This window comes from Leptonychotes weddellii, chromosome 5 (genome assembly GCF_054177405.1).
Source record: "Leptonychotes weddellii isolate Sample4059 chromosome 5, ASM5417740v2, whole genome shotgun sequence".
NCBI classification, from domain to species: Eukaryota; Metazoa; Chordata; class Mammalia; order Carnivora; family Phocidae; genus Leptonychotes; species Leptonychotes weddellii.
This window is the reverse complement of record NC_138373.1, coordinates 71,357,787-71,484,355: the sequence shown is the minus strand read 5'-3', so window position 1 is coordinate 71,484,355 and position 126,569 is coordinate 71,357,787. Positions and strand designations below refer to the sequence as shown.

Here is a 126,569-nt window from a genome sequence, read left to right as displayed (position 1 = left end):
AGACGATGGACTCTGAAAAACAAACTGAGGGTTCTAGAGGGGAGGGGGGTGGGAGGATGGGTTAGCCTGGTGGTGGGTATTGAGGAGGGCACGTTCTGCATGGAGCACTGGGTGTTATGCACAAACAATGAATCATGGAACACTTCATCTAAAACTAATGATGTAATGTATGGGGATTAACATAAGAATAAAAAATAAAAAAAATAGTAGTGGCACAGAGAGATGCAATTCGAGTAAAATCTGAAGGACTATAAACTCCTAAGTCATATAAATACCTTGCTAATTGAGCTTTCTAACTGCTGACCATTCATGAATCTGGCTTTATGGCCAGACTTTGAGAAGAAATAACCAAATCTGAACCTAGTGATATATTGTCATATGCTCTGGGGTTTTTCCGATGATGAACTAGTGAGTTCCTTGAGGGCAAGGACTAGGCCTTTTTTTTTTTTTTTTTTTTTGTCATTTCCAGTGTCTGCCTGCTTTAGGATAGACTTCTAACAAATGCTCATTGAACCCAGGAGGGAAATGGAATGCTTGTACCAAAAGAGGGTCAATCCTCAGAAAACCTCTGAGTGTCGATGTGCCTGAGGGCTCTTGCTTTTTCAGCCTGCTTACTCCCATGACCTCAGGGAGGCCTCTACTGGGACACAACCAAATCTGCATCCCTCACAGGGGGCCTACCCCACCATAAAAATAGCCATTCCCATCTGATTCCCATTTTACCTGGTAAGTCATGCCGCTGAGACTGAGGTGGGGTGTGTGTTCGTCTACATGATATGTATCATCTCTATTGTAATTCAAAAGACTGATTCTTCAGACCACAATTTCAGATGCCATGGCTGGCCCAAGTGGCTGATACTTTATGCCACCCAGTTTTTAAGAGACTGTGAAAAATAATATTATATCACATAGACAGTTGTCTGTATATCTTTATACATAAAGCTGGACTTTGGGTGGGAAACTATAGTTTTAAGATATAAATTAGTGGAGGGGCACCTGGTTGGCTCAGTCGTTAAGCGTCTGCCTTGGGCTCAGGTCATGATCCCAGGGTCCCGGGATTGAGCCCCGCATTGGGCTCCCTGCTCCGCGGGAAGCCTGCTTCTCCTTCTCCCACTCCCCCTGCTTGTGATCCCTCTCTAGTTGTGTCTCTCTCTGTCAAATAAATAAATAAAATCTTAAAAAAAAAAAAAGAAAGAAATTAGTGGAGAGGCAGAAAAAGCAGACCACATGCATGGATGGTCAAGGGAGCAACATAAGGGAGGGCTGAGATGCTATGGGGGAAGATTCTGGGTGTATCATCTCTAAGCTATTGCTGTATAATGAACCACCTGCAACAGCCGTTCATCATCATTCACACGTCCAAGGATCAGTTGCACAGTTCCGCTGATTGGAATCGGGCTTGGCTCATCTCAGCTGATGTTGGCTGGGCTTGGCTGGGCAATTCTTCTGGTGGTGGCTGGGGGGTCATTCATGTGTCCCACCCTCCGGAAGCTAGCCTGGCACATGACAGTTCCAAGAATCCAAGAAGGAGAAAGGAATTGTCCAAGGCCTCTTGAAACCTGGCTTCCAAATTTACCCATCAATACTTTTAGTCCATTCTTTCGGCCAAAGCGGCCACAAAGCCAGTCCAAATTTAAGGAATGGGGACATAAGCTCCACCTCCAGATGAGAAAAGTGTGAACTCACATTGCAAAGGACTTGGATACAGGGTGGAGTGGAGAACGGGGAACATTGGTGCAGGGGGGAGGGCATTCTGCTTTTCATTTTTGTCAAATAGGGTCCTTATGATACATCGCATATTCCAAAGGAAGGACAGCTCCAGGGGGTAGTAGGCGGAGGTCTCGGCACCAGGAAGGAGGTCCTCTGTTTCCTATAATTCCCAGAGATGCTAGGTTGTGAGGCTTTTCATCAAAGGAGCAGCGCCCTTTGTGAATGTTATTTGGGGGTGGGCATCAGAAGCTCACCCCCTTCTAGCTTCTCCTTCCCTTACTGAAAACTGAGGCCCAGAGAGGGAAGTGATTTGATCAAGGTCACACAGCTACTTTTGGCTCCAGGAGAATCCAGATGTATATGGAGGGACAGGAAGTGGGGTTTTTTTTGTTTTGTTTCTTTCTTTCTTTTTTTTTTTTTTAACTTTCATAATGTAAAATGACAACCCATTCCAAAGTGAGGGCGGGAGTCAAACTCATTAGGTTGTAGGAAAGCATTTTGAGAAATGAGGAAGGGATTTCAGGACCTTATAGGATAGGGATGTGATGGACAAAGGAAGAGAAAACTGAGGTGTCACTGTCCGGAGACCATCCAGTGACTGTGAGCAGCCTCACAGGAACCAAAATGGCATCTGATCTCAAGGAGCAGGTCATCTTTGAAGAAAAATAATCAGCATTATTTTTCTTTCCTGATTCAGGCCCCTCTCCTTATCTTCTTTGCTCTACATGTTATATTTTCTCCATCTCTTCATCAAAAAAAAGCACAGTCTAGGTCTTAAACACTTATTTTTTTGAAGATTTATTTGAAAGAGAGAGAGCATGAGAGGGAGGGGCAGAGGGCAAGAGAGAGAGAGAGGAGAGAGAAAGAGAGAGAGGGTCTGACGCAGACTCCGCATTGAGCAGGGAGCCCAACGCGGGGCTTGATCCCAGAACCCTGAGATCATGACCTGAGCCGAAAGCGAGAGTCAGTTGCTTAGCTGACTAAGCCACCCAGGTGCCCCTTAAACACATACTTAACATAATAAAATATATTTACAGAATGCCTGCCATGTGCTGGGTGTTCTTACAGGTGCTGATAATGCCACAGCAGACAGAAGAGACAGTCCCTGTTCTCAAGGTGCTTGTATTCTTTTTTTTTTTTTTTAACATCAGGCAGAGGGTAAATGCCAGGACCGGATATGGCAGGACAAAGATGGAGTGCAGGGAAGGCATCCTCAGGGAGGTGACCTTTAAAGTTGCCATTTGAAAGACAAGAAGGAGATGGCAAGTGGAAATGTGAGGAAAGAGCATTTGGGGTGGACAGAAGAGCCGGCGCAAGAACCCCCGTGGGTGCACCAGAAGGGGAGGGTCCTGGCTGCACACAACCTAACTGGTCACCTCTAACATGGAGCGGCTTGTGCTCTCCAAACAAAGAGTTGTTTTTGTTTTTCTTTTAAGCTTTTTTCTATTTGAAAACAGACTGTCAGCGTCGGCTCAGGAACCATTTGCTCGCCCGATGGGGGAATAAACACACGGCCCCGGTGCCTTGATTGCTTTTGGTGGAGCCAGAGCCCTGGTGTGTCGGGCAAGAAAGATTTGAGCCCTGGAACCGCATCCAATTTCCCCCAACCCAGTAACAAGATCTCATGTACTAGACAAGCAGGCCCTCTCCCCACTTCCCGCACCATCCCTGCCCCCTGGAATTCCTGGACAGAACAGCTGCACCGGGGGCTCAGTTTTCAATGAAACAATAAAATACTCCTGGGTGTCCCTAAGAGGATGGCATTTATGACTGGGGTGGGCCAGATTCCCTGCACAGACACCCCCTCCCCGATTCCCAGGCTCGCCAGCCCAGACGTCCACATGTCCTACAGCCTGTTCTTAAGCCTCTGGGAACTGCACATGGGTGCCCCAGAAGGTCCTGGCCCAGAGCACACTGGTGGAGAAGAGAGACACGCATTGCCAGGAAACAGAAGGACCTTTGCCAAGAAGTACCAAGTAAACTTTTGCAGCCTGGCCCATCCAGCAGGGCACGCTCCTTGGCACCACACCCCACACCCCAGAACCCCACCACCCTGCCCCACGCCCACCCTCGGGGAGACTGCTCTCTGGTTCAAGGACAGGAAAGCCCTCCCTGGCTCCAGGAAAGCGGGTGTGGCCCACATTCGGCCAGCATCGCACACCCCTCCCCCACTCCCTGCCTCTGCCCTGCACTTTTCTTTAATGGAGCAAGAGGTCCTTGACTTCCATAAATTTCTCTTGTGCTCTGCAGGCACATGTGAACACTGTGCACTGAGCCCCTCAGACCTGCTTCCCAGCGCCAGCCTGGAACTTCCACGCCCAGGGGCCAAACCTTGCAAGCTTCCACGTGGGGGCGCAGCGTGCCAGCCCACCACTCCGCGTCGGCCCGCACCCTCTGCCTCAGGCTCAGGGTTTGTGCAGTTCTGTTAGACGCTTAATTTAATTTTGTCCTTCCTGCTTTATAAAAACAGAACCATGGAGAGCAGGGGTAGGAGGCATAGTTCTCATAAGCAGAACATAAATGAGACGAACAGAGGTGTCATTAGGCATGCTCCAGGAAGAGCAAAGAAGTCACAAGCAAGCGCTCACCAGAATGAAGCTGATGGATTGTGTTCCAGTGGATGCCAGATGCATTCCGCTTGTAGGACCTCTACCCAGAATGCTCTTCCCCTGGGGCTTGCACAGTGCTTTCACTCACCAGCCTTCCAAGTCCTTGCTCAGAGCTCAGCATAACAATGAGGCTTCCTGACTCTCCTATCTACCCTCCCCTGCCTTCTGGGACCTCTTTACTCTGTTCTGCTTTCTAACCCCCCCACCTTCCAGCACTTAATCACCATCTCACCATCTCACCAACTGACTTATTTATTATGTGTCCTTTTTATTGTCTGTCTCCTTCCATGAAAGATGGATCCCAAATACCTTGGCTGGGGTCTGGTACCCAATACATTTGACATTTCATTCATACTGACATTTCATTATCAATGTTGGATTGTAAAGGAAATAAATTAGCAAAATGTTCAAACTATGGGTAGCCTATTGCAAAAAATGCACAAAACAAGGTGAGGTGTATTCACGATGTTACAATTTCTTTTAGGTCCCTGGGAAAATACACACGTCTGCTGTGTAAGTCTGTGATTCTGCTTTCAGATATCATATTGTAGTGCACAGCTTCAGAAACACTATACATTAACAGTAGGGACGGCTCTTAAACAAGCTGTGCCCAGAGTTAGAGCAGATATAGGTTATGAGCAGAGTGCAAGGAAGGATCGTGAAACCCAGAAAGACTTCTTGGAAGAAGCGGTGGGAAATGCCTTTCTGGTGGTTGATGTTTGGCACACGGTGGGTCAGGTTTTGCAGCGGGCTCTTGCCAATCAGGGATGGGCTGGGGACTAGAGCCTGGGCCTGTCTGGAATACTCATTCGGTGTTTGCTGGTGGATATAGCCACTTCGGCCACTCCGCCGGATAGGAAAGGGGGACAAAACATGTGGCTCTTCCCCAAGGCGGAGGAGCGGAGGGTGCAGCTTCCAATGAGGCCTGAGGGAAGGGGCTGGGTAGATCCCCTGGAGCAAGGACAGCGTTAGTCCCCACTACCAGTTTCCCGTGATTCTCCCGATCACACCCTTAATAAAAACATCAGCTATCCTGTAGTAAGCACTTGTGAAATATCTGGTCCTGTACTAAGTGCTTTATGGGCAGCAATAACTCACTATCTTCTCACTATGACAACTATCCTGCGTTCTCCGGTTCCTTTCCCTCCATTTTCCAGATGAGGAAAGGCAGGATCAGAGGCGCTCGTCTGCCCCCCGTTGCATAGCGAGTATAGGATGAAGTTCATGTCAGAGCTTCAGCTGCCTGGCCCCAGAGCCCACACTGTTAACCCCTTGAGGGCCACAGAGAGAGGGGGACACGCTGGGGAACTGATGGGACCCCTCTCACCCACCTCCCACAAGTCCCTCACCTGGAGGGAATGCGGAGGGAATTCTCTGTGGAATGGATAACAAAAGCCAAACCCTTTCATGCTGCTGAAAAAGACAAACAGAAAAACCTTACACATGAAACCAGAGAAAATCTTATTTGGGTTGACCAGATGAATAGAGTAGACAATGACCTCTGAGTCACCTTCGTTTTGGGTTCAGGGAATTGTTTCTCTTTTTCTAAACACAAACACAGAAAGTGTGCATCATTTCCTCCTAACCTCACAGAAATTCACCGCAGCCTGGGACTGTGGGTCTGGACATGGGTGTCGCTGGCTGGGGCAAACGATGGTGACCGGCTGGGGGCGGGGTGCTGGAAGTATGTGTTGGTTCAGTTCTTCTGAGCTCCAGCCTCCAACCTTGACCAGGGCTGATGTACCAGGAAGTTATGAAGCTTCAGGTTCCCTCATTGGCTCCAGCCCCTTCCAAAGGCTGGGAGGAGCCCTTGCAATTTCTTCATATGTGACATGGTTTTTAAAATCTTGTGGAAGTAAGATTAAGATTATTCTGACATCTAGAAACAAATTATAACCAAAAACAATCTCAGATCACACTACCGTATTAATTCATTAAGGGAAAGACATAAATTTCCAATAGAAATGATACATTTCCAATAGAAGTAATGAGTGGGTCTTGGATTGTTACATAATCCAGTTAAAGGAAAGGAATGAGTTATATGTTCACACGGAAAAAAGATTTATTTTCTTTTGCTGATGCAACAAAAACTGCTATCATTGACAAATACATAACATAACCCCACAGTGGGAGTGATGATGACAGACTGGTTAATGAATGTTGGCAATTCAGGGAGCAGGTGAGATTAATCACTGCATTAAAAAAAAAAAAAAGAAAAAGAAAAGAAAAAGGAAATGTCCTGACATTTTTCAGCTGATATGTGAAAGAACTTTAATAGAGGTTTTCCTAAATTTAGTGACAATTCTGAAAATGCACATGACATTACCAAGGATAAGTTGTGAGCCTGGAAGAAACTTTGCTCAAAAAAAAAAAAATCAATATTAAAAAAAGCACAACGCGATCACCCATGTGACAAGAGAAGCTAAGTTCTCTTTCTCTTCTCTCTATAGAAAACAACACGATGAAACTATTGTCAGATGTGAAGAATACGCAGACAAAAAATATGGGAAAGAAAGTGTCATAGGCGTATGCCGGGCAATTAATGAAATTATTAGTATTAGGCTTTTCATATTTTCTGATTTTTTAATAGGACCTGTCGACCTTTAACATTTATAATTTGTTGTGGTTTATTTTTCTTCTTTAAGTACCTATGCTGGTTTGTTAGGGCTGCCATAGCAGAGAACTACAGACTGGGGCTTATGCCGTGGGAATGGATTGTCTCAGAGTTCTGGAAGTCCAAGATCAAGGTGTTGGCAGGGTTGGTTTCTTCTGAGGGCCACGAGGAAGGGATTTGTTGGCTCGTAGATGGAGGTCTTGTGTTGTCTGTGTCTTCACACAGTCGGTCTTCCCTCTGTGTGTGTGTGTGTGTGTGTGTGTGTGTGTGTGTGTGTGTGTCCTAACCTCCTCTTCTTTTAAGAACATCCGTCAGATTGGATTAAGGCCCACCCTAATGACTTCCTTTTAACTTCATTACCTCTTTAAAGACCCTCTCTCCAAATACAGTCACATTCTGAGGTACTGGGGGTACGACTTCAACACTTGAATTTGGGCGGTGAGGGAGGTGTTCACAATTACACCTATAATCCTACTCAATCTTTTATTGATTTTGAAGAGGATGTCAGGTTTTTTTTTTTTTCAAGTTTCAAGCACCAGGAAACCTGGACATGTGGGTATCTCTTTTGTTTTTAGAATCACCTGTTCTGAAGTTTATAATCCCTTGCATACAAGAAGTCTTTCCAATTCAGTAATGTTTATTGAGGACCTACTACGTGTGGGTACTACTCAAACTGGGGGTCCAGCGAGGATGGCCATGGGCCCGGCTTGCCCAGTCCCCAGGGATGGTGAGTGCTGGGAGGGAAGCGCCCAGTGTCTGGAGCCCAGAGCAGGGGCAGGTGGGCCTCATGGGGGCATCACCCGGGGAAGTCACCCAGGGTCCTCCCTATAGAAGGGCTCTGTGCTCAGGGTTAGTATTTTCCTGTCACCACTTTGAAGTTATTTATCATTTATGAATAAGAGACCCCGTGTTTGCCATGAGCATCAGACCCTGCAGATTCTGTTCCCAGTCCCAAGGAGGGAAATTGCAGCAGCTCCTGGTGATGGCCGAGTTAGTGCTGATGGCTGGCTGGGGTTTTCCATTCAGAAAAAGTGGAGGATGAGCCCCCAGAGGGGGACCAGTGTGTGCAAGACACGTGGGAGCACTGAGTGTGCACTCCAGAACTCTCTCCCTCCTCGTGAGTTGGCGGGAATGAGCTTTGTATGGGGAGTAGTTTGAGGCTTGAGCTCTGGAGATGGAGGATTCAAGACTGAGTGCCAGTACTCTCCTTCACCTGCTGCACCTGTGGGCAAGGTACTGACCCTCCCTGGCACTCAGCACCCTCATCCGTTGCAGGGCAGAGAGTCCTACATTCAAGAGTCAGGACTTCATACCTGTGCTACCTCTCCTTTCCTGGCATGGCTTTCAAGTCAGAGCAGGCTGGGGGCGGGGACCACCTTGTGTGATGAAGGTTGTGGTCAGGGAAGGATCTGGGGAGGGTGGGAACGGGGGTGGCTACGCCAAGGCTGGGCACGCACACAGCAGGTCTGGGAAATATGGCGACAATCAGGGGGGCTGATCTCAGGGTCTGTGAGAGAGAGAAATGGCCAGAAAAGAGGCTGGACTGCACTGTCAATGACCTCCAGTGCCCAGCCAGGAAGCTTGGACTCTAGCAAAGGGGATGTCCTGGAAGCATCTGGGTGGGACTTGATGAAAGTGACATTTGATGAAAATTCATGTCTGGGAAGACTCTCATTCAGGTCCTTTACAAGGAGGGAGGAAAGCCAGCACTGCTGCAGGGCTCCTGCTGAAGGGGGTGAGACCCTGCCTCTTTCCATCAGCAGCACAGGGACATACAATGCAAAGGAATCCAGGGGGCTGCCAGGAGCCTCGTGCTCTGAGGACCACCAGGACTGCACTCTCCATCTTCCTACCCTTTTAAAGAACTGCAGCCTTGCTGCCCATGGGTGGAAAAGGGAAGTGAGGGTCGCTAGCCTGGAACAAAGGCAAAGCGAGGCTGCAAGACATACGCCGAGGAGGCTGACTCCACTGGGCTGGCTGACAGGCTGACATGAAGCAGGGTTCATGTCAAAAGTTCAGGAGGAAGCATGACAGGATAAGAGGGAGAGGAAGCCGTGTGGACAGTGGGATTGTCCTGGGACCGAAACCCAGCATCTGGCCTTCCAGCTGCAGCAGACCAGAAAAGGCAGGAACCAGAGCTGGTCCTCCCACCAGGCCAAGGGGACCAGGGAATGCACAGGGGGATGCCGAGTGATGGGTCAAAACCAGATGACGGCATGAGCGATGAAGTCGCCCTGCCTACGCTGAGTCCCGCCTCCCCTTTCTCCAAACCTGGCTTTTGACCCACCAGGATGCTTCCCAGCGCTTTTCCTTCCACCTGACTTCAAGCATGTCCTTCCTCCAGAGAGGATGGAATAGCACATCCATCAAACGGCCACAGTGCTGCCATATCGGCTCCTCCCACTCTGTCTGCGTCTACACAGATCCAGGGAAGAAGCTGGAGCAGGTGGTCCAGGGGGTACAGAGCACCAGAGGGTAGACAGACGAGGCTCAGAGCCCTTCTTGACAGATGAGACCCTTGGACCCATGGTGACCTCTCTACTGAAAGCCATTCTTCTGCTTAGCTGCCACAGGACGCAGACTCCCCATTTTCTGCAGGACTAGTCCAAGTTCCTTAGCACGGTACCGTTAGCCTCCATGATGTGGCCCTTGCCGTTCTCACGCCCTGCGTTCCAACAGCACAAACCTATTGGTGGGCCTGAGGCAAAAAGCCCCCTTATTTTTGCCCTAATGATAATCTGTCATGTAACTATTGAGACCCTGATGGCATTGCTATCTGTGTCTATGTCTCCAGGAGAGTGGGATCCTGACACAGAGCCAGTACTGAGGGAAGAGGGCATGGATGTGGCCTAGAGACCCTTGTCTCCTCTGAGGTCTTGCGGGGGGACTGGCGTGGTGGGGTTCACATCTGTAGTTCCTGATGTGTGCACGAGCTCTTGCCCGTTGGCATTTCTCCCACCTCTTGCTAAGCGGAAAGGACCAGGACGGGGCAGTGTCTCACCCAGCAGCAGGGGCAGGACCTGAGTCCTGCTGGAGCCACCGGCTGCTAGAACACGAGGACAATAAAAGGTAGATGTTGCAGAAGAAATTGGGAGAAATCAGGAATCCTCTGCTCTACGACCTTCCCCCACCCAATTGGTACTGGGCTTTTGGAACCTAAAGATACTTTTATGAGGACCTCAGAAAGCTTTCAGATTTGGTCGGGACTAAAATATCAAAAGCACTGGAAGTGGCTTGAGCTCGAGCATGAGGGATCTGGGCAAGGAAAGAGACGCCTCCTTAGAAGTGAGGGAGGCAGTGGGCAGCAAGAGAGTGTGTGCCTCTGTGCGGGTCCCCCAAGCGAGCTCCTGCTACCTTTCCTCTGGGCTCCTCAGGAATTCCTTATAATCCATCACTCTGAGAGGGTCTGGTGAGGCACCCAGGATCCAGCTCCAGCCTACAGCTCTTCACTGGCCCACACTGCCTGTTCCAGCTGTCGATATCCTCACTCCCCCCCCCAGAGGCAGGTCCTACATCATCTCCATTTAAGGAGACTGAATGAAATGAGGGAACTTGCCCAAGATCCTGTGGGTATGAACGGCGGGGTCAGGGGTCAAGAGTAGGTCAGTTGGACTTGGGTCCCCACATCACACCACAAACCTGAGGGGCAGTGTCTGGAGGGTCTGAGAGCCACAGATGGAAGATTCCAAGTGGAAAAATCTGGTCTCTGGGAAGTCCCTGGAAACTGCAGACGTATTTGCTGGCAGGGCAGATGCTGGGGAGACATCTGCAAGGCCCTTGCGAAAGAGCTTCCACTGGCCTCGTAGAAGCATCTAGATGTCTCCTGTCCCTCACCCTGTAGCTTGGTCGTGAAGGAGCCTATTGACGCAGTGTGGAGGGTGTTCTGGACAGAAGATCCAGTTCTCATCCTAGCTCTGCCCTGCATATTGGCTGTGCGACCTTGCCTGGGTTGCCTGAACTCTTTGGAGTCCAGCTGACTTAGTAGGTTGGGGTGGGAAGGAGTTCTCATGGCCTTTCTGGAGCTTCTCAGAAGCCACCCTGCTTGCCTCTCCTTCATGCAGTTTCAAATCTCTTACCCCAGCCACTCACTTAGGTAGGCTGGTAGAGTGCCCACAACACTTTGTAATTGAAGGAGAAATGTTTTTTGTTTTTTTTTTTAAAGATTTTATTTATTTATTTGAGAGAGAGAATGAGAGACAGAGAGCATGAGAGGGAGGAGGGTCAGAGGGAGAAGCAGACTCCCTGCTGAGCAGGGAGCCCGATGCGGGACTCGATCCCGGAACTCCAGGATCATGACCTGAGCCGAAGGCAGTCGCTTAACCAACTGAGCCACCCAGGCGCCCGAAGGAGAAATGTTTTTATACCCACTTTTCAGGAACGAAAACTGAGGGCTGCAGAATACAAACCACTCCACTACAGTCTCAAGAGAAGTCACCGTGATGGGGCCACAGGCCTAGTTTTCTTGACATATGACTTAGATGAAAAGAACGTTCCCTCAGGGTACCCGAGCCAGAAACCTAGCCTTGGGTGGGGCAAACCTCTCCACCTATCCTGGTTGGGGAGCTGCTCCCAGCAGCCAGAGGTACAGAATTTCAGAGGGAGTGGCCTGCCCACCATCCGTTCCCCTCACCCCAGGGCTTTGAGCATCTGGATGGGGGACCAGAGGGCCTTCCCTGATGGCAGGAGGGAGTGACTGAGTCTTGTCTCTCTGGAATGGAACAAGTTTGACAGTATAAAAAGTCCCTCAGAGGGAGGGAAAGGGAAAGCAGGAGAAGACCTTCTGGCGAAAAGCAACACTATGCAAAAGGGAGAAATGGGGTGCCTAAGGTCTCTGATAAAAAGCTTTGCCCAGAGATGATTCATTCATTGGGCCCTGTTTGCACTTCCCATTGCCAAAGCCTGACTTTTGACTTTTGGTTACAGATCCTGTGCTTCAATTAAGGCCATTAATTGCTCAGAGTACATGAAGTGTGTTTGGCTTCCCTTAGGTATACCGACGTGTCAGGCTTGAATTTGACAGGGGCAAGCATTTTAATCACGACAATACACGGCCTGTAACAGCACCCCCCCGCCCTCCCTGCTTATTCTTATCCTTTGCCTGTTTCGGATTTCTTCTTATCGGTTACCAGTGCCTGAAACGATTTTATATACACATTTGCCTCTTCCTTTTTTTAAAGAAGATTTTGTTTATTCATTTGACACAGAGAGAGAGAGTACAAGTCGGGAGAGCGGGAGGGAGAGGAAGAAGCAGGCTCCCCTGCTGAGCAGAGAGCCTGACCTGGGGCTCGATCCCAGGACCCTGGGATCATGACCTGAGCCGAAGGCAGATGCTTAACCGACTGAGCCATCCAGGCGCCCCCATTTGCTTCTTCCTTTATCTTTTTTCCCTGTTGCGTGCTCTAGACAGGAAGCTCCACTAAGGTATGGGTGTCATCTTTTGCCTGTTTGTCATTATACTAATCAATGCCCCGGAGGAGAGCAGGCACGTCTCTATGGAACGCACTCGAATGGTTGAACGACCGCTCCACCTGTCCGCAAAGGGTTTTATTGAAGAAGTATAAACATAGCCCTGGTTCACAGCCTCATGTTGTGTTTCCCTTAACTTAGATTTAAAAGTTGTTTCCTTCCAACTTGGGTTCTCGTCCCCACATTTCCACCAATGGAATAATGGAGGCTCAAAGCTGAGGACTGAGAAGGATATTAGGATTGTAGAATATTGGATATTACAGATTTTGGGACTTTCTGCCTCCAAAACATATTCCCCTAACTCCTCATCGACATCTAAATGACTAAAGAGAAGATTGTTCTTCTACACTAATCCATTCTCCTTTAGTTTGGACCCAAATCCTTCCTGTTGTAATCCCAGTTTACTAAGGGGTCTCATTCATTCGTTTGTGCTATAAATACTGACTGAACGCTTCCTGAGAGCATGGTGCCCAGCATTCAGGGTACGGTTCTCAAACCCGTTTGGTAGCTACTTACAGAGATTACAGCCAAGTGGGGCAACATGTCCAACAAGTGATCACACAAATACCCACAGAAGTGACTTGGGGCATGTTCTGTGGCAGCAGGTGAAATTCTGGGTGCTATGGGAACACACGGTGGTGGGGGAGGCTGGGTAATGAACTCAGGAGGAGGTTTCAGGAGAGGTCCCCCCACAGAAACAGAATTTACAAACTGAGATCTGAAGACTGAGCAGGAGTGAGTCCAACCAGGGGAGTGGAGGACAGAGGAAGAGCATTCAAGGTGGAGGGGCATGGCGTGTTTAAGAGGACAGAGAGACAAGTGGGTTTGAAGGCAGGAATGACAGACGATGAGTTTGAGGGGGCCATGGGACATCAAGGTAGAGAGACCCAACAGACAGTTAGTTATCAAGATAGCTTTAGGCTTGGCGTTATGAAAGAACAGTTCTTACTTAGTTAAGAATAACGCAGCATAGATAAGCTATTTGCAAATGGGTCTAGTCAGAGCTCAGTGGATGGGTCGAAGCTCATCTGCAAATCAGGGTGAGGCATCTGGACTCCTCCTGCTCCTCTGGAGCAGAGGGTGTTGGCTCCTTCTAGGATTTTCCTAATAGAGAGAGGAATCTTTTATTTTCCTGATTGACCAAGGGGCTTTCAAGGAGGCACGTTAGCAATTGGTAAAGGTTCTAGCCCAGAAAATAGAACCACAGTCAGTCCTTTTTTGCCAGAATCTTTAGATTTCAGCTCCCCAACATGTGACTTTTCCCTTTAAAATTTAACCTGAATTGTCCTTGATAGTAGTAGCCTCAAGCCAGCTACCGAGGCATATCTCCAGGGAATGGCACTGCCCTGGGCCTCAGAATATTCATTTGCTTCTCCCCGGTCATCTCCAAGCTGTCTGTCCAGCTTCAAAGTGATAAAAAAAGAGGGTGGAAGAGATCATAGGCAGTGGAGGCCTGACCACAGATCCCCAGAGGAGTCCAGATGCCTCACCCTGATTTGCGGATGAGCTTCGACCCATCCACTGAGCTCTGACTAGACCCATTTGCAAATAGCTTATCTATGCTGCGTTATTCTTAACTAAGTAAGAACTGTTCTTTCATAATGCCAAGCCTAAAGCTATCTTGATAACTAACTGTCTGTTGGGTCTCTCTACCTTGATGTCCCATGGCCCCCTCAAACTCATCGTCTGTCATTCCTGCCTTCAAACCCACTTGTCTCTCTGTCCTCTTAAATTTGGTTTAGAACCAGTATGCATGGAGAATGTTGTGATCATCTACCTTAACACCTTGCTCTCTCACCTTCCACAACCAGCTGTGAGCAAATCTTACATTTCAAAAACGCTTCTCCAACCTGATGTGTCTCCCAGCCCCACTGCCTTCTCCTTGACCTGTCCCCTTTCTTGTGTCATGTACTGTTGATCTTCCAGCTGTCAACCTATCTCCAGTCTCTGTCAGTTATACTGACACCAAAATCATCTTCTTAAAAAAAACCTGAAAAAACCCTTATTGACGCCTCACTGCTTAGCAGACCGGTAATTCTCAAAGGGTACAGCACCAACACCTGGGAACTTGCTAGAAATGCCAATTCTCAGGCTCCACCCCAGACGTAAGGAATCAGAAACTCCGGTGATGGCGCCCGGCAATCAGTTTTAACGAGTCTTCTCAGTGATTATTCTGATCCTAAGGTTGGGAGTACCCGAATAATCAAATACAAAGGTCACAGCCTTTCACATATGGCTTTGAAGTAGCTGGTCCTGGCTTCTCTCTCCAGCTTCCTATAGTCATGAAATTCTTGTTATCCTGGACCTTGAACTTTTCTCTGTGTATGTCAGACCCTTTCACCCTTACACACTTTTGTAGGCTCTTCTTCTGTCTGGGATACCCTTCCTCTCATTCTTCCCTGTCAGACTACTACTCATCGTTAGGAACCAGCTCAGAGGTCACCTCCTCCATGAAGCCTTCCTCAATTGTCCCAAGCCGCCCTTAGTTGCTTATTTTCTAGGTTCCTATAGCCCTTCTGTTGACAATTTAGTTATAGATGTTTTATCTGTGGATGTGGCTTCAACATGGGGAATGGATTTCTATTGGATAATTAGAGCCATTTTAAGATAGAGCCAGCTCCCTGTAAGGAGGTGTTTATAGAGAAGATGTGGAAATTATGAAGGCCACTTTAAGCTGCTATACATTAAGGTCCCATCCTTTCTACACTGCTCTTCTGGGAGGGATGACATCTCTTGTGCTGAATCTGTATCCTTGAACAGAGTGCACGGCATCTCATAGGCATTCCACAAATTAAAAAAAAGAAAGGATGGAATGAATAAAAGAGAGATTTCTGCCTTGTAAGGGAGGATGAAAGTTTCTTTTTTTTTTCTTTTTTTTTTATTCTTATGTTAATCCTCATACATTACATCATTAGTTTTAGATGTAGTGTTCCATGATTCATTGTTTGTGCATAACACCCGGTGCTCCATGCAGAATGTGCCCTCCTCATTACCCACCACCAGGCTAACCCATCCTCCCACCCCCTCCCCTCTAGAACCCTCAGTTTGTTTTTCAGAGTCCATCGTCTCTCATGGTTCGTCTACCCGGGAGGATGAAAGTTTCTATCCAAATTTGAAATCCCCGTCTTCTACCTGCTTGCAAAGGCCCCAGAGAAATAATACAGCAATGCTGGTCTTTACACTTCAGGGACAAGACAGAGCCACCCTCCCCCGGCACAATGATTGTCCAGCCACTGGGTTGGGGAATGGAAGGTGTGGGCTGGAAGGGCCGCTTGTGTTCGCCAACCCCCTGCACTGAGCCTGGCAGCTCCCTCCGGTGGAATGATCATTGGGCATCTCTGCTTGTCCTGACCCTTCAATCTCCCCTGTGTGCCAAGGGCCCGCCACCCTCCTGGCTCCCTTCACCCCATCGCGATCCAGCCATCAGTGTTCCCCGAAGCACTAGGCATCTTCTCCATTACTGCGTCAATCACCCAGTTAAGAGTATCGTGCCTCCAAACCACACAGACGTCCGGGGCTCCGATCTGGACCCTTGCCCTTACCAGCTGCTCAGCCTTGGGCAAGTGACAACTTTTTTTTTTAAACCAGTGTTCTCTGTGCTGAGTCCTTATATTCTTCACCAACACACTCACGGTTAAAAAAACAAAAGCCTGGTGATGGGTATTAAGGAGGGCACGTTCTGCATGGAGCGCTGGGTGTTATACTCAAATAATGAATCATGAAACAGTACATCAAAGACTAATGATGTAATGTATGGTGATTAACATAACATAATAATAAAAAACAAAACAAAACAAAATAAAAAGCCAGTTTTACTTTAGTGTGTCTTTGATGAAGTAATAAAAACTATGTATTTTATTAAACCTCGAAAAAAAATAATAAACCAGTGTTCTCAACTGCAGGAAGGAGTTAAAACTACCAGATGCACACAGGGCTTTACATGGAGGGATCAACCAGTAAATGATCACCATTACTATTATTTACTCTTTGGTAAATAATGGCCTTATCTTCTACCCCTAAAGCCCAGCATCAGCTTCCAGTGCTTTTCTACCAAATCAGAAAGCCCACAAATCTGGCTCCTTCTGTTTTGGCTGGTGGAGTCTGCCTCATGCCTTTTCTGTCTGTAAATCTTCAACCCTGATCAACCTGTTTTCTTGTCCCAAGAACGTGCATTTTCCATATGCTCGCCAGCTGGCTACCAGTTCCGTCTCCTAAAGGTTAAACTTGTGTTCTGGAGCATTCTTTTTGAACATTACCTTTTCTTAAAAAAATGCAATACATCAGTGGTTAGGAAATCAAAGCAGCCACACACACACACACACACACACACACGTACAAACACAGACACGTACACCCACCTCCATACATGTCCATGTGAGAAATCATCTAACTCTAAAGAATGTTTCACAATTTTCCAATAAACTTTTATGTTTTCTTGCCACAGAGACTTCTGTAATTGACAGGCTATGTCATTAACTGAACTCTGTAACAACTGAGCCTAATGCATCAGCGGTAGGCAGCTTCTAGAAAAGGCTTCTGCGATCTCTGGGCCATTGCCTTCCACCTCTTTGCTTCTCCGCAGCCCCGGCCCCCACCACAGGCACATCTGTGCTTGTTTCATTGGCCTTCTGTATGCTGTAACCAAGTATAGGCCAGCCGTGAAGGAAACAAATCCACTGCGCATCAGAGCACTTTTGACCTCTATGGTTCTGCTCTTCCCAGGTGGGCCAGCCTCCATCTGGAACCAAACAAGGACCCAGGGGTTCCAGTCAGACAGAGCTTCCATTGCAGCTCGTCGTGAACATGTGTGCCTTTTGAGACATCCACTCGCCCAGTGTAACCTGAGAAGGCATGTGTAAGGAGTTCGGGTCTCCTTAGATGTGGGGGTTAGGTTGAAGAAGGCTCCAGTTGAGAGAATCAGCCTTCAGTGGCTGTGGCTCTTCCTGGGTCTGTGGAACTGAGCACATTCAAGGACCTTGGGCCAGGGATAAGGAGTGTGGTGGAGTGGGTGGACAGAGGTGGGGGGAGGTTGGAGTGGGAGGAGGGGCTGCTGTAGGCTATTGGTTACCCTCCGTGAGGCTGAGCAGAGCTGGAGCTCTGGGAGGCAAAGTCAGGCGTAACCGAGGACCTGATATTGGGTTTGCACACCCAAGGCTATTCAAGCTTAAAGTCTGGGGGATGCGTCTTCCTGGTGAAGCCAAACAAATCTCTAGGTAACCATAAACTGACTACACAGATTTCATTTCTGAACACATGTTCAAAGGTGATAAAATAAACGCAGATGGTTTTTCCAAGCTTCAGTGGAGGGTTTTTACATGGACTAACTAAGCACACATGAACACACATACAGGAAAGGGAACGGCAAAGAAATCCTCAAAAATGCCAACCCAAATGAACCAAAGATCACCCTGGAGAAAGCCTTGTTAGACACAGACGAGAGGGAGAGGTAGCAAGAACAAGGCTGTCTCACGCATTTGCAGGAAGGAACAAAACACACATGCACACACATCAGAAAATCACAGCTAGTATTTCTGCTAAGGAGGGTTAGAAATACCTTTCCTGGTGTGTCAGCTGAGGGTTCAAGGCCTGTCGGTGAGACTGGGCCAGGGGAATGGGGCAAATTCCCCCTTGGGGACTATGTCTTGTGGGGTTGGTGATTGATATACTTTAATCAGGGCTAATACTCCACCTCAAAGTTCGGAAGTTTCTATCAGAATTCCAGAATGAGGACCCGTGCAAATCCCCCGATAGCTAATCATCATCATCATCATCATCATCAGTAACACTCAAAGAGACTTACGAGCCAAGAACTGGATGATTTCATTACATTGCAAAACAACCTTGTGGTGTAGGTACTACCCTCATTTTACAGACCAGGAAAGAAAGGCTCAGAGAGGTTAAGCAATGTGTGTGAGTTCACACAGCTTGTAGAGGGAGGCCCCCAAGATACTTATGGGAGGGCACGCAGAATCCCCCCCAATGGCCAACAGAGCTTCTCACGGTAGCCGCCCTTAAGGAAGTGAGGACTGTCCAGTCTGGTCCTTGCCCCTTTGCGCAGTAGAATCTCACGATGCTGGAAGCCCCCATCAGGACAGGTGCGTTTTCCGAGGACCTGTGGCTGCTGGTGGCAACGAAGCTGGGCCAGAGCCGGTCTCCTCCTGGCCGGTGAAGTTCTTCACACTGCAGCACCCCTGCCTGTGTCCTGGAGCTCCAACAGGACAGCAGCCCGTACGGAAAGATGGAGGCCAGTGTGGCGTTCTCCCGGAGCCAGACACCAGCCCGCCAAGTCGCCTCTAGGGCACAGAAGAGCTTCATTAGGGAGCTATGGCAATGGCAAGTACGTACACTAGCTAGAAAGAGGCCTCCTGTGAATCTTGAGGAAGGCTCTGCCCTGGGCCCACAAGCCTGACATGTTGACTTTGGCAGCACTTGAATGCCCTCTTATGCCAATAAAGTGACTCACATGGAACCGGGTAATGCGTTGCTGCTCTGCCACCCAGCATGGGGGAGGCTGAGCCGTCCCAAAGGCCTGAAGGCTGGGGCTCCTTTCTGGAAGGTTTTCATCCCATCCCCAGGCTCACTTTGTCGCCAGAGCTGCACTCAGCCCAGAAGCAGGCTGCTCCAGACTCGCTCTCCTCGGGCAGACAAACTCCTTCGCTCGGGCCCTGTTGTTTAGGAATGGTGTCTTCCCGGGCTGGGGGCTCTGTCACCCAAGCGCATCTCCCCAGGCAGCCGGACCCTCCAGACCTACTTGGAATAGCAAGTCCAGAAGAGGAACTTTAGTTCCAGTCTGAGAAGAGGGCTCAACCGTAAGACAGCCATTACTCTATCAGCGGGTTCATTATGTTCTTGGTAACGAAACAGGGCCACAAAAGGTTTCCATGTCCCTAGGACAGTAATGTCCATTCTGAAATGCAAAGTGTCGCACGGAGCGGGGCGGAGGGGGCCTAGTGAAGAGGAAACAGACTGCATCCTCATGGCAGCCGCGGATTTAACTCTTCACTCTGCCAGCTGTTTGCTCGATGACCATGGGCAAGTTAAATCCTTAGCCACGTTTCCTCACCTGTAAACTGGAGGTGATAATGCCTACCTCAACAGACTTGTGACAAGGAAGGGTGGCCATGTTTGCAAGTGCCCAGCAGAAGGTGGGCACGAGGCCAATTCCTCATGTCGTGCCTTCCTTCGTATTTTAGGTGTCCGGAATCGAGTGCAGTATGATGGTGCTCTCAACCAAACCCGCTGTGATTTGGGGAGGCTGTTTCAAGGGGTTCATAAAGATCGCATATTTTATTAGGCATGTGTTAGATCTTGGGGGCATGGGCTGCTCTAGCTGGAGAACACACTCGGGCCTTGAAGGCAGGGCAATGCAGGGAAGGCCCAGGACAGGGCTCCAGAGCAGAACAACAGTGGGTACTGTGCCTCCGACAAGATGGGAGATGAGAGTCCTTGGGCTCTAGCACCAGGGGGAGGGTCTGCTTCCCAGTGGAGAAGGGCTTGGGGGAGCCACTCTGTCTTCCTCAGGCCTGCCTCTGTGGGTGGGTGTGGCCATCACCACAGGGATCCCTGGGACTCGGGAGCACCTTCCTTCCACTTGAGCTTTTACCTCTCAGAACGACGAACCCACCGAAAATGATACAGAGGAATACGATAGCTAAGAAAGGAGAGGAAGGGAAGGAAGAAGGAACTATCTCGAATGCTTGCCCTGTGCTAGGAAATCCACAGTGGTTATTTAGCTGAGTCCTCATGATAGCCCTGTGAGTTAGCAAGAATTCCCACGTGACTTTCTGACCCTAGGAACCCCAGGCTCCGGAGAGCCTTCCAAGGCTGGCCCCCAGTCACAAGGAAGGGAGGACATAGGATTTCAACCCAGGTCTGACTCCGAAGCGCGAGCATTTTCCAATTCCTCATGCAGCTCTGGGAGGGGCCCCCAAAGAAGGGAGGAGGCCATGCGCCCAGAGGATCTCTAGTGAGGAAGTTCTCTTCTGTCTGTAGATTATTCATGATCCATTTCAGCTGGCTTCTGGGTAACCATACAATTATTCTGTTACAAATAGTTAAAACATTTTTTCCTATATGCCTAAAAGGATGAAAACCACTTACAGAAAGCAAAACAAAAACCATAGCCAAAAAAAAAAAAAAAAAAAATCCAACCCTTAACCCCAAACCCCAAAACAACAAATGTGCTGAAAAGAGACTTCCAAAACTAAAATTGCCAGGTTTGTTGTTACTGTTCCGGGACCGTGACCTTGGAGCAAATCAGAGTTCTAATTGGCAAAAGTGACAGTAGAGAAAAGCGAGCAAGTCCCCGACAGTGAACTTGCTGGCCAGAATCAAGTGCGGCGCTCAAAGCTACCGTGTGTCCTTCCAGTGGACGTGCCAACAGCGCATTTAATGAACTAATCAAACATGAAGTATACCAGAAGGGGGAGGGGCATCACTGTGTCTACACACAACTCTGACAGCATCCGATTTTAACAAGTTTACTAAAACGACAGCCATGGCCTTGACAAATACTGAATGCAGAATACTGGTGTACATAGATTTTACAGAGCGTCTCCCGAGAGCCGGGTCACAAGATAAGGTTTAACAGATGGGAGAGGCCTGAGGGAAGGCAAGCACACGGATTTTATTGAGAAAAAAGCTTATATACTGTAGGGTTGCTGAAGTTTAATAAATAAAGGTCAACTTATAATATATAAAAACAATATAAACATTTATATGCTACATGCATATCATATAATTTAAAGTAATAATTTATATATGGGGAGAGATGCCAATTTATGTTCTTCCAATTTTTCTCGACAAGGCACACACGCAGGAGGTGTCTATCCGTATCCATCGCCAGCCCACAAGCTTATTGTTTTCTGACGTCAGTGCTCGGACGTAGGTCTGGGACGTTTTGCACTGAGAGTTCCAGTGTTTATCGTCAATCCCCCTGCAACCGTTCTTGACAGGCCTGGCTTCTTTACATCGTGTCTCATAAAAATATTGTTTGACGGGAGAGTTGCCGGTTTTGATCTCCCCCAGCACCGTGACCTGGTGTCCCCGAATGTCGATGGCCGATGACTTGTCGGTTACCCACAGACTCTCGCTGTCGCATACGGAGTACTCCCCCCGGTGACTCTTGTGCTCGGCGTACCTCTTCCTCCGTGACGTTCTGTTGGCGGCCACAGGGCTGCCCACGTAATCCTCCATGAGATACAAGGGAGGGGGCTCCAGGGGGGTGCTGTCACTCAGCAGGACCCGGGGCGAGCTGTAACGTCTCTGCTGCCGTAACAGCTCTGTGTCCATCGCAGTCACGGGCTGGAATTCCGACTTGGCCAGCTCGCCCTGCTCCGGCCTGGGGGGGGCCCCTGCTTTGGGCAGGGTGCTCTGGTAGTTCTCCTTAACGTCCACCATCTGCTTGGAGAGCTTGTTTTTCAAGATATCTGCCTGGATCAGCTTAATAATCAGGGAATTTAGCGAGTCTTCAGGCAGACTCCTTTGATCCATGTTGTTACCTTGGATGCCACGGAGATACGCGAGAAATATCACATAAAACAAGATGGACATCACCTTGTTCACCTGTAAGATCTGAAAAGGAAACACAGGGGTTAATGGCAGGCTGTGGCAGCTGAATCCATGTCATTGTGGGTTGAGTAACCCTGTGAGAGGCAGCAAGAACACCCAGCTCCTCTCTGATGTCCAGAGACCAGGGTTGTCCATCTCTTTCCTCGGGAAATACTGCCTCCGTACGAGTCCTTTGAATCTCTAAAGTGCCTTTTCCTCCTAGATCTCCACGTGCCTCTCCCTCAATAATCTTTCCCCTAGCATGGTGGCTGTGTGCTAGGAAATGGGGAGTGCATGTGTGTGCGTGTGTCTGTGTGTGCATGCGCACGCGCGTTTGTGTATCTTGTGCTCGTGAATGACAGAGAGGGCAAAATAATTTTTTTTTTTAAACTAAATAAACCAAAAACATGAGTGGCAAGGTCTTCGGTATAGAAGAGCTAAGGCTGTCCCCGGGTCCGGGCCCCCAAGAGCCTCCAAGGCAGAGGGAGGAGGAAACTCGCACTTAGGACTTTCCTAGACAGAAATCCTCCAGGGCATCTGCATTTGAGGTCTGCGCTTATCTGCAGACTTCTGTTGTGTGTGGATGACGTCCTGCCACTTCTTTACATATCACTTGAGTCTGAGAAGACCACAGTCCACTCCACCTTGGCAAATTATGAAGTTGTACCTGAAAATTATAAAGGCATATTGGCATTCTTTTAGCAACAGGAGCAGACTTGCAATGGTCTTAAAGAACATAGCCCTACCACCCTCCCCCACACCTAATGCAGCTTCTGGGTCACTGGAAGGAATACCCCGAGGCTGGGGATGGGTCAGCTGCCTGCACACTGCAGCATCAGAATGGGCTCATCCCTGGCCAGGCCCCCCGTCTGGTGGAGCTGTTCTCCGCCCTTGTAATGAGCACGGGGGCTGCTCCCCATTCTGTGAGGGGGCCTGGCCGAGCTCTCTAACGGACATGCCTCACCAGGGCGCCCAACTGCTTCCCAGAGACTTCTCCCCGCCAGAGCACTACCTGCAGAAGTTGGAGGCACAGCAATAACTGGCTCAAGGTAATGGGCTGGACTTGCCCTGAACAGCAAGATTCCTTGTGGATTCCTTTTTTTGTTTTTTCTTGTTTGGCCTTTTAATGTGAAGTTTCTAGTACACAATGTTTCTTTTGGGGGCTGCATTTTCATTTTGTTATCTCTTCATTTAAATGGTACTTGAACCCATCCACACTCTCCTTCTGTTGCCAGAGCAGAACCTCGACACGGGGTTTCTGTTGGGTCCTTATGGGATTATAGGGCTGATCTCCAGATACCTTTCTGGCTGGTCTCTCCCTCACTAGAGCAAAGCCCAGCTTTTCTGAAGGTTGGCGCTGGATGGGGACTCTTCAGGCAGGGAGGGCTGGCAGCAGGAGCGATCTCCACTTGCACTCTGTGATCTACACCACCCCCGTGGGGTAGCCAAACCTTAGTTACCATTACTACCACCTCACTGGCCCCCAGGGGCTCACGGTTTCCTCCTTAAGGCTCTAAGCATGGAAAATAAAAGCCATTCCCTCGGTTCACCTTTGGTATTTGTAGAGAGACTTTAGTAAATCCAGGGGGAAAACAGAAGGGAAATAAACAAGAGAGACACAGGAATCAGAGAAGCGGCCCTGCTTACCAAGTACCCATGTCTGAGCTTGCCCACGCTAACTTGCTCCCGGGACTTCCAGATGCAGCCTCTTTCCCCGTCTTGTCTGAAGTACTGCTCTCTTGTCCCCAAAGGCCAGCAATGCTGCAGGCACTTTGCTCCAACTTCCTCTTCCTGGCTCTTGGCCCACCTCTTTGATAAGGGGATCATCTTCCTTCCATGGGAAGCACTTTTGTGGACAACTGACTCCTTCAAGGTCAAAGCCGAGAGAAGGATTCTAGCTTCGCTGCCCACCCCTAGAGACTGCTCTAAGAATCCTATTACCCTAAGAAAGTGGTTCCCACAGGATAACTACTCTCCCTCCCACTCTGCATATAACTGACAATTCCTTCCATGTCGCAGGCCCAACAAAATGAATCTTGAACACACAATGTATGGCATGCATGCAACTAGAATTGCATGCCCTTTCTCCCCCCTCCAAATGGAATACAGCTGCAATAAAGCAATTTGGGACTAAGAGTCTATCAGAAAACAATTTATTAAATCCTCCCAAAGCCCGGCCACTGTAAGCTAAGAATACACAGGGTACCTGCTCATGGGGAAATAGATCAAGGATGGTCAGTGAGGGGAGGTCCCAGAGGGAATGAGAATGGATGCACAGATTAGCCAGGAATGACAAGGGTGCATGGACAGGAAGAAAGATGGATGGTGCCAGTGGACTGGGGCTACAGAGGGAAGCGTCTTTATGGCTGGGGCCTGAACAGGAACCAAAGGGTTAAAGGGGTAGAAGAGCCATATAAAGGAAGCATTGAATCCAGCTCCTTCATTGTACAGATGAGGAAAACCTAACTGCAGTTGAAGGAGGAAGAGAAACGCACAGGGTAGAGGGATCCTCTGCACTCCCTGCCCAGCTGCCCTTTTCGTCAGATTACAGCTGGGCGAGCAAACCCCGGCCCCAGCCCATTTGCTCTTCCAGAGCTGCCTGAACAAGCTTTAGGAGCCGTGTGCATGTTCCCTTCCGCTGGCACACTTTCCTCACCTCTCCTGTTGAAATTACACTCATTCTTCAGTGCCCAGTTGGAAAGCGAGGCCCCCAAAAGCAGGCCCGCCAAAAGCAGCAACCACCACTTCCTTTGCATTCCTGTGGCATGTTTCCAATTGGCTGTGGTGGCAGGTATGACAAGCCTCAGGGCTCTCCGCGCTTTACTCACTAGATTCCCTCTCCTCCAAGGCCAGGAGCCCCTTCCCGCCTGTGCCTCCCCACTGCGTCCAGGCCACGGTGAATACACGGTGGAGGTTAAGGTCTGGGTGCAGGGAGGCGGGGACGGAAGTTGAAGTCAGAAGAGTGACCTGATTTGGAGGGCCTCATGTGGAAATAATTTAGAGGCAAGGTGGTGGCAGGAGGGGTGACTGCATTTGAGCCAACACTCGAAGCTCCCTGGGTGCAGGAGCTAGAATGTTCCATTTTGGTGAAGTTGTCTGGAGGTAAGAGTAGAAAACCATGTTTGGTCAAGAGGAACGGGCAAAGCCCACTGAGTGCTGCGTGGGAGGGGGGGCACATTCAGAGCCGTGGGCAGGAGCCGTAACTTCAGCTGCAGTCTGGTGGGGAGAGCCCGGGGATGCGCAAAATGAAAAGGTTCTCATGACGACCTGCTTTCCTCCTCTGGGCAGTGGCAACCAAGAAATGTGGGAACCAAGGGCGCCTGGGTGGCTGAGTCGGTTAAGCGTCTGCCTTCGGTTCCGGTCATGATCTCAGGATCCTGGGATGGAGCCCCGCATCAGGATCCCTATTCAGCGGGCAGTCTGCTTCTCCCTCTGCCCCTCACCCCACTCATGCTCTCTCTCTTTATCTCTCTCAGATAAATAAATAAAAATTCTTGAAAAAAAAAGAAAGAAATGTGGAAACTAAATGGGGCAGTGGGAGAAGTCAGGATCCTCAGGATGGAACATTATTATCATGGATACGGCTCAGAACTGCCAGAGCATGCTGATTATAAAAAGCAGAATAACGTGTAGTTGATTTTATTACTATTTCTAGTTTCTGTCCAGACAATACTCACTGCTGCACCTAGGTGGACCGCTCCTACCACCCCACCTAGCTGTGCACTTCCGCTGGGAGCCCAAGGCATCGAGTGGGTTAGAACCCAGGTCTCCTGACTCTTTTAGACAACTCTGCCCCTCTCGGGTCCCAAGCACAGAAACTCAACACAGAGGGGCGCCTGGGGGGCTTAGTCTTTAAGCGTCTGCCTTCGGCTCAGGTCATGATCCCAGAGTCCTGGGATCGAGCCCCGCATCAGGCTCCCTGCTTAGCGGGAAGCCTGCTTCTCCCTCTCCCACTCCCCCTGCTTGTGTTCCCTCTCTCACTGTGTCTCTGTCAAATGAATAAATAAAATCTTAAAAAAAAAAAAAAAACAACTCATCACAAAGAAATCAGGCCACATGGGTGGAGGTGGGGGTGAGACACACATGAAAAATTAACAATGTAAGAAAGTTTCCAAATGCCTCTTAGCATTGGTCCTACCCATTTCTGGAGCTCCGCTGTTTTTACCATCAAATCCAAAACCTTACCACGATACTTGAGAACAAGCTGTGGGAATAAATCATCTGTAGACTGGTAAGGGTTTCTAACCCACTTGTAAGGCTGCATGAAAACCCAGCAGGGGAGCCTGTGGCCACCACCTTGATAATCTGCTTGTAGCTTTCTCATGGTGAGCAAGTCCAAGAATGTTGCTACTAGACCTCTCCAAAACACAGGTGTTTGAAGCTGGAAAGGACCCTGTGTAAACCCCTCATTTTTACAAGTAAGGCAACTGAAGCCCGGTGTGGGGACGGAGGGAGTCATCTAAGATTAGACTCCTCAGTAATGGCAGAAAGTGACAGAGGACACCCTGTTCTAAAGCTCAATAAATAAATGGGGCTTGTGCACCAGCAACATTATTGTGAGGGGTTAATAATGAAATCTACATGAGAGCTCTTAGCACAGTATCTGGCATGTAGCGGTACCCTGGGAATGTTCGTTGAACGTGAATTTGAGTTCTCTGAGCATCAGAGTTGCTGCACGCCTGTCCACGCACACATACGAGGTACCAAGCAGCTGAAGTCAGGAACTCCTTTTCCGCATACAGCCCACAGCAATCTGCACCAACACAGAGCTTTCTCCCAAATGCCGCTGCTAGCAAGTGCTTGGATCTCAGACCAGCCACACGAGTTGTGGGAGAAGAAAAGATTATTGCAAACTGGAAGCACAGAGAAGAGGAAAATCTCAAAAGCAAACAAGCACGGGAACGTGTGAAGTGTTGTTTCTGAATAAACTGGGGGCAAGAAGAGCCTAGATCTGATCTCTGGCTCCTTCTGGTCACCAGAACCTGCATCTTCCACCCCTGGGCTTTCCCCAGAAGGCTAGTTCCCTGGAGTGGGGAGTGAAGAAAGGAAGGCTGTCCTGGCTTGACCCAGGCAAGACATGTCAGTGAATTTTTCAATTTAGAAGGACCTCTATGCTCATTCTCTTTTGGTCACTGTTAATAGCGACCCCCATCCAAGCATCCTGTTGTGTTATCGTTGGCTGTATGTGTTCTCTTGGCTGAGGGGCCATGCCTTCTTCATCCACACGTGCCCGCTGCCTATCACGGGGCTGGTCCATTGCAGAGTCTCAATGTCTACTTAGTGAATGAGTGCCTACCACAATCGAGACCTGCCCAAGACACTGCTCACTGGCCTGAGATCCTGGATGGGCTTCTGCCAAGCCTGGTCTGGAAGCCACTCAACTCTGCCTTCTTTTCCCAAAGAAAATACAAGGCCTGGCTCTGAAGTAGGCCACGGTCCCCAGGCTCTTCTTGGCTATAATTGGAAAAAGACCTGTTAAAGACCTCAGTAAAACCCCCTTCCTACACTCTCCCCAGTGCCCATATCCCCTGCTCGGAGTTTTCCAAGATCCTGACCAACTAGCAGATGCTATTTTCCTCACTTAGAAATGCTTTCCCACATATGGTGTTTTCTCAGTCCCTGGAGCAACATTCCTACAAGGTTTCACCATCCCTCAAAATACTCAAAAGAGAGCAATTTCTGATTTCTCCTTTCTGGCTCAGTTTACAACACACACACAGAGGGCTTTTGGGCAAAGCGGCTGAAATGGAAAAGAAAGCTGGATGGAGAGTGGGGTGGGACAGGACCTGAGCCCATAGCCACCTGTGTCTGTCCCCGTCACACATAAACACCTGGGGCACTCTCCTTTGAGTTCCAATTTACCTCTCCACGACTAGCTTCCCAGCACACGTGCCTCCTCCTGACCATGGACCTAGAGATCTTGTTTGCTGCCCGCGTGTGGAGTGACGGTTTAGCCTGGTTGGAGTGGGGGCATCAGGAACAAAAATGCGATGTGCCAGGGACCGACATACATTAACTCTTTAATCTCGGTAACAGCTCCTGTGAGGTAGGTACCAACATTCACCATTTCAGATGGGGAGGCTGAGGCACAAGACGGTTAATAACCAGCTAACAAGCAGAAGAGTCAGGATTTGATCGCAGTCTGGCTCTGGAATTGATGCCCTTACGGATTATGCTATGGGGTCTGTCTGTCCCTGCTCTCGAACATTCCAGAGAGTTTATTTCCAGAGGAAGTTCAAGTTCCAAGGCTGGAACCAAGGCAGCTGTAGGTCGAGCACCTCCCTGGGAATCCTTAGCTCTGGGCAGAATTTCTAGGTGTTTGAGGCCATCACTCCTGTTTCTTCCTCTGCATATTCCCTGTGAAAGTAAACAAACTGTTGTCCCCCTTAGGCCCGATGTCCTCCAAGACCTGTCCCTCTGTGGGTCGGCCAGTTCCTCTGCAGGTCCGCCATCCCTGCAGAGGCCATGTGTTGTAGTGGACGGAACACCAGATGCACTATCTCAAGGCTTGGTGTTGGTGCCAGGACTGGAAATGAGGGTGACTTACAAATAAGGCATAGAGGTTGTGCTCTAGCTGTCCTCAGGGAAGAGGCATGAGATCAAGGTGGAACCACTTTTTAATGTACCAAGTTTTTAATATGCAAATTCAAGAGATTTCATTATTTCTGGTACGGCCACCTCCTCTGGAGGCAAATGCATTTCTCTGGCTGGATTAACAAGGACTCTGTCCAGCTGTATCCAGAGGGCCTAAATCTTTGGAGAATTCCTGCAGCTATGACATGGTCTCTGACTAATGCTAAGGGCCCCAAAGACTACATCCTGCCAGATAACCCTAGTATCTTGTTCAGGGACTGGAAAGGGGGAGAGGTGGGAAAGCGATAGATTTAAAATAGAATGACAAAAAGGAAAGGAATGTGGTGGAAATATTAAACTAAGGCCATATAGAATACTGGCTAAGCTCGCTCCCCGTATCTTAATTAATTCAAATTGGCTTTGTTCGGAACCCGGGTCCCGAGGCCTGAAAATTAGTCAGGGGGGCCATATGAAGATGTTCTGACCCATGACAAGGCTGGTTGCCGGGAGAGAGAGATCCTGGTGGAGCCTCCTCTGGGGATTGGTCTGGTCTTGGTTAATCTCTTCATTAATGATCCGGAAGCAGGAGAGAGGAAAAAGTGGCAGATTAATTAAAATGCACAGATGACGCTCAAAGGGAAGGTGCTACAAACACTCGTGAGGACAGACCAATTATTCCCCAGCACCCGTGGGGGTTGGCAGCCTGGAAATAGCACGATGAGATTCAGACGGGAAACACGTAGGTTAACTCACTGGGGGCAAGATGAATCCAAAACCAACAAGGGAGGGAAATGCTTGTAAAGGGATGAAGGGAAGGAGCGACTTGGAATGGCTAGAAGGAGTAAATGAGAAATGAACTCACATGACTAGGGCTGTGTGGGTTTCCACGGCCCCTCCTTCTTCCCCTATAGCCCTACGGGTCTTTCCTAAATCCCACCTCATTCACTCTGAGCACGACTCTGGAGTGGTGGCCACTCTTATGTTCCCTGTCATATGAAGCACAAAAGTACATAAGTTGAGCTTCAGGGAGGGCAAGAAATAGAGCCAAGATTGGAGAGCAAGTGGATGGCTGTCACCAAAAGATGCCGATCAGCATGCTCTGCATTCCCCCAAACCGGAGGTGAACCGTGACCGGAGGAAGGAAGAGCTCCTCTCTGTGCTTCACTTGGTGACATCTCATTTAAGAGCCCTGATCCCTGGGCAGAACCCACACCTATACAGTCAAAACTGGTGAGAGCAGAGGCAGGGAGATGGGACTGCTCTCCTGTTCCTCTGGTTAAAATACTTAACTCCAGGTCAGAAATTGTCTGACACGGACAACACTTGGCCTGAGATCTGGGATAGGACAAGGTCCTCAACTTTCAGGGGCTGCTGGCTTCCCAGGGGAAACAAGGCACACAGTCAACAGGGAAAGCCTATTCTAGAACAAAACGAAACAAAATAGAGGGCCTCAAAAGGTTTCCTCGCCTCCCTCAAAAAGAAATTTCTGAAACTGGTCCCCCTTGGAAGCCTGAAAATGAGAAAGACAGATTCCAGAATGGACAAGGAGCCCATATCCAAAAGCCAAGCTCGATGCCCTGAGATGGAAGTTGAAAGCTGTGAGTTTGCTTTGCACAGCTGTTGGAAGAGGAATTCTATATTGTTCAAAGCATACCCTCCTCTCTGGCCCCAAGGCAGCGAAAGATGGAAGGTATGGCATATGTCAAAACAATGTGCTTCAGCAGCTCTAAGAGCAAGGTAGTACAGTTATTCTCCAGGCCATGGAAGCCTCCGGCGTGGCCCTGTCTTGGCAAAGAGATCTGAAAGGAGCTTGGTATGCCAACACAAGCCCCAGGAAATCCAGATTTACTTTATCCTTTGCATACTACATACTCTCATCTCATGGCCAGAGGGTGGACAAGGAAGGATCTGCAGAGAAAATCTGAGTCAACCCAGCTACTGGCCATAATGGCATGTATTTATACATTTAGTTTCTTTGTTCTGGGCACTAACACTGATCCATCACTGTGCATAAAAGTGTGCATGCATGGGCTTGTGTGTGTGCGTGCATGGGCACCAACACACACACACACACACACACACACACACACCCCGTAGTTCCCAAGATGAGGATGCATTACAGCCAGGCTCCTTCTAAATTATTGTGTCATTTAATATCCTAAGACATTTTGATTTTGGTTTTGTTTTCTGCATCGGGAGAAACCCCATTTTCCGAGTGTGAAAACACACATGAGAAGGTTGCTTCAGTTATACGGACAGTTGGGGGTACAGCTGGAATTCAACTCTTAGCATCAGAGAATAACTGTCCAAGTCAACCTTCTGCTTTAGATTTGTGCTTAATGTTGGAGTTGGGTTTATGTGTCAGAAATCTGCATTACCTGCAAAATGCTATACAGCTGTAAGTTAATATTATTACAAGGTAGGGGCTGCTGAGTAACTGATATATTTTTTTAAGATTTTATTTATTTATTTGACAGAGAGAGACACAGCGAGAGAGGGAACACAAGCAGGGGGAGTGGGAGAGGGAGAAGCAGGCTTCCCGCGGAGCAGAGAGCCCGACGCAGGGCTCGATCCCAGGACCCTGGGATCATGACCTGAACTGAAGGAAGACGCTTAATACCTGAGCCACCCAGGCGCCCCATGATCTTTAATAAATATAATAAATGCTGATGATGATGATAAATTATTTATCTAGTCCACCCAGCCAAGGATGGGTCTCAAAATGGCAGAAAAAGAAGTTGGCTTCATCTTGAGAGCCGGAAGCCGAGGGAAATCCCGAAGCACAACTTCCATTCACACTCTGGATGCCTCTTCCAAACCAAGACCGCAGCTGACTTGGCAATGCCCAAACCTTTGTGCATCAACCAGAGTAGCAGCAGTGAGAACGGGATCAACCCAAACCATAATGGTTTGGCCCCATGAGGACTTGGCTGCAGTGTGGTCAGATGGCAGCCTTTCTCCTCCAGGTTTGGCGATCGGGCCTGCGTCAAATATAGCCTCTGTCGCCCTCTTAGGCTCCCCACTGGCCCCGCAGCCAACCTCCTTTCATGAGGATGAGGGATTGGCAAATGCTCTGGGGCTATCTTTGGCCTGGAGCCCCACTCCAGGAAACTGTGAAGTCTGAAGACTCCCCATGCCACGGCTTCCTCCTACTCTTCTGGGCGTCTCTCCTCTCTGCTCAGCCTGGCCGCCATCATTTGCCTGAACACCCTGACAGACCAGGAAACCAAGGCTCGAGAGACATCTATGTGACTTCCTGAGCCTCTTCTCGCCCACTTGTAAAGTGATGGTGGGATGTGCACACAGGAAGAAAATCAACCTCCCACCCAAACCGGAGTGTGCAGTAGGCACTTCATAAACATTATGACTCCAATCCCAAACAGTCTACGGCTCTCTTTCTGGGCAGCTGGGTGAGACTGAAAACCAACCCAGAGCTTGTCCTCTGAAAGCAATTTTGGCACCAACACTCTGAACCCAAAGCTGTCTTTAATCACAGACACAGTCATAATAACCGCTTGTAATAACAGCTAGCATCTACTGAGCCGTGCCATATGCTAGGGACTTTGTGGGACACTTTACATGGATTATCTCAATTAATCCTCACAGATACGATTATTATCCCCACTTTTCAGTTGAGGAAACTGAGGCTCAGAGGGATTAAGGCATGTTGTCAGAGATCACACATCAACTGAGAGGCAGAGCCAGGGTGTGAAACCCTGTCTGGGTGACCCCGTGGGCCTTGCTTACAGCCAATACTGCCTAACACCTCCTAGTTCATTCCAGAGAGTCTAAGAACCTGCCACTTGCTTGCAGTGAACTAGGCAGTGAGTGCCATGCTGGTATATTAATGCTTCTTTCCTTTTTAGAGAAAGGGACATCCAAGACAGGGCCTCTGAAATGTGAAGAGTACGTTTCACAGTCTAAGCTTGGTGTCACCAATTCATAGTGGCTGAAAAATATACCGACACCACTTAGGGCTATAGGGCTCATTTATATAACCCCTAGCTTCCCAGTAGGTAAAATGCTTCTTTCCTCCCTTCTTATTTGATGGTGAAGAAGACCAAGAACCCAGGGATTCTTTTTATAAATTGCTGGATTTTTTGAAGGTGAGATAGATTTCTGATTCTTTGGTTTTCTTTGTAGTATATTTGCAGTTGGCAAGGGGAAACAAAATAATGTGGACTCCTGGCACATTTCCTGCTCTGATTTATGAATAAAACCCAACTCAGCCACTTTGTGGCAAAGGGAGAATCATTGCTCGTCTTAGGGTCTCAATTCCTGATGATATTTCTCCACAGGGTGCTGCCGGTCTTTGGGCAGGGTAGTTCTTCATTGCTCAGTCTTGTACCTCACACACAAAGCTTTGGCCCCCATCTACGGAATGCCAGCCATGTCCCCCCAGTCACGGTGACAACAGGAAAAATGCACTCACACTCTTGGAATGCCATCTCATCTGGGGAGGCTTTATCCCTCCTGGTTAGGAATCACATGATATAATGTTGGTGGACTAAAGCAGTGGTTCTAAACCATTTTTGGATCATTGACCCTTTCCAGAATGTGACAGAAGCTAAAGCGTCTTTCCCCTAAGAAGCATACATGTGCGCATAAAAGAACAACCTCTCAGAAAATTTTCAAGGCAATTCAGACTCCCTGAAATCTCACCCAGAGGCCCAAAGATCTTAGGTGAAGAATTCTCGAACTAAAGAATATTCTTTTCACGTTTATTTATTCCTTTGAGAGAGCGAGTGGGGGCAAGGGCAGAGGGAGAGAACCTCAAGCAGACTCCCGCTGAGCATGGAGCCCAACGCAGGGCTTGATCTCAAGACCCATGAGATCTTGACTGGGCCCAAACCAAGAGTCGGATGCTTTAACCGACGGAGCTACCCAGGCGCCCCTCAAACTGAAGAGTTTTAAAGGTTCTTTCTAGCGGGAATACTTTTATTTTTCTACTACCCTCTGCCGACCCTGAGCCATTTCTTCGCCAGACCAAATGATCCTCATCACTGGTCTCATTTTTGGGTCCACCCCATTTCTCTGTGTCACTTTGAAGCTGTGGAGCCAGGTACCCACATCCTAATCCACTCAGATTCTCGTAGCATGGGAAAGTTATGGCAGGAAAGTGACCTGCCCCAAATGAAACAACAAATTAGTAAAAGAGCCAGAAATAGAAGCCAGCTCTCCAGAGGACCAGCCCTGTGCTGCTCATTTGGAACCAACACAGGACACTATATTTAAGAACACCAAGAGGGAAACCTGTCCACAAGGCTCACTGGCTGCAGAGCTTCCTCGAGGAGGCAGAGGGGCCCCATGTGAGCCTGACCAACATGGCACCTTCAACACTACAGTGTGAGAGGGCTGGAGCGTTCATAACCTGACCCAGCCAGAGAGGTAGCCCACGGAAGCAGAATCCTTCCTTTCTTCTTCCTTTCACAAATACCCGTGTCGCATCAGCACCATCCCTCACGTGATACCCACATTCCTCAAGGGCTTTGGGATTTTATGCATTTTCCTTTCCATGTCTGATCCTGCCATCATGCTGGATGGCCTCACGTTCATCCTGACGGCTTTTCCATCCCTTTGGTCTCCCTGTTCCTCAATGCCCCCAAGACCATTATGTTGGAAAACCTCATTGTTTCTGAAGAGCTTCTCTGCATTCCAACCTTATGATTCTAAGGATGCTGAACAACACATGCTCTGAGAGCACATGCTCTCGGAGGAAAAGCTGGTCACAGAACCCCGGAAGCTTGAGAGAGCTTTAAGGTTAAGTAGAGGCTCTCTTGATATATCAGGTATTGAAAATGGGTCAATCTGAAAGAAGGTCTAGCTAGAAAATACACTGGGACCAGATATCACACAGAAGCATGTTGTTAGTTGAAAAACAGCTGCTCATTTCTGACACTCCTGTCTAGAGGTGCTGCTACGTGCCCTCCCCTTGTTTGTGGGTGTTTGTGGCAGTTTGACCAGTACAGGATAGCGAAGTCCTCCTAGATGACGTCCAAGGCTAGGCCCTAAGCGGCCATGAAGCTTCCACCTGTTGTGGGAGCCCTGAGCTACTGCGTGAGTCACCGGACAGTCCCAAGGCCAGCATGCTGGAGAGGCTCCCCTTGATGGTCTTCTAGCTGGCCCTGCCAAGGCGCGAGTCTTGCAAGTAAAACTGACCTAAATAATCCAGACCAGCCCATCAGCTAACTGAATACCACCAAGTAACCTCTGTTAAGGCCACATGGCACAGAAAAATCAGCCGGCCCAGCAGTCCCCAAGTTCCTGACCCACAAAATGACGAGAAATGCAAAAATGGTTGCATTTTATGCCACTAAGTTTGGGGTGGTTTGCTATATAGTGAAAATAAGCAAACACCCGGAGCTGGAAAAACTATATAGATTAAATGTGTCATTTGTTAGTGTCAAGGATGACATTTCATGAAATCTGCCCAGAAGCGTCTGAGTAAATTCCTGGAGGACAGACCTAAAATGGACCTCTAGGACCACTGCCAGCGCACTGCTGATGACTGGAGGCTGGAACTGTGAAGGGGAGGGGTCCCCTGGAGCCGCCAATCACCTGAGGGCGTGCTTCAGCTGGGGTGCCGCAGTCCCGATGGGCCTGCCTACAAAGTGGCAAAGGGGGGTGTGTATGTCTGAGTGTGAGTCTGTGTATATACCTCTGTGTGTGTGTCCATGTGAATATCTGTGTGGGTTGTGCACATCTGCATGTGAGTGTGTAATGTGTACGTATGTGTGTGTCTTTGTGAACATGTGTGTGTATGTCGGTGTGTGTGGTGTGTCTGTGTGCGCATGTCTGTGTGAATATTTGTGTGTGTGTTATGTACGTGTTTGTGTGAATGTGTGTGTGTCTGTGCAGGTGTGTGGTGTGCACGTCTGTGTGGATAGCTGTGTGTGTGTGTGTGCACACATGTGGTGTGTCTACGTGTCTTTATGAATATCTGTGTGTGGTGTGTATGTTCGTATGTCTACATGAGTGTGTGGTGTGTGTGTGTGAATACTTGTGTGAACGCGTGTGTGTGTGGTGTGTGTCTGCATGTGATTGTGTGGAGTGTGTGACTGTATGCACGTGTGTGTGTGTGTGTGTGTGTGTGCGCAGTATGCTGGGAGAGGGATGCTGACAAGGGGAGAAAACCCAAGCATTAAGAGGACTCCAAAGACAGGGGGCCCCCTCCCAGCTTGTAGTCACTGTGAGACCCTGGATCAGCCTTCCCCCCCCTTCCAGGCATCAGTTTGCTCTTCTAGAGTGAGGGGATCAGAATAAATCATCCTCAGATCATTCCAGTGCTATCCGTGTGCCCCCCAAAGGGGGTCTAAGGCAAGGCTCTGGGCTGATGCTCTTTCTGGCCCCCCTGCACACAGAGGATTGAGAGATGGCTCTGGGGGTTTTCCTTAACCCGCGCCCTCACCACACACATGCACACACACACGCAGGCACGCACACTGCACTGGCTCTGCTCGTCTAAAGAGTAAGGCACATGGCTCCAGTGGCCTTCTTGGGTCCCTGTGCATTGGAAACATGTAAGGACAGGCAGGGGAGAAGCCCAGGAGATAGAGAAACACTGGGTCAAGTTTGCATTTCTCATTATTTCTCCAGCCCTTCTCAAATTCCTTTTGTTTAGAAACCTCCTTGAGTTTCTGAAGGCTTCCCCCTCCCCCATCCCACCCCTGAAAAGCTCTAGGAGCTCCTCCAGCCTATAACCCTTCCCCATAACACGTTCCATATGTCGGTCACTCTCTGAGTGAAATGTTTGCACTCACTTTTCTGGTCACATCATCCGTGGGCTCCCCACACCGCCTCTCCCTAGAACAGCCCATCCAGCCCCTCTCAGGCCCTCTGTTCAAGCAGCGTGGGTTTGGGTCAGGCTGGAGGGCTCTGTGCTTTCGGGCCCAGGCCAATCCCCACTTAGGAGTCTTGCAGGTCCGCCTCCGGCGGGCCTCCGCCCCAGCCCGCCGTGCCCGCTGTCACCACCAGCTGCCGGGAGACCCTCCTTTAAGCACTGGGGCTAATTGAGCAGTGCTCTGACTGAGCTTGCCACATTATTTGCTTAAGAGCGCGCTTTTAGAGCAAAGGCACCACAGCATTCTATTGTCTTCCTTTTCCCAGACCGGCTCCCCCTCCTCCCGTGGCTAGCCACCATGGTAAATAAAGGCTGAAGAGATTTTTCCAACATAACTTCCAATACTCCTCATGGGGATACAAACAGACCTTCCGTCCCTGCTCACCCACCCCTACCCCATGCACCCTACCCCCTTGCCCCACCACCCCTTTCTGGTGACTTTCTGATGCATCTTTGGATGACTGGGCCCGACTCTTGAAAAATACAATGCATTGCTCTCACACTAGTTTTTGTGGGTTTCCCAAAAGACAGAAGGTGGGTTTCCACTGCTTTGGAGGGGTTGCGCTGGAAGGGCTGAAGACCTCAAATTGGTCAAGGGAGCCTGAGGACTGTGTGTAGCCCCTCTTCCTCAAAAGCATAATTGTATTTAATGGCTTCATCCCTACAGGGGCTCTGGAGAGGCAGTTAGAGGACCTTGAGAGAGGCAGTGAGGCATCCCCTTAACCTAATAGGTGCAGCCAGGGGCAAGTGGAGAAAACATGAGGTCCCAGGGGCTAGATCGAGGGCTCAGGGCCTTCCAGAACAGACATGTGGGTCCCAGGCAGAGAAACACATCTGGGGACATGGCAGAGTCATCAACTCTCTTATAGGAAGGAAGGGTGATACACCGAGCACCTGCTATTTGCCAAGGACTGCAATTTAAAACTTATATCCTACAGTCTTTAGGTTTTTTGGTCTAGATGGATGGAATTAGGAAAATTAAAAGACGGTATTTCTAAGGGCACCTGGGTGGTTCAGTTGGTTAAGCGTCTGCCTTCAGCTCAGGTCATGATCCCAGGGTCCTGGAATTAGCCCCGCATTGGGCTCCCTGCTCAGCGGGGAGTCTGCTTCTCCCTCTCCCACTGCCTCTGCCCTCCCCAACTCCTTCTCTCTCTCTCTCTCTCTCTCAAATAAATAAATAAATAAATAAAATCTTTAAAAATATAAAAGAGGGTATTTCTATTTTAAGGCTGAGAAATTTAGGGCATAGAGGTGGTAAGTAATAGGCTCAAAGTTGTCACAGCTAGAGGTAAAACTAGAACCAGAATCCCTGCTCCCTCACTTCTGGTCCTACAGTCTTCCCAAAAGACAACTGCTCTACTATCAAAGTCCTAAAGAGTCCAGAGGGCAGACACCATGGCTGTGATCCTCCAGGAAGCGAGCTCCTTCAGCTGTCTGTGAACTCTGGGAGAGCCCCCACAGTACAAAATGCACACTGCACTTTTCTCTAGGCTCACTGGATCTTTGATGTGCCAGCTTATACAAAGTGGGTCATTTCTGAAGCGGGACCACCTCTGGCTGCAAGAGCGACCTCCTGTCCCAGCAGATGGATGGGGCCTGCCATTGGCCCAAGTTCAGCACCTACTCCTTTATAAGCCACCCCTACTCCCACCTTCCCCAACCTGCCTCCTTTTAGTGTAAAGATTTACTGCATTCTGGAGATCAAATAGCTTAAGCAAAAGTGTGTGTTAAAAACAATCTTTCTCCACAATACCTGCATTAAGAAAATGACAACAATCATGAAGGAAAACATGTCTGACGATGGGTTTGGATGATGCGTGGTGGCTAATGAGACAGCTGAACTAATGTAACTGGGGGATCCGACTTCAGGAGCTCCAATTACACTTGATGGGCTTGGCAAGGCACACTGCAATTTGGTGCTAATGAATGGATTAATCCGGAGGAGAAGCTGGAACCCAGGAATGTGCAGGAATGTGTACTGACGCCTTGCTGGGCATGCCATGGTGGGGCCAACAAGGACCTGACGGACTGAGGTGTAAAAGCTTGTAGGCTCATGGCAGGGCTGTCATTTCTGGCCAACCGACTAGCTCTTCCGCCAATGGACCGACTCACAAATAGAGCCATCTATTTCAGGGAGATCTATTTCTGCTTACTAGAAAGCATGCAGTAGTGAGTTTCCAGGCATGCAGTGTAAATGACCAGATTAACTGGATTTAATAGAGCCGACTGCAAAAAAGTTCCTTCCAGACCCGAGGCTCTGTGACTCTATGTTGACGTTGTGAAGGCAAAAACTCCACCACAGGGAAGCAGATGGGGCCACAGAGATGTGTGGGAGCCGTGAGTGACTTCCACCCCAGTGTGGGTGAGTCATGTGGTTGGAGGGAGGGGATCACTGCAGACTATGGTCAAACGGAAGGGTCTGGAAATATACTGGCATTGATTCAGAATGTGGAACTTTTGATCCTATGAACATGATATATTTTAATTCCCCTTGGTGATGTTAATAATGTAGTTGGCTAATGCCACACTAACAGAATTGATGAAGCGCCGCTCATCCAGGAAAATGAAGTGATGACCTCAGTCTGTACCCTACTCACGCTTCTGAAAAGGTTGAGTGCAAAGCAAAGTTTTGTGAACTGAATTGTATTTTAAAGAATACTAGAAGGGCTTAAAACAAAATATCTGATTGTGGATTCATATGGAAAGCAATAAAAGATCATTCTTAAATTAAAAAATATTATATATTAGACTAATTTTAGCTGAAAGCAAAATGGAGAGCAACTACACTATAACTATATTACAATCCCACAGTGAACACATATGATTTGAGATTCAATTCTTCACCAAGGCAATCAGACTTATTTATCCTTTGATGTGTTATTCAACCATCTGGGTGCTCTATGAACGTGCATTATTCTTTATGGCTTATTCTCCAGGAAACTAGAAATCCAGAAGAAGAAAAGAGGCAGGAGAAACACCTGGGGCAAATTCTTATTTTTCCCACTCTTGTGTCTTAAACCATGTCAGCCTACGTTCCCAGAGTAAACCACACTTCAGTCTTCTCGAAGGTCCCAATAAGGAAAGGAACAGAAGGAAAAGAGGGCAAGCAGAAATCATACAGTCCACTTAGAGAAGGTTCAAGAATAATTAGAAGGTCAATAATGATGATAGCTAACCTTACTGAGCATGACTCCATGCCAGGAACCGTGCTAGGAACTCTACAGTCATAACGGATTTAATTCTACAGTAACCCTCCCAGGAAGGTCCCCCAGTTCATAGTCTCTTATCTGAAACCCTGTATATTACCTCATACTCTCAATGGGCCTGGGGCAGTACCCCATGATGAAACGACCTCATATTTCTGCTGAAAAATTATCAACATTCACAGAAGAGAGGGAGATTGTGTTGATTCAGGTCATATTTTGTAGCCAAATGGATCTGCTGTAACCTTAAGAAACGACACCGGGTTTTTGAGTTTTGGGGGTTTGGGAATTATAAAGATGAGACTGGGGGCATTTATAGTTCTGCATCTTTCATAAATAAAGAAACGACACCCAAGAGAAAGTAACTAGCCTGAGATCACACCATGGCCATCCCACACAGCTAAGTAGGTAGTGAGGATTAGTAGCAGAGCTGGGATTCAAACCCAGGCCTGTCTAACACCAAAATCCATGTTCTCAGACACTAGGCCAGGCTGATGGTGTTCCTTGGGTGAGTCCTGAGGGAATTAAAACTCCCTACAATGGTTTTCTGAGGAGACAAATTTAAACTATGATTGCATATACCCTTTCTTATGTTTAAAGAATTTTTTTCCTTAAATAAATTTCTCTAGAGAGAGACTTTTTCTTTATAAAATAAGAGCATATTGAAGAATATTCTAAAAATGTACAAGTATATAAAGAAATCTATCAGCTCCGACAAGTATCATTATGGAATATTTGTGTCAAGCCTTTTTTAAACACATGCGAAGTTCTTCTCTGCATTCCATAGTTGAGAATGTTTGATATATGGCATTCTGTGACATTCTTACTTAATCTATAATTGAAGCATTCTCCTATCATATTAAAATTCTACACAAACAAAATTTTGATGGCTACATAATATTCCATCATAGGAATGTGTTGTAATTTACTGGATTACACCCCTTTGTAGGAAATTTATTATTTCCAATTCTCTGCTCTCATAAATAAAGCTGCAGTAAATGTCTTCGTGCGCAGAGCTGACTGTTGGTATGAGTTATTGCCCGGAGTGTGGGCTCAGCCGATCTGCCAGCCGTGGGCACATCTGCCCTGCGGCCACCTCGGGTGTCAGGTGGACTGGAGCCGCCGTCCTCCCTGCTGACTGTCAGGCTGCTCAGAGGCAGGAAGAGCACAGATGTGCTGTTTGCTGCCCAGCAAATTCACGTTCTCAGGTTCAGCTCAGCCCCTGCTGTGGATCAACAACGTGCTGCTGGTATTTCTAGCTCCTAGGAGGACACTTGTCTCCTGAGGTCTCTTAGAACACAGAAGACCTTGCCTCCTACTTCACAGAGCCCCTCACATAAGAACTCCTTAACTCCTTACCCGTCGGAATCCACCTGAATGCGCCTGGTTGAAGGGACGGATCCTGCACCCGCCAAACCCGCGCGCTCCCGAAAGAGAAAGGGGTGCTATTGATCATGTGGTCGGGGGAAGGGCCGCACTGCCGGCCTGCTGTGGGTCAGCCATCATTTCCTCCGAGTGGCCAGTTGTCCTTGTCACAGCCCTCTCTAAAAGGTCCCACGTGGTGACACGCTGGTCCCACTCCCCTGTTTGCTCGGATGATTCATTCCATCTGGGCCTCCATCCTGGCTCTATCCTCAGCCTGCCCCCTGCCATGGACTTCCTCCCCTCGGTACCTAGTGTCCACCTGTTGCCAGCCTTAAAAAAGAAAATAGCTGTCCTCCTCTAAGGACGACTACCTGTCCCAGCCCAGCTTCGTACATGAGCACCTGCCTTTCCATCCATTTCCTCAGCCCCTGGCAACAGACAGGATCCCCACCTTCCGTCACCAGGGCGCCAGGCAGCTCAGGAAGCAGCACTACCAGGACACCCCTGAGCACCTTGTTTCAATCAGGCGGACGCCTGCAGTCCTTCCCTCAGCTGCTGTGACAGCGCTCGCATGGATTCGTCCACCGCCACCAATGCATCAGTGCGGTTTCCCCCAATCCTCTGTTGTCGTATCTGTACCTACGATTGCACAACCACGTGCAACATCCACGTGCGGCTAACTCCCACAACCCCGCCTCCAGCCGGACCTCAGCCCTGGACTCCACGTCTGCGGATGCAACTGCCCGCTGGGCATCTCCACTTGAGTATTTCAGAGGCATCTCAAGGGTGGTATGTCCCCAGCCAACGTCACCACCTTCCCCCAAGCCCTGCTGCTCCTCTGGCCTCCTGTGCTTGCTCACAGGCAAGGGCACCATGTATGGTGCTTGAGTCTTTGCCCTTCCCTGCCCCCTACAGCACACTGATCTTTAATTCCAGGGGATTCTGTCTCCTCCTTTTCTGGCCTGCCCCCTTTCCCTGTGTAGCCCACACCTCTATGGCCTGTGAGACTTGTCTTGCTTAGGTGATGTCAACACACTCTGAGTGGTCTCTGAGAACCCACTTTTGTCCTCCCGCAGATTCCCTGGCATTTCTTCTCCACACTGGAATGGAATGAGCCTTCTTAAGTTGAGCCTTATTGGGTCCTTTTCTAAACCCTTCAGGATAAAGCCCAAATCCCTTGGCCAGGCAGGAGGCTCTTCCCAGCCTGGCTCCCAGGTGCCTTTTTCCTTGTTCTCCCCTTACCCTCCACACGCCAGCCCCAGGGAGGGGCTTCAGTTCTGCAACTGCACCCAGTACCTTCTCACCTCTGCAGAGACCCCCCCTCCTCCCTTTCCTGGCTGATTCCTATTAGTTTGTCTGGCCCTGCTCTTATTCTACCCCCCTGACGACTTCCCGCAGGACTTCCCCATTCTTTTATAACCTTGCGTTCACTGTCCATCACCCCAAGCAGACTGCAAGCTCTCTTTCCATGTTTGATGTCCCCAGCACCTACAAGAGTGTCGAGCTCATGGTAGGTACTGTATAAAAGCTTCTAGAAACAAAATCCCTGGGGCAAAAGGATGAACCTCTTAAGAAGTATGACCATTTAGACCTTTTCCTTGGTAGACTTATTATTAGGTTCTCACTTTCATGCTCGCTCTTCTCCAAAGGCTGTTGATATGGGCTACCTGCACCCTGGAAAGATACCTGTTCAGAGTCAAGAGCAAGAAAGTGACCAGGTGAATCAGTTGAGGATGCTTATGTGAGGGTTGGGAGAAGGGGTTTCTGGACGTCCTGGGAGATGGTGACTGATGTGGGTGATGGATCTCTCCTACTAAACTCTGTGTCAGCAACTGCCAAGAAAGGATTCAGCTGCCAAAAAGGGAAAATAAAAATTTCAATTCTAGCAGCCCCAGCCCACTGCCCAGAAGCAGCACAGTTGCCTCTCTTCAGGAAGGAGAAGCAAGGAGGAAGGCAGGTGTATAGAGAAAGACGTCTGCACTAAGGTGGGAAGGAACTGGCTCAGAGGTCCAAAGGCCCTCTGGACTTGAGCCTGCTCCTCTCCCTCACTCTCTGCCTACTAGTAGACCATGATGCCTCCAAGAGAGGCTTCCTGGTCCTGGTCTCTTCCTTCCAGCCCTGGAACAGCATCAGCATCAGACTGGGGATGCCTAGTGATGGGAGAGAACACACAAGACCAGAGAACCTGCAAATAAAAGCAAGTCCAATAGGACCTGCAAATGTGAGATTAGGGCTGGGCCAAAATGCCCCCTTAGCCACTGCTGTGATGGTCTAGTCTGGGCTGGAGCAAGGCCCCAGGAGGGCTTCCTACCGGATCAGGGGCTCCTGCAGCTCTAGGAGACCACTGGGCTTCATTGTCCCTGAGGGCAGGGCCCACATAACATTCACCTCGGAGACCTCAGTGCCTAAACACAGCGCCTGGCACAACGTGAGCTGCACAGTTCCGTGTATGGATCAGAAAGCATTTACTCCCAGGAGCTGTACAAGGATGTGGGAAGAGCTGGGTAGGCAAAAGGTAAAGAAAAAGAAGGCTGTGGGGTGCCTGGGTGGCTCAGTCAGTGAGGTGTCTGACTCTTGATGTCAGCTCAGGATCATGGGATTGAGCCCCATGTTGGGCTCTGCTCTCAGTGAGAAGTCTGCTTGAGGTTCTCTTCCTCTCCCTTTGCTTCTCCCCCTGCTCGCTCTCTCTCAAATAACAAATAAAAAAACTTAAAAAAAAAAAAGAAAAAGAAGGCTGAAATCTTTCATGGTGGCAAAAAGAAGGTTCAGGCTCATGTCTTTAGCAAGACCACTTAGGGGAGAGAAAGCTGTTTTTGAAATGAGTAAGGCAGGAACTGGCCAAAACCTCCCCAAAATATACGCATATCTTACAAGTAAACCTCAGAGAGGTGCTCTTCTGGCCCAAAGAAAAATAAAGCTCGAGAATTTTTTTTTGCCTTTAAGAAGTTCACTGAATAACAGCTCTTGGGCTAAATTAATACAGTCATCAATACAGTAATCCGAGGGCACTGATTCTCTAGAGTAGAAAGCAAAAGGCTAACTCTGAGACTAGCTCCTGGCAGTAGAGGTCTCTGACCCTGCCACTTCCCTTAGCATCACCCTCTTGGAAACCCTGGCCCCGGCGGGGGTTGGGGGGGGCGGCGGGAGGGAGCAGGTGCGGATGGGAAGAGACAGCAAAGCTGGCAATACCAGTCTTGAAAAACTGCCCAGTCGCTCGGCATCATGGGAGATCAGCGCCTCCCCACCCCCACCCCCAGGCAGGTTCAAATCATAGCAATAAAAAACTGACCAGAAAGAGGGACAGAGTAAGTAATCACCGAAGGGAAAAAAAGCAAGGACGGTGGCAGTGGTGGGTTCCAAATGTCATAATAATTCCTAACACATATGCCGTTCTGTATACTTTCAAATCGATCATTACAGTAGTTCAATGAGATATGAGGACCAGTAGTCTTTTCATTTTAAATCTAAGCCAACTGAATCGTAAGAAGGCGAAATGAATTGCCCAATGGCAAAGAGCCAGTAAGGGAGATAGCCAGGACTAGAACCCCCAACCCCTACATACTCATGTACACTATATGCCCCATCATGCTCTCCCTCCCCACCACACAGACCCCCAACCCCCTTTCACCGACACAGCCCTAGGATTCTTGCCCATCCCACGAACGTAAAGTCTGGGTATAGATTTTTTGAAGTATTCCCATTAGTAAACAAAGAGAAACTCAAAACTTCTGTAGAGCCTGTGTATGGATAGATGACAACCTTACTATTAGCTAAGTAACATACTTCTTGCCAGGTGATGCTTTACTGACAGGGTCTCAGGTATCGCATTTATCAAAATGAAACCAGGTGAAAATTGACAGTAGGCAGACAAAGGTCTCAGGGCCCCCAGGTTGGTTTTCTGCCTTGTACATAATGCATTCCTGCATCAGACTTCTAGGGATTATGCAAGGCAGTGGGGAGCTCATTCCCTGTCTCCTTGTGCTCCAACCAGCCATCAAGACAAAACCTCCAGGATGCCAAACCCAACTTTCCAACTTCCACTAGGAAACAGAGACGTCTCTGCCAAAAGACATCTGTCTGTCCCTGAGTTCTGCAGAGATCCGGAAATCTCTCCCCAGTGAACAAATTCAAATCTGTCCAGAGGCCCGCCTCTACCTCCAATGCCTGCTCATGTAGATTTCTGACCATTCTTCCCCAACCCCACCCAGACCCCCTGTCTCCAACAAGAGCTCCCTAAGAGTGTGGCCACACAGCAAAGGATGTGCCTAATAAACAGCCCACGCTGAAGCTGACCCTTCTAAGAGGCCTCTGGGAGAGGCCATGGCTCCTCTCAGTGTCTATGCCCCTGCTGTCTACCCAAAAGCTTCTTACTGCAAAGCCAGTCCCTTTGCTTTGGGTATGCTCTTGGTGGGAACGGGAGTATCAGCATGATCCTGCTTCTATACTTTAGCATTACGTTATAATTTCAATACACTCTTGCATTAGAGTTTCCCTAACCCACATAGGGTTTCTGTGTGACAGACAAGGAAACTAAGGCCAAATGAGGAAAGTGATGTATTTAAAGTTACTCCCTGGCTGATGACACAAGGCGAAGCATGAATCCAGGTGTGCTGACCCCTCGTGAATTGCTGTTTCCAAAGGCAGTCTGCTCCACATTAATAGCCCATGAAACAGTCTATAAAAGCCAGAGGAATTTTTAGTGCTAAAAAAGACCTTAAAGTCAGTGAGCCCATGTTTCTCAACACAAATTATACTGTGGAAGAATAAACTATTTCACGTGTCTATTGCAAGACCCAGTAACCCGGCGGGAGAGAGGAGAGGGTCCTGGAGGAAATGAATTGCAACTTAGTTGCCAAAAGGAAGGGTGGGAAAAGGAAAGAGCTCAAAGCAGGTGTTGACAGCATGCCCAGCTTCTGTGAATACCAGCAGTTGAGAGACACACACATTTTGTATTTCAAAATAACTGCCTTTATCAGATGTCATCTGGGGGGCATACTCATTTTACAATCAGTATGTGTTTTATTGAAGAAAAGCCTCAGGGCTGGGTGGCTTGCCCTGAGGATGCATTTGGGCTCTGTAGGTGAGGGAAATACCAGGTCTTTGGGTCTCATAGCAATGCTGGCTGGTACAGATGGGTAAAGGCAGAGGAACCCATTTATGGCCCCCTAGTCTCCCTCTCTTCAACCACAGCCCCAGGACCCTGGAAAAGGCAGGGGCACACTTGTCCAGGACAAGAAGTAAAGAGGAGGGCACAGCGTCTGCCCTCTAGCCAAGGGAGGATGGGTGGTGGAAGAGATTTATCAACAGGAACTGCACAAACCCTTCACTCAGGTTACAGCAGACCAAGCGCAATGCCCCCAGGAACACGGATGTTCCTTCCACTTTGGCATCCAGACCGTGATACAAGATTCAGGAATAGACTTCGGGGCGAGGGGGTGTTTTTCTGCTACAAAACTTGGACGTGCTAGATACTCCCTCTTGGAGCCAGTGGTAGTTCATCCAGCTTTCTGATCTCAGTGGACTATAAGAAAGGGGTCTTGTCTCCATATCAGAGGAGGGGAAGAATCCCAACCATATAATTCTTCCCCATGAAAACCTTCTTCACCAGAAGGCCCTCTTAAAATGGACTCATGAACAACTAACAATGCAAAAGGGAAATGCGATTCCTTTCATTCGGTTCTTTTTTTTTTTTTTTTTTTTAAGAAAGAGAGAGCACATGAGCAGGGGGGTTGGGAGGGGCAGAGAGAGAGGGAGAGAGAGAATCTTAAGCAGGTTCCATGCTTAGTGTGGTGCCTGATGTGGGGCTCGATCTCATGACCTTGAGATCACGACCTCAGCTGAAATCAAGAGTCAGACACTTAACCGACTGAGCCACCCAGGTGCCCCTCTTTTTTTTCTTTTTAATATAGGGTGTCTCACTAAATCAAAGATATGGATAAATAAAAAAACAATGGAGATCATGAGTCAAAAATTATCTCATAAAAATTAAATGTTGAGGTACCTGGATGGCACAGTCGGTTGAGCTTCAGCTCGTGATCTCAGGATTGTGAGATCCAGCCCTGTGTTGGATTCCATGCTCAGTGCAGTCTGCTTAAAACTCTCTCTCTGCCCCTCCACCTCCCTCTCTCTCTCTTAAATAAATAAATCATAAAAAAAAAAATAGATGTTAAAAAATACATGGTTAAGGGACACCTGGGTGGCTCAGTAGGTTAAGCGTCTGACTTCGGATCAGGTCATGATCTCGGGGTCCTGGGATCGAGCCCCGTGTCGGGCTCCCCACTCAATGGGGTGACTGTTTGTCCTTCTCCCTCTGTCCCCTCCCCGGCTCGTGCTTGCTCTCTCTTAAATAAATAAATACAGCCTTAAAAAATGTATGATTCAAAATTATTTTTATATTATTGTGGAATGTGAAAGAGACACACGTTCACCAAGATCTGTGAAGATCTTCAAGGAAGGCTTGGCCAGTGTTCCCACATTTTGCCTTACTGGTCAGGGTTAGTTCTGGATTAATGATAAAATCCCACCCAATTCCATGCTCATCCATAGCTTGTAGCTAAGCGAAGATGTGGAGCTTCCCCCTTATGCTGCTCACTTGAGATGGTCACTGCACCCCCTGGGGAATGTCTGTGGTGGTGTCCCCTGTGCAGTTCTCCGCCTGTCTCCAGGACTCTACACACCCCAGCCCCTCCCCGCCTCCCTCCAAAGAGCATGGCTGAGCTTTGTCCCTTCCCCCCAGAATTCTCCTCTCCTCGCCTGTTGTTTGGGAAAGTGCTTCTGTCGTCACTATATTCTGACTCCTCCAGACTCTAGCTCTGAATGTTGTAAAAGTTAAATTTTCATAATTCGCAAAACACTTTTCTCTCTTAAGTGCCTGGCTCTGGAAATTAAGCCATGACTTGCCAGACTCGATTCTGCAATTTAACTGACTTTCCTGTTCTAGATGGCACCCACCCTCCACGATGAGGTGATGAGTGTTAATGACCCTGCAGGGGGCGGGGGCGCTTCACCGTCACTCAGGATACTGTCCTGCTCCGCTATATCGCATAACCAGGCACTGTAATTACGGGGCCAGTAGAATTCAGCATGTGGGGCGTGTACCAGGATTCTACCACTAAACTGCCATTTCCAAGTTCATCTCCGCTCTGTCTTCTGGGCCCTCCCTGAGTCTGAGCATCCCAGGGGCCACCTCATATCCTTTCTTCCAGACAAATGAAAGGACCTGTAATAGGATGAATGAAGACTGAGAAAGCACCCCCAAAGTGGGGAGCATGGAGAAGCAAATCACCCACCTCACTCTTCACCACCCCACTACGTGGATGAGATTTAGGACTGGGGAGAAAAGAAGTCTGCCTTCCGCTGATAATTTGTTTTTGGCCCAGGTTTAGAGAGCTCTTCTCAAAAAAATAAAAAGAGCCCGTAGAGTTCTCAAAATGAATCCAGTTTAGGTGATATGCATTAAGACACTGATTTGGAGAAAGATGAAAAGAAATTACAGGCATGATGGAAAATGCATCTCTCTTTCCATCTGTAATATACATACATTACATGTAATATATACACATATATATGTATTTAAGTGTGTATATATAAAACAGCCCGAGAGGTGGAGGACACGACGTGAATTATACGAACAAATCAAGGCAGAGTTGGTATCACTGAACAGACTGCGATTATGTTGATTGAAACCAGGTTTAAAGGACCAGGGGAATTTGTTTGGGAACAGCGAACAGGACCAAAATATTCTCTCAGAGAGGAAATCTCATCAGAGGAGAACCATGGGGGTGGGGAGCAGGCGGAGGGGTGGGGCGGGGGAGAGGCAGGGGGCGGAGCGGGCGCAGTGGCTGAGTTTGGGAAAGTAAAAGGAATCTGTCCATTTGCAAGGGTGTAGGAGATATACAGCAGGAAAAATCCAGGGGAGAGGATGTTAGGACAAAGGGGAACCTGGACAGGGGGGCAGGGAGGAGAGCAGGAAAGTCAGCCAGTAAGAACGGACCTGTCTATCCCTCTGCTGCTACGTGCTGGGAAATAAACTCACTCCGATTTGGTGATTTAACAGTGAAACATACCTCATCTCTAATTGTCGGAATTCAGGGATGAACGTTCATCATGTTTAGGTTTGAAGGAAGCAAGATTAATGGACAGGTCTAGCAAGATGAATCAAAAGAATCTTTTTAGGCGCAACCATTTGAGGAGGGGTGAGAGGCAGGCAGTGCAAGAATCTGGCCTTTGGCCAATCCCTTGGAGAAAAAAATGGCAAATTCAGAATTCCTACCTTCTAGGCCAGTCAAAGCCACTCACAGCTGCAGGTGACCGCAGCCTGACCGAATGACAACCTTGAGGTGTCATTCGTGCCAACACAAGGTCACGCTCCCCTGGGGGATCTCCCCAAATACATGCTTTGAAATGACAGTGGCATTTAAAAAACAGTCATCACGGGAGAGGAGGATTTTAGCACTCGGGGGAACATGGAGGTCAGCTAACTCCTCAGCCTTTATTTTACAGCTGAAGAAACCAAGGCCCAAGGAGCCAAGGTGAGCTGCCCAAGGTCACAGCCAGCTAACGGTCCAGCCGGCACCGGGTTTTGTGCACCCAATTAAATGTCAGTTTCTACCTATTCTTTTTTAGTTGTTTTTTCTCTTTTAAATTTTGTGCTGCTTTTATGACAACATCGTAACCTTCATTAGATCATTTAAATCATAGAAGACCCTCAAGGGAATCTGGCCTAAGAATAAGTACGTTAAATACAGAACAGAAATAAGCACCCCACTAAAGCCCTTCTTCCTCCCAGGCACTAGGATGTGAACATTTGGGAGAACAAAATTCTGCTCCTTTGAATGCAGTCACTGGAATAATGGGAAGGACAGAGGAGAAGGGCTGGTGAAGATCACAGAACCCAGATCCCAGGACCAGCTCTTCCTAATTTCGTTCCAATGCTCCCCAAGGGGAGTCTGGTAAGTCCCCACACTTCAAGGGCATAGAAGAACACTTGTAGGGGCAGGACGTTCCTGCTACTCCCTTTCCCCACCTCCCTTCCCTAAACAGAACTAACAAGTACAGGGAGTTCAAGTTCCCTGGTCGGTCCCAGGGCAGACGGCTGCCAGTCCTCCTGGGAAATCCCAACCTACAGCATTTCTCGCCTGTTCGTTCTAAAGTGGAGGAATTTTTATTTTCAAGTTCAAACAGGAGACTCTACCCAGGGGGAAAAAAAAGAAAAAAAAAAAACAAAACGGCAAATAACATTTCAGTGAGTAGGCAGTACTTTCAGGATATAGTTCTCTGCTACATATGAGCAGATCCAAACTTCTCATTTCCCCTCTTCTCCTCTTCCCTGGACTCCCCTCAAGCGTGTATGTGTGCACACGCGTGTCATTTCTGGAATGACTGGATGCCTAGGAAAGTGCGGATCAAAGGGAGAATTTGTCAGAAGAATTATGAGGGAACAAGTTGTCGTAAAAGACACCCCTGGGGCTGGGAGAACATTCTTCCGGCCTCATCCTTGCAGACTGGTTTTAGAACAGCCGCAGAAGAAGGGACAGCCCCATTCTGCTGACACGCAGGGGGCAGCCCCGTCCCAGACCAGGAGCTGCCCCCTCACCACGGTGCATCTTACCCCTGGCTGCAGTGGAACAGGGCTGGCCTTTCAGGAGGGACTCACTCAAGGTGACACTGAGAGATACCAGAGCTGGCTTCAAAGACGTGAGAAGCTCAAGTATCAACCTGTGCCCCTGGCAAGGGCCTAACTTCTAACCCCAGGCCCTGCTTCTACCTTTCTTGGCCTGGTGGCACCTTAGAACGCCCAGGATTCTCCAGAGAGGCCGAGCTACGAATGGTACGAGGACGGCCGAGTTGGAGGACCTGCCTCTCAGTCCTGGCTCTGCCGCTTAGAAGTTGGGCAGCCCTGAGGGACCCTTGTCATCTCTCTGAGCCTCGACAAGTTTTTTGTGGCAATGCTTCCTGAGTAGCCCCTGCTGGTGCAAGCCTCTTAGATAAGCATGGGTGCTGGTATGAGATGAAAGGCCAGCCGTTCCTGGAGATGCTACTGCTCTGGCGCCCTCGAGGGACCAGCTTAGGAGGGTCTCCGGCCTGGGACTCGGGAGATGCAGAGCCACCAGGTGAGCCATGCGGTAGGGGGCTCTGATGCAAGAGGATGGGCTGCAAAGTCCGAAAGACCCAGAAATGCCTGCTCTGCCATCTCTTAGCCTTCTGTGCTTCTGTGCTTTTATCACATACTTTCTCTGAGCCTCAGTTGTCCCTGCTGTAAAATCAGGCAAACACTGCCGACCTCGCAGAGCAGGGAAGAAGAATAAATGAGGCATTTTATGGTTTATACCCAGGGTGCACACTGCCTAGCACATAGTAGGCACTCAATAAATGCCAGCTCTATTCATTTAGGACAAGTACTCCCTTTGACCTGAATTTTCCCACTGGCAAGCTTCTGGGTAATAAAGTCCTCCTTCTCTCCGCCTCGTGTGACTTCTGTGCAGGGGAAACACCCTAGCACACGTCGTCATGGTGCTACCTATCCCCTTAGAAGGCCGATGGGAAAAGCTGTCATTCTCAGCAGCAGGGGCCATCCTAGATCAGAGCTGTGTCAGCTGCCCTGCTCTGGGCGACAGGCTCGAGCCAGTTCTCTGCCACCTGGAGTCTGGCTCTCCCAGCAACTGCCCCCAAGGACCCCAGCTCACACTGGCCTCTCGAGCTCCGGAATCCAGTGCTCTGAGAGGGAAGGGGATGCTTCTCACTTAGCATGGAGTGGGGAGTGGCACTGAACTGAGGGCAGGAGTTGGGCTCCGAGTGGTGGGCCTTACACTCGCTCCTTCTGTGGGTTGGGCGTACTGATTCCCCTCTCTGAGCCTTAGTCTCCACATCGGGGAAAAAAGAGGTAAGGACACCTGACCTGTCCACTGTAGGGGGTTCTTTCCAGTCTCACTAGATATAACGAAGGGTTCACGAGATGGCGCAGATGCTAATGAAAACATTTCCCATGGGAGTGACTGGCTTTCTGGAGGTTGTAAGCTGTGCAGGCATTCAGAAGTGTAGGTCTTACCATATTCTTGCTTACATCTTCCATCCCCAGCCCCCACCCTGGGACATAGACGCCTACATCGAGCACACGGGAGAAAAGAGACAAATACTGAATTCAGATAAACCCAAGTGAGGTAGAACATGGTCTTTCTGAGTCGTGATAATTGAGAATCCTCCTTGGTTTGGAGCTCCTTAATCTTGGCCTGGCATCATGATTATCCGGGGAGAGGTTAATATTACAGATTCTCAGGCCCCACCCCGGGCTTACTGAATCAACAGCACCAAAGAAAGGGGACCAGGAAACCACATTTCAAATAAAACCTCTACAATGACTCTAATAAGCCTCAGGTCTGGGAACAGCTACTCCTTCCGTGTCTCCCCGTCGGCCTCACCATTGGCAGGAATTTCCACCCCACACAAGCCCAGCACCGCACCCCGCACAGGAACTGGTCCAAAAGCACTTACTGAACCGAGCTGAAATTCCAAGGTGGTGGCCTGGGAAAACAGAGCCCTTTGGAACCTCCCAGAGGACAAGGGCGAGCTGAACTGTCTACCAGTGCTGGAGCAGAAAACGGACAGAGCGTGGCTTAGGCCAAGCCCCGAACTGGAGCCCTGGTTTCTACTGCTATGTGGAGACAGATCTCACCTTGTTCCACTCTCCTCTCAAAGAGGCATGGTAAATACATAAACAAACGTTCCCATCACCTTTCATCATCCTCACAAAATTGTAAGTGTCGGACCTAGAACAACCTAATTCAACCTCCTGATTCTACAGGTGTGGAAACTGAGGCCCAAAGAGGGAGGCAGTAGCTTGACCAAGTTCTCCCAGCAAGTGAGGGCCCCTGTGGTGTGGGGTAATGGGAAGAGAACCAAGCCAGCTGTCCAGTTATCCAAGCATTCTGCAGACCTGCTGAGATCCCACACTGGATCTGTTCAAGTACCGATACACATCAGACTTCGGTCTCTGAAATCCAACCTCAGCAAAAGAAGGCATCGTGCCTCTCAGGCCATGCCCTTTACATGAATCCATCCTCATAACAACCTGTACCCCTCCGGGCCCTTTATCTCCACAGCCTCACTCTGGGGGGCCCCTTCTGCTTGTCGGTCCTACTGCCCCACCCCCACCATCCCTGCCCATCCATTTAGAGCCCTATGGCCAGACTGGTCTCAAAGGTTACCATCGTTTACCTCCTCCACGAAGATTTTGGAATCTGCCTCCCAAGGCATTTTGATGATCTCTTTGGTAGATCTTCCATTTTGCCTTGTCCTTTGTATATTTCTTTACCCCTCATGACAGTTTTTAAGCTGTGTAAGGACAGGGACTACATTTTTATGCCTTTCAAAAATCCCTATATTGTCTAACACATACTTAGTTGATCAATATGTATTTGTTCAATTAAACTGAGTCTTGACCTGATGCAACGGTCTGGGTCCTGCCTCTCTCATCCAGAAGAAAGCACAGAATGCCCTTGACCAACCTTTGGTATGGAGTGCCCACACTTGAATGGAAAGATAAACAAGGTAAAGTCCAGAGAGAATTTGAAGCCACAGGAAAGAGGTCTATTCAGCTTGCCTTTTTCAGTGCAGACCAGTAGGATAGGAAATGAAATGCGTGCATTACACAGGATATATATATGTATGTAAACTTGAGAAGGTATTTCTTTAAAAAATATTTATTTATTTTAGAGAGAGAGTGAGAGCACAAGCAGGAGGAGCAGACGGAGAGGGAGAGAGAATCTCAAGCAGACTCTGCACTGAGTGCAGAGCCCGACGCAGGGCTTGATCTCACGACCCCGAGATCATGACCTGGACTGAAACCAAGAGTTGGGTGTTCAACCGAGTGTGCCACTCAGGCACCCCCAGAAGGTATTTTAAAGTCACGAATATCTTGGGATATATAAATTTATGATACTAAGGGTTCAATTTGCTCAAAGAATGGTCCCTGAGCTTCCTGCTCTGCCAATACCTCCTTCCCAGTCTGGATCAGGGTTGGATTCCTGTCTGACATTGCCTTATTCCCAGGGATGCCGTGCACACCACTCTGTAGTCTTCCGACCTTGGAATGAGGTAAACTACAGTGAAACCTCCTCCAACAAATCCTGTCCTACCACCTCCGTATCAACCACTTGTACAAAGATCTCTACCAAGATCTCTTCTGGAGCTTTCTTCAGTCATACAAAGATGATCTGGAGAGCCAAGTACTAATGCAGGCCCGGTGTTGCCACATGGTTACACACTTCGCGTGTCAGGTCCTGACAGGTGGGTGTTAACTGTGTCCTCCCAGGGTAACAAGGAGGCATTGTATTAGTTCATGAAAGAGAGATTTCATAACTGTCTAAAGCATGTGAAGTTGAAGTGAGGTAGATGTAGAGGGCCCAGCTGTTCTCCATCTGCCTTCACTGAGGACTTTAAAGGAAGCAGCAAGGGTGAAAGAAGTACTATTCGTTGTTCCACACGTTTGGGGGTGCATGTTGTGCCTGTTCCACTTCAAATTATATTTGCTTATCATTTGCTGAGTGCTTACCATGTGCCAGGCACCGTTCTAGGCACCCCCACATATGTTATCTTGTATTTTATATGTTATCCTACTGAATCCTTACCTCAAACCTTGGTCATAAGCAAGTTTTGCTTATCATAGAGGAGGAAGCTGAGGTTAGATAATTACAATTAACTATTAATTATTAATAAGTAGTAGGTCAGGGACTAGGATTCAGGTATTTTGAATCTAAGCCCAACATTCTTTCCATTAAACTAGAGGTTTCAATGGGTTTCCATCTAAGTTCCAAATACAATTGGTTGAAACATAGGGCAACCTGGAGGTCTGCGTAGAGGATTAAAAGACTTGGTGAAACTCAGTGGGAACAAGCGCTCTGATTGATTAGTGATGTCTGTTATGGGCAAAGGAGTGACAGTAGAAAGGAGCGATATGATTGATTAGCGATGTCTGCTCTGAGTAAAAGTGGACAGTTGTCAGCACGTGTGATGAATGTATTTGTCACCCTTGCACCAAAGCATACTTCAGCAAATGAACAGGTTACCCTGTTAGAAAGTTTGAACACACCACAAGTCTCCACCACATCCTTTTAACACTTATCCATACACATACCCCTCAAACATTTTCAACATTCCCTTGATTTTCTTTTCCCAAGTCTTCCAAATTCCCCACATTTTTAAGTCACTAGCCCAAAAAACAAGTCTTGGAATAGCATGGCTTATGGACACAGATTTCCCTTCTAAGGGCTTCTTCCTGTAGGCTACCCCAGTTTGACCTTCCTCATTATCCAGAAAGGTCCTTTGGGGATGGAAAACATTCTCAAAACACAGAGGGTGGCATGTTTTACGTGACCCTTGACAATTGTTCCCTGGAACGACCATTACCGACTGAGGGCTGCAGCTGATGGAGCATGAGGAATGGTGTCCAGGAGAGTCGGGGGTGTGAGGACAAGGAAGGAGGGCGGCAAGGAGGCAGGACTGCACGTGGGGGTCAAAAGGCAGAGCTGGGCAGCTGGGCAGCCACTTTCAGAGTGCAGGCAAAACAGCACTGCCTGCTTGAGCAGGGAGCTGAGGAGAGCAAAGAGCAAGGCTAATGACCAATAGCCATTCCATCTCAAAGTGATTTACTGCCTCATGGAGCCAACCACTGAAAAAAAATAAAAAGGAAAAGAGAGGAAATGTCTCTTCTTCATTTTAGCTCCACTGTCTTAATCATCGAAGTCACTTGGACGTCGTGCTGCAGGCAGGACTGACCGCAGCTGAGAGCCTGGAGAAACTGGATCCTACCCTGGGCCCCCTTTAAAGCGATTAAACTCGTATCAGACGAGGCTGGACCCCCTGACAGCAAAGACGTCATGCTTGGAGCAGCAACCCAGGGAAATGCTCATTGGGCAAATCAAGACCTTAAAAAATAATTACAGTTCACACATCCTGAAGCAATAATGACTTCAAAAACTCCCTTCACATGTGATTTATACATAAGCACATTTCCCCCTTGAACCTTCTCCTCCATTCCCATTCTGCTCACTCCACCCAAATCCAAGTGGTTAGCAAGTCAATATTCTTAGGTCCTGCTAAAAAGTCCAGATGGAAAAACCCTGGTCTGTATCAGGAGGAAAAGAACTGCTAACACCACCTGCCATTAAAATTCTTATACACCCAATTGTGCATGAATGTCCTGAGTATGTGCATGCATTCCAAGAAGTTCAAAAGAAAAGAGAGAAAAATTAATTAAGCCTTCACCTCTCTGCCAAGGAATCAAATGCTCTCTTGGGCCTGGTTTTTGAGGCAAAGAAATGTACTCCTACAGGGCTGCTGGTTCTGATCCAGTCTATTGCAGAAAGAAGGGAGAATGAGGTTAAATCTGGGGGCGGGGGGCACTGGAATTGACCCTGACCTCTTTTGTTGTCTCTAGGAAGGGTCCCAGGTTGTGAGAGGGAATGACCACTAAATGTGCATCTTTTATATGCCAAGTCTGGCATAGGTAGGAACATATAAAGATGGAGAAATCTCTTGGGTCGTTGGCCTTGTGGTGACCAATTCCTCTTCCATGCGGTCCCAAGGGGGGACTGATAAGTGGGATCACAAAAAGGCAAATGCAAGAGGATAAACTGGCCCCTTAGGACAAATTGCAAATTGGAATGAGCATCTGGGATGACTAATCAAGTATGTTTTCAATGTCGGTCGTAAAGACATGAACCAAGTGCTCAGACTGAGCTCACGTGCCTGTGAAGAAGAAAGAACCAGACACCCCAAAGAGAAGCAGCCTAAGAAGGGTGTCTCCTCAAAGGCCTTGTTGATGGGATCTGCTCTAGGACTGTAGTCCCTTCTGGAAAACAACCCCCAAACATCTTGATAACCTGGGTCTGGGACATCAGCTGAGCTCTGGTCCTTTCTTTCTCATATTGCAACCGCAGGTGTAAAGAAATGGAAATGAAATTTCACAGCCAGGCAAAGATCCAATACACATGTTCCTCCCTGAAGATAACTGAAATACGAAAACAGCTCCGAAGAGGATGGAATCACTTATAAGACCCCTGGGAAATAGCCTCTTGCTGGGGTGTGAAGGGCAGGAGCCAGGGCTGGGTGTCACCCTGGCACGGGAACAACAGCAACATCTTTGAGAGTGAGGGACAGACATGTCCTTAACTGAGCAGCCTGGGAGCAGGCACTAAGCCTTGAGCTCCTAAAAGCCTCCTCCTCCTCCACTAGCAAGAACTGGCTGCCTCCTGGGAGCTTCCACGAAACTTTATGGGGGTCAAGGAGGAAGGGTGTGGTCAGTCTCCATTCTCTGACTTCATCCCATATGAGAATCCAGAAAAGGAAGAGAAGATGAACTCTAAGCACAGGAAGGGGAAACCAGTTTGAGAGGGGGTGCCAAATCAGGTGTTTGCTTTGGGAGCAAGCAGAGTGCTCACCAATGAGAAATGGGAACAGGAAGGAAATCAGCAAAGATCAAGCTACAGACTTCACTGTTAGAGTCAAACCTGCTTCCCCAGATCAAAGGCTGATGGGATTTTCCATGGCATGCCAAGAGCCCAAACTGAAAAGTGAGTTACCGTTTTGTAAAACAGAAGAAGGGTTTGGGCGTGTCCATGTGTGAGCATGATGTCTGTGTGTGTGTGTGTGTATGTGTGTGTGGGTATGCATGTGTGTGCATGCATGCTCCCTTTTTCTACATCACTGCTCACAGAGAAAGAAGGACCAGTTCATCTACCTGCCAAAATCATTTCAGAGCTTGTTCTAAGAGACTTTCAAAGAAGGAATAAGCTCCTTGTGAGGAGGGATTAAATTTCATTCAACTTTTTACCTGGCTGTGTGGCTTGGAGTAACTGTTTGCCAAAGTGAATGCGGGTTAGTCACTTGTTCTGGGAAATCAAGATGCCACCCTCAGAAAGTTGGTTCCTTAATCCCAGCCCGGATCTCAGATCTGATTCCAGGTTTCTGCTGGATAAACACCTTCCATTCACTCCTCTATTTATTCTACAACTCCTGTTAAGCCAGGCACTGTGTTAGGTGTGTTTGGCATGATGCTGTGAACAAGTGGGGATGGTTCCTGCCCTCAAGAAGTCTAGAGTCTAGTAAAAAAAGTGTTAAACCAGGGGCGCCTGGGTGGCTCAGTTGGTTAAGCGACTGCCTTCGGCTCAGGTCATGATCCTGGAGTCCCAGGATCGAGTCCCGCATCGGGCTCCCTGCTCGGCAGGGAGTCTGCTTCTCCCTCTGACCCTCCCCCCTCTCCTGCTCTCTCTCTCTCATTCTCTCTCTCAAATAAATAAATAAATAAAATCTTTAAAAAAAAAAAAGTGTTAAACCAGTAGTTAGAATACAAAATGCTGGTGCTAGGAAAAACATAGGGTGCTATGAAAGCATGTGGCAGGGGACCCTAACGTAAGGTGGGATTAGGGGCAAACTCCCAAAGGAAGAGATGTTTAATCTGACACCTGAAGAGTGATAAGAATCAGGCAAGAGGCATTGAGGGCAGAGAGAGATGGTTCTAGGTGTGGGAACAATTACCTAAGGACTGAGGCTCTGAGACAGGAAGGCGTATTTGTGTATTCTGAGAAACAACAACAAAATCCAGTATGGCTGAGGAAGAGGGATGGAGGAGAGGAGAGAAAAGGAGGAGAGAGGGGTGAAGAGAGGGAGAAAGGATGTAGAAAGAGGAGGGGGATCATGAACAGTCTTGACAGTCATGATAAGGACCCAGAAGCAATGGAGAACCATTACAAAATTTCAAGTAAAAAAATGATCCAATTAGCTTTGCAAAGTGTGGAGAACAGCAAGAGATGAAGGTGGTTTTGATTAGGGTAGTGGCAGTGGAAATGAGGATACTGGGATAAACTCGAGAGGTATTTTGGAGCTTAGAATTAGGATGACGTGGAGGTTGCCTGGTAACGGGGAATGAGAGTGGGACAAGCTAGGGATGACCCCCAGGCTTCTGACTTGACCAAGCACAGTAGCAGGTGGCTCCATTTACTAAGCTGGGAAACAATGGAGAACATTCACTGGAGGGAGAGCAGGTCTGCAGCACAGAGGAGCCCAGGTTGAGTTTGGGATGCATTGCGTGTTAGGTACACAGAAGACATCTGGATGACATATCCCTTGGGCAGTTGAATGTATGCGTCTGGAGCCTAAGAGAAAGTACCTGAATGTTTGGGAGTCAGCACTGTGCAGATAAGGGAGGCCACTGGAATGCCTGACTTTGGCTATGGAGAGCGTGTGGGGAGAGGAGAGCCCAGGTCAGGCAGAGGAGAAAAAGTCAGCCAAGAAAAGTATAAAGATACTGTCCCAGAGGTGAGATGCAAAGCAGGACAATGTGGTCGATCAGGGGAAGACAGAACTGCAAGAAAGAAGAGAGCGTGAAAGAGGGTACTCAGAGGCCATGCACGACGAGCTTGGCTTTCTTCACCCGTCTAGTGACACAAGGGCCACGAACGAGAGAAGGCTCTGGGGCATGTCGGTAGTGACAGCCCCCGGTGGGTTTGAGCATGGAACGGAAGTTGCAGAAATGGCGACTCCATTGAAGAAGTTAGGTTGTAAAGAGGAGAGAACCAAGGTAGGAACTGGAATGGAGCATCCTGCGGTGGCGAGAGGGACCGCAGTGGCCTCTAGTTCACAGACCCCCGGCACTTCCTGGCAATGGCACCCAACGACTGGATTAGATTAATTTCTAACTTCTGACCGTGTGGACCTCAAATCCTAATATGCCATGAATTTATACGGTTCCTATTCTCTCTGGAATTCAAAACACTTCATAAATATGTTCTCTTTGTTCTCATTCCATACGTGTAGCAAAAGCAGCGAGATGATCGTTTTCTTCTTTTTGCAGGTGAGCAAACCCAGGCCGAAACCTATCCGGGTGGGGGGTTGAGATGGGAAGGCATCTCAGCAGCCCCCTTCTTCCTCCGCCCCCATCTCTCCTGGACCAGCAGCTGCAGGATGCTTGGCACGCTCTTGCTACTAACAGAGCAGTTATTCAAGGGCTCTGATAAACTTGGGCCCAAATCACTTGACCTAAGGGAGCTTGCTCTGTTTCCCTGTCTATTTCAGGAAGCCTGGTAAAAATCTTGGCAAATATCAGAGCTCAGAAACTGAATCTGGTCCTCGTCATTGCATCTGGGCTGAGCTGTGGAGAGGGAGTCTTACACAAACCTCTCCTCCAACAGTCAGACACTTAGCAGACTAATGCCAAAGCTCTGACCCTGAGTCACGGCTCCAAGGAGGAGGGGTGGAGGTGGGCTCCCCAGGCTCACAGTCAGGGGGACAGAAACAGAATGTGGACCACCTCTGCACAGAGAGCTTTCTCCAGAGCAAGCGGCAGCCCTGCCTGAGGCGGTTAGGTGCACTTGGCCCCAGCAGCAGGGGGATGGATTAAATAACGCTGGCAAGGCTCCACCTGGGGCTGAAGATTCCAAAGCTCCCAGTGTTCAGTACGTTTCTAGAGTGAGAAAAGGAAGTGGAAGTTATGTTGCAAAATCACGGAAGTTGGAGATCATTCATTCGTTTTTCACTCATTTAATCAATGTTGATCTATCATTTGGAAATGTGTGGAGGTGGTCTTGGTTGTCATGGTGACTGGAAGAGGGGAAGATGCTACTGGTGCTTAATACTTGCAGTGCATCCTGCACCACCAAGCACTGTCCTGGGCAAACTGCCCACAGTATCCCTGCTGAGAAGATTCAATGCCCATTGCAGACCCCCAGCCCACCCATTGACTGTGGACACTGGAAGGAAGGATTCATTGACACACAAACACCTGGTCTGCCCTGCGGTGGGACCACACCCCTCCTTTTTCTCTATTCCCAGCACTGAGACTTCTCCTGTCTGGTGTGGGCAAGTATGACCCAGAGTTGGTTCTGTTTTCCTAGACTCTGTAGGCCATCTAATGTTTCCCACTGACCTTCATTCCTGACCCTTCTCCCTGCTTATCCTTCACCATGCCTGCCAATCATGAAAGGGGCCTCAACAGAAGGATGTGCAGAACCAGCTTCTTGCATCAGCGTCTGGGAGACAGCAGCTCATTCTAGTTTATCTGCTGGGTGCCCTCAAGCGAGACATTCACTTCTCTGAGCCATCCCTATTCTCCCCTTCCCCAGCATCCATATAAACAGAGTGCAGACCTTGGCCTCACATTACCCATGGCGCAAGCAGGCTAAATCGGACGGCATGGGCAGGGCTCTGGCTCCTCGGAATACAGGGCAGTGTGTGTGTGTGTGTGTGTGTGTGTGTGTGTGTGTGTGTACTGAGGAGAGGTGAACGGGCCGTCATGGCCCTGAGATTCATTTAACTATTCGGGCAGCCCCTGTGCAGTCGGAGCTGGAGCCAGGCCCAGGCACTTCTGCCCCACCCCGGCATGCAGGCATCTTCCTCTCAGCTCCAGGCGAAAGCACGGGACAGAACCCAGGCAGTCCCAGGTTGTGTGCAAGAAGCTTGGCATAGCCTCCCAGAGCTGACAACGATCGAAGACAGATGTGTACAGTCAAAGACTAATGGGAATCATGAAAAGGAGTAGCCAGCTTACATGTGGAACGAGACAGCAGCTGGTGGGGGAGAGAAGTGGGAGCAGTTTACAAAAGAGCAAGCCAGGCGCCAGATGCACACTGGGTGACCCTGTGGGCAGGACAGCCCTGTTGGGAAGATGTTTCCACAGGGAAAGGGGCTGGACTCTCTGCAGGGGGCCGAGAGCTCCCATTTGCTCTACACATTAGGCTCTAATTGAGAATTCTGTTCGAGCCAGGAAGGGACCCTAGGGAGCAGCTGTCCACCCCCCAATCTCACCCATGGAGAAACCCAAGGTTCAGAGAAGTTGAATACTTAGGCCAAAGGCACACAGCCTAGCAACAGGGCCGGGATAAGAACTCATGGCTGCCAAGCAACCTTCTTGGGCCAATCTGGTGCCTCACTCACTGTACTTTCCTGATCTCTCCACCCCTTGCACACCCCTCCACCCTCTGCTTTCCGAGACCTCTACCCACTCCCGCTGTTCCCTACCAGCTGGACTCCTGCTGCGCCTTCCCTCTGCGTCTCCTAGAAACTCCCAAATTGTTGCAAGAGGAAGGCGGGAGTCATGTTGAGAATAAAAAATGATTGGATTGAGACAAGGAAGGCAAGACACCTTCCTCCTTGGCTATCAACTCTCGCTGAGACAGACAGAGGCTCTACTCCAAGGTCTTGTCCCTCTTCATCCTAATTCTGAAAAGAACTGGCTGTATTTGTACACGACCCGCCCCGCACAGTGTCAATGTGTGGAGGAGTGTGAATCCTTAACATCTTTCCTTCCTCTTATAGGTTGAATTGTGTCCCCTGGAAAGATATGGGAAGTCCTAAATCCCCGGCACCATAGAATATGACTTTATTTGGAAATAGGGTCTTTACGGAGGTAATCAAGTTACGATGGGGTCTTTGGAGTGGATCCTAATACAACTGGCGTCCCTATAAAATTGGGAAATTTGGACACAGCCAGACATGCCCAGTGGGAAGACAGTGGGAAAACACACAGGGAGAACGCCATGTAAGGATTCAGGATTGGAGTGATGCATCTACAAGCCACATCAAGCATCAAGGGACACATCAAGCTACCAGAAGCTGAGGGAAAGGCCTGGTAAGCTCCTTCCCTGACACCCCTAGATGGAGCATGGCCCCACCAACACCTTGATTTTGGACCTCTACCTGAATAGCGAGGCAATACATTCTCATTGTTTTAAGCCACCCAGGAAACTCAAACAGTACTTCCCGGGTAATCTTCCTCAGCAGCCTGCCCTACCCTAGGGCCTCACTCAGTTGTCCACACAGACAATTTAGGTTGAGTTTTTATCAACCCGCCACAGAGTACAAGTCGCATTATGTGTATCGTGGATTGACAGAGCTCCTAGGACACGTCTAAGAAACTTCAGCTGACGTCCCCAACCTCCCTCCTCCCCTAAAAGCAGCCATTCCAGGAAATCCTGGTCACCACGCCACCCCCTGGTGTTGCTGGGCAGACGAGAGCTTCAGGACAGATGTCCCTGGTCTGTGGTCGGCTGGGGAAAAGACCCCGAACTAGTGGGGAACTGGAAGGGGCACAAGGCTAGGTGAACGGGATGAGAAAATCCTCCAACTACCCACACACCTGCCGGGAGAACAAAGCCGGCTCAACACAGATCTAAGAGGTTTCTAAGGAATAGGGAGAGTGGTCCTACAGTGCAGCACACAGACACGGGCAGCTGGAAAAGCTGCTGGCCAGGCTTTGATTGCTCCTCGATGGAACAAATAAACTGATAAGGAGGGAGAGTCCAAGAGGGATGGGAAGGGGTAGCATGCACGTGTGGGTGGCTCAGGAAGCCGGGGGGAAGCCCATGCTCTGTAAAATAGCCAGTGTCTAAGGGGAGGGGAGAGAGAAGGAAAGAGAAACTGAAAAGGTGTTAGGGACTGGAGAAAGAGTCGCTGGCAAGTCACACACACACAGCAGTGCTAACACACTTGCGACAGACTTTACGAGTCGAAACAATATGGATACAGACATTAAGAATGACAGTCTGTTACCGATTTATCCATCTTACCATTTATTTAATAAACTGCCACTTATTAAGTGCTTCCAGTGGGCCAGGCACTGTTTCAAGCATTTCACATGGATTCGATCATTTCGTCCTCACCCCATCTGATGAGGTAGTTCGATTATTAGCCCCATTTTACAGAAGAGGAAAACGAGGATGACTGGCAGATGGGTAAAGTCACCCAGCTAGTAAGAGATGGAGCCGGCCTGGCTCCCTCATCCCAGTTCTTTTCCACCGCACGATAAGAGATGTGCCCTTACCGGAAAGGTGGTGGGTGGGGTGGGGAGAGAAGACAAGAGGAGAACCATCCAAAAATTAGATCAAGAACTCACCTATGCCCCAAAGAGCAAGCTAATGGAGCGAAGGGGAGGGGACAGGCTTTCTCATGACCCATAGTGGTCTTCACTATGGCTTCTCCTGGGGGCAGGGGCAGAGATGTCGGGATACCCTTCCGCTGCCCTATGATAACCATCAGCTCAGACTCCCCACTCGGAGCTGATGCACCTTTTGAAAATCACCACCTTTAAAAAAAATGTTAACATCTTTAAGCCCAGAAAGGTAACTTCTAGACATCTATTTTAAGAAAACCACCAGATACGTGTATAAAAATCTGTATAAAAGGATGGTTAATTGTAGTATAAAAACAGTGGCCAAAATGAAAATACACAACAGCAATGAAATGGTTCAAGTACAGTGTACGATAGACTAATACACAGTGAAAATCATCTTACACAAGAATACTTGAAGATATGGAGAGAAAAATATGATACATAGAGGTGGGAAATGCCATTTAAAAACTGTATATCAAGTATGACGAGCTCCCTTACTAAGAAAAGGAAACACATACACAGAGCCACATAAACGTGCACACACATGTGCACACACATACACATACACAGAGAGAAAGAACTGCAAGGGATACGTACTGGAAATTGTCTTCCTCTTTTTTTATCCTAACATCTTTCTAATTCTCTATAGTGAACATGCATTAGAACAGGTACCTATTTCATAATCAGAAAACAGTGTTGTATGTTGTAACTACTTCTGGGAGGGTCCCAAAGCTTTAGCTGTCATTTTTAGCTGTCTGTCTCATCTACTTTCCACCGACCAGATGCAAGAAGAGGGCACTCAAAGCAGCCTCGATCAGCTCTATGGTATTTCTTTGGCCCTGATCTTAATTTAGGAAAAACCAAAACTTCTGAATTAAGGAGACAACTGTTTTGTGTTTCCAATTAGATGAAAGAACTATAGATATATTAATGATAGCTGCTGATTGAATAGGGACTCAAGGAAGGATCCTGCTCAGGAGGTCAGGTGGGCTGAGGGTACTGAGTGGCCGGGTATTGTCGCTTACTGCATCCAGTAAATGACAGCTGTGCAGTTTACGCAGCTATGGCAACAATGGTGAAAGGCCCTAGAGAGGTGGGCAGAAGAGAAGAAGGGAAATTAACTATAAATAAACAAGAAGGCAGTGTGAAGTAGTGGTTAGGAGCACAGACTCTGGAATCAGAAGAGTGATTCCAAGCTTGGTGCCACCACTTCTTAGCCATTTAACCTCGGGCGAGTTATATGGTCATTCTACAAATATTTACTGAGCAACTACTATGTGCCTTGTTTTACTCCAGGTCCTGGAGATAGAGCAGTGAAGCCAAGATACAAAAATGTGCTGTCCCCATGGAATTTACTTATATACAAGGGAGAAAAAGAGGGGCGCCTGGGTGGCTCAGTTGGTTAAGCGTCTGCCTTCAGCTCAGGTCATGATTCCAGCGTCCTGGGATCAAGCCCCATGTCGGACTCTGCACTCAGAAGGGAGTCTGCTTCTCCCTCTGCCCCCACTGCTCATGCTTATTCTCTCTCTCTCTCTGCCTCAAACAAATAAATTTTTTAAAAAATAGGGAGAAAAAGATAGTACTTTAGAAAAACAAATAAAATATGTAGTTTCTCAGATGATCTTAGGAGCAATGGAGAAAAATCTGTCCAAGCCTCAGCTGCCTTGTCTGCAAAATGGAATGGGGACGATAAAATAGCTATTTCATCAAGTACTTGTGAGGTTTTGTGAGGTCACACATAAGGCACTGAGCACGATTCCCACTTCCATAGATACTACCAATTACCATTATGTTGAGATTAAAGGAGCCAGATCTACTCTTGTCTGAGTGATAACACAAGGAATTGTCAGAAACGGTTGCAACCATTCAGAAATTGCAGAGGCAACGGGGCTTCATCCCCAGCAATGAGGAAACATCAGCATTGTAGTCGCGTACTGAGCTTCCTACCGACTAAGACAAAGAGCAAAATTTTTCTCACTTGAGTGTATCCAACCCCAGGAGAAGTCAGAGGAATCCCTGATCACTTCTTTTTTTTTTTTTTTAAAGATTTTATTTATTCATTTGAGAGAGAGAATGGGAGAGAGAGCACGAGAGGGGGGAGGGTCAGAGGGAGAAGCAGACTCCCTGCTGAGCAGGAGCCCGATGCGGGACTCGATCCTGGGACTCCAGGATCATGACCTGAGCCGAAGGCAGTCGCTTAACCAACTGAGCCACCCAGGCGCCCTCCCTGATCACTTCTATTATCATTGAATAAAGATAATATCTGCTCTTTGGTTTCTCCCACTTCAGGATTTAACAAAAGGTACATGATCCAGTGAACTTCACCTGTGTCCCCACAGCTCTGCCATCATTTCCTCCCCCGTGTCTCTCTAAGGACGGCAGAGGCCAAGAGGAAAGGAGGTCTGTTGCTAGTCTAAGTCCCCACGTTTCCAGGACCATTTGGAAGTCACGAAATCGGTCAAAGATTCAAATGGAGTTCTCCCGAAGCCTGGCAGAGCCAGATTACAGATCACAGTGCAAATTTCCACACGGGCTTTAGGAATGAGCCCCCAGAATACAAGGGTTCTTCTGACCCATGCCCCAACCACTGGGCCAATGGCCAAGGATTCTCCAGGGGAAAGAAGGAAAGAAATGGTGCCCTGGCTAGTCAGAAGGAAAAGCCTTCCAGAAGTCTCTTTTATAAGCCTTGGATTCTAGCCTCCGGGAGAGGAGAGAAGTCATCAGAAGTTCGCAAAAGGCACAAAGAAGAGAGATGTGTGTGTTTGTATGTACGTGCGCCAGCATATGAGTGTGCAAGAATGTTTTAAGTAACTAAACACAGAGCTTGAATCCGATGGATTATCCCAGGGTTTCACAGACCAGTAGCTTATTTTTGGTGGCCCTCTGAGGAGCTAAATGATTTGTTTGCACTTGACATCAAAGAAGGTAGCTTGTTAGTGCTTTTGCTCTTCTCTCTGTAAAGCCAGGTTTGGCAGATCTCTGGCCCTAACTCAGAACTCAGAAGTGTTAGGATTTTCTGTGAAGCCCGCTGCTACACTTACATCCTTCCTTCCCTGAGACTGGGAGGACAGCACAGGGTTGAAAACAACACAGCACTACGGGAAAGCCGAATCTCCAAACACTACCACCTCCAAAGCGGGACCCCGTGAGATGGAGCATTGTGTTAAAGTAGGAACAGATGAGAAGACCCCAAGAGGAGTTTCTAGAAAGTTCAAAGAACACTCTGAGGGGGAGATAATGCAAACCAAAAACAGAAAAGGGGAAGAGAGGGGCCATGAGGGGATGCAGTCGGCCCTTTCGCCCAAACCACAATGCCCAGGCAGCAGAGGAAGCTACCCTGAGACACAGCCTCTCTTATTGCTGTGCGCGAGCTCTCTCTTTCGGGCACATCAGCCAAGCCCCAAACACTGCGTGCTTTTCCCCACCTCTGTACCTCTGACTGTGCCATCCATATCCACCCCTTAGAACTCTCTTGCCTGATCCAGGGGTCTCCTCAACCACCTACCAAACGTCTTTGGAGCTCTAACTGCCCTCCATGTGCAACATGCCCGTTGCCCTAATCCTTTCTTTTGGGTTTTGTTTAGTTGGGGATGTCTTATTTCCTGAGATGTACTCAATGTTCCTAGAGGTGAGGAACCATGCATTTTTGTATTCTCCACAGCACAGGACACAATACCTTACCATATCAGGCACTCAGTAGCTCGCAGCCAAATGAGTGGTTTTTTTAGAACCAGAATTTATGCCTATTAGGTCACTGAGCAGAGTTCATTTTTCAGAGGAGAGAAATGAAGCATACTGAACATTCTGACTGCTTTTCTTTCTCCTGTGCTCCTGCTAGGGGCACACATGGTCTCAGGCATGGAAAGCAAGTTCTTCCTGGGAGGCCTCCAGGAGCCAACAAGAACCATGGTGTTGGGGCTCTGACTGCCCCTTCTTCCATCACAGCTTTCTTTCCCTCACCCTTTGCTGCTTGTCCATCAGCAAATCCTTCCAGCCCTGCTTCCAAACAGATCCCAAATCTTCTGGCTCCTTCGACCTCATTCATGACCACCCAAGTCCAGGCCATCATTCTCTCTCGCCCATCGTGTTGCCATCTGATGGCCTTGCTGTCTCCACAGCCTGCCCACCCCCCCAACAAGGTAGGCAGAGGAACCTTCTAAAAAGGTTAACCAGATGACATTATTCCCTGCTCCAAACCCTCCAGTGGCTTTCCATTACACCTGAGAGGGAAAAAAACTTTGGCTTCCCAACATATTTGAGGGGGGCACCGGGAGGTCCTGGCTTCTCATTACACGCTTCAGCTCATCACACAAATAAACTCTGTAAATGGCCCATGAGGCCTTACATGATCTGGCTGGCCTCTCTTGCTGCTTTCTGTCCCAGCCACTCAAGCCTTCCCGCTGTGTCTTGAATATACAATCCAAAATTCCCTTTCCCCCTGCCTCACATCACTATGTTTTATTGTCTACCATGGTCCCGACCCCCATAGGAAAATGTCATTTTTTCATCTATTTATATGCTTGTTTGTTTCTGCATTTATGGATTGTCTCCACTGGAATGTAAGCTCCGTGAGGGCAGAGGGTTAATCTTTCCCATTCACCGCTCTATCTACTGCACCTGAAACAGTGCCTAGCACATAGCAGGCGCTTACTAAATGTTTCTAGATACAAAAATCTTTTGGGATACTGATATAAGAATTACTTGCCAACAGAGCTCTTTCTAATGTCAATATTAATGCCAAAAGACATTCCTAGAGATCAGAAATCAAAAGCCACGATTTTATAGCCTTTCTTAAAGTTACCTAGTTGAAATTTCTCATGGAAAGATAAAAAATGATCACAAACCTTCCCACAAGAACGTGCTCGACAAAGATAGATCTCACAAGGCTGAAAAGAGTCTTACCAAATTCTGTTTACCCATCGTGCTGTTGTAAGTTTGTTTGCCTGGGGTCCAGTTCGGTGTAACCGATATTTCTTGAACACTGGAATTAGGTCCTAGTGAATATGAAGATGATTAGCATAGGGCTCTTACCAGCAAAGAGCCTAAAGATGCACAGGGGAGACAGAAACATGAGCACCATATTTGCAGAGGGGCCCGGGCTAGTAAAGCAGTACATGGTAAACCGGAGATCTGTTTGGGGTCTCAGGGAAGGTTTCCTGCATGAGCACCCCTACAGTCAGTCAGGCAAACAAAGGTGGAAAGGAACCCTAAACTTTGGGAGAAACATAACGAAAGTATGCCCACGAGAAACCCCACAGAGTTGGGCAGTGTGTGTCATGGAGGGACAAGCAAGTCACATTCCAGGAGCCTCAACTGTATTTGGTGAGTGATGGAGAGAGTCTTCTACTGCACCTTATTTATTCAAACATACAAGTGTTGGGTGGTATGGAGTATGTCCACTCTTTTCTTCCATAATCAACAAAATTGTTCATCACCAAAAATCCCAACTAATGTAGAAAACGGAGAGAAGAGTGAGAAGGAAGACAATGGCTGAGACTTTTGAAGCCCGCTCAAAAGTTAGTCTTACAATTAGATAAGAGGCTACAAATAAAAGAAGAATTTCACATGAAATTCAACCAAATTGTGTATTTCTTACAGAAAGGTATGTTGCTTTATTGAAAGGATGGACGAATGGAAGGAAGCCAGACAACCACCATAATCCTGAATGGAAGAGATGCAGGGTCGATGGGCAGCCCGTGAGGCTGGGAGTCAGATCTTGCTTCTGATCAAGGCTCCATTGGGCAAGCCACTTTACTTCTCTGAGTCTCAGTTTCTCCATCTGTAAAATGGGGGTAATTATGTCTAGGCGTCTTGTTGAGTTGCCATGGGGATTGGGATTGTGCAGGGAACGCTAACCCCATATGCTTATCAATCCTGAACAAAATTATCCCATTAAAAACTCTCCTTGGGGATCAGAAACTGGTTACCTTAATTGCCTAGGGTTTAAGAATCTGAATCTTTGCTATCTTGGATATTCTTAAGGCCTTCATTGTTTGATCCCGTGTTCAGCTTAGAAAATGCAGAGAATTAAAAGTAAAGGGCTCACACAATTGGGAGCTCCCTGTATACAGTGAGGCACTGCATTTTCTGACTTTATGAGGAGAGCCCTAGGGATCTTCAGAGGGAAAAGCTGAGATCTGTATTTGGGAAGGGAAGCTGAGCATCGAGAAGGCAAGCCCCAGGCTCCCAGGGCTGCACAGCACGTGTGAGGGAGAGGGGGAGAACCCGCCTAACCAAACCTCACCAAGCCTTCCTAAACTACAAGCAGAATTCGTTTCATGCTTGTCAACTCAGGTAAAGGCCCTGATTGAATTGTTACCCAAAGATAAAGACCAGGGATGGTCCTGAGCATGGCCTGAGGCTCAGCAAGAGTCTTGCAGGAACACATCGAGCGGTCCTTTTCCTAACAGGATGCTCTGTGTGATCTGCTCATTTGTCATATTAGTCTGCATTTTGTTAACTGCTTCTCTCCTTCCTGGTGCGGATGCTCCTAAGGAGAGACTCTGCCTACAGTTCAGCACAGGCATCGCAAGCAGCCCAGAAGAGACAGGTCTCTTCCGACTGTCCCCATCTATCCTCACCTGAGAATCCTCACAGACCTCACTGCTGTTTTCAGTTCTGCCGTGATTTATTGACCATTTTAAAGGATAACTTGGCGGGTAAATGCTTGGTCCACAAGCCTACGCTCTGAGAACAGCTGCCCCTTGTTGAAAGGCTGGGCTTCTGAGGTTATTTATGGACTACATGACATGACCCCACTCCCCGGGTCGCAGCTAATGAACTAGCACGAACCTCTGACTCGAATTGGGCCCATCAGGATCTCTCTCTAAGGAATCTGAGATTGGGGCCCTGGGACAGTCAGTTGCTGGGCCTAGAATAGTGGGGGGTACAGATGCATAGAGAGTGGAGCCACATGATCCTGCAGACAGAGAATGGCCTCCAGGATCCTTGGTTAACGTCTCAGGAAACCTGTTTGCGGTGCCTACTCTTGGGTCCCCAAGATGGCACTGTGTCTAGTTGTTTTTTTCCTTCGGGTTAGTTAGTAGCATTCAAGATAAAATCATGATAGTCATAATTAACATTTATTGAACCTTAACCATGTTCCAGACTCAGAGTGCCACATACTGTCTCACTTAGTCCTTCCAACAATGTGATGATGTCCTTTCACACTGAAGAAAAGTGACTGAATCTTAGCGATATTGTCAAGACCACATAGCTAAGAAGTGAAGCCGGGATTTAAAACTGGGCTGATGGTCTACTTTTAAGGACAATAATATACAGCTAAGAGAACAGTTCTGCCTGCGCACCAACCCCCCTGCTGTGGGGCAAGCACTGAGCTAAGTGGTCTAGCTGTTACCCCATCACCTCCGCTGCAGTGATGGGCTTTGATGTTTCTGCTGGCAGAAGCATTCTGAGAACTTTGAAGGGTATCCCTTTCAAGATGGCAGACCGAGTACCCCCTGCAGATCTCCTCCTCCTGTATCAAATCTATACACATAGGGGTACCTGGGTGGCTCAGTCAGTTAAGTGTCTGCCTTCGGCTCAGGTCATGATCTCGGGGTTCCTGGGATCGAGCCCTGAAAGTCATAACCAGGAAAAGAGCAAACTGGTACCAGAAAAACTCAAACCCAAGGAAGCTGTTAAAAGAAGAATAAAAAAATTGAGCGAGAGGCAGAATTCTTTGGAATATCATTTTTCTGTTTTTCTATTTTATGTATATACAATCAATCAATAAAATGAATTATGGGCAAAAAAAAGCAATCAGAAGGGGACTGTGAATATTTCATAATCTCAAAAATATAAGGTCCTTCATCCACAAAATGAGAATAGGACGTTTCAAGGAGATTTTCACAGTGATAAGAAGATACACCAGAAGGGCAGGTCAGCCATGAGCTCTGCAGCCAGATCCACGATGGTGCTGGAAAGGAAGTTCTGTCTGGCAGATACACACGTGTCCTTGCGGAGGGAATATCACACCAAGCAAACAGCTGGACACAAACTGGGTGACTGGCCTTGCGGAAGGGGTAGGCAGCCTACTGAAATAAACTCAAATTTCCTGGACAACATTTTGACTGCCTTACGCGTGTCCACACTCAACATTCTGTCCCACCAGCTGCCCCTCACAAATGGCAGGACCCTGAGCTTATACCCCAGGTGACAGCATCAGAAAGATGTAAAGTAATACCTCGATTCTTTCAAGCCGCACCTGGGATATTCCTTCCCATTTCTCCTGGTGCCCCCTGAAGGCTACCTCCCAGACTCCCAAGGTTTGCAGGAACTCCCAGGGGCTGCAGGGTCTTCTTCTGGAAGTTCCCCAGCCTGACTTGGAGGAGAGCCATCTTTCAAACAGAACAATGTGCTATTAGCATAAGAATATACCAGTTTAAACCATAACGTATATTTGTAAAGTAATTTACAGCTTGCAAAACACTTTCCTATGCATTATCTCATTTGCAACTCTGCATTAATTACCTTAAGTAGGTAGGGTTTATTATCCCAGTTTACAAAAGAGGAAATTAAGGCTCCAAGAGGTTGTGACCATTAGTGATTGACAGAAGTGGAAATAGAACTGGGTTCTCTTGCTTAAATGTTAGTTCTCAATATAGTTCCCCGTAATGAGGTTTACATTCCTTCGCCATTCCCTCTAAGGCAGAAATAGCCTGAGGAGCATTTTCTCCTGAAGCTCCTGTGCATAATCCTACAGGGAGGGGGGACTTCAGAGGACCACTTTTATCTGCTCTTACTGCCAAATGTACTTCATATTCTTCAACACTAGTGTCAACTTTCTACTCAGATCATGTTCCCTTATGAACATGGTCTAGACTGGATTTTGAAAAACAAAATAAATTGCCTCGAGTCCAGAAATAAATGCTTCAGCTCATCTCTCTCCTTTGAAACATTCCTGTCCCTTGACTTAAAAAAAAAAAAGCCACTGTTGAAGGTGATTGCTGGGTTGAAGGGGGATGGTGACAGCTACACACTGCCAAGAATGACTTCAGTTCCATCCACTTGATACCCAGAGAGAGACAGCCCTGGGCTTCCTGCCTCCACTGCTCTTTGCAGGGCTCGTCTCTGGCTGTGACAGTGCAATCCTTCGGCAGTCCCCTGTGCAGGATGAGGCCTGTACCCACCTCACGGCCCAGTGCTGCAGACCACGGTCACACCAACGTCTGCCCTCCTCCCGTGAACCCCCTTCCCAGTCTTCACATCTGGTCGATGTGGCTCACTCCACTGCATCATAGTTCCTAAACCCCCTTCAGGCTGCTCTCCACCATCCAGAGAAGCCCAGGTCCAAAACGCTCACGGAAGCATGCACTTAGCAATGGGTGTTAGACGTCCAGCCCCAGCTTGCCTGACAGCGTAGCCAGTAATATCTTTTTGTAAATGAGAAACCCAGAGACTGATGATTCCAGATGGTCCACTTTACAATTCAGGAATATGTGGTTGGAAACATAACTTTTTCAGACCTTATTCATGTTTTCAAACCTTGGTTTTTAGCTTCCTTCTCTGACCCTCTGCTCCCTGGCTCTCCTGTGAGCCCTGGCTTCCCAACAAGAACATGTCAAGGGAGAGAACAACTACTTTCTTGGATGCAGAGAGCCGCTGGTTAAGGTATGGCCTCAGGCTGCACCTCCTGGAAGCCCCATCCCAAGACTGGCACTTGGGCTGGATCGCAGAGTGAGAGGGGAGAGAGGTGCTTCCTTTCCGCCTGAGCCATCACTGCAGAAATCAGCAGCCCTGATCCCCAGCTAAGCCTGGAGGAGGGTCTCTGACTGGTATGCACATTCCCAGGAAGAACCGGTACAAGAAATCTGATCATTCAGAGACCACAAACCATTCTGCATCTTAAAGGAACGGTGGAAACCTGGTATAATATCTGCCTCTGAGGGCTGTTGGCGAAACTAATGAGATGACATTTACAAAAGTGCCTGCACAGCATTCATGTCCTGGGAATGCTGGTCTCTGCTTTCTCCTACTCTGCGCCATTCATCCTCAAAACCCCCTCCAGTAGATGGGGGTGGTGGGGTGCTTCACAATCTGCTGATGACCCGTGATCTGCCCTCCTGGCATCCCGTTTCTAAAGCAGATGCGAGGTAGTTAGGGAGTAGGAGAGCTCAGCCCAAATTTGCTAACCCTCCTTAACTAGGTGAGGAACTCTCGCAAGGACACCGAGGGTGAGGAGGGGCACAGACGGGGCAGCGCCAGCCGGTACAGTGAGCCAGTGGTTCTCAAACTTGGCTGTCTGTTGGAGTCACCTGGTGAACACTAAAAAGTACAGATGCCTCTGTCCCAACCCTAGATATTCAACTTCAGTTGGCCTGAGTATCATCCAGAGCAACCACTGAGCCAAAGCTAAAAGATCTTCAAGTGCAAAGTGAGATCACAACAGCAAGAACATGGGATGGGGGTGTCTCTGTTGAGCAAAGCCCTTTGAGAGGACACCTGAGGTTCCCCTGGGCTTCCTTTGGCTTTACCTAGTGGAGTTCTGGCATTCCCACATCCCAAGTTGCTGGGTGATGTGCCATGTGTCCGTCTGGGTCACTGTCACACACACTCTCCTTATAATATCCTAAAAACAGTGTGACCTTGCAAGTAACTCTGTACAGATCCAGTACTGGCAAAGAGGTTCATAGATTTGGGTATTTTCAGGAGACTTTGAAACACACACGCACACACACACCCATAAGAATCATCTATAGGTGGATCTGATGTTCAGGAATCTGGGACCCAGAAACCTTAGCATCTGTTCACATTCCACTTTGCACCTGTGAAAAGGTCTGTGCAAGCGGGCCCCTCTGTGGAGTCACAGTTCCACATTTTCCGGGGTGCCACTCCGAAGGCCACCTTCTTTCTTGAAGGTAAATGAAATCAAAATCGGTTGGAAATGCATAGAGAAAGAAAACCTGCCAACCACCCTAAACTCTGAGCATTACGAATTCCTAGTCTAGTTCTTGTTTCCGTGCAGTCAAAGCCACTCCGATCAGCACACGGCCCCCTGTCTTCCCGTCTTCCCGGGCTGGCATCATCTCCCCCAGCCAGCATGAGTCAGAGTAGCCAGAGCCCACATCAGGCCTGATGCTCCTGCTCTGCATTTCATTCATTTGTCCCCTCACTCATTCATTCTTCCATCAATCCAACCAACGGTCATTCTTTCATTGCACAGCTATAAATTAAGAGCTGGCCTCCATGTTGCAGCCAGAGTGATCTTTTTTGAAGCCAAAGCCTGACTGGGTCCTCTCCAGGGCTGACCCCAAGTCTTCAGTAGTGCCCCATCACCCTTGGGGTAAAGAGGGAGCCCCCTGTCTTTGGCTCCTGCCTACTCCACACCTCTGTGTACCCATCATCCCAGGCTGCTCTGTGTACCACCTACCCGAGCTTCTTTCAGTTCTTCTGACTGTAGTTCTTCTCACCTTGCGGCCTCTTCCCACCTGCTTCCTCACCTGGAACTCCCTTCCCCCTCATCCCCTCCTGCTTTCACGGATGCTTACAAATCACATCACAGGCCTTCAGAAAGCCTCCCCGCTATTTCCTGGAGTTGTTTGGCTTGGTACTGATGATCTCCCTCCACACTCGCTGATCTCGGAGGAAATTTCTTTTCTATCTCTATTGTAGCCCCTGCTTACTGCTTCTCTTTGGACAAGAGTCTCAGACATCCCTGTGCCCCAGGAAAACACATGAAAAACAACCGGAATCCTTTTCCAAACCCCTCACATTTTTCATTTTAGTAAAAAATCGGACCTTCTCGAATGGCTCTATCCTGGACGGTGCCTCTGTGGAGTGGTCCCTCAAATGACTCAGGAGACTTGCAGCAGACAGACGGTAACTTTATACGGCAGCCCCCAAAAGGAGATGTAAACACCAAAGGGGGCGCTGGGAAGACATATTCCTGATTCACACAAGAGCCAAAAAGTAAAAGGGGAATGTCAGAGGATTAGAGTGACAAGCTGAGGTCTCTCTGCCAGTAACCCAACCACATTTAACTTGATTTCCTAGACTTGCTAATAGACCACAATCTAAAATATCTTTCTCTCTTATTCCCCCGCCACACACACACACACACACACACACACACACACACACACACACACACCCAAGACACAAGAACATGAAATGAACTGAACGTTTCCTTGGTGATGATTTAAATGCTAAGAAAGAGAGAGAAGAGTATGAGGGTGAGTGATGAAAACAACTTTTTCCCATTTTAATCCATAGCCATCGAAAACTCGCCAATAGTTAGAAACAACAACAATGACAACTTCATAAAAGCAAAAGCTGAATTCTAGTGCAAGGGAATCCCACACTGGAGCTGTGACCAATGCGAGGGGACTGACGCAGGTTTTTTAGGGCGGGGGGTGCTATCTTTGACTCACGCACCACCAGCGGATGGATCTTCAGAAGGAAGGTCCAGGAGAGGGACGGAGGGGAGGAATGTGACAGACACCTCACGAAGCCATTCACCCCCTCGCGTTGTGTTCGCGCCGCCCCCATGACTCCTCTGGGGAATTGGGTCTCTCCCACTGTGTGTGGGGCCACAGGACAGGCAGGCTCATCTTGAGGTGCCCCTCGCGGCACAAGATCCAAGTGGGGCTCTGCTGCTGCTGCTTCCTGACAGGCTGGACCCAGGAGCCACCCCCCACTGTGTGCAAGCGTGGCATGTAAGGCAGGGTCAGGGATGGGATGGCCCTTGGACAGCAAGCCCAACAGCCTCAGGGCACAGGTGGCCCTGTAGGTCCCAGAAGTCTCAGTTCAGAGACTGTGCCATGACACTAGATGGCTCCCTCAGGAGGCTCTCGCTGACCCCGGGAGTTGCTAGAAGTAGACCCGGTCGGTCATGCTGCTCCACGTGTCTTTCTAATCAGCCCAGCCCACAAGGACTCCTCCTTCCTCCAGACTCTCAAAGCCCCCGTGGTCCCTGCCACTTATGTGCCACTTACCAAACATATCCTGCCCCCCGTCCCCACTCCCACTGGTCTATTTGTCTGCCTCTGCCCCGGACTCCCAGACTTCAAGGTTCTTGAAAGTAGGGCCCCTTCCTTTCACCCTTTTGGTGCTCCCCATGGTGCCCAGCATGGTGGCTAAGATGCATCAGGCAAGGCAGGAGGCCCTCTTAAAGTAACACTTCTGTTTAGTGGCCAAGAGAAACATCTAACAAATGTGTTATTTTTTTTTAAAGGCCCCTTATAAATTCCAAAGAAAGTATTACTAAGGATCTGCTGTCTGTTCTATTTCTCCTGGTATCTGGACCAATTAAAAACAAGATGTGAAAAAAAAAATGCTGAGGCTCTCACTGAGCAGGAGGGACTCGGAGTACAGAAGTGGACAGTAGATGGCAGTCTGTCCCTGTGTCAGAAGTGGTCACAGAGACAGTAGCTATGCATGGAGGCTACAGGGAGAAGCGGTGAGCTTCACACAGATGCACCTCCCCTGTCTGTGCGGACTGAAGCCAGGAGCAGGGAGACTTCTGAAAAGCACACCTGTGAGCACACACCCTTACACATCTACCAAGCCCCAACACCTGGACAACAGGCACCTGCCCCAAACTCTCCCCATGAAGAACCATGGGGAACACACCTCCCAGTGCGCTCTGAGCATCCACCGCCAGAGCTTTGGTGGAGCATTGGGAACTCGAGGATGAGAAAGCCACTGCCCTGCAGGAGGGAAGAGTGTTTTGACCAAGAGGATTCCCAATCATCATTCACACTAAAAAACAACACTCTGGTCAGGAGCCCTGCACTTGATCTTCCATGCTCACACTGCTCCTCCCTGGAGCATAATGATGGAACCCCTGTCTCCCTCACCAGCTCCTGTATCCTCAAGGTCAGGGATGAGGCACTGACCTGCATCTTTTCCAACATCTAGCACAGGGCCTGATACTTAGCAGCAACCAACATGATGTTTATCGAATAACCATTACACATGTATTTTCCAAGCGTGTAGAGATGTATTGTCCTAATTCGTATGCAGTGACACCCAACTCACCTGTGACCAAGAGCCCAAATTTGCAGAAGAGCTTGGCAGACTAAGACATGGGGTGGGGAGTCTGTGAGGGGAGCAGGAACAGCCTTTCCCAGTGAGCAGGCAGTGAGCGTCATGACCTCAGCCTTGGGACAGGCCAAAAGGAGACACAGAGAACACAGCTCTGGACCCTCAGCCAGGCGCGTCACCTTTCTGAGCCTGGCTCTTAGCGTTGCACGGTCTTGCCTCACAGATGACCTGTCATGCACTCATTCACCGACACACTTCTGTAGCAGACACTGCTCAAGGTGTTGGGGGACACAAAGATGAAAAGTCCAGATCCTTTCTACGCAGAACTCGCATTCTAGTGAAAAGTAGAAATGCAAATAAAACTCAGGCTGCTAACCAGGGAGGCTGGGGAGGGAGGCACGGGCTCTCGGGGGGAATGCAGGGAGGCTTCCCAGAGAAGGTAATGGTGGAGCAAAGATGTGAAGGATGACTTCCATATCCTTGGTGAGGAGGGAGGGGAGGGCATTCTAAAGACAGAACATATCCTTCAGGGTGATCTCAAATTCAAGAACAGATATATATTTCTGCCACTCGTGACATCTTGTAACCAGAGGACATTTCCCTTTACATTTAAGCCATATCCCCTTATGGATCCAGCCATCCAGGTTCTTCTACTAATCCCCAATTCCCACAATAAAGGATGAGGCAGGAAAGACTTCAGGGATCACCAAAGCTAGTAGTCCTCAACTCTCTCACTTAACACCTGAACAAAGTGAAACCTGGTGTGGCTCAGGGAACCCTGAAAATTGCACAGTTCATCTCTGCTGGAGTTAAGGGTGGAGTCTGGTCTTCTTGCTCCGAGCTCAGGATCCTTCTGATTGAGCTTACTGAATTCTGCTACCCACAGACAGTTTTAGCCCATATAAACCTCTCCCTATGCTCCCAACTTCCAATCCAAGATCTGCCACAAATCTGGCAAGCTTGCTTCTTCAGCACTTTATAAACATACACTCATCCATATGTTCAATAACTTATCTGGCATCACATAACTTAATTCCCTCCTCCACCCCCTCCACGTTTCTGCACATAAGTCCTGCAGGCCAGCAGGGATACCTGGAAATCCCAGGCATGGGCCGCAGTGAGGCTTAGGGAGTGTCAGAATCACAGAATATGTGAACTGTCACAACTGGTGGGGTCTTTTGACCTTCTAGCGAGTCCAGTCCACTCCTTTTCCACAAGGGGAAACAGAGGCCCAAGGAAGGAGAGTGATTTGCTCAAGGTCACGCAGCTAGTTTGAGTTCTTTGCCAGGAGAGATGGTGCAAGCTGTTTCAGGTAGAAGCTAGGTGTCAGGAGAGCTTGGCTCCTCCCCAATTGTGGGACATGCTTGTTGGCATGCAGGTGATTCCCAGAGCTGCATTCTCCTCCAGGACCCAGTGGAAGCAAGGAACATGCCCTATGAACCACCCAGAGTAGCAGGTCTGCTAGACACAGTATGAAAATAATCTCAGACTACAAACGTGATACATATTCCCTAAGGGATAATTTAGAGCCCGTGGGGGAGGATATTTTTTAATTCTAGGGTCTGAGACCTAGAAAGAGAAGGAAGGGGGCAATACATTGCAGATCTGGCTACCATAAATAAATAAATAATAAAAGGGCTATGTCCTTTTATACAGAAAAAAAAGTACCACCCCATGTGAAAAGGTATTTTAAATAAAATAAACATATATTTTTGAGCACCCACAATCTCACAGGCCTTAGGTTAGTGTTCTATAGTTATCTGCACATTGTAAATATCTTTCAGCAACAGAACAAAGTCATTCTCATTAGTTGCCTTGAAGATGTAGTGAGAGTGGTGATGGGGAAATCAGCGGAGGGAGAAAGAAGAATAAGAACCTCCAGTCACAGCCTTCAGAGATGGCAACATGCACCCCAAGCACCCCTCTCGTTTCCCTACTTCCGGTACTGCTCAGAGAGGGGCATGAGGCAGGCAAGTGCCAGGGCTGGGGGTCTCCAACTGCTCTGCATCAAACAGAGCCTGGGGATCCCAGTCCTTAGCAGCAACCCCTCCCCCAAACTTTCAGCAAGAAATCTACATCCACTTTGGCCCTGGTGTAAATGGAGGGAGTTCCCGAGCCTATTAGGGAAGACCATTTTCCAAATTCTAAAGGACCCTCGTGTTCTCCATGCAGATTCTCTTTTACTTTGATTCTGTGCAATCCTCATCGCAGGACTCAAGAATGCTGGGACCTACCACCTCTCGTGGGCGTGTGGATCAAAAACAGATGTCCAGCTCCAATATTATAGAGTTTACAAGGAAGCAATTGTGGCTTAAATAAATACCCCCATTCTGGAAGGGCAGATTCCCTTGTCAACAGAACGGGAAGTTAAGGGGGAGGGCCGATGGGAGCTAAGACAGATCTGACACATGCTTGCCAGCAGGTGGCTAAAAAGCCTCAACATTTGTCTTGCACATGAAAATGAACCTTCCAGTGGAGCAGGTCACCCTGTGGGGTGACAAACTTTGCAGAGGCCTACCAAACAATCTCTCATCTGGATGACATCACAGAAGGCAGAAAACACAATCTGACTGGCAGTTGATGGATGGACTTGGGATGGCCATAGGCTTCAGGATAGAAAGTCAGCACATCAACATCTAGTTTTGTAACTGTAAACATATCCCTCAATGTCGGGTAACCTCAGTCTTCCCATCTGGAAATGAGATTATCCTGGCCATTGAGATAATGCCATGCAATATTTGTAATAATGCCTGGTACCCAGTAAGTACTCAAATATTAACTATCATCAGCATCATTATCATCATCAGTCATCTTAAAGGTGGGTACTTGTCCTAGTCAGAAACACTGACACTAAAAGGCACTCGTGTAGAAACTGATGATTAGCATCAGGCCTAACCGAAAGCCAAACCCAACCCCTCTCAACTCTGTATGCACTGTGCAGGGTAAGCCAACTTCACGAGCATTCTTGGCCAAAACAAAACACTATGGCAAATTCTTTGCATGCCTTTCTGCCTTCGACTAAGCCATTCCCCAAAGATAAAAAGCGGGAGTTCATTTAGGGTGTGCCAAGATGCACTCTAAGCAAGGCACGGATTGTGTAGGAGGATGGGGCCACTGTAGAATCCCAGGATGGTGGAACTGGAATGGGACTTTGAGATCTTCTGAATCAACCTCCTCATTTACAGATGGGTAAATCAAGGCCTAGCGAGAACGCCACGAGGCACATAACAACGGTGACAGAGTTAGTGACAGAGCTCAGTCTCAAGAGTGATCCCCTACCTCCAAGTCAGCAGGCTTTCTGCTGCCTTGTGCTGCCTGCCATTACCTCACTGGACTGAGATCTTTTGAGATCAGTAAGCTACTGTTTACTCCTACAGCTCTGGCCTTAAATGAACAGGCACCTTAAGATTTTCAAAAATCCCTGACTGAACAAATCCATAAAAGAACTGGGTCTTTTCTAAAAAATGCTGTCAAAAAAGTGAGCAATCACAACAGACCACACCAAATTTCACTTCAATATCTGTCCTTTCTCCAGCTAAATCACACTTATACTCAGAGGTTTGTCCTATGAGGATGCCTAGAGCCATAGCCAGCCTCTGGCAGTTCCCAGTTAAGACTGCTTAAGAAGGACCACAGCATAGATGAGGACATGAAACAGCCAATGCATTCTGATTATCCAGGGTGCATGCACTCTCTAGCTCCTCGGCTTTTTAAGGTAGAATGAAAGGCTGAGTTACAGAAAACTATGAACAACAAAAAATGCTTTAAAGATCTTGGGCTATCTACATGGGCTTTCACACATTCTAAAGTGAGTTATCTGTAAGGTGTACCTTTGCCCAGCCTTCGTCTTAATAGAAATCTGTCCAGGCAAGAGCAAGATACCATCTATGCTGGCCTCATACTTCTTAAAAGTTCACACATCTTTACATACGAATGATCTGAAAGAAGCTGCTACCAACTTTTCCCACAAGCTGGCCCTTCTGCAAGAAGCAATACGATGATTGTCTAATCTGAGCCAGGCAGCCATATACCTCCCACCCATGACATAAGCTCTGCAAATGCCTTCTGCCCACCCAGGGCCACTCTGGAGCTCACGTGTCCCCCAGCACGCACACACATATCCCGTGCTCCTCTCTCGCTCTGCACACGTCTGGCCATGCACAAAGTACATCCACAGATCTTATCAGCAGCACCACACGGGGCTTACGCTTGTCTCCAGCAGAAGATTTGGTCGCTCTCCAACAGCCTCGATTTTAAATACAACTAAACCTAAAGCCCTAGCAACGGTCATTAGTTCAACATCTCCACCACCAGAAACTGCCTGCCTCATTAAAGAGTAAAACAGCAGCTGGTAAGGTCTCCAGGCAGGGTGGTAGGTTTTAAAGATCTTCTGTGTCAGCCTGACTCCCCTCTCTCCCTTCAGCCAACTTGCGGATTTACATTCCCACTGGTTGGGGCCAGAGCACTGGAACTGCTCAGGAAAAGGTCTGGAGAAGCCTGGAGCAGAAGCCGCCACTCCGTTAGTCGTCTTGAATGGAGGGGAAGTGGAGAGGCCTGAACATCTGATCCATCTGGGAGTGGAATTGCAGGGATGGGAAATGTTATGTAATTAAACTCTGCTGGCCTGTCCCGCCTGGGGAATGTGAGACCCATCAGCAGTGACCTCTTCCAATCAACTTAATTGGCCCAATCTCGCCAAGAAAAGCAACAGAATTGGTTTAGTGCCTCATGGAAATAGCTTAGCTCCTGACTATTTATGGCCACTGAACTCAAGGATGGGAGCCTGACTCTGAGCCAGGAGTTGACAGCGCGTGCTGACTGCTGGGAGGACTTGGAGGCTTCAGTGGATTCCCGTGCCTCTCTGAGCCTCCATTTCTGTCTCTGGGGGAAGGCGCGGGAACAACGTGCTGCGTCGGGCGCATGGCACTCCGCAAACCCAAAGCCTCTAACCAGGCAGGCTCTTGCCTCCAAGGACCCACGATCTAGAGAAAAACAGACCTTCACAGCAACCCAGGATGCCTGGACTTTGCTCCTCTTTTATTCAAATATGCCAAGGGCCATCACCATTTCCTCTGTTTCCTAAGTCACGTTTCTTTTAGTGTCGTGGTCTACATAGCTCATGTTAAGGAACAGGCAAATGTCTCTGATAATTAAGAACATTGATTTGGGGGTCACCTTTCTTCGGAATAGTTCAAGGACCTTTTATGAATACAGATTCCCATCAACTGCAATCTAGGCTAGGCTGCCTTCGTTTATTGGGTGAGTAAACTGAGGCAGTTATAGAAGTTCTTTTTGCACAGTGTGTGAACAGTAGACATGCAGTGGGTGTTAAGACTATTTTGCCAACTTGGGAAGGGGTACAGATCCCATTTTTACTGTGGTTCACAGACATGACAGCGCCTATATTCAACAAGATTGCATCTCTGAGTAAAACTTTTGTATCCCTAAGCACACAAAGTTTTGGGGAAAAAGAAGAGTGAACTTTTCTCTTCATTGAGTCATTACTGAGATTCGGACATTGTCCCAAAGTCACACTGCCCCAGAGGGGCACAGCTGAACTAGAATCAAGGCATTCCCACCATCTTCAGAAATATGTGCCACCGGATCTGCTGACCAATAGTCCAAGCCTTTATCAACTTTCTCTTACGTGGATGAATTTCACCTAAAAATGAGATGGGACCTCAAAATGACACAGCTCCGATGTCATAAAATTAAAAATGTCAGGAGTCAAATAAAGTCTCCCCAAAGATATGCCCTTGCATGATTAGAACCTAATTAACGAGGTTCCCTATCACCTGGTCCAGGTAAGCAGGTATGTGCAGCCAAAAGCACACCCTCCTCCTGCTCTGATGCACTTACCTCACTAGCTGTCTTAAGGTAAGAACACCACCAACTTCACCTTTCCTTCATTCCCCAGATGCTCCCGGAAGCCTACTGCTCTCGTTCTATGTATACCTTTTATACTTAAAATACACAGCTGAGCATCCAAGACCATTTTCATCTTTCCTCAGGCACACAGAATTCCTGCAAAAACATACGCCCTACCCCCTCACGAGGGCCAGAACATATATGCCTCCTACCCTCAGGCTAGCTTTCTCTCAGTTACTTAACCTCAGCCTCACAGTGTGCGCATGCATGCGTGTGCTTAGCACATACACGCACACCGGGTTAGCTGTACGCTCACAGCCCAGAAAACATCAAAGGTGAACAAACACTCCCAACCTGCATGCTCCCTGATCCCAGCTTCTCCCTCACCAGCTCCACATATCAAGTCTCATTCCTGCTAATGAGTCCTGCACATTCCCAGAAACTCAATTCTCCAATGTATCAGGACCTGCATTCTGATCTGAATTGCAGCACCTGCCCCGAATCGCCAGCCCACACCCCCTACAAGAAACAGTAACACCCTTCAGCTGCCTCTCCAACACACAAAACCATACATCGTCCCTCTCTTTATGTCCCCTTTTTACATAACCACAGATACATTTCAAGTCAGCTTCCCTTTGGTCCCCAAGATCCATAAACATCTCTAGAAACTGAATTATAGTTCTTGAAGAAACCTCAACTAGCATCCAGGTCTCTTCGTTCCTCTTGGCAAAACTGCAGCAGTCAGCTGAGTCCGAGAAGGAATTTTTCCAGGGCACTGTGCCATGCTCCAGTACCCAGCAATGGACTCAGCATCCCGTAGGCATTCCATAAATTTTAATTAATAATCAATATTAACTGGTGACAATGAATTCCTTTATTAAATAAGCAACCCATCATCCAACATAATATAACACGCGTCTCTGCCACCAGGCATGCAAAATATATTCCTCCACTGGCTCCAATCTTAAGTAGACCTTCTCCCCGATCCTCACCTAGTGCCAATGCATGGGACTTTTCCCCTTAAATGTACACCCCTCATTCTAAGCCTTCTCCAATTCCTTCCTCTCTGAGGAGGTAGGGAGAGGGAGAAGGCATAAACCAACCCAGCATCCTTCTTTGCAAATGCCTTGTTTCTCCATAATGAGTGTCTGAGCCCACTTTCCTATCCCCTGCATACCCCAATGCCATCCCAGCCAAATTTCCCAAAGCACACTCTTAAAGTTCACACTCTGCTCTCCACAGATAGTCCCCCCGCCCCACATATCCCTTTGGTATCCTCAGGAGCCCAACCTTCCAGACACGTCCACCTTTGGCTCCTACACACAGCCACCCTCCCACGCCACGCCCACTCCATGTATCTGTGCAGGCATGCACAAGCCATCTGTCTTCAACACACTGTACCTCTCCTCCTGCTCAGACACCCTTCACAGGCACAGATTTCTCATTAGCTACACCTATGTTCCCACATGCTCTCATCTCCTGCCAGTCACACATATGCCCATCCAACAGACTCCTCAGAAACAAGCACCTCCACTACACACACAGTAGGGTGGAGCTCCAGCTCTCTGGCCACCCGCAGTACACACACCCTGGTTTGGAGACTCCTTCCCTGACCACACAGAGCACCCAAGGGGCCTGGATCTCCCTCCATAGGAAAGCAGACCCCATTCACACAGAACCAGATCCTCTACTTCCACCTCCAATCCAGTCCTTACCAACGCAAAATCTCACACTCTCCTTGCTGCAGGCCCACAGACTCCCTATTTTCCTCCAACATTGTTCACAGAGCCTTTCTTTTCATCTCCCCCCAACTCCCAACACCATACCCAGGTCTAAGTGTCTGAGCCCAAGGCAGAGGCGGTTGGATTTTGTCCCCTGAATTCTACCCCTCAACTTCCTTTGTGCGACATGTCAGGAAGGAATTGGGGGCTGGAGGGGAGCAAGCTGAATATACTGGAGAATTTCTGAGTGTAGGGAAAACAGAACGGATTGCAAAGTTCCCTCTATGTTACAACTTTCTCCTCTCCTGACGTTTAGGGCGGAGGGCTTAGATATTTTTCTTGCTCTCTGTTCTGGAGGGTGGGAGAGGGCATCTCTTTATGAAAAAGCAAGTCGTCCAGCATATTCTCTAATCGGTGAGTTACAAACAAGAGGCTCCAGGAGGGACACCCACCTCCGTTTAGGCCACCGCTCCCAGCTCCCGCCCTCATCTCTTCTCACACATAAACAAGTCCCCCTGAGCGCGGTGTCCCACGTCTCCTGCTGTGAGCCCGCCGCTCAGGCTGCGGCCAGGCTGCGCCTCCCCTCTGACTCTGAACCTGCCACCCGCCGTCAGAGGTCGGAAGGAGGCGGTCTAGTTCGGTGTTTTCCTCCACCTGGAGTGCCCCCAGACACGGCGGGGGCGGGGGAGGGGGTGCTCCTTACCAGTTGGCAGCCCCCACCCGGTTCGGCGCGAGGGTCTCAGCGCCATGCATTTGAAGCGCAGCTGAGGAACACAGCAGCCAAACTCCCCGCCACCCCCCACCCCGCAAAACAGCAGCGCCTCCTCTCCCGGCACCCACTTGTGCCCGAAAGCAACAGAGTCCCCTCCCCCACCCTAACCCCTCCTTTCCCGAACCTTCAACTCCCAAGCGTCCCAGATTTCATTTGGAGTGTGAGCAGCGCTTTGGGGCACTGGGGTAATTTGGCCCACTCAGGGTCTTTCTGACTCCAACCTAGCTCTGCCGGTCCCTGGTCTCCCAGCCTTCCCGCACCTCTGCCTCAAATTCCTAGAGCTGGCCTGGAGAAACCGCGAGGAATTCCCCAGGGACGGCCGGGCCAGCGTGCCTGCCGCTCCCCCGCGGGGTCCCAGATGCGCGGGCTGCGCGCGGAGCTCCAACATCTGCGCAGAGACCCAGGGTGGGGTAGCCACGGGGTGGGCGCTGGCCACCACAAGCCCGGGGTGCGTGGCCGTTGCGGAGAAAAGCTTTCGGAAGAGGCAGGGTACTCCAGGACAGGTACGCCGCGCAAGGCGAGGAGTTGCAACTCCCCAAACTGGGAAGCCAGCGTCCAGGTCCGCAGCTCCGAGTCCCCTCCCCCGGCCCACTCCCGGGCCGGGGGAGGGGGACGCGTGCGGGGAACCCCGCGGTGTGGGGAGAGGGGCGCCGAGCGCGTGCCGGGGAACAGCGGCGGCACGCTCCCATCTTCCCCGCGCGGGATCTGTCTGCCACCCCCTTTTGTTACAGGATGCGCGGGGAGCCCTCTCTTGCAGGAGCAGACGCGTGTGTTGGTTGGGGGTTGGGGGGCGGTTCTGCTGAATCCCTTTGCTGCCCTTCCGTCGTCCCTATTTCCCCTCGCCTCCGCCCCCATTTCCAATCCAGGTCCCTTAAACCTGATCACTTTCCCAGATATTGGGCGGTTTCTCGGGTAGCCAAGGGACGGGAGAAGAGGTGGGGAGGAGTGTCTGTGTGTGTGTGTTTGTGGTGGGGAGGGGGTGGCGGCGGGAGCGCCTCGGCCTGGGCAGATCCCAGCGCAAACTTCGGGGAAGGCACAAGCCCGGGAAAGTGAGTGAGTGCGGCGCTACGGGGGTGGGGGCGGGGTGCAGAGTTGGGGACCCCCGCGCTAGTCCACAGGAAAATCTCCCCACTCAGCCCCCCACCATGGAACCTGCCCACCCAACGTGCCCGCCTCCTCTTACCGTGGCAGAAGTAACCATGGCATCCGTGTGACTGTTTCCAGGGACGTCGACATGAAGAGAAAGGTGGACGCGAGCTCGGTCATTCAAAGTCTCCCCCACCCCGCCGCCGCCACTACCCAGCAGGGGAAAAAAAAAGAGAAGAAGAAAGAAAGAAAGGAAAGGGAAGAAAGTAGTTGCGCCGGGCTCTCTCGCGGGACCGCGCGCGGAGCTGCTCGGTAGGGAGAGGAGCCTTCAACTCTGAGTCCCGTGAACATAATCTGCGCGGTTATAACCAGCCAACCCGGCCAGATGGCTCCGCGCTCAACGCCTTAACCCCTTCCGCGCCGCGCCGTCCGCCCCCGCTCCCGGCCGCCGCGCGTCTCGCCCGCCCGCGCCCCTGCGCCCCTGCGGCTTGGGGCTGGGGGACCAGTGGGGCTACGGGGTCATTTCTCCTAGCCTGTCTTAAAGAAAAACATCAAAAACTTCCAAATTAATAATATACTTCAGTATCCCCCTTTTAGAGATCCAGGAAAAAAACGAAATATTCAACTTTTCACTACATTTTACATGTTCATGTCTTTAGCCTGTCTTATTTGTTCTTTTTCTTGAAAAATTTCTTTTTGATCTTCTTATTCTTTTCTTTTTATTTAAGATTTTCCTCTCTAGGCAGAAGGGCCTTTCTTGCCCCTTCCCCCTGGCGGCTTGGGTCTAATGTGCAAACTCCTCCTCCAAACCTTAGACCCTTCCAGCTCTAGATCTCTCCCCACCTCCTATCAAGCCCACCCGTCACTCCTTCCCCCACCCCACAACACGAACACGCCCAAGGACAATCGCTCCCCAGCGAACTCGCTGCTCTCAGGGACCAGTACCCAGGACGCTGTGCAGGCGGTCAAGGACAGCAAGTCAGAGAGGTAGGGCTGCGGGGGTCAGGGGGACCTAGGAAGGGGCGGCCGTGTGTGTGTGTGTGTGTGTGTGTGTGTGTGTGTGTGTGTGTTTGCGTGAGAGTGAACGCGAACGTGGAAGGGAGAGAGGGAAGGATCGGAGACTCCCATTTGACCCAGACACCGACTTCTAAGCCCCTTCCTTCCAAACTAGGATGGGGCCCTGCAGCTGAGCACCCATCCAGCCCCCACCAGCCTGCACGCGGGGACCGAGCGGGGAAGCAGAAAAGGCAAGCCACAAACAAACCTCTTAGTAGCGCTCCGAAAGTAGTGACGCTCACTCCCCCACCCGTAGATTATTCAAGGAAAGGATGGGAGGGAGGGGGCAAAATCTCTTATTTCGCGATAATTTTAGCTGCCCATTAGACCCCACTTGTTCTGAGATCGTTCTCTCTAAATTTACCGAGTTAAGTCATCTTTCTTTCGTCCATTTGCTATCGAGAGAAGTGGCGCGGGGCGGAGGGGTGGGGGGTGTCGCTTAGGGGTCAAGGAGAAATGTAGAGCCTCTGAGCGGAGTTTTGCGCTCCTGACCCCCTCCGGGGCAGCTCTCCCGGCAGTGGCGTGGCGGAGTCCATCTCCGCGCCCCCCACCACTTCCTCCCTGTAGCCTCTGTCACCCTTCGCCCCATCTCTCGCCAGGACCTTTTGACTCACGCGCTATTGGGGGAGGGGAGCAAGTAAGTATCGAGTCTCCTCCCTGCCCTGCCACTCCAGGTGTCTAAGAAGCAACCTACTTTATGTTTCAGCCGGGGTCCAGGTTCAAAAAATCCAAATTTCTTTGACTTGTTTGAGAATTTGGTCAAACACGGAGAAGCATCAGCGCTGTGCCTAACAGATCAGGCCAAGGGGATGCAGAGAGAGGCTGCGGGGTCCGAGCGGAGGTAGGAAGGGATAGGGAGTCTGGGGGCTGAGTACTACTAGAAAGATTGTACCTGCCTCATCATTATCCTGGCAGATGGAGGCTGCCACATCGAAATGGCCAGAAGCGCCCACTGAGGCCCAGGGACGGCGCTCCCGCAGTCCCTGGGAAGAGTGAGGTCCTCCTTCAGTGCCTCCCTCGTGCCAAAATGTCGAGGTCCTCCTCCGGACCAGATTAAGCTGCCGGGTTGTTCCCTCCACTTGGCACACAGCACCATGAAGGTTTGGATTGGGCGTGATCTGCTGGGTTCTGGTTTTCTCCCTCTGCTCTGGCCCGCCTCCCTGCCCTCCCCGACTTCCCGCACTTCACCCCCGCCTCCACTGTCAAAGGAGGGATTCAGGCCCAGTGACAGCTCCACTGGCCAAGGTCTAGGGGCTCTTTTCTGGAGCTCCAGGTCCACCGGTAACCCGAGGGTTGCAGGGAAAAAGGTGGTTGGCTCCTGCTGCAGTGAGGAAGGGGTTAAAACATGTGCGGGCCGATCAGCCGGCCGCTCCTGGGTCACTGGCAGTCTGGAGGGAGGAGGGGAAGGGAGGGGGCAAACTTAAATTTGAAAAATCAGAAGAAAAAAAAAGAAGAAGAAAAGCCTGCAGTGAGTTTAAGACCCAATTTGTTTAAGGCCGATTTGTTCTGCAGATGCCGTGCACGGACTAGCCGCCAGTTTGCCAGGACCTAGGCAATCACAGGAAGAGTTTGTATTGTTTTCCAACTGGGGTGGGGGGCGGGGGGAGGGTTGTCCTGCGCTGGTGGGTCTGTCTTTGCGTGCAATCAACAGGCCTTGTAATATGAGAGGTGACACCTTAATCTTGCCAAATATGTGTGGTGCCTTTGGGGGAGGGGGGCGCAGAGGGAGGGGCTGAGGGAAGGAGAGAGGAAGAGAGAGAGAACCAGGCAGAAACAGAGGGTAAAAGATGCATTTTCCTCACTTTTTCCAAACGGAGAGGTACTGGTCCTTTCCTTTGTGAAAGACCTTTTTCAGACAATCTCCCCCCAGCAAGCAAGCTGCCTTTTCCTTCACTGTTTTCCTTTCTACTTCAGAACAAAAGATTCTCTTCTCTCTAAAGAAGACTAGGGACAGATGCCCAGGTCTCTCTCTTGACTTCCAAGAGAATAGCAAGGTGATCAAAGAAGAAGGTGGCCAGAAAAAGGAGTAGAAAATGTATATATATTTTTAAAAGAGTAAAAGGTTATTGTATATAATGTAATTCATTTTGGAACTGCAGAACATTGGGACTTCTAAGCAAATCCGTTTTTCTAAATAGAGGAAGATCTTAATGGTATAGGAAGTAAGCTGATGAGTTCATGCCCCACAGACAGTGCTGCGTGTGGAAGTCCATCCAGGACTAGGTCTTTTCTGATTCGCCAGGTAATTGCCTCTCTCCAAGTTGGCTCCTCGGTCATGGCCTTGGCTGTCCATCTGCTGACTGTATTTTTAGGTTGCTAAACTTTCTTTTTCTCCCTGCTGCATCTGAGTGTAAGGCCCTGACTCCTGAAAGTTGTTTGTGAGGGCAGGAATTAGATCCAGTGATTGAAAGCCCCCTTTCAAAATCTCTCCTAAAGCAGATTTCTGGAGCCTGCCTTCTGCCCACCCTTATCTTTTGCAATAGCACCACTCTGTGGTTGAAACACTGAACAGAAACAAAATGGTAATGTTGGAATGAATTATGCCTTTACCTTGTGAAAAACACTATTGATCTACTGGATGTTTCAGTTAAATGGACTGTGTGTTGCTGCGGGGAGGGGGGTCTTGTGCAGTAGGCTGCATGTGGTTAATTCATTATGACATGGTGACCCAGGAAATGAGAGAGTTGGGCCTAATGGCCTCCAAGGACCCTTTCTTCCGTGACCACACGTGGCAAAGACAAGCTCGGTTCTTTTCCCCAGCACCACAGAGCTAGCCTTGAATGTTTGTCCTCTACCATTGGGGTTTTTTTTTTTTTTCCTGCCTTAGATTGCTAAACTATATTCCACACCTTAGCTGATCCTAAAGTGTTTGCAAGTTGCCCCTTCGGCTGCTGGAGGGCACTGTGGAGAGGTTTGCAGAAAGCTTACACCTACTTCCTTTTGCTCTACTCCATCCACCCGCACCCCCACTCACTTAGACAGCTGCTTGAGCTCCTGGAGCCCGAAAGTCTATGTTTCTGAAACAAAGTGCCTGCAAAAGGTGTTTGCATAGGGACTGGGAATTTAAGGGCCCAGGAAGACTGTGTGTTACCTTGGCTCCTGGCACTCAAAAGATTCCTGGCTGCCCACCCATTACTACACACACTGTAACTACAGCATTATTAACCAACAGCCACATGAGCTATCCTGCCAATTAGCCACTCCACCCAAATGCCCTGAAGAAACATGGGAGCCATTCTTCTTTTTTTTTTTTCAAAGTGGGTACAGATGTCTGCAGAAACTGAGTGACTTTTTGTTTATTCAGTGAGCCCAGGTCTTCCCTAAAATGTTCATCATCTTGAGAAAGCCCAGCTTTGCTGCTATCAACATTGATCTCTAAACAGAGCAACGAGATGGATCAAATTCTATCAGCTTCCGTGTCCCTGCCCCACATTTAGTAGTTAAGAAAACCGAGGCTCTGGCTTTTCCATGAATTTCCCCAGGGAAACAACAACAACAACAACAACAACAACAACAAAAAACCATAGTAACAGATCAGGAAGTAGAACTCATTGAAAGAGTGGATCTTGGAATTGTACAAACCTGGGTTCCATGCTCCCTCCTTCACTGGTCGCTGTGTGTTTTTGACAGGTTCCTGAACTTCTCAGAAGCTGTCTGTAATTGGCAGAAACAATGCCAACCTCATAGGAGTATTATGGAGACCACATGAACTAATTGATTTAAAACACCCAGCACAGTGCCAGGCACAATGGAAGCACCAATTCCCAGTCTGGTAGTCCTTCTATCAAAACACGGCCAACCACGCTGGTAGGGGATCTCAGCTTCACTCTGGAATGTCCTCTTTGTTACTTGAAAGCCATCTTGAAATATTTCTTCAATGTAGCTTCAGGGTTATATATTTTTCCCTTGGACAAAGGAAGAAATTAGCAGACTGAAGTGGTGGACATATTTAGAATTTATATAGTTTCAGAACTCGGCCCTCAGAGAGCATGAAAGGCATAGTTGAAGGATTTCAGAATCTCATCTTAGTCATTCTTTGTCTCTAAGGCAGAACCGCCTCATCACGTAAGAGGAAATTCCACCATGTCCTTCAACTTGTAACAGATTGCCTGGTATATTATTGGTTTGTTGTTATTGCTAATTATGTTCTAGGGCTTACGTTGAACAATATGATGAATTACATTGAATAACAATGGATCAACTCATTTTGTGAAAGAGCATACATATTCATAATTATGTTTCAAGAAATTACCCATAATGATAGAGGGAAGGTATGTATTCCTACCACACAGGTGGATATAGAAATCATAATAAAGTCTCCTATTTCACCAGTCACGACATGAATTCCTCACCACCCTATAAATTAACTTTATGCTGTACCTAACTCCACTCATTAAAAAAAATGACATTAAGGTTTCCTAGGTAACTAATGCACTTCCAAAGGGAATAGGCCACAGGAGACAAAGAGGGCAGGGAAAGGATGAGGGTGGGGAAGTGAAGAAAAGGCAAAAACAAAAAACAAACAAACAAAAAACATTAGCTTAGATGCATGTGACGTAAACAAAATATTTCATGGAGAAGAACTCATAAAGTTTTATTGCCTGGGTTGGACACAGATATGGGCACTTCCATTAATTCCATCTTCAGACAGTAAAATACTCAATAGGCTAACCCTCTCATTAGGGATGCCAGTATCTCCTATTTGAGGTTCAGATTAACAAATGGTGGGAGTAATCAGTCCCTTACAGTCATCTGCTAAGCTGTGTCCACTCACCAGCCCACTGTTTCTTGAGCCCTCCATGGTTGTATTTAGACATAACCAAATGTTGAGATGAACGTGAAAAACAGGATTGATCTGGATGTTTCAAAATATGCAGATACTTTTGATCTTATAGACTCTGAAAACCTTGGAGCAAGTCTGTTAGCCTCAGGAGAAGGCTGGCACCCCAGGGTTGAACTGACAGGTTCCAGGTCCTGTTTCCAACCACCCTACTCCCACCTGTGGTCTTGTCACCGAGGCTTCCTTCTTCTGGGGAAGGGTCTGGATGCTAAAGAACCCTTGAATGCTTAGGAGGAAATGGAAGATTATAGGTGGAGCATAGGCTTTAATTTATGCTGTAAGAATTTTGAGCAATTCTGAACAACCATGCAATTTAGAGAAGATCTATGAGCTGGAGACTGGAAGAATGAGAATGTGAGCTAGCTTTGGCACTGCTCTGTGAGCTAGGGGAAATCACTGAACTTTTCAGTGTCTCGGTTTTACCATGTGGAAAAGGGACTTGACCTCATTTTCTTGTATAACTAGGAATACAAATAAGAAGACAAAGAGAGACACTAATTTGAATACGGTTGGGAGTTTTGTATTATCTGTTTTCTACCTACAGTAACCCCAGAGTGATGTCTGTGGGTGGAAACTCTATCTGGTTACAAACCACAGCCAGGTGATTTCTCTGTGCCAGGTATGGTGAGTTTCCCTGGTGATTCCCATAGCGGAAGTGTTCCTGTCCATTACTCCTGGGACAGACAGTGTTGAGTGCAGCCTGTCTTTTGCACGTTCCATGTCCTGCTGGAGAAAGGACACAAGATGCAGGTTCATGGCTGGAAAGTTGATGGGAAAACCAGCACTGTTTGCATCACACAATGCCTTCCATTGGGGATTGAAGTCATTTTTGGGATTTACTCCGGTTGGGCAGTTGGGGTGGGATTGAAGATTAGAAAAATCTCTGGCCACACCCTCCATTTACTACCTTTAGTGGGTACTAAGGGGTGGGGAAAGTCTGGGGAGCAAACATCTAGCAATCCAAAGGTGCAACTTTCCCAAGGATTTAAAGCTAAATAGTATGGGGACCCAGGACTCCTTACCCCTGTCCAGTCTAGCCATGTGTATGACAACATATAATAACGTGTCCTGTGAATACTCTTTTCCTATACATCTCTCCCCAGAATTCAAGGCTGGGGGTAGCTGGCAAAGTCACTTCACCCATCCTCCTGACCCCAAGACCAGTCCTCACTTACCAATGACAAGATAGGTACAATTTGTATGGGGTAGGGGGACAAGGAAGTTTCATTCTATTATTCATGTATCCTCGAAAACATTCTCTCCACTCCATTTGGTCTAGGAAAACTGAGGAAGGAGAATTAATCACAGTCTTTTACTTTAAAGATCTTACGCCCAGAGTTCCCACGAAACACCAAAAAGAGGTGTTAACAGTTCTTGGGGGCTAAAGAAAGCTGAGTTCAAGGTAAAATAAGCTTACACACCCCTACTTTCCCCAACACACATACATAGACAGACTGATATACCCATGTAGCCAATCCATCTGATGGTTTTCTATATTTACCAGTCAATTCACTAACAGTTCTGCTTCTGTTCTCACCCTTGGAGCAGGCTGTCCTCAGGCCTCTGTTTGGAATGCAAATGATGCTCAGGCGGCAAAGAGCACCCAAGCTGGGGTCTTGTAGAAACATAAATGCCCAGCGCAGGAAGGAATGTTAACAGGTGGGAACTTCTTTCCAGATCACCATCATCATCATGATCACAACAGGGAGCATTTATCGAGTGTTTACTGAATGCTAGGTACTGTTGTTAATATTAGCATAATATGGCAGGCACTGTTTCAGGTGCTGTATATATGAATACACGTGTGTGCATGTGTGTGTGCGTGTGTGTGCGTGTGTATACTGGTCTTAGTACTGCACTAGAGACAGTGTTCATGGCTGAGCTCCTGTGTGATCTTAGGCAAGCTACCTGTCCCCTTCTAGATCTCATTTTTTTAAATCTGTAAGGTAGAGATAATAATAGTGCCTACTTTGTAGGGTTTTTCTAAGGATTAAGTGGTATATAAGTAGGTACTATTTTTTTTTAAGATTTTATTTATTTGAGAAAGAGAGAGAAAGTGTGCGCATGAGCGGGGGGGCAAGGTGGGGAGCAGAGGGAGAGGAGAGAGAGAGAATCCCAAGCGGACTGCCCGCTGAGTGGGGAGCCCAACACAGGGCTCCATCTCATGAAACTGCGATCATGAACTGAGCTGAAATCAAGAGTCGGACGCTTAACTGACTGAACCATCCAGACACCCTGGTAGGTACTATTATTATCTTCACTTTATAGATTTAAAAAGTTGAGCCATAAAGAGTTTATATAACTTGCCCAAGTATACATAAGTAGTAAATGAGGGTCCAAACAGAGGTTTGAACTGCAACTGCTTATTACCTCTACACCATCCGACCTTGAGAGGGTGGTGTTTTAACAGATGAGGAAACTGAGGTGTAGGAGGGACGAGCAACTTGCCTAAGCATACTCGGAGGAGCTCCCATGCAATCCAGCTCTCCTGTCTGTAGTCCACGGCGGAGACCGGCAGCAGCAGCAGGGCTGCGGTATACATAGAGGCAATTCCTCTGGGCTCAAGGTTGTCCCCGGGTGGGGAGGGAAGCAAGGAAATGGACGATGAATTCGAGTAGGATCAGGTTCATCTGTGGGCCCTTTGTGTGCCTTTCTAGGTGACAGTAACTCACACTGGAACAGTGACTTGGTACATGGAAAAAGGAGGACTGGTTTCAGCACTTACTCATCTCTTCAGAAGGTTCCTTTGTCAGGAAACACCTGTATAACCACACGACAGCCTTGGGTCAGAGAGCTTCCACAAGTGGCAGGACAAAGCCACACGGTGCCAGGTTACTAAGAAATTCTTCAAAGTGGGCAGGCCATTGCCTTGGCTCCAATGATTAAAAAGCTAATCAAAACTGTTAATGTTGGGGCGCCTGGGTGGCTCAGTCATTAAGCATCTGCCTTTAACTCGGGTTGTGGTCCCAGGGTCCTGGGATCGAGCCCCGCATCGGGCTCCCTGCTCAGTGGGGAAGCCTGCTTCTCCCTCTCCCACTCCCCCCTGCTCGTGTTCCCTCTCTCGCTGTGTCTCTCTCTGTCAAATACATAAATAAAATCTTAAAAAAAACACAAGCAAAAAACAGCTAGTGTTTGCAACATCGAGCTACACAAGAAAGAAGTTGAGTCTTAAGTCCCTCACAACTAATAAGTCTGTAAATGCACACTCAGAAACTATAGAGCCCTGGAGTAGAACATTATGGCTATTGATGTTTTGCTACAAATGTTTCATTTGATTCCTGTACAGTCACAAATGTATAGTCATGCAAATGTCTCTCCCTCTAGCATAGATGTAGACTTAAATGCCACCTGGAGCTCAGTCTGAGCAGGGAAACCAGTGTTCAGAACCTGCCTATGAATGAAATTCAAATCTGGAGCGGCTGCCAAGATAGTAAGCATGAGGCATCAGATTTGTATTTCACCACTTCACCATGTCCACATGAGGATAAGAGAGTTCCACTGGTTCTTCTCCCATGGCTTAAAAGAATGCCAAAGGTTTTCAACAATGAGCCCAAAAGTTAGAAATCAGCTCCTCTGGCATGGATAGAAAGAATAACATTGCAAATGATGATAGTGATTATCTTTCTACTTGTATTGATCTCCTCCAACTGACTCTATGGACATCTTAAAAATGAAGTGAATGAAAGGTACACAGCATAGTTGGAAATAGCCTTCTGTAGATAGAAATTAATAAAAACCAAAAACTATGTCTTTTTTTCCCCCCAGGGTTAACAGGGAATCCATGGTTAAGATAAGGACGGACTCATAACTGGCAGGAGATTCAAAGTATGAATCACTGGTCCACACTCCCTATCTCAAATTGGAAAACAGAGACTGGCTGCAATGTGGAATCAATGAATGAATGACTTATGTTCTTTCAGATGGGAAGGCGCCTGAGATTCCCCTAGTCAAATTCCTCATTTTACAGAGGAAGTTATTAAGAGGCTCTTCAGTGAGAGCATGTAACTCAAACTCCTGATTTCCTGAGTACTGCTTCCTCTCCTCCTTTCATGTAACCCCCAGGAAATAGACATATCTCATGCTTACTTTGTGGAAATGTTTTCTAGTTTCCTCTGATTCTTTCCCTACCTTTTCTTCCCTTTATTTCATTACTTATTTCAACTTAGTTTATTTCATTTCCTTTATTTTGTTCCACTGTACACCACTGGCAAAACAAGAGAAAATTAACTTCACGTGCAGAAGGCAAGGTTTCAGTAGGAACTGGAAAAGAGTTTTAATCGCAGGAGAGGTCAAAGGACAACCTTAAAAGTGAAGTGGGTACTTTCCTATAGGTTGGTCCTTTCTGAAGAGAGAGGATTAATTAGCTGAACTGTATTTTTCCAATAATGTTATAGATAACCTTTTAAGACATGCACTGATGTGAATTTTTTTTCCCAGATTGTTCTTGCTTTTTTTAGTCTTCTTTCCTTTGTGTTAAAGATGGCAAAGGATCAGTTTTGCTAGGGAAATGTTTCTTTGGTAGATTAACTTTTTTTTCTTGCAATAAAGCAATCAATAAAACCTAGAGTCAAATTATTTACTCTCCTATTTGCCTCCTCATTCCTTCCTTGTAAAGGAACTGACACTAATTTCTGTCCTTGGCATTATGGATGTCAGGAGCCTAGGAGCATCCAAATAAATAGGACTTGAAAAGAGTCAGATATCTACAGGGTTATTATGTAAATGAAAATGTGACTGTTCTGCAAGACGTCAAGGGGTAGAACTAGGATTGATGAGTGGAATTTACAGGGGTGCAAATTTCAAGTCAGGACAGGGTGATGGTTCTGACATAGAGAATTTCCAAAAATAGAAGCAATTGCTTCATAGCTAATGAGTTGTTTTCCTGTCACTGGACAAGCTCAGGCATAGGACCACCTTCAAACAATGTTGTGGAGGGGTTTCAGATTTGGATGGGTGATTGAACTATCACATCTCAGTGATCTGGTCATTTTAGCAAGTATGTAGTTTCCCAAAACATGCTGTATATATTAAGATTATATTTGATATATTAACAGGTTTTTTGATGGTACATGATAAATATTTTAAATTATAATAGTTATATTTACTTTGTTTTAATGTATCAATTCAAACATTCCTTTAAAAATACATTTATTTGGGACTTTCACTTCTGATTATAGCAGACTAAATTGTAATATAGCAATCTTTCCACCAAAAAAAGCTAAAAAAGCTGGAGAAAATATTTTTAAAAGCCATCTGAAGGTTCTACTTATGATATGGTTGTGTAAATCCTTCTACAGATAACAGATATATATGCTCTGGGGACAAGAGAATGGAAAAGTAGGCAGATTTTCAAGGGGAGTTGACATTTCAAGAAGAGAACAAGATAGGGTGAGTTTTCTGTCTTTTATAATTTTTAGCTTGAGGGCAGTCCTCAGTTGGTATCACATGAAGCAGCAAAAGCTTACAGGGAGAAACAGACAATTCCCAGTGATAGCTTGAGATTATAATACCCCTGTCTATGCAATTAGTAGAACTTATAATAATCTAAATACCAGTAAAGGCAAAGATGATACAATCAATCACCTTTACTTAATTACTATTTACAGAACACTACACCCAATAAATGCAGAATACACTTTCTTATCAAGTACACATGGTATGTTTACAAAGATAGTCTGTATGCTGGGTAATAAAACAAGCCTCATTAGATTTAAAGAATAAAAATCATGTAGAGCATATTCTCTAACTATAATGGAGTAAAACTAAAAATCAATAAAAATAAGATGTGTAGAAACCTCTAAATAATTAGAAATTTTTTAGCTCTTCTATAGGTTAAAGAGGAAATCACATGGGAAATTAGGAGATATTCTGATCTCTACGATAATGAAAATACAACATATCAAAATCTGTGGGATGTGGATAAAACAGTGCTTAGAGGGAAGGTTACAGCTTTAAAGGTTTATAGTAAAAAGAAGAAAATTCTGAAAATCAATGACCAAGTGTTTCACCTTAGATATCTAGAAAGAGAAGAGCAAAGTAAGCCAAAACAAATAGGAAGAAGGAAATCATAAAAATAAGAAAAAAACAATGAAATAGAAATTAACAGACCCAAAATTTGAAAAGATCAACAAAATTGGTTACTTCCTAGTTAGATTGGAAATGAAAGAGAAAAAAATTACCAATATTGGGAATGAAGAGGGACTGTCCCTCAGATCTCACCAGTGTTAAAAGGAGAATAGGAGACTATCATGAAAAATTTCATGCAATAAATTTGACAACTTAGATGAAATGGACAAAATATTTGAGCTAACACATGGTCAAATAGGATAGCTGGATAACTTTTTATCTATTAGAATAATTGAATTTGTTATCATAAATCTTCCCACCAATAAAACAACAGAAAAAGATGGTTTCAGTGATAAATTCTATCAAGATTTAGGGAAGAATAGTATCATACTTAAAATACTTCGTAAGTTGTTATATGTGGCCAGTATAATGCTAATACCAAAGTTTGACAAGGACATTATTAAGAGAGGAAAGAAAGAGAGAAAGGGAGAAGAAAGAAAGAGAGAAAGAAAGAGGAGAAAAAAAGAAAGAGGAGAAAGGAAAAAAGTGAAAGAAAGAAATAAAAAATTATAGATCAATGTGTCTTATGAACATAAATGCAAAAATTCTTAACAAAACACATATATTCCAGCAATATATATTTTCACCAAGTAGGACTTATTCTAGTAATGCAAGGTCAGAAAACCAATCAATATAATTCACTCTATTAATATAATAAAGAAGAAAAATCATTGTGTATTTTCAGTAGATTCAGGAAAAGCATATGACAATATTAAACTCAGTACTTATCTGTGATAAACACACACATGAACACACAGAGCAAACTAACAACAAAAGGGAGCTTAATCTGATAAAAGGAATCTACAAAATACCAAAAACTGACGTAATACTTAATGGTGAACTTTTGAACACATTTTCCCTAAGATCAAGAGCAAGGCAAAGGATGAAAATATCTTAGGTATCTTTCAATAGAAGAATGGATAAGCAAATTGTTGTATATTCATATAATGGAATACTCTTCAGCAATAAAATAAGGACAAATTATGAATACATGCAACAATATGGATGAATTACAAAAATATTATATTGAATTAAGCCTTACACAAAATTATATATTGTATGTGATTCCATATTTATGAAGTTTTACAGCAGGCCAAAATAATCTGTTGTGCAAAAAAATTATAGTAACTGTTGCCTATGGGGTGGTGGGAGTGGGAAATAACTAGAAAGAGGCATGAGTGATAGAGGTTTGGGTTATACAGTATATACATTTCTCAAAACCCAGTCTGTGTTTACTTAAAATTTACAAAATTCACTTAATGTAAATTTCGTGTCTAAAGAAAATTGCCTGTAAAAAAATATTGAACTCTAGTTAATGAAACGTGTCCTGACATATTTCAAGGGAAGTGTCCTGATGGTTTTAATATATTTTAAAATGCTTTTAAAAAAAGATGAATTGATGGATGGACAGAAGGAAAGATAGATGGAGAGATATAAAATAAGCCAATCGTGAAAAATGTAAATTATAGACTCTGGTCTATGGGTACATGGCTGTTCACTGTAAAATACTTTAATGTTTTCTTTATGTCTGAAAATTCCCATACTAAAATATTGGAGAAAAAATAGGAAAAAAATATGTTTGAAGTAATTGGAAAGATACCATAGCAGCATGAACACGAGGGTACAAGATCTCAGAGAAAAGGGAAGCATAGAGAAGTGACACTGATCTTTAGCTGCATTTTTCTCTTGAAGCAGTTGCTGATTTGTAAGTGGCAGCTGAGAGAATGAAAAATTGAGGTGAACTTTCAGTAATCTCTCCAGACTTCAGAGATAACAATTGGAATTCAAGAATCACTGAGAATGCTTTCAATTTTGATTGTTGAAAGGCTACTTCTTAGGATAAGGAAGAACCAAAAATAGAACCACTTTTGCAATGACAGAAACCCAAGTTTCAGTCAGCTCAAAATAGGATTAAGATAATCTTTCCTTAGCCTAAGTGCCTAACAGAAACAAAAGAAAATTCTTACTGGAGTACACCATGCTTCAGTTATTTGCATAACTGTCCTTACGCAGACCAGGTAAGCTGTCCAAATTATTAAGAAACAAGAGATAAAAATCAGACAATAGGAAGAAAACCCAAGGATATCAATATATTGAAGTTAATAGACATAAACTTTAAAACAATTGTGATTATTATGTTAAAAAATTAATAGCAAGATGGGAAATATCATGAATCTATATAAAAAATCAAATGTAAACTCTAGAACTGAAAGACTACAATAGAAAATTAAGAATGCAGGTTAAATACAACTGAAGAGGAGATTAGTGTACCAAAAAAGAGATGAGTAGAAAATATCCAGTTAGAAGAGTGGAGAGAAAAAAATATTAAGAAATACATAAAAGAATGTAAGAACATATGATACACAGAGGAGAGATAAAATATACATGTAATTGGTGCCTGAGTAAAGAGTGGAAAAGAGAATGGCATAGGAGTGATATCAGAAAACATAATGGTCAAGACTTTTCAAAAGTAGATTAAAGACACCAAGCCACATATTCAAGAAGTTTGGCATACCTGAAACAAGATAGAAAACTTCACTGCACATCACAATAAATCTGCTGAAAACAAAGACAAAAATAAAAACGTGAAAGTGTGTACCAGAGAAAAAAAGATACATTACCTTCAACTGCAGTAAGACTTACCAAGGACTATTCAACAGAAACCATGGGAGTAAGAAGACAAGAAAATATCAAAGTATAGAAGAAAATAACCGTTAATCTTGAATTCTTCATCCAATAAAATATCCTTCAAGATATATGAAGTAAAGTTATTTTCAGATAATTAAACTGAGATAATTTGTTACTGAAAGATCTGTATGGAAGGGAAATTTTAAAGGGAGTTATTCCTACATAAGGAAAATGATTTCATATAAAAGTAAGGAAATATAGGAAAGAAAATAACAGAAAACAATGAAATGGTTAAATATATGGCAAGTGTGAATGGATACTAACTGTTTGAAACCATAAAATATCTTACAGAATTAAATTCATGACAACCAAAGCATAAAGAGCAGTAAGTTGTAAATGAGAAAAATATTCCAAGATCCTTGCATTCTTTGGGAAATGATAGTACTAATGTATATTAAACTTTAATAATTCAAGGTTACATATTGTAGTCTCTATGATAGTCACAAAATGAGTAATAAAGGAAGGTTTATTTAAGATGTTAATGTGGGGGTGGGGGAAAATACGAGTTCCAAAGAAGGCCAGAAAACAGAGAAAGAACATGCTACAGGTGAGACAGAACTAGTAGTAAAGTAGTAGAGAATTGAACCTAAATACATGTTATTTGCAAAAAAATCTTTTAATTTATTAGCAACAAATGATTATAAGATGAAATCTAAAAAAATACCATTTCAATAGAATAAAAACATATGTACTGAGAATAAGTCTAGAAAAAGATGTATAACATCTTTACATACAAAAGTACAAATACTATTGAGAGAAATTAAAGAAGGTTTACATGAAATGATATACCATGTTCATAGATTGGAAGACTCAATATTATAAAGATGTCAGTTCTTCTCAAACTGGTTTATTCATTTGATATAATCCCAAATAAAGTAACAGGAAAGTGTGTGTGTGTGTGTGTGTGTGTATGTGTGTAAATTGATGAGCTGATTCTCAAATTTATATTTTAAGTTTTTCTGAAAACCACCAAGTTGAGTCAAGTCAGTCTTGAAGCAAAGTTAGTGATTTATACTACCTAATAACCTGAGTCATTACGAAGCTACATCAATCAAAACTATGTGGCATTTGCATAAGGATATACTAATATGTTAATGGATCAGTATAAGGAATGCAGAAGCAGACCCAAAGTAAATGGGCACTTATGGCACTGAAAGACATAATTAAAAAACAAATAAATTGTGTTGGATCAATGAGATATTCACATGGAAAAATAAGAATCTTGCCTCTATTTCGTACTAGATACAAAAATCAACTACAGTTAGATTATAAACCTAAATGTGGAAGGTAAAATAATAAAGTATATAGGATATACCATGAAAAATTTTTCATAGCCCTACGATAGGAAAATATTTCTTAAGGCATAAAGAAAGCACTAATCATAAAGGAAGAGATGGAAAAATTGGACTATATTAAACTTAAGAATGTTTCTCTAAAGATACCATTAAAAGTAAAAGGGCAAGTCAGAGTTAGAGAAGAAATTTACAATATATATTAGGAACAAAGGACTTGTGTGCAGAGCATATAAATAACTACTACAAATAAATTAGAAAAAGTAAGACAGTATGATAGAAAAATGGGTGAAAGCTTGAACTTGAAAATGCTTCATTAAATAGAATATCTAAATGCAAAGGTGTACAACCTCATTAGTCAAAATGGGAACACAAATTAAAACCACAATGCAATACCACTGCATCCACACCAGAATGGCTAAAAATGATTTAAAAAAACCTCTGACGGGGTGCGCCTGGGTGGCTCAGTCGTTAAGCGTCTGCCTTCGGCTCAGGTCATGATCCCAGGGTCCTGGGATCGAGCCCCGCATCGGGCTCCCTGCTCAGCGGGAAGCCTGCTTCTCCCTCTCCCACTCCCCCTGCTTGTGTTCCTGCTCTCGCGCGCTCTCTCTCTCTGTCAAATAAATACATAAAATCTTTAAAAAATAAAAATAAAAAAATAAAAAAATAAAAAAACCTCTGACAATAGCAAATGTTGGTAAAGATGTAGAGCAACCAGAACTGTCATATACTGCTAGTGTGAATATAAATTGGTACAATTATTTTAGAAAACTGTTTTATCACTATTTACATACACTTATTTTTGGCCCAGGAATTCCACTACAAAATATATACTCAATAGAAATATGTCGTGCTTCTGCACCAAAAAACATGTGCAAAATGTTTGTAGTTGCAATATTTTAGAGACAATAGAAATGCCCCTCACCTGTGGAATGAATAAATAAATTGCAGTGTATTCATACAATGGAATACTCTACAGGAAATGAAAATTATGAATTATTGCTGCATGCAACAAATATAGAGAAATCTGACTTCCAATATATTGAAGAAAAAAGACAGACAAAAAAGTCTTACATAATATCCTAATTTCATTTTTAATAAGTTACTAAAAGAAGCAAAACTAAGTTGTGGTTTTTGAAGTTAGGATAGTGATTACCTTTGAGGATAAAAGTGTAGTGCTTAAGAAAGAGGCAGTACGAGGGCTTCCAGAGTACCGGTGATCATTTCTTGATTTGGATGATGGTTATACAGAGTATTTACTTTTTACTTTTCAAAAATTTATCAAGTATTGTATTATGATTGGGGAACTTCTCTACATGAATTTATACTTCAATATTTTTGTAAAAAACACATCTCTCTAATTAAGTAAAACAAATTAATTAAGCAATTTAAAGAAAAATATTGATATGCCTATATGGGAAAAACATTATGTGTTTAGCAAAAGATAGAAGTTTGGGAAATATCGAACTTGCAGCAACTTATGCTCTCTTATGCTCTTGGAGTATCTTTTTGTTTCTACTTAGGCTGGGGACAAAGAGGCAGTCTGTCTTGACTCTAGGTATTTCCTATCTTTCACCCTTCTGCTGTCTGTAGGGCAGTATCACACTTTAGAGAGCATCTTGTTTGATCTCTTGAACTTTACAAAGGTACCAAGCAACAGGGGAAGTTTCAAATGATGTAACATGTCTCAGTCTCCAAGTGTAGCCTTCATTCCACTTAAATTCCAATAAAGCTTGGTGAATTTAGCGTATACCTCCATCCTACTTCTGTGAAATCCCTTCACCAGTCCCCCTTGGATGACCTCCATCTTAAAAATGGGCTAATATATGTGAGAGAGCATAGGATGATTAAAAAGGGAAAAGAAAAGAAAAAAAGAAAGGAAGAAAAAGAAGATGAACAGGAAATCAAGGGCTGTAGAACCAAACTTGTTTTGAGTTCCAACATTTTAGTCACTTTCTGGCTGGAGAACTTGAGCAAGATCATTAACATGAGGTTGCTTCTCTGAGCCAATGTTTCCTCATCTTTAAAATGAATTGTTGTGACAATTAAATAGGATAACATATGGAAGGCCCTTGGTACTACACCTAAAATAGAGACCCCACAAAGTTATGGGGTCTGCATTGCCTCAGCATTCAACTGCTTTGGGAGAGGGATCAAAAGGAAGGAAGTGATTTCAAGGTATTGTGCATGTCAGACACAGGGTGTTATTATTTATCACACATCAGGCAGACTACTTTAACATGTGAGAGGAAGGGCAAGGTTAACTCTCCTGAGAATATCTGTAATAGATCCCTCATGGGGCTTGTACTTGAAGAATGTTGGTTGATGTAAACTCATGCAAACTCATGGTCTCCAAAAGGCCTCTGTCAAAAAGGGTAAATTGAGAAGCGCAGCTCATTTGTGCTCGTTAGCACATATCAGTTTATCAGATCAGCTTGATCAGGTAAAGAAGGTACATTCTGTTGGAAAGAAGCAATTAGCCCTATTAGTGGGGGCAGCCTGGTTGATGTACCCCTAGAAGCCATAAGTGAGTGGGAGAGAGAGTTTTGTTTATGGCCAAAAACACAAATTCTGGAGCCACTCTGTTTAGATTCAAATCCCTTAGTACCTCTAAATTTAGAAAAATTACCAAATTTTTCTGTGCCTCAGTTTTCACAACTCTAAAATGGAGATGATGGCTGAGTGGAAGGAATGACAGGGAGCAGAGTATGAGGACCATTCAAAGGAATGTCTATGAGTCATTTGCTTCTCATTTTCTTTTTTTTTTTTTATTCTTATGTTAATCCCCATACATTACATCATTAGTTTTAGATGTAGTGTTCCATGATTCATTGTTTGTGCATAACACCCAGTGCTCCATGCAGAATGTGCCCTCCTCAATACCCACCACCAGGCTAACCCATCCTCCCACCCCCCTCCCCTCTAGAACCCTCAGTCTGTTTTTCAGAGTCCATCGTCTCTCATGGTTCGTCTCCCCCTCCGATTCCCCCCCTTCATTCTTCCCCTCCTGCTACCTTCTTCTTCTTCTTTTTATGAGTCATTTGCTTCTATTTCAGGCTCCTTACTTACAGTGGCTCTTCATAAAATTACGTAAAGTCTTGTTACTGTTTTGCCAAAATGAGTTGCACCATTAATAACTGTTTCCTCCTTCTGATATGCCAATTAGGTTTTAGAAAATGATCCAGCATAATAGAAAGCAAACTGGATTAGGAATGTTTTAAACATGCCTACATCATGGATATACCACATAATACTACTTAAGCCACTTTCCCCCTGAGAGATTCACTTTTATCTGCAAGATGAGGGGCTGCACTAGACAATTTCTAAGTTTGCTCCCAGATATAACATTTTATAGTTCTTTTCAATCTGTTGCAGGCTCTGAGCTGATGGAAGTGTTTGGGACATGCTGTGACCAGGTGATATTGCCAGGTGACTTTATGAGATGTCTTTCCCATTCCTCATCCTGTGATCTTGGGTGAATAACTAGAGTTTTCTATTCTCCTTCGTAGGTAATGGGGAAAGTTTCTGAGTGCCTGGGTATGGGGTAATATACAGATTTCAAATCTATTTGCTGCCTCTGTGGGAGAAAAAGGCAAAGAGACAAAAAGTTATTACCCAGTAAATTCTTAAATTCATATTTCTGGCTTCCCTAAACTACACATTAACATATGAAATGAATTAGCATTTATAATATTTAACAATTGTTTATAATATTTGAGATATCATGAAAATGGATCAGATACTGAAAACAGGCAGATATTATTGTTTTCAAAACAGGAGACAAAGATGACTTCAGGAGACTATAGATTAAAAATTGAACATTCTGAAATGAGTCTTGTGTAGGCAGCATGTAGATGGTTCTTGTTTTTTTATACATTCTGACACCCTATGTCTTTTTTTTAATTTAAATTCAATTAGCCAACATATAGTACATCATTAGTTTCAGATGTAGAGTTCAGTAATTCATCACTTGCATATAACATCCAGTGCTCATTACATCATGTGCCTTCCTTAATGCCCATCACCCAATTACCCCATCCCCCACCCACCTCCCCTCCAGCAACCCTCAGTTTGTTTGCTATAGTTAAGAGTCTCTCATGGTTTTTCTCCCTCTCTGATGACTTCCCATTCAGTTTTCCCTCCCTTCCCCTGTGATCCTTTGTCTCTTATATTCCGTGTATGAGTGAAACCATAAGATAATTGTCTTTCTGATTGACTTATTTCGCTCAGCATAATACTCTCCAGTTCCATCCATGTTGATGTTAATGTAAGTATTCATCCTTTCTGATGGCTGAGTAATATTCCATTGTATATATGAACCACATCTTCTTTATCCATTCATCTGTCAATGGACATCTTGGCTCTTTCCACAATTTGGCTATTGTGGACATTGCTGCTATAAACATTGGGGTGCAGGTGCCCCTTTGTATCACTATATTTATATCTTTGGGTTAAATACCTAGTAGTGCAATTGTTGGGTCATAGGGTAGCTCTATTTTCAACTTTTTGAGGAACCTCCATACTGTTTTCCATAGTGGCTGTAACAGCTTGCATTCCCACCAACAGTGTAAGAGGGTTCCCCTTTCTCTGCATCCTCACAAACATTTGTTGATTCCTATCTTGTTAATTTTAGCCATTCTGACTGGTGTGAGATGGTTTCTCATTGTGGTTTTGATTTGTATTTCCCTGATGTCAAGTGATGTGGAAAGACACCCTATGTCTTTTGATCAGAGTGTTTAGTCCACTTAGAAAAGATGATTAAATAGACGTTTTTGAGTTCTTAGACTAGAAGGTGATAGTCTCTAGGATCTAGGAAGTATTCACTGAAAATTACACAGCAGCTGGAATAGTCACCAGGGAATCAGGCAGTGGGTTGAGGTCAACCTGAAGTCAAGTCCCAAGAGGCATGAACAGAGAGCTGTGTCCATGTTCCATACTTTTCATCAATGACTTGGAAGAAGATAAGAGTTCAAACTTTGCATAAAAATAGAACTACTCTATGATCCAGCAATAATACGAGTAGGTATTTACACAAAGGATACAAAAACACAGATTTGAAGGGGTACATGCACCCCAATGTTTATAGCAGTATTATCTATAATAGCCAAACTATGGAAAGAGCCCAATGTCCATTGACTGATGAATGAATAAAGAAGATGTTATATATATATATATATATATATATATATATATTGAAATATCACTCAGCCATCAAAAAGAATGAAATCTTGCCATTTGTAAGGCTGTGGATGGAGCTAGAGTGTATTATGCTAAGTGAAATAAGTCAGCCGGAGAAAGACAAATGCCATATGATTTCACTCATATGTGAATTTAGGAAACAAACAGATGAATGTGTGGGAAGGGGAAAAAAAGAGAAGGAGAGAGGGGGAGGCAAACCATCAGAGACTCTTCATCATAGGGAACAAACTGAGGGTTGATGGAGGGAGATGGGTGAGGGATGGGCTAGATGAGTGATGGGTATTAAGGAGGACACTTGTTATGAAGAACAGTGGTGTTATATGTAAGAGATGAATCACTAAATTCTACTCCTGAAACCACAAAAAAAAAAAAAGAGTTCCAACTTTCCAAATATATGGATTACTTCAATCGTGGGAATATTTGTTAGATGAATGGCAGAAATAACATTCAAGGGCGCCTGGGTGGCTCAGTTGGTTAAGCAACTGCCTTTGGCTCAGGTCATGATCCTGGAGTCCCGGGATCGAGTCCCACATCGGGCTCCCTGCTTGGCGGGGAGTTTGCTTCTCCCTCTGACCCTCCTCTCTCTCATGCTCTCTGTCTCTCATTCTCTCTGTCTCAAATAAATAAATAAATAAAATCTTAAAAAAAAAAAAAGAAATAACATTCAAAAGAATTTTGAAACTTAAAATACTGGGTAAAAACTAGCAATATGAAATTAAAAATGAAAGAAAAGGACAAAAAATTCAAGACCTGCATTTAGATGCAAAGGCAGTCTGCCAGGTCAGGAGTTGTGTGATCTGGTTTGACACTGAGTAGTTCACGTGGAAGAGAGCAGGAGGTTCAGTCTATTGGAAATAGTAGACTGTGTCCTATATGTAGTATAGGACACATAGTAGACTGTGTTCTATATGGACAGAATCAAGATGCACCTAATGACTTTAGATTCCTCAAAGGACCTAATCCCAGGGATACTGGTCATTTGGAGGTGTAGGGAAGTTGGACTGTCACAGGCCCTTGGGACCCAAAGTCCCTTATAACAGACTTAGTTGATTGTCCTTCTGAGTCCCAGTGCAGTTTCATCTTGGTGTCTTCTAGCTCTGAGTGCAAGGAATTTCCTTTTCTCTCCACTGGATAGTTTATCTTGTGCATGATTATGTCTAGAGCACCAGCCCATTAGGTTGACAAACTCTACTGAAATCTCCCCAATTTATTGAATAGTTCCTTTTAAAAACATTCTAGCAGCAGCTCAAAAAGAGCTTTTGGAGGCAAGGTGCTTGATCACTCAGAGAGTATGTGCAAGGGTCTTTTTCATGCCCACAAGATGAAGCTGTGTTCCTGCAGGAAGTTTTGGTCTGGAGTCTGATAGCATCAAGAAGGCAGAATCACAGTTTATCAAATAAGTGAGACAGGCTGATGGTTAGGAGCTGAGCTGTGCAGGTCAAATCCAGGTACAGGGCCAAATACCAGCTCAAGGACTTACCACTGTTGACCTTGGGTAAGTTGCTTAGCTTTTCCATGCTTCTCTTTTCTTGTCTGAAAAATGGGGAGGATGATGATAATAGTACATACTTAATAGGGGTGCAATGAGTATTCAATGAGCTACTATGTTAAAGAGCTTGGAAATGGCTATGTGACCTTGGGCAAGTTGCTTGATGTTTCTCAGCTTTTAAGTGAGGATGATAATATTACCCACTTACCATGAGTATTACCCATAGCCATGATACTCAAGTAAGACTATGTACAATGTTCTTTTCATAGTGTCTGTCCCCTGGTGGGGGTGATAACCTTAACAGATATTAACCAGAGGGAGTACAATTTCTCTAGTCCTTTGACACATAACCTATTCCAAAATGAGGACCCTGGTCTGTTGTCAAGGAACAAAAATGTCATCATGCCCTATACAGAATAGTGAGTGCCCTTCTGGTATCCACTAACTGAGAATATTCACAATGACAGAGGGATACAAATTCAACAGTTCTTTTAAATTGATGTTTATTTTGGTAATCATAGCATGTACATCCACCTGAAAACTGGTAGCACATGTATGTACAAAATACATGTGTCTTACAGCAGCACATACTACTGACCCAGGAAGACTACAAATGCAGCAGTGTGTGGACATACTTTCATGTGTGCTTAGATGCAGCTGGGGGTGTATCTACTGCTGCAGCTCTGGAAAATTCAGGCCACGGTGGGCTCTGCCCTAGGTAACCCCTCCCCCTTGGATACTCATGCCACTGCTTCATTTCGCATCAGGGATTTTCCCTCTCCTCTCCCTTTCCTTACAAAATGTCCCCCCAGCACTCTTGCCAGACTACCAGGGAGTGATTAATTGGTCATGGATTTTGGCATGGCAATGACCTGCCCCTTGCTGTCTGCAATTCATATCACCTGCTTCTTGACCTATACAATTGAGATTTTACTATTGCCTTCCTTTCAAAAATAAGTAATATAATATATGTCACATTCCCAACATCATGGCTGACAGTAAGCAGTTGCTAACTGCCTTCCTTATTTCCCTTTCTCCTCCTTATGTGACATTTTGCCTCCCTATAGTGTCCAAGTCCAGTACACTGTAGATAAGAGATAATTAATAAATGTTTGGGTGATTAATGGATCACCTGCCAGTTCTATGTCTTTTCATATTGTTTGGGTGAATGGTTATTTTAAGTGATTGAGCTGAGATATTAGGATATGATTAGAATAAAACATTCTCATATTTAAATAGGCCTTAACCCAAGGAATAATTAATGCAGGAATTCCAGGTACTCATATACGCCAGTGAACTACATATTTGGACCCAGCATCTTGGTGAATCATCACACCACGTACGTCATGGCATGCTTTATCTGAGGACATGCTTTACCTGAGGACAGCTCTTCCTCTGTGGTCCCCTTAGTCCATAGTTTCAATAAAGTGTATGTTATATGGCTTTTTAATTCATCTACTTGTATCTGCCTGGTCCCTATCAGACAGCAAGAAACTTCTCTGGAGTGGGTCATAGTCACCTTTGTACCACCAATGTCTATCATTAGTTTGACATATAGAAGGTGCTTGACAAATGTTGAGTGCAGGAACAAAAAGCTAAAAGAAAAAAGCCAAATCATATGGCCCTCTTGAAACAGGAAATTGTGCTAATCTCGTACCTGCAGAAGGCAGGTTTTCATTCCCCGTGGTGGTAAAGCCTCATCTGATCCAGGGGGAGAGACCCACCTTGACTCACCTCTCAGACAAAATGTCTCCAGCACTATTTTCAGGACTTGGCCTTGACATTTAGAATTGGACACACCAGGCAGCCAGCAGAAGGCACACATTTCTCTTCCAAAAATACTATACTGGGAAAGAGGAAATATATCTTACTTTTCTAAGAAGTAATTTAATTATCCAACAGTTAACATGACCATGGAGACTCCCCACATAGCTTTTGGGAGACTCTGATCTAATTCCTTTCTTCCTTCAGCATGGCTTTGGTTCAAGTACAACGTAAACCAATGGCGCTGTGCCTGGAGTCTTTACAAAGACTGTTCTTACCTTCTCTGGCCAGTGACCTTCCCCCAAATCTGACCTCACTGGCATTTGCCTCTTCTGAGAGATTAAAGGAACATTTTCCAGAGTCTTTTGGGGGGACATTACATTCCTTTGCAACCCCCACTTCTGTGACTTCCTCACAGAAGAAACACTGGAAAATGTCCCAAAGCATTGTAGTCTCTTCCTAAATGGGCTCCCTATCTGCATTTCTCCCCACTCTGGTCATTCTCCCTCCTGCCACATCAGTAATATCTCCAAAAAAGCAGAGATTCATGTCAAAATATTCTGCCTTGTCCAAGTCACAACCCTATTGTTGAGCCTATAGGATAAAATAGGGATCCATACATACATGTCTGAACCTTTACCTTCTGGGCCTTTTCTGTCTTACATCTTTTCTGTCTTATTGCCTAACCTCTCCCCATGAGACACCATCTGATACATTCAACTCTTTCAATAGGAACTTGCAGTGATTGGGCTTTTTATCGCCTGCTCCCTTTGCCTGGAATTACCTTTGCATATTCAATCTCTACTGGAGTAAGAAAGAGAGTCTGGAGTTGTGGGGAGTTCCCCACACCTTAGGGGAACTCAATCCAGCAAACTAATATGAAGGACCTACTCTGGCCAGAAGACCCATTCAATCTGTTGGTCCTTTACAAAAATTGAAGCTTTTTTTTTTCTTTTGAGTAGCCTTAAGATATCTGATTTATTATGAGTATAGGGAGTTGTCTTGCTATTAGTGGGCTGAATTGCATGTCCCTTAATTTCATAATTTGAAGCCCCAACTCCTGGTACCTCAGAATGTGACTGTCCTTGGATATACGGCCCTTAAGAGGTGATTAAGTTACAATGAGGCTATTAGGGTGGGCTCTAGTCCAGTCTGACTGGTGTCCCTCTAAGAAGAGGAAATTTGGATGTACACAGAGACACCAGGGGTGCATGCAGATAGAGGAAAGGTCATGTGAGGACACAGTGAGAAGGTAGCCATCTGCAAGCCAAGAAGTGAGGCCTCAGGAAAAATCAAACCTGCGGACACCTGCAGCTTAGACATGTAGCTTCCAGAACTATGAGAAAATACATTTTTGTTGTTTAAGCCATCAACTCTGTGATATTTTCTTATGGCAGCCGCAGCAGACTCATGCTTGTAACAAGACAAATTTTCTTATTCATCTTTGAATTCTTTAAATTCTTAATACTTAGAGCTTCTTGGAAAATAGAAGATAATAAATGTATATCAAATGACAGGAAGAATCTAGGACTGGCATCATCCAAGAGGAACTGGATATAGGCACCACGTTCTGAGGGAAAGGATGCACCCAGCCCCAGAGCGATCTGGGGAATTTGCAGGAGTTTAGGGCATTAATAAAAATGTTAGGAGATTTAGGCACTAACGTTCATTCCCACATCACCAGTCAGGCACATGCTCAGCCACCCTCTGAAGATATCTCTTCCCTCCTAAAGGCCTTCACATCACTTTGGGATGACAGTGAATTTCAAGATTCTTGACTTAGTTTTCATTTATTATAAGGAAATAAGAGAAGGTCTCCTTTTTTTTCCATGTCAAAATTTATTAGTATAACCTCCACCCCACATACTGCCTTCCACCTCTTAAAAATAGGACATTCCTCTTTAGTGAAATAACATGCCAGCAACATAGACAAATGGAGAGCAAGAAAAAGAACTAGGGAGGTTGTGAATTGCTTTCTTTCTTTCCCATACAAATATAGCAAGAGAATGTCCGAATGCATAATAGTGCTTTGGGGACAGATCTCAGCCCATTTGTAGGGGAATAGTGAGGACTCTGCTTTTTACTGAGCCAACTTCTGCTGGAGGGAAAATTGATATTGGAGCCAAGTTATACCCAGAGTGACCTTTTCCATCTCTTCCTCCTCAAACTACATCTCCAGACTATCTTCTGGGATTAACTTTCCTGTGTCGCCTTACCTGTTGCAATGTTCCTTTTCCTTTGTGTGCATACCCCATTCACTAGCATAGTCTTGTGAGCTTCTCTAATTTATACTTGTTAGTATGCATTTTTTTTAAATCAAGTTCATAAAGCTTTTGTTTCAAGGTGTGACTGCCCGTTTATGTCTGTGGTCCATTTGCTCTGTAAATGTTTGTTTACTATCTGAAACAACAGATGAGATTAAGCTTGTCTCCCTACCTCCACCCTAATGCATAAACACACACACACACATTGTGTTGGTTGATTGGCTATTGCCTGCCGCTGAAGAGAGCTGACCTGACCGAATGTGTAACTCCAAGACATAGGGGAAAACAGTGAATTGAGATGCTCCCAGAGAACTTAGAGAATAGACACTGAATGGTGGAGACAAAGAGAAACTGAGGACATTCACATGATCCTGGCAGAGCCAGAATGGAAAGGCCTCTTGACTTTTAGTTCTGTCCTGGGCCCAGACATCCTTTGTGGCTGCCTGATTTGGAAGACTATTTCATGCTTGCTCACCGATTCTGAAATCTATCTAATATACTTTCAAGAAATTCTACATGCAGTTGGGGAGAGAGAAAATAGAGAGGTGGAGTGGATTAGAAGGAAGATAGCAACAATAACTGGTTTTGTTGGGCAGCCTTGCGGGGGATCCTCATAGACATCCCCCTTCCCTGTCTGCACACACATAGGCACACACACACACACACACATATATGCAAGCATGTACACAAGTAGTTCTCCATTCTACACCCTTTCCTTGGTAGCCCACCAGCCTCAATGAGCTGTCAGACTTTCACTTGCCTAACAGGGTGTCTTGCCCCACATTTGCCTTTAAACAGGGCCTACTGCCCTGGACAGCTAATTCTTCAACAGTCCTATTAGAATTGCCTAGTCTCAGCTCTTATCATGTCAATTGCACCTATTCCAGAAAAACATTTATTAGCCCAACGTAATTAATGGTGGCATGTCAAGTATTGCCAGAAGGCCAATGGGGAAGAGATTATTTTAAGGGAAAGGGGACTCCTTAGATTATACCACAAGTGTTCCCTGAATTTTAAGCTGGCTCTACTTGATGCCTTGGGGCTATAGACAGCTTGCTGCAGAATTTCTACCTTGATAAGCATTTGGAGAGTAGCCTGATTAGACTTCAGTCTTTAATATGGTAAAGGGAACATCTCAACTACTTTGGAAAACATGTTCTATTATAACTCTATGCAATTCTAATGTTTAAATATGGGTCAATCTGATCATTTCACATTCAGTCAGTAACTCATTTCTATTCTGATCTCCAGTGTCTCAGTGTGCAACTCTGTAAGGGAGCAACACTGTGTCTCCACTTCTCCTTCAGGGTGTGGAGACTAATGATCTCAACCCCACAGAAGCCCTCCAGGGCTGGAGACAGCTGGTCCTCTAAAGTAAATTGGACAGTACAGCTGATGAATGAGGCAGTGTTAATTAATGCACCTAGAATAAATGGCTTATGGTAATTCCTTCATTCAGCATATATTTACTCACAAAACAGCTTTGTTTTGATTTTCTCAAGGAGACTCTGACATCTCCTTGGAGGTACAGAAAAGTCAAAATCTGTTATTTTCAGAAATAAAAGGCTAAAGAAGAAAGAATAAAAAGTTAGGCTCCCAGTTTGAAGTCCCCAAGCCAGAGCATGCCATATGTGATAAAACATAGGTATTAATAGTCCACTTCTCCTTCTCATTGCTTTCTTATGTGGGCCCAGGAAGCCCCTGTTACTCCCTAGCCCGCCTGTTAGCATGGCAAATGCAGTGATTCCTCCAATACCTCCAAATTCATATTTATCCCAAGCATTTGTATAGAATGGATTTTTAAAAATCTAGCATCATGAAGAAGTGCAAGGAGGAAGGATTTGATATGCTAAAGAAGCTCTTCCCACTCCAGCAATGTGGGAACCATTGATTTTGTAAAAAAGCTCATGTTTCAGAATTAGTAAGAAAGACCTGTGTTTCAATTTTCTAGTTTGAGCAAATTAGCTAGCTCACCTCTCTAAGCCCTGCTTTCTTCATCAGTGAAGTCGGGATAATTATACCTACCTCAAAGAGTTGTGTGTGCATATTTGAGTTTTGGGTTAAAAAGAGAAGATGCCTATGAAGTGCTCATCACAGTATGTGGAACATAGCAGGTTTTCAATAACTATTAACCCCTGTGTCTTCCAAGTTTCAATCCTGAGAATTGAATGAAGCTGCATTCACTTCTTTGCATCAAGCCTGCCTTTTCAGCTCTGAAGCTTCTTTCTTCCTCATGGACCTGAAGGGTGGTTTAGTCAGAATTATGGGATTCCCCAGTGCCCATCCTGTGCCCCACTTGGCACCCTTGGCACCTCAGAGGGCTCCATAGAATCCATAGAAGAGATACCTGTCTCAATTCCTTCTCTCTCTCTCTCCACACACACACACACACACACTTACCCTGGGATGGGTTCACAAAGGCCTTTTCAAATGCTCCTATGCAGTCTCTAGTATGCTCTGAATAACTGATCAGGGTCAGCTGAACCTCAAGGTTTGTTTCAGATTCACTGCCATAGCCTTATGTAATTAAAATATGGCTGTGGAGGGGCACCTGGGTGGCTCAGTTGGTTGAGCATCCAACTCTTGATTTTGGCTCAGGTCATGACCTTGGGGTTATGAGATTGAGCCCCACGTCAGGCTCTGCACTGAGAGTTGAGTCTGCTTGAGATTCTCTCTTTTTCTCTCCCTCGGCCCCTTCGCTGCCCCCCCAACCCTCTGTCGCTCTCTCTCTCCAAAAAAATATGGTTGTGGAGATATAAAAAATGAAACAAAGAATCAGTGCACTTCCTTGCATCAAATGGTACCAGAGCCCTTAGCTGAGAAGCATTCTCTATGAAGAAGAGGCCCAGTCCTGTTCTTTATGTTGCTGAACTTCTCTGCTTCATGCTTAATCACAACTCAGAGAAAACTCTGGAGAGAGGACTGCATAATCCAGCCAAGGGTAACTGTGTACTAAACTCAGAAATCTCCCCCCAATATCCAGCAATTTCCCAAGCTCTCCAGTGAGGGCGTTCTTGGTTTTCACTAATTTAATAAGCCATGCAAAGGAAACAGAGGGGTTACATTTGGCTCTGGGGAATTTTCATTATGCTGTATTATTAGAAGGGAATACTACCTTATGGAATAATATCAGGGAGAAGCTCATGTAACATCAGACCTAGAAGAGTCCTTGGAGACAATCCAGTTCAACCCCAGACTTTAAAGAACAGGAAAACAAGGCTCAGAGTGGGACAGTGCCTTGCTCAAGTGACATAGATACTGCAGTTGGTGACAGATCTCAAGCAACAACCTGGGTTTCTGGGTCATGTTGCTGCCTTATCTGTTTCATTCTGGCATAACAATTCTGTGGTCTTTGGAATCCAACATGCAGAGGTTTGTATACATCATTTATTTTTAAACACTGGGGATTCTCCTTATTACTCTTATTTCAGCTACTACTGCTTGAAGGAAGGACACATTGAAAAATCAGGACGAGTGAACAGTTAATGAATGCTGCTCTCAGCCTGCTGTCTGGCTACTTGCACTAAATGAACTATACAGTGGAGAGTTATTGGCTTCATCTGGTGCCAGGCAGATAGTGTTCCTTCTCCCAGAACCTAGAAAAGCAGGCAGTCCCTTCTTTCTCATCCTCACAGTGCCTTCTGTATAGTAGGGGCTCAGTGACATCTTGCCAAAAAAGAAAGAATGGATCAATGAGTAAGTGAATGAATTGGATTCCATCTGTTGGAGTTCCACTCTTTCTACCTTACTCCCTGGAGTCCTCATTCTTTTTTCTGCAGTGCCTAGAATGGCAGATTTTTAGAACTGGAATGGTAAGTCTAAATTACCAGATCCAACCCACTCGTTTTTCAGAATGGAGTTTGGAGAGAGTAAGTTCTTGGGCAAGGCTCACAAAGTGACTGTGTGTCAGGACTGAGACTGGATTCCAGCTTTTGTGACTCCTGGTCTAGGAGCTAAATTTTTCTTATCACTCTATTCCTTCTCATGTCCTCTCCCAGAACATCCCATACCTTGGCTCTTAACCTGGAAAATGTGTTCCAAGAGCCACCTTAAAAGCTCATGGTATGATGTGTTCCAGGGTGGTATTCTCATTAAGAAAGAGCCCACATTGTTGGAATAATGGCAAGTGTGCAAAGCATAGCTAATCCCCTGTACTGAAAGATAAACATTTACTTTCCCTCTAACTGGAAGGACTAGTCCAGCTCAGCTGAGACCCATTTGTGAATGTGGTGCTCCCCTAGTCTCTCTGAGGGCTGAGGCCAAGGAAGGGGTTGATAAGCATCTTCAACATTCCTCACCATGGCACACTCTAGTTTATTCTTCTCTCATATGATGCTTACAGATCTTTGAGGTTGGTAGGAGTAATATAATACCCATCCTTATAGATTTGGACATGGAGACTCAGAAACTAGAGTGATTTGCCCAAGGTCTTGTAATTACTACAACCGGGTGAGGACTTTGGTACCTGGTGACAGATTCAGGATGAGATATTGAAGTGAGTGGATATTCCTTAGTCTCCAAGGCTGACCTCAGGGAGAACAACCATAACCTTCCACATCACATTTGGTGGCACCACAGTTCAAGAAAGAGAATTAGATTGAGAGAATTGTGAGTCTCATACAGAAGTTCTCAGTTTTCTCCCTAAGATGTCCAATGAAAACTGTGTGAACCAAGCCATTTGCTATAATAAGGCAACTGGAAAATACAGTCTCATTAAATAAGAAATTTTCCTCTATTTCATAATAGTATGAGGTGAGTGGCTCAGACTGGCAGGGAAGCTTTGCTCCTTGAGGTTGTACAAGGATTTGGGTTTCCTTGTAATATGACTGTGTGATTGCCTAGGATGTTGTCCTCCTTTGCATGATAGAAACCGGGTCTTAACCAAGTCTCTCTTTCAGGCTATGGGAAAGGGAATGAAAAGAAGTGTGGACAAGCATTTGCCTTTAAGCAAGTGACATGGAATTTGCTCATGCCATTTTTCTTATTGGTAAGAACTTATGTCATGAGGCTACTGCCATCTGCAAAATCCTGAGAAATATAATTTGTAAATGAGTGGGTATGTGTCCAGCTAGTTTTGTGTGTGTGTGTGTGTGTGTGTTGGGGTGTGGTTCTATTACTAGAAGAAAGAAGGAAAAGTAGATACCAGGGACAGTTACTAGTCTCTAGGATAGTGGCTGAAAAATCAGGTACCTTTCTGAGACTTACTGATAATAAGAAAAATAAGAATAGCACACCTTTATAGAGCATACTGAAGGCCAAAGACTAGGCTAAGTAGCTTATGTATGTTGTCTTATTTAATGTCCAGAATAACCCTGCACCTACTAGGAAAATACGCACTCACCACTGTTCTTCAACTGTTAATTATGTTTACTGTAAAAGCAATCCAAGGTGGCATTTGCAGGCAGTTTATTCATTCATTCATAAAGTATTGAGCACTTTCTAGGTAGCAGGTTCTAGGCTTATCATTACTCATCCGATGCTGAGTAAAGCAGATATGATGTCTGTCTGCAAGGAGTTTATAAACTAAAGAAGGGGATGGACATTAACTATGTAAGAACAGCAACAACTAAAAATTCCACAACTACAAGTTGTGGGAGGTGCTATGAAGAAAATGCCATGAGAGAAAACAGTGGGAGGAAGTGCTTACTCTAGACTGAGTGACCTGGAAGGCTTAAAAGAAGTAACATCTCAGCTGTGTTATGAAATATGGACTGGAGGCAGGACAGGAGTAAGCGGGATGTCTCCAGGGAGAGGGGCCAGCCATGCAAAGACCTTCAGGCAGGAGGGAACTTGGTCTGTTTAAGGCCTGGGCAGGAGACCAGCTTAGCTGGAACTTAGTGAGTGGGGAAGAGCCAGTAGGAGATGAGGATGTTCCAGAAGGCTCAGGGCAGGCCACTCAGGGCTGTGCTAAGGAGTTGTATTTTTATCTCGCACCAGTGGGATGTTCTCAGGGGTGAAAGCATTGATTTATATTGTACTAAGATCCTTCTTGTTCATGTATGGAGGATGGAGGGGGGAGAAGCAGCAGTGGGAAAGGGAGAAAGATTCAGAAGCTATTACAACAGTTCAGGTAAGCTATGATGGGGGCTTAGGCCAGGGATTGGATAGCAGAGGTGGAGAGGATCATGTGTGCTGGGGGTCTGTTTTGGGTTGAGTGATGGATTGGATTGAATATAGTGGAGGGGTGTGGCCCTAAGTGAAGTTAAGAAAGATGGTCTCCCTCGGGTTTCTGGTTGAGGGACTTGGTAGATGGCAAAGAAGGAGAGAGGGGCCAGTTTAAGGTGATGAACTGGTGATAAGCAAGGTGGGCCAAGTACAGATTTTGGAACAAGTGTAGTGGCTAAGGGACTACAAAATTAGGTTCAGCCTGTTCTGGGTGAATGATCTACATGTATGTCATACATGCATGTTGATAATTCATAAATGAGGGGCTCTGTGGGGGTTGGAGTCAGTTCACCAGATCAGTCTGGGGTGCTGTGGGCAGAGCTTCTTAAACTGTGCCTTCAAGGGCAATTCCGAAATCATGGGGGGAATGATACTGTAACCCAGGGATCCAAAGCTATAGAGAAAACAGCTTCGAATTACTTTGTCTTCTGCTTTATCATAAAAGCTAGCGTGAAAAAAATTTTCTATTCCATAATATATATGCTTGTATATATAATATATATGCATAATGTGTACATATATTATCTTAGAAATATTTTTAATATATTGATAAATATATATCTTGTAAGTATCTATGTACATATGGTGTGATGATATTAGTATTAAATTATATCTCAGATTACTTATAAGCAAGTGACACTGACCATCCAGGAAGAAGCATCTCATTTACACCATGATTTCCTATACCTCCTTGCATCAAGTCCGGCATTCTCAAAGAGTATGTGCCCCCTTTTTGAGGAATATGATTGTCAATGAATGAAAACTAGAAAAGAAATTAGTAGATCTGACTCCAGGATCATCTTCAGTCTTGGGCAAGATGGTTTTCCCATCCCTGAAATGATGATAATATTGTCCATCTACCCAGCCTTCCATGGTCAACAGGCTCCAAAGTGCCACATACACCTGGCATGTCATTTTACTGATCATTGGAGTAGGCATTGTCCGTCCTGACAAGAGGTGCTGTGCCTTTCTGCTTCTTAGCTGTCTGGTATGTGAAGACCCAATTAAGCTGAGCAGTAACAGCAGAACTATGATAATACGCTGTACTTCTGGAACTGACCCAGAGCACACACCACAGACAAACAGAAGTACCTCCCCAGTCCTGGGCTCATTTCACAGAAGTGGGACTGGGAGGCCTGCCTGGGATGTGACCTTCATTAGCTCTGAACCTGCACTTCCTCCTCTTTCTTTCTCCCCTTAGAGATTTATTTATTCATTTAGTTTGGCGTAGCTAATGGGGACTCAGGTTGGGGATGGCGGGTGGCCAGTAGACTGCTACGGATGGAAAATGTTATATATTTCTTCCTGAAAGGTGACATCTGGGGGCGGAAGGGTGACATCTGGGGGCAGGCAGGGCGGGAGGAAGGGAGGGAGTGAGAAGGGAGGAGATGGGTGGAGGAGGTCTGCTATAATTAAATACCTAGTGCACAAGATGGATGATCCCCAACCCCCCTACCCCGGAGGGAGCAATTAGAAAAGAAGTAGCAGGAGGAAAACAGAAGGAAAATGCTGGATGGGGAACGAGAAAAAGTCACAGAGAGACAAGGCTCTGTGGTATCTAAATCTCAGAATAAGGCAGATAAACCAGGCAACCAAGGTGGGGATGGGGAGGGAGGGTGGAGCCAGTGGCTGCCTCATATCCAACAGCAGGCCCACCAGAGGGGGAACGAAGCTGGGTGTGATTTGAGAGAGGCCTTCTTGTCTCCCTTTTGCACCTCATATCTCCATGTTTGATGATGCATGGAATTCATTATTTAGCTTTAGGGTTTTGAGTTCTCTGTGGGAGGCAATATTTTAAGCTGTTGTCATTATTTTACACCACAGTGTGAATGAGCCTGGGTGGGGGGAGGCAGTTTTAGGAGCAAGTTAACACCTGGTGTGGGGAGAGAACAAGTGAGGGATAGGAGAGGAGGCGTGACGAGCAGTGGATGGGACCCAGGATGCAGACATACCTATCACCTGAATCCTAGTGCTCCACGGCTGAATCTGGATGACTCAGGGCCCTGCTGCAGAAACACTGAGGAAGTGACACAAGAGGGGTGACAGGGAGGTGGAGAACAGGTGGAGCTGGCTCAGGGTAAGGAGGACAGCAGGGAGCATGTGTAAATATTGGGAGGGCATAGATAGAAACCTGTTTCAGGTATAAGTAAGTGCCCAAAGCAGAGGCTCTTAAGGAGAAGCTGATGGAAAAGAGTTTTTGGAAGGACTGTGGGTAGGTGGCAGGCAAAATGTGAAAGATCTTAAACATACACGATGGAGCTTGGACTTGATTTTATAGATCACCAGTAAGAACCCCCCAGAGGTCTCTGAGCATGGAGAAGAAAAGAGGAAGTTGTGAGGGAACAAAACCAGCACCCTGACCTTCTCTTCATAACACCTCTGCTTTCTGTGGATGAGGTCCCTGGGACCCAACAGGCTATACAACTTGCCTAAGAACCTTGCCCCGAAAAGCAGCAGAGCTGAGATTCAAATCCAGGTCTGTCTGACTCCCAGGTCTGTGCCTTTCCATGACAACATGTGGGAGTGTCTTAATAAGACTGAAATTTTCTGCCAATTTGTCATGTTTTCTTAGTGAGTGTATTAGTCCTAGGGCTGCCAAAATGAATGACCACAGACTCAGAGGCTTACGACAACAGAAATTTATTCTCTTTCAGTTCTGGAGGCCAGAAGTGTGAAATCAAGCTTCCCTGTGAAGACTGCAGAGGAGAATCATTCCTTGCCTCCTTCAGCTTCTGGTGGCTCCAGGCCTTTCTTGGCGTGGGGCTACTCCTCTCCTGTCTCTGCTTCTGTCTTCACACAGCCACACCTATGTATCTCTGCTCTTTCTCGTCTCTTATGAGGACACTTGTCATTGGAATGAGGGTTCATCTTAATCCAGGATGATCTTATTCTCAGATCTTCCACCTGATTACATCTGTGAAGATCCTTTTTCCAAAGAAGGTCACTCACTCATAGGTTCTGGGTGGATGTGTCTTCTGGGGGCCACTACTCAATCCACTGCATGAGTGTGATGAGGACTATGGACACCAGGGCTCTGGGATGTGCTTTTTCCCTTTCAGCCCCAGAATTAATAGTGGTGTGGGTATGGCTTCCTCTAGTTTTACCATCACTGATGCAAAGAAAGGAGAAAGAAGAGATGGCACTTGTCCTCTACATAGATGGGGAAATGAGATTCAAACTCTGAAAAGCTGCTCTGTAGGTCCATAGTCAGGCTGGAAGTAGACTCCCAGCTGGCAGTGGGGCAAGGGAGGGGGGCGATTTCTTTACCAACAGAAACAGCTCCTGGTTCCAGACCATCTGAAATAGTAGTGACATCTCATCTCCTGCTGGTCCAGACCATTTCTTGTCACCACAATTTGGGCCTGTGCCCTGTGCTAAGTAGAGACTCTTAGCTAAAAAGACCCTTAGCAATGACTCAAAGTAAAGTTTTAATGACTTGGACCAATAAGAAAACTGGTCATTGGCTTTCAGAGAGCTAAGGACACCTTTCCCCCATTTCAGGTGTTCCTTGGTTAGCTGGTGCAATGGTTAATGGATGTCTGGAGCTACTTATTGCTGGCCACCTTTGGGGCTCACCACCAATCCCTAAAGGTGGCCATGGTTACATTTGTGAATGACCTATGTAGGACCTGAGCCCTGGGTTCTGGTGCTGCCCTCCACATGGCTGCAGGGGAAGAGGTGTTCTCAAAGCCCTGGGCAGTGGTCACTGAATGGGCCTGGGGGATCAAACAAGGCATATGTTTTAACATGAATGTGTTTTATGCATCAGGAGAGGGATTCCAGGAGTATTTCAGTGGCCCTTCAGTATCCAAGTCAGGTGTCGACCCAACCGTGCTCCTCTCAGCTTGTATGAACTGCTTCCCTGTGCTGGGACCCAGATGTCTGACATGTGTTTCCTGGGAAGGGGTGGTGGGAGAGAAAGAGGGAGAAGAGGGAGAAGAGGGGAAGGGAGAGAATGGAAGAGAGATTGGTAGAGGAGTAAGGACTGGAGAAAGAGAAAGATAAATAAAAGGAAGAGAAAGGAGATTTTAAGGAGACAAAACTTACTGGCTGTTGTGTAAAGGGAAACTGAGGTATTGACCGATTTGTTCAAAAGAATGGATAGCCTTTGATCCTCACATGCCACTGCCAGGATGCTCTTTGAAGCCTTGAGCACTTGAAAATATTGGATGCTTCCAGCCATGTCATTCCAAGAAGAAGGAGAAAGAGAAGAAGAAAGTTCATCTAAATTCTGATTTTTTTCTTGATAACTTTTTAAAAATCGTAAATCTGATGTCATGATATTTTAAAATAGCAAATATTATCTTATTCCAAAAAGTATTTTTTTTTTTGATGACTTTCCTTTGCTAATGTCCCAACATAGGCTTAAGGCTATGCTTATTAGGTAGAGCACACCAAACAGACAAGCATCTAAAAAATGAAGTGACATCATTGGGAGAGTCCTTTATATTTGTTTGGTAGTTCAAAATGTACAAAACTCTTTCACATATACTGTGTGACTGGATCCTATGAGGAAAGAATGAAAACAGGTTTTTATTTTTCATTGGGAAAACGTACAGCTAAAAGAAAACAAATCCAACTCTTCCAGCTCCTTACGTTTTTCTCCAGGGTGCTGATAATTATACATATGTAAGGATGCTTATGTAACACGAGGAAGAATGTTCTACTTTGAAGTTGTCCAAGAATGAAAGGCCCTGGATCAGGAAGAAGTGAGTAGCTCTTCAGTAGAGGATATTGTGATCCCAACTGTACCCCTACCCACCCAGTTAAACATATGTCCACCTCCTAACCCCCAGGACTTGTGAATGTGCCTTATTTGGAAATAGGGTCTTTAGATGAAATGAAGTTAAGGATCTTGAGATGAGGTTAACCTGGATTTAGAGAAGGTCTTAGATCCAGTGAGTGGTGTCCAAAGAAGAGGAAGGAGAGGAAGATTTGAGACCCACATGCAGATCAAAGCAGAGACTTCAGTGGTGTTGCCATAAGCCAGGGAAGACTGGAAGCCACTATAAGCTGGGAGAGTCAAGGAAGAATTCTCTCTGGAGTCTTTAGAGGGAGAATGGACTTGCCTGCAGATTCTTCGATTTCAGACTCCTGGCTTCTAGAGCCATGAAACAATAAATCCTCGTTGGTTTAAGCTATCCATTGTGTGGTGATTTCTTGTGGCAGCCACAGGAAACCAATACATAGGGGCAAAGGGGATGTATGTTCCCTGAGTAAAGATGTCTCCCAAGGCATCTGAGGATCAGAAAATCAGGTTGTTGGCCAGGGGATTTTTATCTAATCCTCAGATTTTATGATTCAGAGCACTTTTACTCAACTGCATTGTGTCCTTATAATTTAATGTTCTGCTTTTATATTCAATATAATTTTATATGAATTTTGTTTGTATATAATTTCATATTTTTATCTGTAATGGCTATATGCCAACAAATGAGTGTGTCATAATTACCTGACCCCTCTCTGTTGATGCAAATCGTTTTCGTGGTTTTTACTATTATACATAATGCTGCTGCAGAACTGAGTTCTCATGCAGCCATCTTTCTCTTGATATCCTGTGACAGTGCTTCTCAGCTGGGGTGAAGTCTCCCTAGAGACATTCAGCCATGTCTGGAGACTTTGTTTGTCACAAGTTGTTGGTGAGAGTTGCTGCTGGCATCCAGTGGGCAGAGGCCAGGGATGCTGGTAAGCATCCTACAATGCACAAGATAGAATTTCACAACAAATACTACCCAGTCTAAAATGTCAACAGTGATGAGATTGGGAAAACATACCTTAAGTTAAAATCTTAGGAGTGGAATTCAACAGAGTATTAGAAGTCCTAGCCACAGCAATCAGACAACAAAAAGAAATAAAAGGCATCTGAATCACCAAAGAAGAAGTCAAACTCTCACTCTTTGCAGATGATATGATACTTTATGTGGAAAACCCAAAAGACTCCACCCCAAAATGCTAGAATTCATACAGGAATTCAGTAAAGTGGCAGGATATAAAATCCATGTACAGAAATCAGTGGCATTCCTATACACCAACAACAAGACAGAAGAAAGAGAAATTAAGGAGTCAATCCCATTTACAATTGCACCCCACACCGTAAGATACCTAGGAGTATTATCTAACCAAAGAGGCAAAGGATCTGTACTCAGAAAACTTTAAAATACTCATAAAAGAAATTGAGGAAGACACAAAGAAATGGAAAAACGTTCCATGCTCATGGATGGGAAGAATAAATATTGTGAAGATGTCAATGCTACCTAGAGCAATCTACACATTCAAAGCAATCCCCATCAAAATACCATCCACTTTTTTCAAAGAAATGGAACAAATAATCCTAAAATTTGTATGGAACCAGAAAAGACCCCGAATAGCCAGAGGAATGTTGAAAAAGCAAAGCAAAGCTGGTGGCATCACAATTCTGGACTTCAAGCTCTATTACAAAGCTGTA

At 46.4% G+C, this 126,569-nt stretch overlaps 1 protein-coding gene across 1 annotated transcript; it reads right to left on the bottom strand.

Moving 5' to 3' along the window:
• Positions 1-20,863: 20,863 nt before the first annotated feature.
• NTF3 (neurotrophin 3) lies at positions 20,864-87,563 on the bottom strand. Its single transcript, XM_081819136.1, has 2 exons — positions 87,339-87,563; positions 20,864-21,972 (listed from the first exon to the last, which is right to left on the bottom strand). The coding sequence occupies exons 1-2, from the start codon at positions 87,354-87,356 to the stop codon at positions 21,178-21,180; spliced, it is 813 nt and encodes a 270-aa protein (XP_081675262.1). The 5' UTR covers positions 87,357-87,563; the 3' UTR covers positions 20,864-21,177.
• Positions 87,564-126,569: the final 39,006 nt, after the last annotated feature.